General features: G+C 30.7%; 5 protein-coding genes across 10 annotated transcripts in view; 1 reads left to right on the top strand and 4 right to left on the bottom strand.

Moving 5' to 3' along the window:
* The window catches only part of LOC125070082 (arylphorin subunit alpha-like), a 2,610-nt gene extending 2,023 nt beyond the window's left edge, over nucleotides 1-587 (bottom strand). Inside the window, exons 1-3 of the mRNA XM_047679780.1 lie at nucleotides 490-587; nucleotides 227-360; nucleotides 1-134 (exon numbers count right to left, since the gene is read on the bottom strand). The exon at nucleotides 1-134 is cut by the window's left edge and continues 694 nt beyond it. Of these exons, the coding sequence (XP_047535736.1) occupies nucleotides 1-134; nucleotides 227-360; nucleotides 490-580 (359 nt within the window). The 5' untranslated portion in view covers nucleotides 581-587. The remainder of the gene's footprint in view (nucleotides 135-226; nucleotides 361-489) is intronic.
* A 13,522-nt stretch (nucleotides 588-14,109) lies between these two features.
* Nucleotides 14,110-17,020, bottom strand: LOC125070081 (acidic juvenile hormone-suppressible protein 1-like). Its single transcript, XM_047679779.1, has 8 exons — nucleotides 16,926-17,020; nucleotides 16,708-16,841; nucleotides 15,802-16,623; nucleotides 15,542-15,711; nucleotides 15,216-15,469; nucleotides 14,915-15,127; nucleotides 14,611-14,793; nucleotides 14,110-14,474 (listed from the first exon to the last, which is right to left on the bottom strand). Exons 1-8 carry the CDS (start codon nucleotides 17,014-17,016, stop codon nucleotides 14,203-14,205), a joined length of 2,139 nt encoding a protein of 712 aa, XP_047535735.1. The 5' UTR covers nucleotides 17,017-17,020; the 3' UTR covers nucleotides 14,110-14,202.
* Nucleotides 17,021-61,396: 44,376 nt separating this feature from the next.
* LOC125069724 (protein gooseberry) lies at nucleotides 61,397-76,942 on the bottom strand. 3 transcript variants are annotated; one of them, XM_047679282.1, is made up of 6 exons: nucleotides 76,703-76,942; nucleotides 68,048-68,220; nucleotides 67,786-67,888; nucleotides 65,780-65,979; nucleotides 64,664-65,271; nucleotides 61,397-61,735 (listed from the first exon to the last, which is right to left on the bottom strand). In XM_047679282.1, exons 1-6 carry the CDS (start codon nucleotides 76,755-76,757, stop codon nucleotides 61,615-61,617), a joined length of 1,260 nt encoding a protein of 419 aa, XP_047535238.1. In that variant the 5' UTR covers nucleotides 76,758-76,942; the 3' UTR covers nucleotides 61,397-61,614. The 3 variants fall into 3 exon arrangements, with proteins under 3 accessions (XP_047535238.1, XP_047535236.1, XP_047535237.1); XM_047679280.1 differs by having other exon boundaries at nucleotides 67,630-67,888; XM_047679281.1 differs by lacking the exon at nucleotides 76,703-76,942 and adding an exon at nucleotides 70,218-70,273 and having other exon boundaries at nucleotides 67,630-67,888.
* Nucleotides 76,943-103,638: 26,696 nt separating this feature from the next.
* Nucleotides 103,639-118,785, top strand: LOC125069706 (protein gooseberry-neuro). The gene is made up of 6 exons (XM_047679256.1): nucleotides 103,639-103,877; nucleotides 104,512-104,684; nucleotides 108,983-109,123; nucleotides 110,866-110,974; nucleotides 117,120-117,316; nucleotides 117,932-118,785. Exons 1-6 carry the CDS (start codon nucleotides 103,841-103,843, stop codon nucleotides 118,658-118,660), a joined length of 1,386 nt encoding a protein of 461 aa, XP_047535212.1. The 5' UTR covers nucleotides 103,639-103,840; the 3' UTR covers nucleotides 118,661-118,785.
* A 1,737-nt stretch (nucleotides 118,786-120,522) lies between these two features.
* LOC125069682 (GATA zinc finger domain-containing protein 14-like) lies at nucleotides 120,523-125,546 on the bottom strand. 4 transcript variants are annotated; one of them, XM_047679211.1, is made up of 3 exons: nucleotides 125,418-125,546; nucleotides 123,419-125,030; nucleotides 120,523-123,250 (listed from the first exon to the last, which is right to left on the bottom strand). In XM_047679211.1, the coding sequence occupies exons 1-3, from the start codon at nucleotides 125,442-125,444 to the stop codon at nucleotides 120,627-120,629; spliced, it is 4,263 nt and encodes a 1,420-aa protein (XP_047535167.1). In that variant the 5' UTR covers nucleotides 125,445-125,546; the 3' UTR covers nucleotides 120,523-120,626. The 4 variants fall into 4 exon arrangements, with proteins under 4 accessions (XP_047535167.1, XP_047535166.1, XP_047535165.1 ...); XM_047679210.1 differs by having other exon boundaries at nucleotides 120,523-122,776; nucleotides 122,930-125,030; XM_047679209.1 differs by having other exon boundaries at nucleotides 120,523-122,224; nucleotides 122,303-125,030.
* Nucleotides 125,547-129,709: the final 4,163 nt, after the last annotated feature.

Raw genomic sequence — 129,709 nt, forward strand, 5'->3', positions numbered from 1 at the left:
TTAGCGTAGTAAAAGACGTGGAAAAGAGCAACGGCTTCTTCTCTTTGCCTTTCGTAGAAGATGGAGAAAGGAACGTTCTTGGGTAGGAAACCAGTCTTCCATAGTCCCCAGAACTCTTCGACAGCTTTCTTGTTCTAAAACAGAAACCAAACAAATTATAGAAAAAAATACTAAATACCAATTACCTAAAGAATAATTATATTATGATATTCAAGTAAGTTCTCACGGTGTAGTCATCAACGTGGGCTTCGATGTCGTACTCCTTTCCAATCTTGTAGTAGTCAGCTTCTACGTCAACTTGTTCGGGATGAACGAACAACTTGAGGATCTTCTCTTGCTTCGTAACAAAATCAGCCTCGACTGAAATTGTTTTGTAGTTATTACTTTAATATTATTACATTTTAATCTAGTTTTTTAGTCTTTTCTAATTATATTAATTTTTTAACTAGACATTTTTTAAATACTGAAATAATATTCAAGAAAACTTACCAGGCTTAGTTTTGTAGACGAACTTCGGAGGGATCATGCTGGCTTCAGCCAGCGCTAAGGCCAGGCATGCTAATACCACGACAGTCTTCATCTTGAGCAGTTTGGAAGACAACTGTGCCTCATCACTCGCTTGCTGCAGTTTTTATACTAATTTCATGCATGTTATCTTATTCGAGCATATCTATTCCTTAGTAACAATACGACGATTTCTCTTTATCGTATATGCCACTTCTTGACCTCATACGTTTTGGGGGACAAATAATATTTCACTTTAACGAGATATCATACTCACCTATACACTTCGAAAAATATTTTTGAAACCAGAATAAAAATTTTATTAAAGAAACATTGTAGGTAATTTGATAGTTAATATATTACTAACTCGTTTTTGGCTAAAGTTTATTTCACATTTCTTACCGAATTCTTGTCGGTATTCCTGCTTTTAATTGTGTATTTAGAACAAACATTAAATATTCGGATTATGCATAGTAAAATATAGTTTATTTTATGTCCTAGTTTTTATAAAACGAGATTTAAAAATAATAGATTGTTGAAGTAACATTATGAACAACATAAAGTATTATTAATCCACAATTTTTGTAAAGTACATATTATTTAATAAAACATAATATTTATTTAAAAAAAAAAACCAAATTATGAAAAAGTATATCCATTCTTTTCTAACTTTGAATCATATGAAACTAAATTGAAAGGTAAGTGGATACTAAATTTATAACAAAATTAAATCTGACATGTTCAAGATAACATAGATAATATTTATAACATAGATTTAGTATACGAAATTAGAATTTGAATCGGCAATCTTTGCTTAAAATTTACTTGTCATCTCCACTGTAACATATAGACTCTCATTGTAATGAAATCATTTATATATAACAATAAAAGAGGTTTGTTCAAATTTTCAAAATGCAATGGCAATACTCGAGAACAACCATTTATTAAGTCACAGATAACATTATCCTTTTACATAAACAATAATAGTTATAAACCGTATAAACACAAGCATTGTCGTCAAGTCCAAACAGAAAATATTAACTCCTTCAGTTTTTAAACCACATTTATAGTATTTTCCAGTTATATACTGTATATATGATTTCATTAAATATATGTAATAATAAATAATTACTTATAAACTGTTATAAAACTCAAACACTTATTGTGAAAATTCATGTAAATTTGTACTAATAGTACATTTTCAACAAATATCATTTTTTTTCTATTTATCTTAATTAATGGCTGAAGACGGTTGTTTTTTATTCATGTTTAGTTATAATTAGAAAGTATCGAAACTCATAAGAAAACTTGATAAATCTAGTGGCTTGCTATATATTTATTTATTTATTTATTAAGGACCATCAGCAGTCACTACACTTACACGTGTTATACATACAAACTTATTTATACTAAATATAAAGTGTGCGACTCTTTAAGACGGCCACAACATGCATTTTTAGGCACAATAATTGATCACGTTAATAACATACAACAAAATAAAATAAATTCAATAAAAAATGAAGAGAATTAGTAAATAGTAATAACTTAAAAATTTGAATTAATTAATAAATTGAATATTAAATTTAAATATAATAATAAATTTAAATACATTTTCATTGATATCTTAAACTAACATGCTTACAATAATTTGTTTTTTAATTAAGATTCTAAAATTAATTTCATAACAGTTTTTCTGTATTTATTTAATGGAATCCCCGAAAATGTCAAGTATTATAAATATTACCATTTGCTAGTCTATCTGCCTGAACTTAACTTAGTTTTTGCCTCAAGTTAATTTCTCATTTATTACTATATAACATATAACATTCCTGCTTTTGCATAAATTTGTTTTTAGTAGTCAAATATTATATATTTTGTATATATAAATGCGCTCATGCGATCATCTTTTAATTCTGATTTTTTCAAATGGAGACGGACCAAGTCTAACTACAAAACTTAGTAAATTTTGCGATATACTCTATGTTACCTGTGTGTTTATACATATATATGGACTTATCAAACTGACTTGATTCTCGGCGATTAAAGACATTCTCTACCAGTCAAGTATTTGGCTGTTAAGAATTACATAAAGGCGTTATCACAAGCATTAATCATACTCAAATATATTACATACATAAATTCAATAAAATAAATGTGATGGGAAACAATCATTCCATTGTGGTAGGGCTTTTCCCGTTTCGGTATCACCAAATAAATATTTATTCTACCATTGAAAACTAATATTCTGTATTGTTATGTTCCGATTGAAAAGGGGAATGAGTCTGTAAAATTAACAGCATAAATCACGTATGAAATTGTCTGCGTCTAAGGTTTACCATCATCAGATGGCCAATTTCGTTGTCGGCTTGTCAAGACAAATAAAAAAACATACAGACATCTCTAATCGTCGTCTAACAGTCGGAAACTGATAGTATATTTACAAACGAAATGTTTACATAACAAAATAAAACATAACATAGGTATTTGATAAAGATAATTTTAATTATTTATTTTTGTTTTTAATTACAAACAGTATTGCTTATATTATGAACATTTTTTACGGTAATCTTCCGAGCGCTTCCATCTTATCATTTGACTTTTAACTTATCTCCACTAATATAACTATTAGTTATAAATGCTTGTTTATAAATTAAATAGATTAAATTTTTGACTTTACTAACAACCAATTAAAAAGCTTAAAATATTTCTACAAAAATCTTTCAATATATTATTTTGGGTTCGTTACAAGAATTAAAATAATCGTTGTTTTTTTGAAGTTTTTAATGTATTTCATTTTAGTTTTACACTTCGCTTATATAATTTTTGACAGTTATAGACCATTAAAAAAAGGCTTGAACTGCAGGTCATCCCTGCAACTTTAAAATAAGTAAAATGTAATATTCAGATTGGCATTGGTACGGTATGAAATATAATCATTTCTTACATACTCTTTGAGCCACCTTAAGAGCTATTGCCTAGAGCCACAGAGAGAGAAATTACGTCTATTCAGCCTGTAATTAATTATACTGGCTCACTAGACCTTCAAACCTAAACATGTGTTTAGGTAGAATAAGCTGTATCATGTATCATATTGTTATACTATAGTCTGTATCTCCGTTGAAGTATATATAACATACATACCTTTTCTTTATTTAATATACAACATCCACGGGCTCACAGTTACCCGTGCCTTATTTTACATTTTATTTTTATCAATTGTGGCATTATTTTATATTTTAACTAAACATCAGCAGATCTTCGCTGGACTTCGCGAGCTTGTCGTCTTCTTGGAAGACGTGGCCCACACTGACATTTTTTTTTCAGTTTAAAGTAATATATAAATAATATATGGTAATACACATACCTATCACAATAAATCCATACTACACATTCCAATCTATTGGAATATATAGAAACTTTTTAAGTGAATGCGACAAAAATCAAATATAATATTAATAATCTGAGTAAAAATTTAATACAGTGAAAAAAGTCAGTAGTCTCACTTAGTGCGGTATGATTAAGTCATGCATTTTTACCTATTGGATCTTTATAAAATGCACATTATTGATAACCCGCGTTATCTCTTTATGAGAACTCTTAAAGTTTTTTCTCTTCGTTGCGTTTAATTCGAATTATAATTAAATATTTATTTACATATCCATATCCGATTCTAAGTTCAAGGATATTTTTATATCGAAAGTGACATTCGTTTATCTTTACTTTTATCGGAGAAATTTTATGAATTCTGCACTTTATGAAAATTACATTACTTTTAGTTTAGCAATAAAAAAAATCATCATTTGAATCAAAATATGTTCAAGATCAAATGACATTATGCTAAATAATCATTTAGTTTATCATTTCGTCAATAGATGGCGTTAGATGTATTTTACATCGCGCTATCGAAATGTTTTTTCTAAAGTACAATACAATTTTTGTAATTTCATAAAGTGCGATCAATTACACTATCTGACCAGCAGTACATACTCGGTGGTTTTATTTTGAAGTCTCACAGTACCTATCTAATCTATTTTGTTAGGGTTAATACCCGGTATTAACCCTAACAAAATAGATCATAATATTTATTAACAAAGAGATACTTTTTAAAATAATTAAATACATTTAAAATAAATATTTAATAAGCTAAACTAGTCGTCGTACTACACGACGAATATTTTTTGTCTAGTTTCAAATTTCCTGATACCGATATATGTCCTTTGGATAATCGTTGTAAGTTTTATATAAAAAACATAAATAACTTTAATGTCATCTGTTTTTACATTAACATGTATATTTATTGTAATTGTGTATTTTAATTACATGTATTTATAATTTATTCTTTAACAAGAATAAATTATAAATACATGTAATTCATTCATTACAACATCATTAACATTTTATTTTGAGTACTTCATTAAGTGATGAAAATGTTTTGCTTCGCTTTTAGGGGTTAGTCTCAGGTGTTTGATTTAATAAATTAAATATCCTTACTTGGAGTTCATTCAACCGATTTTCATCAGATTCTATTTAGCGGATTGGGTGTGAAAGAGCAACAGACATAATTAATTTCACGTGTATATAATTAGTATAGATTTACAGCTAAAAATGTGACAAAAATACACTATATGAAGATTAGTATCATGTTATAAAACAATGAAATAAATTGTTATTATTCTCTAGATAACAAACTAAAGGTATCAAAATTAAAACAAATTTATTTTTATTTAATTCATCTTATTAAATAATATGAGATAGTTACACCATTAACTTATCACGAAACTCTTATAATCATACGAAGTGATACATACAATTCGTTTAACGTGTAAACAATATTAAGCCTTTCAATTAAGAAATGAAATGAATATAATTGAAATCGAATATTATACTACATTTAGATAGGAAACAAACACTCTGATTCGTTATATAAATGTCTAACAACACCAGGCACCGAGATAACCGCGAATTATTATTATTATTTTTTACTTATTCATCCGCCTACCTATATTATATAAAATATATAATATCGGTTGACGGACAGGCAAATGAACCACCTGATGAAAAATAGTCACTTCTGCCAATAGACATCTGCGCTGTAAGAAATATTAACCATTAATTAAATCCAATCGAAAGCACCGTCACCCATGGAGACTCAGATGTTACGTCCCTTGTGCCTGTAGGCACACTGACTCACTTACCCTTCAAACCAGACCATGACAGTACTAAGTTTTGCTGTATGGGAGTAGAATATGTAGTGGGTGGATAGTACCCTAACAGATTTTTACGATTTTTTTTTATCATTTACGTAATCATGTTGGATTAATTTGACTTGACGTTTTAATGGCAAATGTAAAATGTCTTTTCCAGTCTGGAACTTGATATTATAAGTTTATCTTTATTTCTCGTTCTCATACAATGATCGCAACTGTCTCTATGAATATAATCAATACAATTGTTAATTCATAGAAATGACGCAACTGTATAAATATATTATTTACGTCATTAAATGAAATGAAATGAAACATACTTTATTGTACACCAGAAACAACACGAACCACACAGAAAACAAAGTAAAACAAAATTAGTAAAATAAAAAAACGAAAAATAAATGTTGAATACGGGTGTTGTACAATGGGCGGACTTATGGCTAATTAGCCATCTCTTCCAGACAACCCTATCTGAGAGAGATTTTTTAAAACCATCGGCGTAGGCGGTGCAGTCATAAACTTACATACAAATATTTACACACTAATACTTATACTTACTGCACATATACATATGTATATATAATATATATATCTCTATTACACAAATATACATATTTAAGATACTAAAATGTTATATAGTTGATAAATGTTATATAAAGAAAATTAATTAAAGTCGTCTAAATTACTTAGGTAATAGTTTTTAACAGCTTTTTTGAAAGCTGAAATTGATGGAGCTTTTTTTATATCTACCGGAAGGGCATTTCATAACTTTATGGCCTGTACAGTAAACGAATTAAAGACAATCGGAAAAATAAATATACGTAAGTGCATAAAAAAATAACTATTCTGCCATCTCGAATGTTCCACCATATTGGACTTATAATCACGTCAAGACACCAATGTATTGTCATCCAAACTTAACGTGTATACAAAATTTCAGCCAAATCGGTTAAAGATATCTGCTTCAAAATTAAGTAGCAAGATTCCACCCTCACATACATATATATATACATTGCAAGTTAAATAAAAGCTTTTAATTAAAAAATCAAGCTTAATATTTTAAAATATACATAGATATTAGGTAAACTTTTGTATAAATAAATATAACAAAAATACAAATTACTTTTATTTGCGTTACACTGACAAACGTTGGCTTATAACAAATATTTTGGTTGAGTTCACACCACACAATTTATGCATACAATTTTTTATTGCTAATAATTGTTAATTAATTTTCTAAAAACTTTTTCTTTTATTATTTAAAAACGACTTATATATACTAAGATAATTTAAAGAGAGCAAATGTCAAGCCTAATTATAATCTGTTAAGTGATCAACTGTTCAATTCATAGGCCAAGATTATATGACAATATATTTACAATGTTATTTCATTGTCCATATAATATTCTCGTATAATATACAAATTTTATCTACTATGTTACTCTAAACTATATAAAAGAGTCTGAGAGAGAGCGTTTCGGGTCACGAAATAAAATTTAAACTAAATCTGTACTAATATTATAAAGGCGACAGTAACTGTCTGTTATCTCTTCACGCTTAAACTACTGAATCGATTTAGATGAAATTTTCTATGGAGATAGTTTGAGCCCAGGGAAAGGATATAGGCTTTTTCATTCCATTCCGATTCAGTATTATAATAAATTGCAATATTGACAAGTCAAACATCATATTTCTGAGTTCAATTGATTTATTGTCTATTACAACTATTCTCCAAGTTTTTGTTCCTTGTAATCAAAAACAAATGAACCGCGACAGACAAATAATATCGCTTCTACCATCACCGAATCATTAATTAAGAACAATATTATTCTGTTAAGGATTGAATCATTTGATTCTAATTTAATAGTATTTAGCGAGTCACTATTTTTTCTGCAAACAATGCAATTTAGACTTATAAGGAACTGCTCGACTACCGATACTTATGTTGAATTTATAAAAATATAATTTGAAGCGAAAAGGATATTTAAATATATTTGATTGCGTCACACCTGAAATAATATATACGACCAGGAAGTTATGTGAGAGACTAATACGCAGATTGGATCCTCCTGGGTCCCTATTAAATTTGGAAGTCCCACAGGGATACATTTTTGGTCCATTACGCTTCCTCGTTTATTTCAATGAATTTTTCATATCTGACACGATATCGCATTGATTAGGAAGTTGGTTATTATATTCAAAATAAAAACCCTACTAAATTTATGTATATGACAAAATGAACAAAAGCTTATTTGAAAAATAATTGATAAAATTAATTGATTTTTTAATGTAAGTAATGTTCCTTATGTAAAATGTGTTTAATAATTGTCCTACAGATGATAACTTTTAGTACATTTTTTTTTCCTTAGGCTCTTTAGTTTCAGCTCTTTACTAGTAAACAATGATTTCATTATTTAAACAAAAGCTTTTTTAGCCGGTTCTCTCTGTTCTCTATTATTTCTATCCGAGCCGGTACGGCGATGGTAGATTTTTGTGTGGTCAATAATCAGACATATCCAATTTCCAGCTTCTAATTTTTTGCGTTACTTTTCTTGTACCTATACGTTTTTGTATCTTTAAAGTTTACTTAATTTTTAGTATCAGAATTATAAATAATTGCTATAGAGTTCTTAATTCGTCAGCTTCGTAAATTCTTTCTTTTTATTTCTATTTCATTGGATATATGGATAAATTATTATATATATTTTTAAATTTTCTTGCATTTTTTATAGAATTTCTCTTCTCAATCTTCATCACCAACGCCTTGTACTTGATAGCCAAGATAAGGTATTTAATTGATATCCTACTTATTTGATGCAAAACGTTACTCAAATTCAGATTCCTGTATGCGCTACCTAAAATGGGTTCTCCATTTGAGACACAAGTTCTTGTGCATTCTTAACCAATCCAATATCTAATATAATAAATTCAGTGTTGGAAAGAGCATTTGCATTGACTGGGTAAATCCAGCTGTAGCTACTCAAATCCATTCGATGTTAGTTTACCTGAAATATTTACCTATACTAATTATATTGTATTCTGTTGACGGCATTTTCTTTTTTACCGAACGCGGACGAAATTCACAATAATAAAAATATATTTAATACAAATTTCCCACAAATGTAACTGCGATACTCGTGAACGTCTGGCCGTAGAAGATTTTCGTTCATTAGGACGAAACACGTACACCAAAATTTGTGCTTGCGAGAGAGTGCTTCTCATTATTGAAGAGCGCTAAAGAAATATATCTCTAACATAGTGTACTCTAAACCGGGGTAACTATACGGGTTTTACCCAATATTATATTCTCAATAAAATATAACTAAAAATACCAAAGAAACTTACCATAACTAAGCTACAAATAATATTACACCAATCATTAGGCTGATTTAAGTTTCCTCTAACGAGGTGTGTCATTTCCTCGTTAGCGCGCCATGTCGTGGTCAAATAAAAAATTAAACAAAAAATATCTATTTCTCGGTTTTAAATAATTATGAAGCATATCTTGTTTTTTTTTCTCTTGTACAAGATAAAGATAAATTAATAGGTTACTATAACCAACTAATGTACACAATTGATTATAAGAGAAATTTATCTTTAGTACAACTATTTCTTAACTTTATTAATCAAAGATGTGAACAATATGGTTTAACTAGCATTCTGCTTGAGAACCTTATTATGCATAAATAAAAATCCCTTGTAAAAAACATGAATACAATTAACAAACAACCAGCGACATTAAATTCTATGTATGTATCACTGGAAGCTCCAAGCTCCAGTTTATTGTGGGCTAACTTTCTATAAAAGTACTTACAAAACGACCTAGATGTCGCTGTATAACTGTCTTTAAACCTAAAATGCGCTAATAGATGGCAGCACATTATATATAGAAATATGTCTAAGGATAAGCCATCAAAACATGTCAAGTATGTTTGCTTTGCTGGCAATATTATTGTAATAAGCCATTATAAATGGTTAATATACTATTATGGATATAAACCTATACAAACCTACTTAATGTAAATACAATTACAATTAACGCAAAATCATCGTATTGAAGCTATAAATTTGTAACTTAGAAAAGGTAATCAGAATTTCATCAGTGTATAGAAATATTAGGTAATTAGTTAGACCCGAAATAATTGAAATTCAATTCACGAACAAAGGTTTATAATGTGAATATAATACGTTAACCTAATTTAAAATAATAATGTATCTGTATTAACGTATGTAATGTATATTAACTACTAAGCAATGATAACTACACGGATATTATACTCCAAACGAAATTAGAAAACACTTGATATGCGGAGTACTGAAATATTGCAGTTATTATAAGTGCTAATTATACTGTTTTTTTTTTTAAGTAAAATTAAATTCTTTACGGATATGTTCATTATAATTCGGCTTTATAAATATGATATACTTTACTTCAGTAAAACAAATTGTTATCATTGTTGAAATCTAACAGCGAAAAGAAATCCCTTAGACCTGACACGTCCTTGCGTAAGAAACTTAGTACTTTATATCCTCACAAAATATGTAGTCCTAAGTATTGTTTCATAATCTTTGATATTGTGTTGCTAATAGTGTTCAGATTTGTTATATTTGTACATGAAAACATGTGCCTAGTTCAATAATCTTTAATTCATGATATTTTTTTTCTGGCTTTTATTTGTGCCAAAAAGGCACAGATTATAGTTCATGGTAATTGATTCGTTATAGTGTATCCAGTTCATAAATGTCAATTATGTAAATTATACCTAAACGTTTGGGTGGTCGTGATTTTTTTTTTTTGTGTTAGGAAGCGGACTTGCAAATAGCCACCTGCTGGTAAGTGGTTAACTTAGACGTCGACACCGTAAGGAATAATAATGCACTAAGGTGCCTGTCTAGTGAAGGGTGCCAGATTAATGTAATGATTAATTAAATACCTATACCATTTAATGTATGTAAATAAACTATTTCTGTAAAGATCTATACATACATATAATAAAATTGGAGTGTCTGATTGTAATATTAAGATAACCGCTTTTAACTAACTGCATATGTACCAAAATAACATTTTTAACCATTTTTGTCTGTCTGTCTGTTTGGTCCAGCTAATCTCTGAAACGGCTAGACCGATTTTGACGGGACTTTAACTGACTGATAGCTGATGTGATAAGGAATAACTTAGGCTATAAAAATAACTTTTATTTAAATTCAAACGCGCACGAAGTAGCGGGCCCAACTAGTATTTATGTATAGTCAGTCACATGGGGTAAATGCATCTATCGAGACAAATGCGTCTTTTAATGATATCATAGAAATACAACACTTTACTACTACTAACTACCTACTAACTACCACCGCTCTCTTTTTTTAAATAAACAGTGTCAAATTTATGGCACTAAAAGTAAATATGGCTTAAAAAAATTGTGTTTCTATTTTATCATCAAAAGACGCATTTGCCTATATAGACGCATTTACCTCCGGTGACTATAATAAGCCCTTTGACTGAAATTACGTTAACTGTTTCATCGTGCTATTAGCAAATCCCTGGTTCCGGTAACGCTAACATGGTCATAGACGCGGTAAAATGTCATGTCAATGTATGTCAAACTACATTTTTATTTTACTTACATGCAAAATAAATGTTACCAATTTATCAAGTTTATAAAAATGTTGATGTAATTACAACTATACAACTTAAGTTTATAAGTGGGTTACCAAGCTAATTTTTATTCAAAAAAGATAGCACAAATAAAATAAAAACACCTTTAAATTTATACTAAACCTACAATTGTTATTTTATATCAAATTAAATTTTATAAAATAAATATTGAATACTATTAATAAACGATAAACGGTTTAATAAATTAACAACAAATATACCAAAAATTATAATATTAGTATAGTTACAAACATTTTATTCTTACAATACAAGAATAGAAAAACCTTTTTATAGAGCCATATATTTTTCAATAATATTTCTTTTGATATTTTTTGTACTATACCGATAATATTGGCTTAAGCGTAATATATAAAGGGCTATACTCATCAGGATTTGCGATAAATCTACTAATCCGATTAACTTGTATTATTAGCTTAAAACTTAAAGTAAAGACAAGCCGTTGTAGTGGGCTCATAAATGGCTTATTCAATGAAATTTTATGGTTAATTCAGTTAAAATAGCCACAGATAAATATATAGGTTAATATAACGCTAATGCTAATCCTATACTAGCACTAATAAATAAATGACTCAATCAGTATATTTAAAACTTATACCAGAAGATGTAACGCTTTTCGGAGAAGATTTTAATATAAAATTTTATTATCCCTTTTTTATATTGACCCCTTTCAAATTTAGAACATTGGCGTGACAATAGTTAACTTTAATTTCTTGTATATATACAAATATTAATTTAAAATAGTTACTGTATAAATCATGACCGCGTGGATTGGTGGCAAGAATGCTAACAGCATTAAGTTTTTATGACTCAAGTTGGAATGAACGCTCAGAAAAACGCATGCATTTTGCAACCTCAACCCCAAACTATGTTGGGCTTAAAAATGTGTAGCTCTCAAATGGTCTAACGATACCTTGGATAGTATGATCAGTATTATAGCAGCGGAATTAAAATTAAAAAGAATGTTGAAAATATTATGTTGATTCTATACATGCAAAGACACATAGTCTATACATGTATTGTCGTTTATTGAACTTTATCTCTTTTCCGTTACAAAATATTTCTTTTTCGATATGAACCTTGCCGTAGGAATAATATTAGATATTGTTTGTTCATCTCCCATTATATTTGTAAACATTTGTATTTACCTTTACATATCTCCGATTCACGCTATGACCCTAACGAGCGGAACAGTAACCATAAACGTCAAATAAATCTAGAAAACTGTAGGCTAGCACGCATTACGTGAAACAGTTGATGCTGATTGATACTCAATGGAAATGTACCGCAGGTGTAACTGCTACATAAACTTTATTTTAAGGAAGAGGCTTTTCTAAGAGTGTGCGCTATGTCTGCTTGACTTTTTGTAAATAAACATATCTCAATAAACACGTGGTTCAAGATGCATTATTTTTACTATCTATTACCGTTCTTTGCATTGTACCATATCAATTTCTCTACTTATTCGTATTTATTTTTTTCTAAATTATTTCTCCAGTGAATCGTCATCAACCTCATCTATCAACTAAGGTTATAAAAATCTTAATATCAATAAATATTTAAAAATATCTAAAATAAACTGCAAGCATTATACTTCTTCTGCGAGTTCTAATAGAAGGTAGTTTAAGTATAAATACTATCTATTAAAAGTGATATTGGGATATCTGCTTGACATTAAAAGAACTGGCATAGTAGGCAGATATAAGTATTTATTCATGGAGAAGATTTATACTTCTTTCTGCTATAGCACGCTGCTAGATGTCGCTGCACATTGACTTCTCAAAGTCAAAGTCAAAGTCAAATATCTTTATTCAATATAGAAGTGTTTACAATAGTCAAAAATCTACCACCGGTTCGGAATTTAACACCTCGGACCTGAGAAGAACCGGCGAAAGAAACGCAGCGGGATATTTTTTATTCATTTTTTTCTATTTTGCATGTACAATAATAATTATATTTTAGTTATTTGAAACAGCCTGGAGGTGATCATTTCATTCTACTCAGTTATATCGATTGCTATGTGCTATGAGTAATACGTCGGCAGGGTTTTGCTTCTATTTTATATTATATAACAAAAATAATGCTGTTTGATATTCTATGCGTTTGCGTATCGTAGAATTAAAATCTTTTTAATTGTGTTGGTAGCACATGTTTGAAGGAAGGCGCGAGCCGTTTTGGATAATATAAAAAAAATTAGAGGCTTTGCAAAGCATGTCCTATAAGGAAATCAAAATTCCAGTATTATTCTTATCATAACTGTGTAAATAACAACATGCCATTACAATATAATTTTTTTTTCTTATTTATAGTTATAGTTTAAACGATATAAGTAATTATTCGACTTTGTAAACAGTCCAGGTAGGTATTTAAAAAAAGAAAAAAAATAAGAAATAAGTTATTTATTTTTCAGCGACAAATACATACAATTATAAAATTATAATATTATATCCGATATATATACATAAATACATACATATGAATATATACCTATAGTACATACATACTAAAGACCTTTGAAAACTGTGAGATCTATGGAGCTGATTGATGTGATTGTGAAGTCTTGTATATTAAACTAAACTGTTATGCTATTGAAAAAAAAAACAAACTAAAAGCTTACTGCACGAAAACGATGTCCTTTATAGTCTTTGGTATCAAATACAATAGATACATTTATCATATACCATAAATAATAATATACTATTATATTAATTAAATAAATAAATAAATACGGATACAAAATAAAAAAGTCGTTAGATGTATAAACTACATGAGTTTTTCCCTTTGGTATGTAAAACAAACTTCAATCTCTATCGGACGGCTTTAAACATATACAGTATTGGGTACAAATATTTCAGGTACCGGCTTGTGGAAGATTTGAACTTCTTGAATGAAAATATTGGTGAGTGGCTTGATCTGCCAATCGTACAACGGCCTGTCTAATGGGAAGCCAAGAGGGTAGGCACTCATGCGGTTAGCACCAGTACCGTAACCGTAGGTACCTTCAGTGTTTACTCCTTTGCCGACAGATGCCTTTGGTTCATGGTACTCTTGGATGTAGACTAGGAACTGGAATGGCATACCACCAATGCGACCTGAAATTATTTATCTATGTTAAATATACAATCTATTATCAACTAGCTTATTCAAGATTTTTATGTTGAGAGGAATGTGAATTTACATATAAATGTATTTTCATTTTATTTATATTTTAATATCATAAAAACTTGCCTTTAGGAAGCTGAAGACGACGAGGGAATCCATGGAAGTAGTTCTTGGGTTCAAGAACAAATTGTCCGTCTCCGTTGAAAGCCTTAAATGCCTTGTTGTATACTTCAAAACCGGACATCCATTGGTCAATCATGTACATATTCTCGGTTGAGTCACGTTTGATGACCGACTCTCCTTGTGGCACTAAAATTAAATATTTCAAATTCATTTAAGTTCCAAACTTCATTTAATAAGCAGGTATTTTAAACAAATGATATTTATCATTGAAATAAAAATTGTTTTTAATAAACAAAACCAAACTTACATTCATATGTGAATGTGTCCAAATCGAAGAAGTTCTCAGTGTTGAGATGGAGGGGAATTTCGAAGCCCTTGCTATCATACTTGGGTGCTAAGAAGAATTTGACAAGAACAGTCTTGGCGACATCACTCTTGACGTTTACGCGAACCTTGAACACTTTGTGATTTAACTGTGGACGCTGAACCAACACACTGACTTGGTCTGCACCGGTCTTAACTGAAAATAAATAACGATTTAAGGTAAAGGACTCCAAAACATATGTCCAAATATTTGCATTTTTATTTCGAATAGCTACTTAGCTTACTTTCATTTTCGTTCATGGGCATAGCGTTGGTCACGTTAAGGTAGGTGTTCTCGAAGTACGTGACAAGTTTGTCTACCTCTACTTTTTGAATGGTGACTGCGGGATAAGATAATTCTTCTGGTTTGTACAGAGGAAGGTAGGATTGCCATAATGTGAACAATTTAAGAATTCGCTTCGTAATCATATAGAACGCTGGATCACGGAGGGTTGTTTGGTAAATTTCCAATGTAGATGGAATAGTCAGTGGAACTTGTCTGAAAAATAAAAATAATAATCAACGTATTGCCTCATTAAAATATTTCAATAATAGATATAACAATGCTCACCCGTTCCAGTACATCTTGTTAGACTCGATAGAGTTACCAAGTAATTGTTTCCATACGTTAAAGATACTTCCATAGTAATTTAGGTTAGGAGAATCTACGTTTCCTTCTATTACTTTTCCAAGTACGTCGATGGCTTCTGGTGTTCGTAGATCAATCTTCTCACCACTAGCCTACAAGTACAAAACCGAAATTGTTAACTAATATATATTTTGAAAATAAATTACTTTAAAAAAGGAGGAATAACGAATAATATTACTCACGCTAATAAGGTAACCGACTTCGATGGCGTCACGGATACGGCTTTCTAGTTCTGTGATTCTTTCAACATATGAAACAAATTTGGGTTGATCCATATTGAAATGGTTTGGTCTAGAGGCGAGTGGTACACCTTCGTATACTAAGCCACTAGAATATCCTCCTTGAACAACGTCCAAGCCCAGTTCCGAAATTTCACCGAGACCGTTTGATAACCTCTCCATGTAGTAACGAGTTGAGAGTGTCTTGATGGAGTACCAGAAGAATTCTCCACGTTTGTATTTCATCAGAGGCTTAGTGGTACCACTTAACCAGTAAGGGAAAGTGATGTAGTTGTTATAATAAAGAGCATTTAATGCGTAGTCGTTCAAATAGTATGCCATACGAATATGGTCACCTTCAACGTATGGCCAAACTGTAGAGTTCCATCTGATCACAACATTATCATCCCACACGTATGTTTGTGGGTAGTAGCTTACGAAATTCTTTCCATGTGTGTTAATTCTTTCAGCGATGCTCATTATTTTTCCGTTGTGGAAGTACGACGGGAAAATGTCGTAAATTGGTGGGATAACAATTCCTTGAGTTTCAGGGTAATGCATTATGGCAACGGACAGCACGTACACAAATAGTCCCTCGTTTATGCGCTGTCTTAAATAGACGGCAGTTTTAAAGAAGGTACTGTAGTCCTTAGCCGAATACAACAAGTTGAACAATGTAACTGTCTCGAACTTTTGAGACTGCTCTAAAATGTTGAAGGGAACAGATTTGGGCAGAAGCATGTTGTATTCTTGTAATTTCAAGAACATCTTCAGTGCTGTTACATTCTAAAAGATTTAAAGTACATTTTTTTAATAGGACCTTTACTTATAAATTAAATTGCTATAAAAATACTTGTTTTTTTAACTTACTTTGAATTGTTCGACATTCTTCTCTAAGTCGAAAGTCTCGACTATGGTCTTTAATGTTGGATCGTAGATTGGTTCATTTACGTGGTAAAATAAGGAAGACAATTCCATCTGCCGTTGTAGGAACGTCTTGTCAGCTATAAAACAAACGTTGCATCAAGTATAACCGATGTACATATTTTATAACTTTCATTTTATAAAACAAACAAATTCAAACTTACCGATTTTCGTCGGCCTGACATTATATTCTACGACATCTGAAACCGCTTGCGCTACCAGGAGCGCGAGCACGACAAACACAAACCGCGCCATGTTCGTTTGTGAAATTTCTCTTTGAACCAACATATTTATACCAAAAACCAATCGATATTAACCTCTTTATCACCCAGGTCATGTCTTCAAAAGAATCATTCTCATACGATAAGGAAAGTCGATGGGTCATTTCAGATGAGGTAAACATTATATAGTACTTTTTTGTTGCTAGTCTAGTATAGCCGAACCAGAGATATTTTAAATATAGAACCATTAATAACGTTTTACAATTTGAAATAAATAGAAATCAACATTTTTACCTAAATATTGTGATACTGTATAATTCTTCTGAAGTATTACATAAAAGTTCACACTCTCCTAGATAACGATTTCTTCTTTTCAAAAGAATTCAGGATACATATTTCAATTGCATTATTTTTATATTTAGTTCTGGAGTTTGGAGTTACCTTAAAATTCGGCGCTTCAAAAGTAAAATAGTTCGCCTTATCTACAACCAAATTAACGATGCATTATTATTATTCTCTTATGTAAAAGATTACAATTATAATTACAATATAAGTTATTATTACTGCCTACTTAAACGTACAGATTTCGTTTTAAACTATTCATAAAACAGGACGCCTCATTAGGATAAACGTTTCTACCACATCGAGCGATTAATTAATCGAAGAACATATTAAAATCGGTAGAAAAAGGTACGATGCTGTGACAAGCGCCAATATATCACTCGTTGTGTTCCACCGCACGTCCAAACTTTTGACGTATGAGTAATTTATTGGCCTAAAAAAATAAATTACCGGATTGCCCACACATTTGTTGGAGCCAAGGTGGTTGATTCGGCTCCCGCAAAAAATGAACGCCCGAGGCCCGATATTATGTCGCTACTTGCTTGTAAAATCACTAATAAACTCGGATGAAATTTATCAAAGAACTGGAGATTTACTCGGGATCCTTTTGATTAATATTACATCTGTTTTTTAAATATTTTACGAACAAACTATCTAAGTTTTAATTAAAAATAGCTTATGTTTTTGTTTTTTAGGTAAAAACACATGTATGACATATAGTAAGCATACATAATAATTACTGTTATAATTACATATAATTAATTACTGAATTAAATTTATATTAAACTAAATTTTTAAAAAGATTTACATAGAGTAAACAATTTTATAAACAGAAAACCGTATTTGTTAATACTCAAGTAGAAGATTTAGAGCTTAAGCCACCACGCTGCTTATATGTTTGACAATCGATGCATGCAAATATCCTCACGAAGTCCTCATTCACAGCCGAGAACGAGATGAATTAGTCAAAAGAAACGCAAAGTCTTAATTGAGCGGGTTTGAACCCGCAATCTTCCATTCAGATTCACCTGCCCCAGCCAATGGGCCGTCTAATATTTGAACATGTAATAGGTTTTATAACAAATGCAATTAAACACACAGTTAAATATGTTGTTTCAATGCAAATGACAGTGTATAAGACTGACGGAGAGTTATGCCCCGTTTAATATTCATGTATTTGTTTTCGACGCCCGTTTCGCCCGACACTTTACCGATGAGCGTGTATTAATTATTCCAGTTGGACATGAGCTCGCATTGAACCCTGCACTTTTCCATGTTATGTCCGGAATAACGAGATTCTCGTTTGCGTGGTATTTTTGATCGGTTATTTGTTTATTCAGTTCAATATTCTAGACTGTCTCCGTTAGATTTTATATCGACACAATTAGTATATCATTTCAAGGTCGCGATTGTGTGTAATGTTTGTAATGAAGCGATACTTATAATATTTTTATTCCGTTTTGAGTCCATTTTTATACTTTCAGTTTTAAGGGCCAATTTATGTAATTATCCCTTATCACATTACTTGGATAAGTATCGCCTTCCGGATGTGTAAGACAAATTAAATTAAATAAAAAATCGTATAAAATAATTTTGTATTAAATTTGTTTCGTTACACTTAAGCGAATTAAATATTGTCTAAGCAAGTATTATAAATAAATAAAAATAAATAACCAGACCAAATATCAATATAAAATCTGTTTGAATACAAAACAGACCGACTTCGACGAACCGCACTCTCGCTTAGTTTTTATGGACTATCAGAGAACAGAGACGTCAAAATAAGGGAAAGTACTGTTAATCCTCCTTAAGGACACCTTAAGAAATGAGATTAACTCGAGTGACAACAAATAGACAATCTTCACAATATTTTGTCAATTTCGCACCACAACTGGTGGTCGTATCTTCATTTCCTCATTGCGTTAATATTCCTTTGTGTTCGAGGTGGTAAAAAGGAAAATTGAATATCAACAGGGTGCTTCGCTATTTCTTTTATGGTATTAACAGTTTCTTACAATAGATTTGTTTTGTTTTCGAACGTAGCTTTCACTTGAATAAACTTGAGTACTTTTACATTGGATTATTAGAATATTTTTGTATAAATAAAATGTTTATATTGTCTATGATATATTTTCGTAGGATAGCAAATTAGATTAAGTATTCCTTTGTTAAGATACAAAGGGATAAAAGGCGGCTTTTTCTGTACTGAAACCATTGTGTTTTGATTTTGAGGTCATTAATGTAACGACTAATTAGTGTTTAATACATTTCAAGTACTTTTGTTAATAAAATTATATTTCCAGCTTATTAGCACTTCAGTAGAAGAATCACCACGTTGTTCGCAAGTCCGTGTCTCTTACCTTTGGCTATTTTGTACGAATTCTTTGGATAATTTAACTTAGTTGAACAGTGAAGTAGGAATACGTAGAGCTGTAAATTAATATAAAGTACTTTTTTCTAAACAATACAGGATAAACATTTTAGGAATTTCCTCGAGTTTTAACTTAATTTAAGCGAATAGTTCATCCATCAAATTATATACTTTATGGGCAGTTCATACACAATGAACGATATAACTTCTTTGCCGTTAGTAATTATTATGTACCGTGTTTAGAAATGCGTTATTTAAGCATTACCTTTTAATGACGATAGATTAATGGTTAGAGGTTATGAGTTCATTTATTACTAATATAATTATTTTTTATTATCATAAATAAATTTAATAGATAGTAGACCTAACTAAATAGGATATAAATATTTTACTTCGATATTTGATTTGCTACTAAAATGGTGTATTTTATTTCATCCTAAGCTGCATGTTTAAGTATATAATATATTATTTATGTATAACTGTATAATTGATATTACATATAAAAAATATATATGTAGATAAACAGATTAAAGGAGCGTATAAAGTCTGATACGAAGCAATACGCGGCCTTATCATTAAAACAGCGATCTCCTCCAAGCAACCTTCGACGGAGACGGACCGAGTTGAAGTTTTATGATAAATTTGGGGAAGAGCAAAATAGTCTATAAGAATAAATAAATATGTATGAATCTTGTATAAAAATGTCACATAACATATTTTTAGTTACGTCATTTACAAAAACTATATATTAAATTATTTTTACTTTAATATTACTGATAAACTAACTGCTCGTCTCGACTTGGTCCGGGCGATACAAAAATATTAGTAGCTTTATATATATATATATATATATATATATATATATATATATATAAATAAATAGACTTAATATTACAGTTGGTGTTAGCCGAAGCAAATCATTGATTGATCAAATGAAACATTCTAAACACTGATAAGAATCTCACTGAAAACAAAATCGATTAACTTAATAAATCCAAATAATAAAACAAAAAAAATATCAATGATAATAATATTAAGTCAGCCTAAGTGCCTGCTTCCTAAAATATTTATATGGCGTATACCAAATAGATACATATGTCTGTAGATATAACATGTCTCAGTGCGTCGTACACCTATAAAATGCATATAGGCTCTACAGTTCCCTCAATAACAATCTATTACTGGTCGTAAGACTGATTGCAGGCTAGAGTACCGCCCACTGACAAATTTACTTCTACCACGAAACAGCAATGCATTGTATAATTTGATCCGATACGTAAATTGATTGGGCCAATTTAGTAATTAACGTAAGGGAATAACAATGTAAAGAAAGAATAGAAAAAAAAAAACATGTTACTTTAACACAGCACATATTATTATACACTATATATATATATATAATATATTAATAAATACGTAGCTAAAGGAAAAGAACTCAATCTTTCCTTAACATATTAAAAATAAATGGAACAATTAACACAATTTTATTATATATTCTTAAAAAGTAAATACAATTAAGAAAGCTAACCTAAAATTAATAATGTTTAATTTTATAAGCATACTTATTTAGTAATCTCATGTATAAGATCATTTTTTTATTTAATGGAATTTATGAATGATGAAACCACCCAGTATGAATAAGCTGTGCGACGCTTAACACTGGTTTCCAGTGGTAGTGTTACGGCTCCCAATCAATAAAGAAATAAATGTACGTAGATTATATTAAAAATAAAATATAGTATATGATATCCTATAATACCATAATACGCATGTCTATTTGCACAGATGACTTCTTCATATAAGTTAGTCGACATCTGTATTCCAAACAATAATTTAACCAAAAACAATTGCATTTACAATATTATCTTGCATTGCTTTTATTAATGCCGACTATAATAATAGACATTAAATCGTAACCTTTGATAAAATTCGAACGACTATTAAATTACGAAAATTAAACGGTATCGCTAACTTACCTAACGTACAAAATAATATCATTAAGGTGTGTCAGAAAGGTTACTGATTAAGTTATTATAAAATGATATCGCATATAAAATTTTATTGTTATCAAAATTTATATAAATTTTAACTTATTTCGTCACACGAATATTATTCCGCTCTTAATAGAGATTATGATATAACCTCCACATAGTATAAAACAAAGTCGCTTTCCTCCAACTGTACTTTTAGATCTTTTAAACTAAGCAACGGATTTTAGTCCGATTTTCGTCAATAATCCGAGTGGTTCAAGAGGAAGGATTATATGTATATAATAATAGTAATTTATATAGTAATTTAGTACATTCTCATAAACATTATAAGCCTGTAATTTAAATTTTCCTAACCGGAAAAAAAAACAGGAATTTTTCATTTATTCTTTATTCGTCAATCTAAGATCCATATAGAACTTTATATTACCCGTGTAAATATATACTAGCCTGTAAATATGTCCTGCTACTGAAGATAATCCTATTGATTTTTATGGCTTGGAACTCATTACCATTTTGCATTTTGCTCATTTTGCAGGTTTAATACAAAAAAAAAGAAAAATTGACAATAATTATATTCATGACTTAATTTAAATGTAGAAAAAGTATAATTTGCAAAATATATTGGTAGTTGAATGTCCTAACTAGGTAAAGCACACGGTATTATTACAAATAATATCCAGTGGTAGGTATGTAACCTTGAACCAAATTTATGGTAAATACTTGTCGATAATAAAATTTACTCAAAATCAATGTTTGTGTGAAAACAAATGTATTATTAAAAGGCTTCTAGATTTCCGAAACCAATCCAGAAATGAATATGTACTTATAAATATTACGTAGCCGACGAATCGTAGGGAGCACTATAAGAGATTAAGAACTTTTGTTCTAATACATAAAATATTGTTTCGTTCTAGGCGTGCTTCTTTATAGAAATTTATATCACTACTAGCAGTGTATGGGATATGCCATCAGAAACATTACCCAGAAATCCAGAATGTTAAGTATTAGAGTATAGAGGTATCCTGCAGTATTAAGTTTTATGATTGCGTTGTCTATAAATTAATTTCCATATTGTTAATTTAAAAAATTCGCACGTACGTGCTTGCCCAATTCGCTTATGATGAATTTTCAAAATGTTTTTGTGCTGTTTTTATTCATAAGTAGAAGCAAAATGTCCAATTTTCATTTTGTTCTCTATTTGACTGCCTCAGAGAATTAACTTAGAAAAACGATGTTACAACTATCTTTTACTCACACAATGCCTTAATACTATATTCCATATTTGTAACTTTAAAAATTACTTCCATGCGAACTATGTTTTATTTAATAATAGAAGCTTTCGTATTTCTAAAACTAAATAAGATGAATTAACAAACAAATTTCATCCACTATTGAACAACCTTAGGTGATGAATTATGAAAAATCATTTCTCAGTGCTCCTTACTTCGTTTAATAAGAAACTCCTATGCAAAATGTTATCCTGTTAGACCCACCTGTTTAGATTGTGCATTGTATTTCAGTTAGTCATGTTAAAATGTTCATACTAAAATTTTAGGTGCCGTCATATATAAAACGATAACTTTACGTTTTTTGTACAAATAGAAGACTTCGAAAAAGTTTACTTCAGAATTGATTTACAATACAAAAAAATATTACCCAAAATTTTGTAATAGATCGGAACTTTTGTAGTCCACAATCAAACTCACTTAAAGAATTTAATCGTGTCGACCGCACATTACGAACACTCGTAAAATGAACGGGAAACCGTCAAATCTTCATATCCCGCTTTCGTGCTATATGACCATAACAATTTCGAGTCGTTTATATCTCAAATTAACTATTATAAAGAATATAATCGCGTATTCTATAGTGCACAAAAAACAGGATTAGAATAGTCAATAATTCTCGCGCCTGAACCAATCATAGCTGTCAAATTCTAACGAGCTTCGCAGACAGATATTTTCTTAACTAGAACGATGCTACTAAAAGAACCACTCAAGAACTCGTTTAAGCCACATACATTAATTGCAACTGCAAAAACATATAAATCGCTTAATGAAATTATTTGGAATCTAGTTTATAACCTTTTCATTTTCCCTTTCCATTTCTTGATTGAGTTAAAATCAAAGCTAAAAATTATTATATATTACATAAATATTATATTATTATACAAATACTTTTTACTGTATGTATGCATTATAAAACCACAATACAAAAAAATACTACAACTAAAAATAAATCTGTCTGTCTCATTTGTACAGGTACTGGACAAAACTTAAAATGGTAGATAGATTTTTATACCCTGGCGGAACAAACAGTGATACCGAACTAATAAATGAATAAATTAATTTAAAGCCAAGGTCAATCGGGATGAAGATTCTAGATTCTAGGATTCCAACGATACCCCACACATGCATACACACACATACACAATATACTTTTATACCCATAAATTTTGCTTATAAGTTTAATAATGTTCAAATAAATATAATATAATACTTGACTAAAACAAAATAACCGGAGGTGTTAGGCACACAGCATGCGAATTTAGACTAGTTACATTTAATTCGTATTTAAAATGATTTCTAATATCCATGATCTATATTATAAATTAAGATAAATAAAGAAATATAAAGGAAATTATGTAACATTAAAAATAATTATAAACTTTAACTTTACATTATTTAAATCAATTAGTTAATTAATTATTATTTGTATCAATTTCAAAGTTGATATCTGTCAATATGTTAACGATAAGTTTATAGGGATATAGCAACAGGATAACGCTCAGTATTATAATTAACTGACCTCGTGAACTCAAGGAGGTCAGTTACACCGAATTAGTTTAATAGACTTTAAGTTTATTTCAACAACGCAATAAATATATTTCAAAGATAAAAAATATAACATATTCTTTTATTTTAAAAGAAATTGAATTATGGACGAGACAAGGATTTTTATTTTAGTTATTAGATAAATGTCATAATTTTTCGTCTTAAAGAAAAATAAAGTATCAGTGCAATAAGTATTATACAAATAAGGAGCCGAAATTCGTAAAAAATAATAATATTTTAAAACAAATAGCTCAGTTATACTGTTATATTGTACTTTGAGATTCTTATATCAATTGTTCAAGTTAAAGTAATTTTCTTGGATTGAGTCATACAAATCATTGAATCTAATAACACACTAATATTAAAATAATCATAGGTTGTAATATATGAGTATGCAGAGGCTCATTTATTACGTACACAAATTGGGTGAAGATAATTTAGCTACAAACAAAGGTTAAGTAACTTAACGTAAGTTAACTACAGATTAATAGTTCGGTATAACCGTAATCGTGCACATCGCGTTCGCATCACACCTGTGGCCAGCATCAAAAGCGCCGCCCCCCACTGCTGTATCACACGAGCCGCCTCGTGATACACTCCCATGAGAACCAAAAAAACCATCAATGATAATAATCATCAACTAGATGTGGCTTTGATGTTGAGTGTAAGAATCTAATGTGGACATTTTTATATATATATCAAAAATCAATGTGAGATCTGCAAAAAACATATTATCAATTAAACTTAAGGTTTATAATTTTATGTATATTATTAAATGTAGATCCAATAATTTACGACACTTTACAAACAAAGCTGCTTTAACTTACTAACATAATAAATATTTTGTATGTAGCTAGTGTAAAATTTAATCTATTATTAAATTGTGATGGCAATAGAATAAAAAATTTTTTTGAGTAAATTAAACCTCCCAAAGGAATTTTGTTAGCTTCTCCTGCTATATATATGTATATATATATATATATATATATATATAATGTATTTCTTTACACATTGTTCACCAAAAATAACCTTATAGCTAAACAAACCCAAAAAGCGGCAAACGTAAAAATAACACATAAACAATAATTACAATATTAAATGTATAACAACACCCTCTAATATATATTAAATAAAAATCCACCGTAGGACTCTTCCATTCATTCTACGTCGTTATAACAATCCGATAATAATCACCTTTTCAGATTTTATTGATTTGAAATACCTAATCGGCAGATTGATTTCTTTATAGCCGACCGAAGGCGGGTCGTCTATTGATCCTATTGACGCTTGTCTAGGTATTAATTGAGTTAATTGCCCAGGAATTGATGATCTTCACGCGTCCATAGGACTTGTTTTGGCACCTTATTAAGTCCTGTGGGAACATTATTGATTGGATCCCATAAGATTAGGATCGTAAAATAAGGTCATATTTAGAGAAAACCAGTCATTTTTCAAGGCTTCATTGATATGACTCATTGACTCAATCTTTTCATTCTACTTACTGTTGGAAGTTAAAAGAAAAATTGAGAATATTTTATTCAAAAACAGATTTCTATAAGTATTTTATATAGTACGGTTACTTAAATGCTTCTGAGCTTTTAGTATTCTCAAGTATGCTTTCACAAAAACTTTTAACTAGTCATTTTATAAGATTACATTAAACTTAAAGTTATGAACTTCAAGTTCAGCGAACTAGATTGTAGATTGTAATAAGTTAATCCTACGAGTAATTTAAGAGACATTTTGTTATGCGTATAAATATCTATTAATTTTCCTATTATTATAATGTACAGAACCCTTAAATATTTATATGTCTAGATATACTGTCAGAGCTGAGAACGTTTCGAACAAACTAGTGGCAGACTGTTGCTATAACAATAACTGCTACAAGTATGTACACCCATACTAATCAAGTTACTAATGACGTTTGGTAAGAGTCAAGCGCTGCTCGTTTGTTTTAGTTCTTATATTGCAACACTCTATCTATAAATATAAATAGTGTAAGAAATGAACCATAAAAAGTATAGTACTTGCAAACAGTATTATTTGATTCGTGCCCGAATTAAAACTTGTAAACTTCTATAAATATAATTTTATCCTCTCTGTCGACAAACGTTTTAAAAGATTAGATTTAAAATTACATTTCCATAATTCTTATCGAACTTTATTTAAATACCTAAATATTGCCTAATGTACGTAAAATGAATTTTCGGGAATAATTTATACATGTTTGCAATGTCAAAACTGGATTATGGACGCTCGCTTTTATCCTAAGCTCCTCTTACATATTTTATTACGAGAAAATCCAGACTTCAAACATCTTCTATTTAAAGAAAAAATTAAAAAGAGAATTATCAATTATTGTCATATTTTAAAATACATATGCATTTTATTGTTTTATATTCTTTGAGCTTTTAATTCAAATATTATATATTGAAATAAATTGCAAAAAAAACATGTTTTTTATTGTTCTTATATGGAATGAAATATCGTTTATTGCGACAATATAAAACAAATTTATAAAATTCGTTCAGTGATATAGTCAGACATGACTGCAAGCATTAGGCCATCTCATTTTTTTTTATCGTTAATCATAAGTTAAATAATATATATAGTCAAATTGTACTTCAGTCAGTTAGTCTTCAGTCAATATGCAAAAAAAAAATTTTAAGGCCCGTAGGCATGCGTTCATGTAAGACCAGCTAATGAACGCGCTCGGAAGACTTGTCGTGTTGTCCGATAGATGTCGTCACTTGATCTATGTTTGTGAATAATATTTTTTTGGACACGATAATAAGCAAGTTAGAACCAAATAAATATGTACAAACATTTGTATATGTATATATACGTATATACACACACACACATCAATCATACCTTCACAAACACACATAGAGATCGTAAAACAGTTTATGAAATTAGGAAAAAAATCGGACCAATTACAATAAGACGTTGAAAATAGCTTAAGACTATAATAAAATATTATTAACCAATACCATATAAAAAGGTTTACAGTAAAATTGAGTTAGAAGTATTTTTTATAAAAGAACACATACAGTAAATTTATGCTCCTCTAAAGTTAACGTCACTCGAAATATAAATTCCTTATCAGAACAATGCAACATCAAGGTTTAGTCAACAGGCTCTTGACCGAGCATAAAATGTTTCCGAAGTCGAACAAAGACATCAATCGGTTCACATTTCATCTCAAATTACACGTGTTTACTCACAAACGGACACGTTTAATGCTAACTTTTGTACGTTTTGTTCGAAGCTTCGTATACGAAACGCTGACGTTCCACGAAATACGCCACGGGCTATTCCTAAAATTAGAACATATTAAACTTTCAAGATAAATTGAACTTAGTCACATGTTTTATTCGAAAAGGTTGTATATCCCCATATCTGAATAATAAAATTTTTACTGTTTCGTAATTAAGCTCCAATGTTTGCTAAGGTTCCTTTCTCTGCTTTGCAAGCAGTCCTATTGGTACCTAAGAGAGGAAGTCCTTCGTAATTTTGAGCTTAGTTTAATGTGAATACACATGTGCCAGATTTTCAACCGGCACGTGCAGGTCTCCTCACGTTTTCCTTCACCGTCTAGCACGAGATAAATTATGAACACAAACTAAGGATGCGAAAATCAACAGCGATTTACATCTTATATCCATTATATCTTTTGCATGTATAATAAATATATATTAATTTAATTGGGTAAATTGCGGTTTACGATTTATGACGTATTAAAAAAATACTTGCTACATCTCGTTCAAATCAATTTTCGGTGGAAGTTTGCATGATAATGTACATCATATATATTTTTGTCATTCTCTTATTTTAGAAGCTACAGGGAGGGGGACACACATTTTACCACTTTGGAAGTGTCTCTCGCTCAACTATTAAATTAAAAAAAATGATATTAGAAACCACAATATCATTTTAGAAGACCTATCCATAGCTACCCCACACGTATGGGCTTGATATATATATATTTTTTTAATTTCAGTCCTAGGTATGATGGTGAACCACCAAAATTTACTGTTTTTTTTTTCTATTTTTTTGTGAAAATCTTAATGCGGTTTACAGAATACGGACGGACAGACAGACATACATGACGAATCTATAAGGGTTCCGTTTTTTGCCTTTTGGCTACGGAACCTTAAAAAGGGTTTTTGCAAGAAGTGTTTCTAGATTCAAATAAAATAACCGATCGTACCTGACATACACTTCGCTTAAGTAAACAGGAGACGGTATAGATTACAGCACTTATAATAAGTGTAGAAGCAGCATTAATTTCATGCTAAAAAACCTTGACCTGAATCTAGTACCATTATATAATATTTAATTTTTTCTTCTTATTAGGCAATGAGGAAATAAAGTTAAAAATAGATCTTCTTATCTAACCGTTATAATGGTTCCAATTAAGGAAAGAAAATAATTTGCTTCGTAGAATTATTAATATCGGCACCTCGCAGAACTAAGATGAAGTTCACACCGAAAATATTTCACTGAAATACATAATTGAAATTTATCAGTAAGTATCTTTATAAAACACGATTGATGTGGGTGTAAGGTAAAATGTATTTATTCATATGAAACACCTTCGTTATGCATGTACGTGACCTACATATTACATAGTCATATGGGTAAGTCAACTTTTATACACATATTCGAAGCTTGCAAGATTAATTTCGCTATGGAAATGACGTCAAAAACAGAGAGTTCTGTAGAGAATTAATAAAATAAATTATAAGAAGTCAATCTATGAAAAATGCAATATTTTAATTTTATTTTATGATAAAATATCTTATGTGAATTGTTGGAAATACTAACTAGTGAATACCTCGCCGGTTTTTCTCGGTAAAATCGGCGTTTCTGCCGAGCCGGTTTTTACGTTTAGTTTATACGTTTAGTTTTTTTTAACATGACATCCAAAGAGCTTATAAAAAATTACATATGATTGAATATTCGAATTAAAAGTCAAGGTATTCTTTTTCATGTGAAAGTAAGGAACCCAAAAATGTATGGTCATATTACACACTAAAAAAAAAAAGTTTGTCTATGACCTATTACCATAATACCATACTATTTGTACGCAGGTGTACTTGTTATCTGCTCTTTCTATTAGGCGTAAAATAAATATATTTCCTTTAATACTGTTCGTACTAAGAATCATAAACAATAACCTTGATTTCGCCCGTGGCTTTAACCGTCCTGGAGGATTAAGAAGGGAAGATATTATACCCTGATGATGATGTTAGATGTTCTTTTCTATACCTCTGACGTAGTGTACATACTGTAGTGAAGATGTAAAAGCGTAACAAATAAACAAAAACACTTTCGCATATGTAATACTAGTTGTCGCTTTCGGCTTCGCTCTTGTTTTAGGGTTCTGTCGTCAGGCATAAAAAATAGCCTATGTCCTTTCTTGGGGTCCAAGTTTGCCTTATTCCAAATTTCATCAAATCCAGTGGTTTGACCATGAAAGTTTAACTTTCGCAGTTATAATTTTACTACAGAATTATAGATTATGATCATCGTTTAAGTAATTAATAGATACACAGCAGCAGATGTATTAGGATGTTGTTAACAGTCGTATACTTAAATAACATTTCATCACAAGATTCAGCAAAATTTTGCTGAGATATCTTAATACAATCTACAAATTAAATAAATGTTATATAAATATTTTCGTGGGTTCTTTGTTACACTGGTTTACTTACATTTGTTCTTTCAATTCATACTGTTAAACCCCCTTAATTGGGACTACACTAGTACAGCTTCCGTCGGAAAGTAAGATTAATAAGGATTATTTTTTAATATAGATCTTTATCGTTATAGGAAATCACATTAGAAATTATCGCTCATTGCAGTATATATAGCAACAAATATGGTTTATTCTCATAAAGCACCGAAAGAAAGTTTACAGTTGAAATAGAAGGGAAAACAGAAATTTCATCGTCACGATTTCAATGGGTTTTAACATTTGATCCCGCGTTTAATTTCGTCTGTGAATAACCAATTGGGCAAGCGTTTCGCTGAGGTCAGATGACAGATCAGCACTGTACCATTTTATGTAATTTTTTATTTCAACATCATTTTTTATCCCGGTTTCCTCATCGAAACATAATGCTTTGTCGTGCAACATTACCCCATCCAGAAGTATTAAATATAAACATTACAGTTATTGTTTCAATTGTTTTGATGTTTTGTTTAAAAAATACATTTTTTTCTATAGTTTTACTAACTTTATATCCAGGCTTTGCTCAGTTAGAATATGTATTTATAAAAACTCTTATAGCATAGTACATACTATTTCTATTTGTTTACGCGGCACACACCACTGACGTTTCTAGTCCGCTAGATTTTTGTCGATATATTGAATGGTCAACATTTGACATAGGTCAATCATCGTCATATTTCGAGCAATTAACACAAAACCATAATGAATTATGTAAGAGCTTACACCATCCTCATGAGTCACTCCTTTCATTGGTGAAAATTGCATCAGAATCAGTCCATTAACGTTTGAGTTCCGGTCAGACAAGAAAACAGACATACTCATAAGCAGCAAATAAAGTATTTTTGTTAAAAATGTAGACACTACTACTGTACTTTGAACATTGTATACATATATTTAGTTTAGGAATTACATACTTTCACACTTATGTAGCGCCACTCTTAATTTAATCTCAACTTTGATATTTTGTGATATTTATGATGTGTGATTTATCACATTATCCAGGTGAATTGTTTCCTATTCATAAATACCAAAAAAGTCGCTAGATTTGGACTAATTTTAATGTAATAGATGATGTTTACAGTTTTCGTAATGGGTACGTTGTATTTCAAGCTCAGTTGCTATGAAAAATAATACAGAGAAAGCCTGTAAAATTTAGACCAGTGAGAACTGGAGGCCAAAGGTCGACTTTCGTTCTCCGTCAGTAGCCCGCAAAAACGCGCCAAATCTATTGCTTGGATTCTTATGTCCCTATTACTGTCAAAAATGTATTGATACCAGGTGAAAGTCACATATAAATTTAGCACGTGTAAACTCAGTGGTTCCTAACCAGATTTGAAACTGCTTTTAAGATCCAAGTACACATGTTCATACTGTTATTTTTAAGCTTGTTTAATGTCAAGCAAAATAAAAGTTAAGATCACGATTAAAATTAGAGTACCAAATGTCTTGATTAAATGTTATATATAAATAAAATTAAAACTAATTATAATAAATTAAGAATACATTCTAAGATAATTATTTAATACATAATAAAATAATATTTAGTCTAAACAATTAATTAACTCCTAACAAAATGGTTAAGGGCATTAACGCATTATCAAATTAATTTTCATACATTTTAAACGATATACGAATAATAAAAACAGATGGCGTATATTAGTAGCAGTCAAAAAAATAACAACAAAACTTTCACTAAGCAACAGTTGAACAAAACTCGAAGAAACTAACAATTAATCACGCGGAATTAACAGAAGTGTAACACAATCAGTAATTAATAGCCCGTATTTATCGGTATCAACATAAATACTAACTATAACATCGAGCAGCAACTCAAAATAAAATACCTTTGAGCGGTAGACCTCCAGGTGTGAGTGCATAAATATAATATACAGACGACCCGCTGGCATGCTCATGCCTGCTGTCATATTAACTGTTACATTAAATTACTGCTACGAAATTGATCGACTCCAAGTACTTATTGTCTTAAATAAGGACAACCTAATAAAAACTCTATTTTCATTAAATTAAAATTTAATTTCTTTTAACAGCTGCGGAGCGTTTGTGACGCTTGTTATTTCTAGCGTATACAGCAATGTACCGGAGCTCGCACATTGATTTCGGCTCATTCGAAAAGATATCTTTTTTGTCCATTTGTTTGTTTTAATAATATTTTATCCGGTGTGATGGAACGCATGCATTTGTCAGCTCGTGAAATATAGCTCCGTTCAGCTCGGGGTTAATTAATTAGTTTCTTTATATGGATGGTAATGAAGGATTAAGGCTATTATTGATTATTCGTTTGTAAATTTTATTCCCAGTATACTTTAATTATAAATAAATTAAAAACATTAGAAAGATAATCAATAAAAACGTATTGGCAAAATTAATATCCGACTAAGCGAAAGCAATTAATCATTTTGACGGAGAAACCGAGGAGTATCGGAGAAAATGGAAAATTGATACGGAAGGCTTTTGTAATATTTTTAAATAAAAGATGAAAGATTTAAAAGATGATAAGATAAATACCCGCCGCTGCTATTATGTATTTAAATTCTTGAGCTTAGTATTAAAATCTATTCTAGCATGCCTTTAAAATAGCTCATACTCTTGATATTTCAATAACGGTTCGTACATAAAATACGTATTTTTATCGCATAAGTTACATTTAGCCCAGTTATTATAATAATAATTTCTCTGTAGTTTGAAAAGGCTATATAAGCTATTTAAGCTTATATAGCCTTTTCAAACTACAGAGGAAAGAATCAAATCAAATCCTATTAAAAATACTCTTTATTGTACACCAATAAACACATACATAAGTCACATTCAAGATGCACAAGAGGCGACCTTATCGCTAAAACAGCGATCTCTTCCAGGCAACTTTAAAGTAGAAGAAAGAAACAGAGGTAAAAATAGGTAGTGTGTACATAGCAGAGATAAACATAATATATAAATACATTACAGTCAAATTGAATGAAAAGATTCACTTCACTTAAAATCGAGTTGACGCAATATATTGGTGATATACCTATATGGATTTACGTCTACATTTTCAACGTAGACGCAGCTGTTATCGGAACTTTGTAAGAAAATTAAAGTAATTAAATTATTCATCACGAACAGTGAGTAGTGTAAAATATAGCTGGGCTATAAGCAAACCGCGTGAAATACGTGAATTTAAACTGTGTTCGTCTTTATTCTTTCTTGCATTGGTATAGACTATAACTTAAGTACAATTTTAGCTGCAAAATCGTCAATGATACAATATATTATAATTCAGTAAGTATTTTTAAAGAGTGGTACGTTACCTAATACCAGAAATTCCATATTTATTCTTATTCATTGTTTTTATCGGTAAAATTCACAACCGTCTGAACCATTCACTCATCATTTATTCTACCGCGAAACATCAATATTATAGATTACACTGTTTTAAATTATAATTGAATATAATAACAGGTACAAGGTATATATAAATATGATATATCTTGAATTGGCAGTTGGCTGCACATTGACGGTGTACGAAGTGGTGTACTTGCCACCGTGTTACATTATTTTGCATACTATAGTTAGGTGAAGATGACCACTTACTATCTTTTTAAACTGTGATGCTGCCTGGTAATAAACATATGCAGGCACACCTTAATAAACAAATATAAATTAAAGATAAGTTATATTAAAAGCACACAAATATAACAAAAAAGACATTTACTATCATGTGATCTTGTGCTCGCCTTTCTATAATACTATGTTATAGTTCGTAGGAACGTATTAAACTACGAGTTTTAAGAATCTTATATTTATCATTAAAAGAATATGACGTCATCTTATATATTCTTTTATTGTAAGAGAGAAAAATCTGTTCGTTATACCAGTCACCTATTGTAGACTATGAAAACAAAAGACGACTGGTTAATAGGTGTTTTTGGTTACATTCATTTTAATAATTATAATGTCTTCGACATTACAAGTTACATATATAACAGTTATTTTATAATACTATAATAAATTTATCGAACTATGCTTATTTGTAATTCCTTATTACGTTACACATGAGCCCTCATACATAAAGTGTTTACAATTTATCCCGTATCTGTCATATGTAACATATTTATTCTCACAAATCGATATCATAACGAAAACGCAGCGCGTCAAATGCGATTAGAAGTCGGTTCGTTGTTACGTTCGCTAACAACTCGTAATAGGCGACCGTCATTAAATGTGTTAACCCTAGTGTCTCTTGTTATACGAATAGCGAATATGCAAGTCACCTAACTCTTTGACTTTTTAATCATTCGTCACAATTCCTTTTGACAGTGGATATTGTCTTCAACTGTCCTCCGTCTTACTTACCTATATATCAAGTAAAACAGAATTCAAAAAAAATATTATCAATAACAGTCGTTGTCTCATACCGATACGTTCAGTAGTCTACACGTGATTGCATACAAAGAACATATATATATTATACCTAGATATTGATGTGTCTCTAATGTTATATTAAATGTCAAAAATACATTTATTATTTATTTAGGATTTCATTAATTCGAGATCAAAAGGTTTTCAACGAGCTATATGAAGTACTTAATTAAAAACAATTCTTTGAGCTTTTTAAAACTAAAGGCTATTTATTTTATAGTGTCTATAATGAAATAGAGATATTAAAACACTTTTACTTTTCAATTTGCGCTAGTAATATTAAAAAGTTTAAAAAAAAATTTATTACTCTCGGTCCGTATACATGAATTTCATAGTTTAATTATTTATACAATATTCCATATTCAAATTAGTCTTATTTAATTTACCGTTAAAATTGCAAATATGTTTACCACATTGAGTAACGTACCATTAATAGTTACTAATAGTTAATATCAATTGATTTATAGCAGGTCAAATTAATAAAACGTCAAAATCTTGGTTCACGAAAGATTTATTTAGGCGATAAGACAGTTTAGGACAATCGCCCCTTATCCTACTTCCCGATTATAAGATATGACACAATCGTCGGTCTCTCTGATGTTTTTCTAGAGTTCCTTAGTTAAAAAAATTGGTTCCGCACATTAAATTATGCTAAAATACTTTTGAGTTACACTTATAACGCTCAGTTATATCTTTAGCTTAAAATAAATAATTTATTTAATTGATGTTAAGGGCATTTAAAAGGTCATAACGAAGCTATTACTAAGATAAAAAATTGTGAAAAAGCCTGTAAATACCACACTACTGAGGCCTGAGGCCTCCTGTTTTTTCGTTTTATATTTTGAAGCTTCCTCCACCACGCTATTCCATAGGTTGGTGGCTAAACGTGTGGCAGATTTTCATCCAATACACAAATGTGTCATCACTATGTTTTGTCCAATACTGCCGAGCACGCAGTAAATCTAAAATACACAAATTCAGCTCATAAACAATCTGTTTTGGGTGGAGTGGGTTCGAACCCGCAATCTTTGCTAAAGATTCACAGTCTCACCTCTGGACCATGTCAGCTAATCATTAAATATTTCACCTAAATACTTTTAGTATTATGCTAATAATCTCATTACACTTACTTATATCGTTATTCCACGTAGTCAATACAAAGCACTAACATCCTTTAAAAGTCTAAAATTTTAAGCAACAATTTCTGGAATATTTATAAAGTGTAAATCATGCAAAGAATATTCAAAACGTATTCTTAAAACACAAACACATACAAAGTCGTATACGACTGTAAGTTTTATCGGTGTATTGTTGCCATCTCAGAGCTGCTTTCGCGAACAGTACCTCATAACGCGTTGAGAAATCGCTTCGAAATTTGTTTCACCTATTCGCGACTTACTTTAGGCAAGTTTGAAAAGGTACATCGTCTTGTCAGACCACCTGGCCAACGCATAAACATTACGATTTATTAAGGATAGGCGTCAAAAAACATTTATTAATAAGCCGCTACTTCGAAACAATTAGAAATTTTAATTAAACCACTTTCGAATATAAAATACTAGTAAAATATTATAATATAATTGCTATTATAGTAAGAGAACACTAGTAGAATTAAATTTTTTTTTTTTTTTTTCATGGCAACCTAATACTTGTAGATATGATTATATTACGTAAACCACCAACCAACCACGTATCATTTAATTTAAAAAAAAAACAGACGATATATTATTAATGGTCGTTTACTTTTTTACATCTGGCAACTTCGTAGCTGTATTTAAGTAAGCATTCAATTCCTCGTGTAATTTTATACTAATAGGTAGTTGATAAAAATATATATTAAACTTTATACCATGTAACAGTATATACACGGCAAAGTTGCAATTGTAATTACATATATTTATTTATATAAATATCGTCCATCTTGGATCCATAAATTTATTAAACTCATTTTCGAAATGATTTAGGTACTTAGTCAATCCATCTTGATTAACTACGAGCAGAATGATTTAATCTAATATTAGGAAACAATTGAATTGAAAAATGTTCAGTTTATTTAGTTTAATGTTGGAATATTGTTATGAAAATATATCTTCAGTTTGATAAAGCAATTCAATTTCTCAATCGATATGCCCTAGTTAGCTAGGATATACGAAATTAAGTTTTTGTATCGAGATCGTCGTGAATCGCAGAACAGATTGCGCCGTAGAGCGCAACAATCATTTGGGAAAAACTTTGTTGACAATGTTACAATAAATTGAAAAAACCATTTACAATTTTCCCACGAATTTAATGTTATTTTAAATAACTCAATTAGCCCCACTACAGTTTGTAGTCATTCTTAAGTATTTATATAAAGTAATAAAAATTGAACTTTAATTTAAAGTATAAATAATGAATACCATTTGAACAATTAACTTTAAGATCTGAAAATACCGTTGTTGATTATAATTAACAAATAATACTTTTCATAAACGAATTTTATAAGCTACTTATAATCGGATGTTATAAGAAAAAAGCATCTGTATTATGCTTAAGTAGAAATTTAAAAAAAGAAGTCAATAATTTCACGGCTTAAAAAAATAAAAACCTCATTTTGACCAATGACTGATCGATCGGATGGGAACATCTGCTGAAAATTACTTTAAAACACACAAAAAATCCTCACATCTACTCAAATAGAACTTTTCATTCAACAGCGTAACAATAGTTCTTCCTTCATTGGCATACTGACGGTTGATTATAAGTAGGGTTCGCAGAAACGTGCCTAAAAAAATTTTTTTTTATGGAATTTCATTTTATTTAATATTAATAAAGAGGGTACGTTCCTTTCATAAATTACCTATACGTAATTAAATATATAACAATTATTTTTAAATAGTTTAATAATTATTTAAACACAGTTTTATTTTGTTCGATCCAATTAATAACTTTCATATAGGCTTGCTAAAATTTAATACATGCCTGGTATTCTGTACAACATATGAAGGCACGCTTTGTGCGCACAGTACACACGTTGTAGCGCAACTAGTTAATTTCCTTTGTGACAAAGGCCGGTCCGCGGGGATGGATGCGTGGAAATCGCGATGCGTCACGGTGTTCCCGACGGGTGCAGCCGCCCTTCTATGACACGTTTCTCATGTAAGGTTACATTATACAAAAAATATTCTAGCAATATAAACTTTATACTGAGGCTTTAATTACCTTCCAGTGATATTGATTTTTGTAAATATGTATATATAAAATATTCATTTAATATTTGAATATTAAAATATATTTACGAAGTAACGTTTTATACATAATAACCAGACCCACCTTATAATCACCATCGTCTATAGACGATTAACAATTCCTACACCCACCTTGGACACTAAGATGATGTGTCCCTTATGCCTGTAGTTACACTGGCTTACTCTTACTTAGAACCGGAACATAAAATACTTAGTTTTTTGTTTGGAGGTAGAATTTACATGATGTGCGTATATGCTTATTAACTACAATGTTCACCGTAAAAATATATGTAACAAAGACTACATACACAAACTATATATAAGACCCAATGAAGAGGAACAGTAACATTGAACGGAATAAAACTGCGCAGAAAATTTAATTATCTAATAAAAATCCAATCGGTTGAGGATTATTGCAATTTTTTTAAAGCTAACCAAAAATCTTTTTCTAAAACGAAACGGAAATTATGCTGTATAAGCTTATTTGTGTTCTCGTCTAGGATGTAGTTTGTTTAAATAAATATTTGTAACTTTTTATTATCTGCTTTTAATTGTTTCAATTGTACATCCAATTGAACTACATAATTTACAAATACTTTATATGAAAAGTAACAACAAGAAAACGTACCGCCCGAGTTTCAACCTGGTTAAGAAACTACGTTATAGCCACTCAGCTATCTGCGATTCTGCATGAACCATTTTGACGTTGACAAGTAAATAGTCGTGTCCCGAACAAAGTGCTCGTGTATAACGATCGAGCGCAGGTATATATGTACATAGAAGCTTTGAGAAAAACCATTCGAAAATCGGTTTCCTATAGTTTTATTTTTATTTCAACGTTTTATGGATCGGCAGTCTCGGTGAAAGGGACATAAAATTGATTCTAAATGGACATATAAAAGAGCAATTGCATTTGACTTTTGCTGATGTAGTTTTATGTTGTTTAGTTACTCATGTACAGAATCGCACTCAGCAAATCTGGCGCTGTTTCAATTTAGGTAATTTTCAATGGAAGCTTGGGAGCAACAAATCTAATTTACGAAAACTAAGTTCATCCAAACCGAATGGAAGCCCAAACTCGCAGTATATGCTAAATCAATTTAACAAGTAGATTTGTTATAGAATAATTTGATATTTATCCATACAATATATTAGTATTATTATTTTAAGGAGTTATTATTATTTTATTAATATGACCACGTGACACTGCGTTTGTCAAAATAAAGTAAAGAGAAGGAAAGGGAATTGCTGGTGAACGTACTTTCAGCTAATCGCTAATGATTCAATAAAGCTGTGAGCTATTTTTCTGACAACCAATGGAATAATAGCCGAGGGACATACAAAAGTATTATTCTTCGAAGAAGATTTTTTTTTTTTTATCTTCTCTCATCAAATGCAGAAATCTGCAAAAGAGAAGATTTTATTTTATTTAGTCTTAGTATCTAATAGTAAGATATAGTTACTTATTTATAAGACAATAATATAAAAGACAATAAATAATTAAAAATATAAAGTGAAGGTCATATATTATTATCATTTACGTGAAATAGAATCTTAAGCTAAACTGCGTTAATTAATAAACGATTTTTATAGCATAAATTTTAACTTATTTATTTTGTTCACTTTTAAATGCATATATCTAGATAAATGTTATTTCGATTGCTTCTAAAATTATTCAGTATTACAATTTGTTAGAGTTTTTATTTAAATTAAACCTCAACGAGGTCTGTGATCAATTGATTTGAATCTTTTAAAACATTTTGTGCACCAGCTGTAAATGCCATCATGTCTGGCGCGTACACGGTCTCCGCGAGGGCGTCGCCGAGAATACGATCACAATTAATAGCTACACAAACTATTTCCGGTTAACCGAGACAAATCATAATTACTCCTTCGGTTTTACTTACACCCCCTTTGATGTTTTTATACAATATCCCGGTTACGGCTGGCTTAAAACAAATAGTACGGCTCACAAGCGATTATATGTTTGCGTTGAAACGATTTGAAACGGTGATAGCTTTCTGAATTTTGCCGGCTTCTGTGTGGTCTGTTGTGGTACAAATTATATTGTTTTATTAATATTATGGTTAATGGTCTGACATGGGTTCGATTAGTAGCAATTAGTGTCAATGTCATTATTAGATCAACACTTTCTTTTGTATCGTAGGCATTTGGCAAATTGGCCTTTTGATAGTAATTGGTAACCTACCCACATAGAATAGCACTGTACGATATATTTTCTATTCCTTACATCATTAATGTAACTCCTACCTTGGAAAAGAGGTGAATATCTAATTAGGTACACTAGCTAACTTAGCCTTAAAACGGAAAACAACATTACTAAGAAGTATTGCAGCGGTAGAATAGGTGATATGAAGGTGGTACCTACTAGGACCACCCTCACTAATTAAATAAAATATACCTATTAATATATAATACGATCTAGGCGATCATATAAAAAGTATAATTCGAAATATATCAATTTAAGCATTTTAACGTTTTATCATATGTTACACTTAGGGTACACGATATGTGTTCTCTGCCGATTATTTTGGATGCAGACAAGCGGCAGTACAGTCTCGCGCAGATGCGACATCCGTCGGGCCCACGTGAAAATCGATTTTCCACGCTACGCCAGCTGGCGCGAGCGACAACTATAAACTGATAAAGCTTTACCCCGATATAAATAAAATCAACTCTATCTTAACGAAATAAGGTTTAAATTGGCATTCGTTTATTTTTCAAGAAACTAAAATAATTTTGTTACACTGTATGTACTATGAACGTCAAAAGTTCCTTTGTTGATATTTTTAATGTTTCGCACATTGTTGGTGGGTGACGGACCTACCGCGTTTGATCCGATTGCAGTCGTTATTTATGATTATTAGAATAGCGTGCGGATGGCGAATAATTAATTTTTACGTTCACTTCTTTATTGTTGTCGTGAAATTGATGATGCTTAATAGCAGTTTTTAACAGTATAACATAACAGGAAGACGTTAGCTAACTAATAATCACATCTTTAAGCTACCTTTTATACTCATATACGCGAATCACGATTATTTTATTTTAGCATTTTTATTTGATAACAATCTTAGAACTTAACATTTAATATAACGTTTTATTATATACAAGTAATAAAAGAAAACAATGTATTTTTATTTCAAAATATTAAAATCGTTTTAATTAAAAATATAAAAAAGGAGAATCTTTATCAAAATTAAATAATCTTCAATTTTTTAATCTAAATTATACTTAAAGGATTCATTAATCAGAGATTCACTTTTGATACTAACTCGAGCTAGATTTTAATTAATAATTGTAATCTAGACTAACATTTTATTGCGTGCTAAAGAATAATCAACTCGCATTTATATTACCTACGAGCTTTATAGTAGACTTATTCTGATTAATCTCAAACTACTCGATCTCAATCTAAGGAATTTTAATTAAATTCAATATTATCTAAATACAAAAAGTAAAAGAAGCGTAATACCAGGTATCAGAAATAAACCTCGCCGGCACTTGATTGACGACTCAACAATGCATCGAGCGCTCTAAAACGTAGAAAGACTGATTACAACCGCTCCGACATCTCAGAAACGTCAAACTTTGATTGGTGATTCCCATGTGTAATACTAGTAGTCTTTCAACATAGTGGAGAGCCTTTTCGCTCGAAATAATGAGTGACAGCGCTCCGAGATCCATCATTGTCCGAGCGAGGTCGCATAACAAAACAGTGAAGAAAAAATCCGATTGATTACCTAAACTACTTCGACTGAATTTTGTTATTTACAGAATTAGAGGCGAGACTATCGATTGAGCACAGTTAAAATTAGTGTGATATAATTAGGCATATGACACGAATTCACCGCCTATCATAATGGAACAAACGAACCATAGAATTTTGATATGACGGCGTATCAGACGCGTGTCGAGCGTTGTATGGAGAAGATGTGACCGCTCAATCGTACCACTGCCGTTAAATACCTGGATCTAATCAACATTTCTACACTCATTTTTAACACTTAATTTTACACGTATCTTAGCGTTATATGAACGATTTTACGGGTGACCCGTTCTGGTTGCATTCATGTTTCAATTGTAAGTCGAGTACGGGCCTTAGAAGCATACTAAATTATGCAAATCAAATTAATCGTCGAGTTCATGTTTCCATATAAGAACAGTTTAATGAAAAATTTTACAACTTGTAATTAATTAGACTCGGCAAAAAAAAATATATAATACATTTTTGAATAAATACAGTTCATATATCAAAAATATATTTTTTAAAGGAGCTTTATCAATTCATTTCTATACAGAATACAGTTAGAAAGTATTCTATTTGCGTACAAATGTCTTACAAATGTGTGCATATTTGCATAGAGAAAGACGAGAAGATATTTATTTCACATATTATTCTTGGGAAAATTTAAATCCACAAAGGATACTTTTATATGAAAAACGATTTATTTCAAACATGTACAATCTCTTTGTGGTACCAGATGTAATCTGTTTCCATGTTTCATTTAAATATTTCTCTACAATATAAGTAATATTCCGCTTCTAAAATTTGAATGCTTCTGTTTGACATCATTAATTTAATTAAAAAAATATATAGGAAATAAGAATAACGTGATCAAATTAAGTAAATTTAAAAATTATTTACCCATCTAATAAAACTGTAATTAATTTCAGTGACTTAAGCAAACAGATGTGAAAATTGGACTGTAAATTTCAAACCATTATTCCGATATTCCCCAGGCAATTCTATAAAAGTCAGCCCCTAAGCTATACCCCTTACAACGAGGCGTAACTGAATAGCGTTGCCATTACAATCCCCACTAAATAAATTCTCACCCCGCGTTAATATAAATCGCCAAAAGTAAATAGAACGCTGCCATTACTGCCCTGATTATTTGTTTGCCCCTGACATGACGCGGGAACGCCATTTTGATTTTTATTTTTTTATTGCCACTACAAAAATTATGGCCAGTTTGAAATATTGCTTTGTGTTCTTTATTTGAAAGAGGGATATTTAGTTTGTACATAATAAATTACATTCGAAATATTTGAATATAGGATAATTTATGATTCAAATATAAAAACTTGGGCTTAAACAAATTTAAATTCAAGTAAAACGTAACTACTGGTAACATTCCTTTTTATACGGCGAATTAATTTTAGTAAGAACATTAATTTTATGAGACCTAAATCTTCCTCCACCATTTTCCTTGACGACACCCTTCTTGACATTGACACCATTACATAGAAGATCGATGCGCCCTTGTCTTCCTACTGAACAGTCTGTTGGGTGAGGGTATGAACAAACAACACTGCAAGAAGTCTATTAATTAAGTTACAGCATGTATAGCTAACACAATAAATATTATAAATCAGTAGATTCTGATGAGTTTTTGAGTTAAGTTTTGGGTTAATTTTAATATCCTTAAAATCTGTTTCCGAATGAAGTCTGTAATATATACTTAAAACATTTCCTTCAATGCATTTCAAAAACATTATTATGCAATGACATCGATTTATCATAATTGCGATCGAGTTTCACTCGCATTTAATCGTTTTTCAATGTCTAATCGTAAAATAACTGGTACAGACATTGCTATATCTAACCGCGTAGGAGATATTGTAGTCTACAATACGGATGCAATTCGGTTTAATAGCCCAGTAGCATAGCAACACGACACGACTGAAGAGATATTACCAAGACACGGGAATGTAATACTATTAATTTCCAACTCCAAACATCTGTTCCGTTTCTACAACATGTATATATATACCGAACAGACATATGAGTAATATAGTACATCATACTAGATTGTAGGGCTATGTGTAAGTGTGACCTCTTCCGAGTAGACACCACCCACTTATCACATATTCTACCGCCAAGCAGCAATACTTAGTATTATTGTGTTCCGGTTTTCAGGGTCAGTGAGCCAGTGTAACTATAGACAAAAGAGACATCTTAGTTCTCAGTTGGTAGTGCATTGACGATGTGCTTATTACATGGCAAATGTCTATGTTTTATACTTATATATGTTATAAGTATTCCTATTTTTGGTTTTACATACAATTCACAGACCTACCAACAAACTTTTGTGTACATCTTGAAGTGAAGTATGCCACAAGTTCACCTTTAACGAAGTATATTAATAAGTAACACCTCATCCCTCCTCAGCATTGGAACCTGGGCTTTTTACGTTACTAATATAAAATATTCGATAAGGTAACGTCATATATGTTAACACAAAACATTTACAATATATAAAAAACATTTAAAAATAAGTCCAATTAAAACTGTTATCTTATCAGAAGTTTAAGACCTTTATATTTTTAAGTTGATATGCTGCGCTAGGCTGCGTTTTTGTTCGCGGTTATTATTTACGGGAAATAATTCCATTATTCCATTGTATAATACCCTTTTAATTTCCTATACATAAATAGTAATGGCTATTACTCGAAATGTTATTCACTTATTCGTTTACCAAGATAGCTGTATATATTTATATAATATATTTCCTATATTATGATAATTTCTACTCATTCTATTCTGCCAATATTAATAAAGATTATAAAAGAATTATGTTAAAAAAATATACCACTACATATAGACAGTCAAACAATCAAGATTATTTCAAAATAATTTAATTACATTAGAATAATAACACGAATTTAAGCAGACCATGTGTACCAACAGTTTGTAGTAAATACGATTGTGGTCGTGTGTTATATAATAAAATGATTAATACCTATCAAATAATATGTGAGATAGCTTTTTACGTTGACGGTAACAAATATGTTAATTTTGTAATATAAAAAAATTTATTGTCATTTTTTTTTTATTTTAATATTATTCGAAAATCGAACACCATGTAAATGTTTCAAACTCAATTTTGTTTCTTAGTTGCCCAAATACATAGTATTAAACATAAATTCGAAAAGTGTAACATGTATTAAGTATTTAAATAATCAATGAAGCTACTTGATCAGTAAAAAATTAAAAAAAAATCTTAATGTAAGTTTATTATAAAGATAATGTTGCATATAAATAAATAAACATCAACGTTATGCGCCGGAAACATTCCAGTACGGAGCTAAAAGCCAAATATTCCGTTGTTCCAAACCTTGCCATTTACTTTTATCTGTGTTAAACAGACATGAAAAAACATATAGTCTTCAGAGAATATAGTGAAACACCACCCAAGAAAAGTTATTTAGATAATGCTTTGTATTTAACGTACATATTACCTACTAAGGAATTTTGTTCGTTTAATGTTATTGATAAAAATATTGTAATATTGATTCATTATGTTGATAACGTATTTATATAATTTAAATTGAGACAGCTGTTTATATAATTGGGTCGATAATAACCTAAGGGTTTAATGCAGACAAGCCCTAGTAAAAGTGGTGGTGTTACTGATTTTGTGTTTATACTAAGAACGCGTCATCAGACGTCGAAAGTTGCGTAATATACTAAGCATCTACCCGCCCACTACTTGAACCGCATATTATTATATAAGTTTTTTTTTTTTAATTAAAACTGAATACATTCAAAAAATTCAATACTTAAGTTAGATGTATGAATTTAACACTCACTCATATGATTAGTTAATGCTGCAACTTTTAACTATGATTTTTTTATTTTCAATCAACTTCTAAATGTAAAGAAGTGTCATGATAAATAAATTTAAGATAAATATGCGTGGTGAGTGCATTTATATGTATAAGTACTGACTACCTTATTACATATAACATAAATGTGTTGTATTTAAATATTTTATTCATCCCTATTTATACAGACAAAAGCCCGAACAAGCACTCGCAAGCTATTCTCGTATAAAATATCACACGTCCCTATATCATTTGCAGACCTCCGGGTTTCACTCCAATACCTGACATGTAAACTGATAACAATGGTACAACACTTCACACCTATTACGTTACACCCGCTTCCATTCATGGCTTTGACGCCACTACAAAGACAGCAACATAAACGTCAATATGGCGGCTCTTTCATAAATCGAACGATCTTCATTTTCTTTCTTTTCTGCCAGTATTTGATGCATTAGCGACGAATTAGTCGGCCTGTCTTTTATACCCTCAAAATATATCTGTGCTTCATTCAATGACTGACAAAGTAGGAACGCCCATAACTTGTGTGGTAGATCTTGGGTGGTTCGAAAATCAAAACGGGAAAGAATTTGCTCGACAGATAATAAAATGTAGAAGTTACGTATTAGAAGAACAAAAAGATTAATGGTTTTCTTTAATATTTGACTTGTCATTACTTATTATTAAAACTGCTTTGGCTTTAATGCATCATGTCAAAATTTAATTTACACGGTACCTACCTACTTAAAATTACTAAATTACTTTAATAATTTAGTGAAATAGCTAGGCAGTTTGAGATTAATTTTCGTAGAATTAATTAAACAAGTACCTTCTTTAACCCTTACTGTACTGAGTATCACATATGATTCATGCTTATTGTTTTTTTGTGTCGGCTATTTAGACAGGGAACCTGTTAAATCATATCTACGCTATTGTCAATCACTTTTATTTAATGGAAATAGCTATCCGATTCGAATAATTATATTTACTTTAGATATCCCGTTTATTACAGAAGATTTAATACCTTCATAACCCTTAACAGTAACTAAAGACGTCAACTAATATGACAAACTCCTTTGACCACAAAATACAATCCAAGTTTTGAGTTAAGTGCCCGAAACCGCAGTGCACCAAGTACTGGTGTGTAATAAAATTAAAAAAAAAGATTTCAATAAATACTTCTGTTCTAAAATCAAATTGTTCTCTGTAACTTTGAAATGAGGAAGCAATCAATTACAAGTCGCAAAACTGTCATCAGGTAAGCGAATACTGAAAGGATAACCACCCACCGGTAGCATTATAGATTGGTTTACAACAATATACTCTATTATAGCGTACTTTCGTTGCGAGACAATAAAGTTGAGACGAGGACTTCAATAGAGTTGTTTGTGGTTTAGATTCAACAAGCAAGCGTCGCGGGGGTCGCACATTGCTACTGGACAGTAGGCCTTTTTCTTTTGTTCTACAGCCAACATGAGGTCTAAAATGCGGTTACCCATACATTAACGAAGCATTTATAACCACAAAATTAGGCACGGCATGACGATTTGTTTTAAAATTTCTAAGAAATTAAAAACAAAACGTTGAAGCTGTTGTGAGAATTATTGAAATTGTGTGAAATAATGTTTTGGTCTACTCTAGTAGGTACTTTCCTATATATTCTAGTAAATATAAAAAGTATATCTAAGTATATAGTATATACATATTTACACTGTGAATTACATTACAATAGCAGCCTGTAAATTTCCCACTGCTGGGCTAAGGCCTCCTCTCCCTTGAGGAGAAGGTTTGGAGCATATTCCACCACGCTGCTCCAATGCGGGTTGGTGGAATACACATGTGGCAGAATTTCGTTGAAATTAGACACATGCAGGTTTCCTCACCGCCGAGCACGAGATGAATTATAAACACAAATTAAGCACATGAAAATTCAGTGGTGCCTGCCTGGGTTTGAACCCGAAATTATCGGTTAAGATGCACGCGTTCTAACCACTGGGCCATCATCACGTGTGCTTCACACTGTGAACATGAGGTGCAAATACATAACCCATGTGGGACGTACGGAGACAGAAAATTAACTTGGTTTTTCTTTAATTATATTGATACTGTTACTGACTTTTATGTTTAAATTATATCTATTATATATATATATATATATATATTGTCATTATAATACACGAGTTGATGGCCGTTTTTTGATAAACATTTAACGAATAACTTTTTAATATATTACGTAAAACACTCTAAAATGTCTTAACCGTAAAAGCGAAAATTGCTTCAACGACACGGAATTCAAGCAAACGTCAAATTCATAAAATACTAAGAGCTTAACATATACACTCACAGTTTTATTGTTACTTTAATGACTATTGTTCTACGTTTTATGGGGGTTGAAAAGCCAAAATGGTATAATGGATAGAATAAGAGGATCTTATTCGAAGAATGCAGATTGAAATCCGAGTAAGCATTCTCAACACATTTAAGTTTTCTCAATTTGAGTTCCAAAATAAATCCACCTCGTGAAAACATTGTCAGGAAACCTGCATCTGTCGGATAAAATTTGTTTCATACACAAATTCACAAGGAAGGTGCCTGATATAAAAAAAAAATTCAAACTTCTCAAACAAACAGTAAAACCTTTTTGGAATATTGCAAATATATTTCAAAATTACATCATCTTAATAGGGTCATTCAAAGAGAAAGGTATAAATTCAATTCAGCATATTGGTTATTGTGATAAAATCGATGACAATCATTGCAGAAATTAAATTCTTATTATTGCCAATAAATCATTAATAGATAACGTTATTTTATATTAATTAATACAAGATTATTTAATAACATAAAGGATAATTATTGTTCGTTGATTTAACCTATATACATATATCTTCACGGTAGCATGTGCAAGCGATACCGCGATGTCCCCATAATAGAGTCAGTACCGCAGTTTTTAGTGGATATTCAAGTGTATTGGGCGCAACAGGCTTTCTAGGCATCGGCGAGTCCCACATGGGGTTTGCGCCACTTCATGCATAAAAGCTATATAAAATTATTATGAGTAATTGATATATGTAATTGCCTCGGTTAAATACAGTCATTACTAAATTTCTAGTCGTTTCTTCTCGATGGAATCGACATTACAAATCTATATTAGAGTCAATTTAATATAAATAAAGTTAACGATCTGAACATACTTGTAAAAACCTCCTTGAATAAAGTTTCTCTATATTTAACTAAGTAAATGCTATTACAGACGGAAAACAATCAAATTATTTCAATATTTTATTAGATTCTTATACAAATTAATATTAAAAGCAATAAGTAGCCACTTAAAGTATAATAATAAAATATGGCCATGTCGTAAATAACGTTTTAAATACTTTTTCAACTATTTATTACAAGCGAAAATGACAAGTAATAAATGTCTGACAATTCCTCATTAGTCTCAATGTTGGTTCGTATTGAACGCGAATTTCATTTTACAAAATGTCAGTAGAATTTGTAGAAAGGAATATAATTGATCAAAACTTCATGACAATCTGTGGTTATAAAAAGACGAAAAAAATTAAATTCGTTTTAAACTGGTTAATTTAAAACTATTTTAAACAAAATACTTTCAAAGACGTAATATCTTCAAATCTATTGAGCCATCTAAATATCAAAGTAAGTTATTCTAAATATTTTTTACGTTTACCGATTCAAGTAAAATATCTACAAAATTTAAATATCATCCAGTTCATTCGATTACGCATTCATTTTATTGAAATTAACCATTATAAAGCATATTTTTAAACAAAAAAAAAACAATGCTTGACACATTTAAATTACACTACGTATTATTTATCTATATTTTTTATATCCTGCTACAAAACTGTGTAAGTTCTTGAGTAAAAAACAATCTCATATTTTACCTACATTAATATTTTCTATAACATATATGTGGCGGTTTATGGATAATAATAAACTGTGAGTATGAAATATAGGAAAAATATTTTTTTATATATATAACTAGAATAATGTATACATATCTTAAACATGTAACGTATTGTTATATATATATGTACATATAAATAATGTCTGTTATCCGTTGGAGAGTTTTTTTTTTAAAAAACACATAATAGAACTACTTATTAAAAGTAAGGCTACCACCGGTTCGGAATGTAGATTCTACCGAGAAGCCTACATGTAAAATATATGTCCAACACTTCCGACTAAATTACAACATAATTCGAAAAAAGAACACAATAACAAAATAACACGCCTCATTTCAAAACTGATAATAAAACAAAGATAAATTTCAAATAGAAACATCGGTGCAGATGATTTGTAATAAGTGACAAATATTTACAAAGCCGGACGCTGAATACAGATTGAAAAGCGCTAAATAGGTACAATTTCGTCGCCATTCCGGGAACGTCGAAGTTGTAAATCTATTTAATTGCCACCGCTTTTAAAACGTTTTTACACATTATTTTACGTAGTGCCTCCTGCCACGGGAGCTGCGCAGTAAAACAATAAATATTCTGTGTACTGTTACTCTCTTTGTAGGACCTTCGATGGGCTCGCTGCTTTTGTTTCGAATTTTAAATGAAGTTGAACAATACATCCGCTTATCCATAGCCGTACCGCGCGTGTTTATTTTATTAAAAAATAAATAAAAAAATATATTATGCAATATCGAATTTCGAATCGAATTCGCAGAATATGGTTTCAAATAATTCAATAAATATATTTTATTTAAGAGTATCATGCATATATTTTTAATCCAGAAGTTTCTGTTTTAAAGGTTTAATACTCCTCTCTTTAACAATCAGATGTTGTGTTATAGATTTTTTAAATATTTTTTAAGCTAAATAGAATGCTCATATTTAATTAAATAAATATATGCATAGTAATTATATAACCAGTTTTTACCAATGGATTTCTTTAAAGTTATACAATATTATGTTGCTTTTTGTCCAGAATGCCAACCCTCAAGTCAAACAGTTGCTTTCTTATTTTTATATTTGTAAGAATTTCATAACAGTACGAAAGTAAATGAAATGTGTAACTTATTAGTGCATGAAATTATATTTTGATGTGATATTAATTTAACATAATATTTTAAACAAAAACAAATTGGATATAGGTATTTGTTATATAAATTGTAGTGTGAAAATTGTTTACATTATAAAAGTTATAAATAAAATATAGCCTTGACTTTATCGAATATGAAAATTATAAGAAATATTATCAGAATTCAACACACAACTCGTTAACCGAAGGTAAGAAGAAGATAAGAAGACCTAAGATTATATTTTCTGTCTGTGATGATGATGTCCGATTCTGGCTTCAGCAATTCTCAATGCGTAGCAAATCTAACTGATGAGCAGGACATATTATACTACAGGAATGCAGGCGTAGGACTAACAAAGTTAAGTAATTTAATTTCACATACTTTCAAATTTGTTCACTCCCGTGCCGCTGGAGTGTAAACACATCCCACATTCAAACTCCAGGTTGCTCGAAACCATGACATTCGGCCTTATACATCAGCCATTTAACCAATTAACAAGCCAATAGAATCAATATATTATAAAATTGAAATATGATTTATTCAAATAAGCTCAAAGATAATATACTTATAAATAGTCATTTAAAAAATAATAATAATAATAAAACCACCGGTCCGTAATGTTGATTCCGAGAAGAACCTGCAAAAAATCTTAGTTCTTCCTCTTCTCCATTAATCGTCTAATCATTATGTAATAATGATATTACAATTAAATTTATGTATCCCGAATTAAAATTAACAATTACTTCAAGTTCTTTTATCACTTATATATAATGTTGTACCTACAGTATAATGTGCCTTATTTGTAATTTATTTAATTGTCTGCGGAATAATATCCTAGAATCGAATACGAATATTTAGGAAGGATCATTATGCGGTAATTTATTATGTGCTGTTAACACATCAATTGACACTCATCTGCATTTCTAGAACGATAAAGAAATAAAGACTTAAATTTGTATTATTTGCGTTTTTAAATTCATGTCAATATTACGTTTCCAGAAAATAGCGAAGTAATATTTAAATTATTCATCTACTTATTACAATATTAAAGTTTTATCAAATAGCAAAAAAGGATTCGTTTTATCTCTTGCAAAGCGAAAGCTGTTAACCCAATTTTGATGAACTTGCGGTATTATTCCATAAGAACTCACTTCGTATCACGTTAGAGAAATATTTAAAGCTATAATATGTTGTGTGTATCCTCTTAATGTTATGATTATCACATTTAACAGCTTATATTACTTTATGACATTTCATTATTGGGTTCTGCGATGAGTTTTTAAATGTTCTTAAGAAAGTTCTACTCATAAACCACAAGAGGCGAGACAATTCAGTATTGATATTCAATAATAATCAATCTTTATATTTGTTTACATTACCGTTGTCATAATGAAATAGATAGACACCTCTAACAGTTAAGACTAAATCATTGTCAAAACGCATAATGAAGCCTACCTTCTAAAGAAGCCATTAAACATAACACTTTAATAAAATGTTTGTAAACAAGCAAAGCTATCCAACAGAGAGGACGCAGTGTACATGCAGCGAGCGTTAAAGATACATGTAAAGACAATACGCACGACTAATGGCTACCGATGACTCACATTCTATAAATAAATCATTGTTTCCATCGACTTCGTAGACGATACTTACAGGAATCACTAGCGATTGTCCGTTCTTCTATGTGAAACCAGACTAATAATTTGTTCAAAACAAGGGAAGCTGCGCTCCGCTTTAAAGGGTCACGGCATGAGGTCTAACTGAGCAAGGAAAGTCTGTGCCATTGTTGATTAGAAAACAAAACGGCGTGTCGACACCCTCGTTTCTTTTATTTGCTACAAAATTACAATTCCTCATAGACGATGTGAGACAAAAACTCGGAACGAATGTTCGTTCTATTGAAAGACGACTGCAAACGATGATGAAGGCCGTTATTTTTAAATTAAATGTTCTATTTATCTTCAAATTGTAAATGATATGAGACGTTTTTGTTCTATATTCTGTTTTAGGGTTCAGCGTAATTTATGCACGCAATGCCTTTACGTCAATAAATACCAGCCGACTAGCAATATGTAGTTTCTCTTTGCCCTCGTAATTATATCTTTACAATATTGGATAAAGATTGATTTATACTAACATCTTATGTATTGGATAGATTAGATATAGATTAATTGGCACTAACTGTTGCAACTAAAAAGTTGAGTTGAGTTGTTTCAGCGCGATACCTTCGTAAATAATTATAATCCTAAAACCTAACCATATTACGTTACGTTAAATTTCAATCGAATCCCTTTTCAGTTGTATCTAGCTACTAAGAAATAAATGTCCGTACAAAATTGCATCTCTCAATAATGATGATGATGTATTCATAGTTTAGTTTCAGACAGTCGGCGCATTGCCATTCATATCGATATTAAGCAACCTATACATTCGTTAACTAATTATATCTACATGCGCAGTAAAGTAACGTAATAGATTAAGTTCCATACTTCTCTGTAACAAAAAGGGAGGGTTTACGCAGAAATGGGACGGTTGCGGGATATTATTGAGTTCTCCATGAATTCTACTCAAAACGATTATTTCATTTAAATAAATAATATCCACGATTTTTATAAATTATTATACGGAATATTATTAATATCCTCTGCATAGATATATATAGAATGAAAGAAACATGAAACGTATATATACTTTATAAATTATCCAGAACTAATAACAATCCTTATAGTTAACTCTGACTTGGCAACATTTTAAAATGAACGCAGCAAAGATTAACTTATCGATGAAATGAAAAGAATAATATTAATAACAAAAAAAAAACATAATCATTCACGCAACGCTGAATTTGCAATTGTATTTTACCAAGAGCTACTTAACCCACGAATTCGTTCGAATCGATATTGAATGAAAAAATTTACATTAGCTATTTAAAGTTCTAGGGATTCATTCAGTTAAATAGCCATATTTATTAGCTTACTTCACTCTCACACACACACATACATTCCTATAATTACTCACATATTTGTATATATTCGAATATCCGACTTCTAGGAATTGCATTTCATTGCTTATATTGTGATCATAAGTAGTATTAACATTTGAATTTAATTACCTATTATGTACTAGTATAGGTATATTTTTTTATATTACTGTAGCAATATCCCGTTTTCTTACTCTTAATACTTGTGACAAAGGCTGACGAAGGCGAATAATTACTCACGATAATAAGTTAATTTGTACCAATTAATTAGGTCTTAGTTCCCAAGTTTGGTAGCGCATTTGTGGTGTTGATGACTACTTACCAACAGGTGGCCCATTTGCCAGTCCGACTCTGCCAGACAGACTTTAATTTTTTTTTTTATTATAGTTACAATATTCATTTCGATAAGATGTAATTTGTTTCAGTATTTCTCATACGGCGTAATACCTGAACATGCTGTTTAGTGAATCGAAAAAAGCCTAAAGCCGATCGGGTGTTAACATTTTTTGGTCGACTGGTCAACGGACATGCACGACTTTCGCATTTTATGAAGAATCTATGGACTGTGGTTTCAGACGGAATGCCGCCGAATCATTTCTCGTGAGAACCGATGATAGCTGACGTGATGCCAACAAGTGCTTTAGTCAAATATCGTTAGACGATTGTTAATTTTTGCCAAGCAAATTCTTTCGTTACGCCGCCAACTTTCGGAAGCAATTTTGAACATTAAAATCTTCCGTGAAACATCCACATGAAAGTTTCCGAGTCCTGAGAACTATGTCAATATTTGTTTCCGTAATTGTTATGTTTTATACCTACCCAGTAATCGTCGTTACTTCGACACGCTGAACTGACTCATTGGAATTTTAGTTTGGTGTAGATGGTTTTTCGATTATAACTGTATTTATATATATTTCCTAAACATACAAAATGAACAACTGAGTGATGATTAAAGACTTCTCGTCCGATTTGAGAAGAGTTAATGCGTAATTTTATACTTGAAAATGTTTCCAGTACAATGTAAATGTTTCAACAAGTCGGAACAGTTGGTAAAGATAAAACGAATCTTCTAATTTCTATTAAAAAATTTCGCATTTAGTTTCGAATGTGATGAAAATTAAAACATTATAGTAAAATCGTTGATTATTTTAAACTATTTATCTTCCGAGTATTATAAAAAGCAAAGTTATAATAAATATAAATTAGCATCGTAGTTATATTTTATAAAAAAAGAACGCCCGTATCACTATTCTGTCCATGACAAAACTGCAACTGTTCAAAGACTTTGGAAACATTATATAAAAACGTTACGATCAAATAACCTTGTAGGAACCATAAGTAGTAAAATATAGTAACAGTCTGTAAATATCGAAGTGCCTTTTCTTACACATGCAGATTTCCTCACGATATTTTCCTTCACCGCAGAGCTCAAGATGATGTATAAACACAAGTACCACATACATACTCACTCATTCACTCATTGAAAATAAAATTATATTACGATATTAATTCAAAAATAGACTATGTACTTTGCATATCACTCAAACATTTCATATATTTGTAAATTTCAATTTCACTCTGTACATCCATTAGAGCATGCACGTGGAAAGCCGTCAACCGTTCACGAAGATTAAACCAGATTGCATATTTCAGTTCGTTCGTGTCAATTTAATCCATACACACTTACTTCAACGTTTGACGAGCAAACGATTTTAGCGGAATTCATGCGAGCAATATTTTAGGCGTTATTGCCCAATGTAGGCCACTTTGATGTTTCATATATACTTCGATTGGATAATTTTTTTTAAAGCATCTCTATAGTCTTTTATGAGCACTTTTGCAATTTTGGTACGAGAAGAATCGGCAAGTAACTCGTTTATTATAATTAAATAAAAATAAATATTACACCTAGACTGGCATTTTTTACTATTTCATTACACTCGTTTAATAATCAATCAATAAGAAAAGTTATACAATAGCATTAATACAATATAAGAATAAAGATGGTATATCTTAAGAAATATAATTACATATAATTTAGAGTAACGTCTAGACATATATAACATTTAAAGTTGAGTGCAATAGGAAGATAAATAAACAAATCTTTCTTCATAAACCAGCACTTTCTAGATCTTATAAACAATACTCATAAATTGTTCCATTTTATTAGCTTATTAAAATTGCAATCGTAAAAATGGCTTCGGTTTTTTTAAAGACAATTATAAAAAGGTAAAAAATGACGATTAAGCGAGAGACAGACTATTTGTAAACAAAGTGTCATGAATTTGAAGGCAGAAACTATCGATATCGATAGTGTGACCAAGCGGCATGGCATTAGAGAGACACGTGCGTGCACTATGCGCTGTGAAAATCGATCAAACAACTCGATTTTTTGGAAAAACTAAAAGTCGATGACCGATTAACATTAATTTTCGACGCCCCGAAATATCATCCGAAACCCACGATACCACCTGCGATCGATACAACCCGCTATAACTGTCGCTGATATTTCGAATATTAATTGCCGAACAGTTAGTTGTAATTCGATTTGTTGTGATTTTTCTTTCTCACGATGCGATGTGTGAGAACACGATATTTAAGTGATAGTCGCTAATCGTTAGCGAGCCATTGTCCGTTACGGAAATAGAATAATTTGACTGTTATATGAATGTTTTTCATTCATAAACGCGTATCTCGTATGATAAGCGTTTAGTTTTGTTTATTTAAACGAGAGATTAGTTTCATCGATTACTTCAGTCATTAGCCACGTTCAAAATAATATTTTTTGGGAACTTTTATGCTTAAGAGAAAATAACTCAATCGCGCCGATAAAAAACTGGTGCTTAAGTTTATAAGGATACATTCGTATAACAAAGAATATGCTTTACATTTTTAGATCACGTAAGTTTTATTAATAATTTACAGGTATGCAAAATTAACAAAACAAATAAACAGTTCTCAAATATTTGAAAATTGTTTGACTAAAATCAATATTAGGTAATTTTGGGCACTGATTCTGAATTCGGATATGCTATTGGTTTTTTTATCACGTATGGTTTTTCATTTGTCACTGGAGTTTCTTTTTAAAGACTATCGCCTGTGTTATTTTTCCCGTATCCCTTTGCAATATCCAGCAATAGTGTGCACTCATGTTAGCATTTTATCTGTCTGAGTAATATATTTAATAAACTTTATCTCTTGATGGAATCTCTCTCCTTGTTGATTCACTTTAATCCCCAAGATTTTCCGGAAATAACTTCAAGTGAGATTTTAACAAATGGATTTATAAACTCATGTTGTATCCCAATTTCCAACATGTTTTCCATTAATTGGATGTAGTCTGAACTTTTCTCATGATTTTGAAACAACTTTCTTAAAAAGAACCTTTTCCTCATTAAAGTCCATTTTAGTTTCAAAGTCTTCGTCTTCCATGAGTTTTCGAACATCGGAACCAGCAAATATTACTTCTATAAGCTTGGCTTCTTAAAGTGATGGAACTTTATCACAAAAATATTTGAAACACTCTCCTAGCTTAAATAGCGCTTTCACAATTTTTTTCATAATTCCAAGTTTTATATGAGTGGTATGTCACTATAGTGGAGTTTGTCACTTTGCTGGATCGACCAAATTTTCTTTCAATATAGTTTTCAATGATTGAGAGAATCATCCTCCAAATACCAAATACAGTTTAGCCCCATTGTCGGCAATATCTAATATATCAAAAGTATTGCGGTATAATTGTAAAATTACGAGAACTCGATGCAATTTATTTGTTACTAACAAACAATTTCACCTTTATTTTATCATATTCAAGTACTAAATTATATTTAAAACGACAGACAATAACATTTTACTACATATTGCAATAAGGAATTATAAACCGAGACATACTTACCTATACTTTATAAAGGTACAATAACATTTATTTATTAATACTCAAATATTACAAGTAACAGCCAAGAGCGCCAAATATCAAGTTAATTATACTAATGTCACCCACACACGTAATGCCTACGCGTGTCAGCAAAATGTCATCTTAGTCGGGCGACGACAGTACGGCAAGAAGTATAAAAAGGGGTCTAAGCTTCACATCCGCCTCCGCGAAGTCCCCGCCCAGATTTTCCAACTAATTCGATTCGTCATGACCAATTAAAATGGACGCACGACTTTTCACACAAACTCCTATTGGTTTCGTGCAACCATTACATATAAAAAATATATCGATAAGGTAACCCAACTAGCTACGTCGATGTTCTCTGAACGTGATCCGTCTCGACGTGAAGCTGCAAAATGACATCACTATACACATAATCTACTATTATGACTGTACTTTAGTTTATACCCTTAATAACAGCTTAGAGCAAGCAAGCAATTTATAACAATTGTTTCACGTGAGTCATCATCGCTGTACACGTGAAGAATCAGATCACCTTATTTTAATCAACGTTTTTAAGTAATTATTCAACATCTCAGTTGATTTACCGAAACAATAGAATTACTGATTGAATTAGAATTCTTTAAGCATATTTTTTTTATTTAAAACGTAAACTTTGTATATTTATTCTATATGAAGCAGACAGGTGGATGAGTGATGTAGTTGGTGGTACATCCCCTCCAATAGGCATTGATTCGTGAAAGGTGTAATACATTCCTTACACTGTCCGTGGGATACATATACTGGTTCCTCAATGTTACGTAAATTATTTGTAATTACAGCAGCTAACTCGCCCTTCGAACAAAAAATAAAAACACTCCCTATTGATATGCCGCACTTTGGACGCTGTTCCTGAATAAAAAAACCATTTCGATATTGTCATCAATAAGCTCAGCTACTACCACGCAGATTCTATTAAAATCTCTAACGTCGTTTTTTCTAAATAAATTGTATGTAGTCTTTCTTGTAAAATAACATAAATCCTTGAAAAATAATCTTCTACGAATAGACGAGAACATTCAGTTTTTCTCAGTATATTTGAATTGTTGATTATTTTATTTTATTTTACCTACAGCGAATCGGAATCGAGCGGTGATCTCTGATTCCCACGCGTGTGCCTTACTGGTTACTTTTTGTGCTCAAACACCAGTTTTTACAATAAAAAATCGAATTCAATCACGTTTTTCATTCAACACCTTCCGTGATTCTAATACAATAAACGAAAAAACTGGCTTATTCTATAAATAGTATATAGTCTTTACATCTATAGCCTATCTGTAATAATAGAGATTGAAAATGTAAATCTGTATTACATTGACTGGTCTAAACAGACATATGACGTTTTATATAATTATTATAAATAACTAGCGAATAAAAATAGTTATAAAAGAATAAGAATTTAAATAAATAGGTACACGAAATATGAGCTACTAGCTGATACCAGCTCGCTTCTCTTGGCATTAATTATTACTTACTAATCGTCGCCCGCGGCTACGCTCGCCTTTTAAGGGTCGAGTATAGGGTACAAAAAGTAGCCTATGACCATCCTTGCAAATTTCATCAAATTCGGTTTAGTGATTTAACCATAAAAGCGTAACAGGCATTCGCATTAATATAGATAGTAGTTTATGAATAATATAACTTACTCTTTATCTTATTTCGCACCTTCATTCTTCTTCTTCGACTTCTACATCAAAAATAAAAATCCTACCAACTGCTGGAATGTAACTTAATAACTAACATCCAAACAAACAACTGTATTGAAACTTGATATTTATATAATATACAATACTAACCTGTGACTTTGCCCGCGAGGGATTTATAAAACCATACCTATATATAAAAACCGTCACCCCCTATTTTACCCCCTCGAGGGGTGAATCGAAAATAGTGGACTACGCCGTTTTCCGGGACTCAAACTATCTCCACAAGAAAATTTCACTTAAATCGGTTCAGCGTTTTAAGCGCAAAGATGTAACAGACAGAGTTACTTTCGCATTTATAATATACGATCATGGAGAACTTTCTTCCAAGAACGGAAAATCAAACGCAAAAAGGATTTCGTTACACAAACTCTCCAACTCCGTAATATTATAATATACGTCTTTTATCGCTGTAAACCTATTTATTTAAATATATTTGCAGTTTCAACGTTAGATTTCGTCGAAAACAGAATGCGATCCTTCATAAGCATATATTGTATAGCATATAGCAGGCAATGGACATGTATTTGACTGCTTTGACTGTCTAATTACACCCCATACTGTGCAGAGACATTCAATGCTATTGTCGAAATGTGAAGGGTAATACCATTATTCTTGTTAAGGCGTCTGTTTATGATACAATAACGAAAAAATTATTTGTCTATTACTATTGATGTTGGATGAACACCAATCTTTATAATCAGTGGCAGAGAAATGTTGTCATTATTTAATATTATATATTTTTTCAAGTAAATATATTCTTTATTATAATGTTAATAAAGTTAACTTTATCAAAAAGAAAAATATAAACGAAAATAATTTTAATGCTTATTATTTCTAGATTTTTCATTTAGTTCTAGTCGTATTTCGTGCCATTCAAAGAACACAAAGAATTATCTGGAAGTTAATCCCCTTATACATTACTCTTTAATCTTGATATCCACTCAAAAACTCTATATTTCACTCAAAATTTTTAATAAATTTATAAAATGTATTCATTTTTACATTATTTTACTGATGTATTACTTTGACAACTACGTCGTTTTGAAATAGCCAGTGAAATGGCTTCATTCTGAAGTTAAAGTAAAAAAGAAAAAATATTAAAAACACGTGTAACTTAGTACACGTGATGTATATGAAGCCGTCTGCGTCAGAAGCGTTTCACTCAAACCTTACACGTCTTCCGTTGCGATGAAATTCGAATGGCATAAATTTTGAATTGATAACATTTTTTAGTATTACAAAGAATCGTTTTGCTATGGGAATAGTTGGAGAATGGAGAATCTAATAAAATAATAACAGTAACTGTATTTGATTATAAATATTATTATTACAAAACGTATCACGTGTCCTAGCTATACGAAAACAATAAGAAAAAATATGAGCAAAACAATTTAGCAAAAGTCACTTTTAATTGAATGGACTAAGTTGAAGATTTCTTCTAATGTGAAGTCTCAATGTCCTTTATATTGTGCTGTGTGTTAATTCGTCCGTCAGATTCATCATTGCCTTTTACATAATGTACATTCATGATATCTGACTAAATGAGTCAGATTTAAATTAACTTTCCGCTTAGAAGTTGTTGTAATCGATCAGTTATTTAGAAGTACACTACACACGGTACATATTATATAGCAAACCATAACGTTTTTATCACTAAGATTTCGTGATTTTTTACCAAAAAAGAACCTAACTACGTATTTTCTTACCCGTTCCTCTTACTATTTTCTATTAATTGAAAACCAAAACGATGAAAATCTATGAATTTTTTTTATTAGGTTAATTTTTTTTTTTGTTGGAGATGAATATTTTACCTAAAAACATTCAATGATCAGTGCATATAAAATAAAACTTCTTATTATTATTATATTGAAATTTATTTTGGATAAACATTTTTGAAAAGTGCTTAATAAAATTACATTAAACTTATTCTAAATATAACTTAACTATTAAATAAATACAAATTTTATGTTAAATCACAATTGCATCAAGGCATTCGTTAAACAGTGTAAAATCTACTTCAATAAAGTTATTCTTTTAAATATACAACACATTATCTTAAAATACATTTATTTAAATTATAATACATCTTAATACTATAATAATACTAAATATATGATAAATTATATCTAAATCAGTAAGAAGTATAGTAATTATTAGGAACAATTTACTTCACCTACATTCTATGTAAATAATATTTGAATACTGTACAATAATTTTACTATCTTTCCAAAAACTCAAGCTGTTAATTTGTGTAGATCTCAAAAACGGTTCGAAAATATTTAATATTTTGTTATTTTTACAATAAAGGCACTGATGTTACATTAAGTTCGAACACCTTAAAAGTATTGATATATTATTTGTTAAATAACCGAACGTATGATTAACGTCTGTATATCTTTAGTGAACTCTCCCCATATCCATGCCGCCAAGTTGTCCAATATAAGGGTATCCTGATTTCGCTTCGGTAGGAGAATGTGCGTGGGACGCGTAGTGTGAGTGGTTTGTACCGAAGAAAGAACTGTAACAAAGGAAATTAAATATTAAAACAAAAATAAAAAAAAAAAACAGTTGTGATGCAGAAACGCCATAGATGATGGCGGTCAATCTCAAAGACGTTCCGATCATCAAATAATTAATAATTAAACTTATAAAATATTTATTAAAATACTTCAATTACAGTATTTTATAATTAGTGTTAAATAAAAAAAAAAATATTTAAATAACATTCTTGCAAACTACCCAATTTGCTAAATTAATGTAATCACAAACGATAATAAAACTAATAATCGACTTCTAGTTCATGATCTTAAAGCGTGGGAACGAATGGGTGAATGATGTATGAAATACGAGTAATTGATCTACATTGATGTTGAACTGTATCTATCGGTATAATATTAAAAGTTTATAATCATAGAGCAGTCACTAATGCCGGTTGTAATTGTTACCTGTTTTCGGTCTACCGGAATGCGTAATTTAGGTGGTCGGAATGAAATGAAAGAAAACACATATATATGACGCTTTATGGAAATAAATCGTGACTAAGCTTACAATAAAATTATATATTCAATTGAATTCAGTGGCTAATACGTTATTAAGGCTTATTCATGTTCGTAGTAACGCATAAACAATAATAGATTATTGTAACGTGTAGGTGGATAGGCTTAAAGATTAAAACCTTCGCAACACCAAAATGAGCTTTGAAATACAAATGTTTTAAAATAAAAGGTACCATTTTCTGAACACGTTAAACATTCGTCTCATATAAATAATTAATGCATTTAAAATAATTTATGATTCTTTAAAAAAATACAAAGCTAAACTGTTACTTTTAACAAACAAAAAATAAAAAACATTACTTATGTTATCAGCAAATCACATAATAATTCCTTTAAAAGCGCTACTGAAACAGCCGTGTCCACAATTTTATGGTTACGAGATGACGGTGTTTAAATAACAGGTGAAAGAGAAATTTAATCAGTTATCGTAATTAACATACACAAGATATCATTTCGGAAAGCTGCAGCTAGTAAGTGGAACGGCGCGAGCGCACGCAACCCGGTGAAATCCCTAATTTGTTTTACAGAACTAATTGACGAATTAGACATTCATTTATTATTGAAACGGTTAAAAATTGATTTTTAAAAAACTAATTTATATTTAATAAATTTAATTTACAATTGTTATCATTATTCAATTTAAAGTGCTGGAAATTATTTTCATGTTATTATTTATTTAATTAAAACAAAGTTAAAAATCATAAATATGGGCGATGATTCGAGCAAACGTCGAAGGTCAATATCGGTTTCTCGCTGACTCGGATACCGTTCGCCGTATGCATAACCGAAAGCCTAGTATTTCAATCGAGGAGCAATTGAAAAGCAATTTTCGTTCACCTGCATCCATCAATCACGCGTACGTTTTGAACGAACAAACGGTTCGTCCGCTATATTGTCCAATAAAGGGTACAGAACCACGCTGTTTAGGAAGTTGAATGCAAATAGCTGCAGATAAGTTTTAATACCAGGTTCGAGTTAGGTTTAATGCACGGGTTCATCGTACTAATGTCACGTTCGGCCTCCCATTAATTGCCAAGCGCTCGCTACAAAGCAACGTATGTTTATCTGTTTTCCGCAATGTAAGGCGACGATAATACCTTCTATGCATATTTTCCTGCATTCAACAAATATCCTTATTGCATTTGTTTAAGTGTTAATTTACATTGCTTCGATTTGTAGCTGTTTGTGATGATAAAAAACTAAATTGAACGATTGTTAAACAAAGTTATGAGAGGTCATGTGTTTTCTGAAACTCCATCGTATTATGATTTCCTGTATGTGAAATTTACATTTAATTAAAATTAGTAAATCTTCTCAGATAAATTACCTAATTAAAAGTATAATTATCTAGATATCCAATAATTAATGTGCAGTTTTATTACCATTAAAAATAATAAATATTAATATTTTTATATAAAATGCGTCAAGCATTACAAAAGTTTTTTTTTCAAATTAAATTATCAAATCGTGTTACTCCGTTATTTCTGAGCGTTACGTCAATCGAGGTTGCCCAAGGAACGAGATGAAGTGATCACCATAGACGTGGTCAACTCATATATTACTAGAATGTGTCTCATTGTACTACAAAATATATTGTGTGTGGTCCAATGTTAAGTTTATAGACTTGCTTTGTCTCGATAACACAGATAAACGACGTACTCATCGACATACAATGACACAATGAATCTGTCGCATTCTTTTTTGTCAAATTCATAGCAGTCACACGCGTGAAAAGCATTTACCTAAAATAGCAACAACTCGAACGTAACTTTTCCTCTATACTAAATTATAAATCAACGTAGAACTTAACTTCAAAACCAATTAGTAATCGATCAAAAATATACATAAAATTCACAGCCCTATTGCCTTCACGATCGCATCGGCGTATTACGAAGAGAGGCCTGTAATAACTACCCGCGCGGCGTATAATGGCTGACTTCTTACACTCTTAATTGATTAGCGGCCGCTTCGGCTAATGATAAAGGAAGGTAAAAGAAATAAAATGAATCTCAATTCGCGAGATCTACGTCTGGATAATACTTGCAGCGAGCAGCCACCGTACGGAGGATTAACTACTTAAAGACCATTGTCAGAAAACTAAGTAACTAATATACAAATGAGCTGATCATACACATAATCTATGTTACTAAACGTTAAACACGTAGTATCGTTTAATAAAATTATATTTTAAAATATAAATTCATAAGTCATGTTATTATAATTGCGTATTCATTTCTTGAATCCAAAACTGAATATAAGTAGCTAAACATCAATAATTCATAAATGCAATTGGTCGCCGCCAGGGCTTATTGAGATATTAAAGGCAGTTAATATTTATTTATATATTCATCATCATTACTCGTATCTGAATAAGTTTAATGTAAACTCACCTATAATTTTCTGGCCAGGCGCTGACTTCGGCTAATTTGTTTTGATGATGACCACTGAGCTGTCTCGATGTCCAGTGATTGTGGGCTGCCATGTGCTCTTGTTTAGCGTAGTCGCCATATCCGTACGGATGGGATACCGTCTCGGTGCCATTTGCATACGTTGGATGTTGGTAGGTAATTCCACTACTATGGTTAGCAGTCGGACTCGCTGCAGTTGGGCTCGTACTAGGAGGAGTAGCGTCAGACGATGCTTGTAAAGGCGTTGGTAGTTCAGAAGAATGAGATAATGGGGTCAAGTTCCCAGATGGAAATGAACTTGAAGTGGGTGGATGCAATGACGAAGCTGCAAGAGCTGACTGACAGACAGGAGTAGCTAACGCTGATTGGTGCAGGGACGGTGCTAATGCAGAATTAAGAACGGAACTAGAACCTAACGCAGAAGAATATGATTGCTGCCATGAAGCACATTGAGCATTGAAAGAAGACGGTGGTTCGTATTGTTGATGAACCGATGGGAAGGCAGATTGTAAGGACATTGTATTGAAGGCACTTAGTTGTTGGGAATTTAATTGCTTCCGTAGACGAGCTCTTCGGTTCGAGAACCACACCTATTGGTAAAATAAATAAAATTAACTGAATGTATACAAAATATTAAACTATTGATAGCTTTATTTTTATAAAATGACGTAATTTAAAATATATTCCTACACATAAATTGCAACTAATGCTTCGTTTAAAATATAACAAAATACTTGTTAACCAACTTATGATGTAATTCTAAAGTTAATTAAGCGAATCATAGTTTAAGTAAGCGCAACTATTTTGTTTTATTACTATAATTATTATTTAAATCCATCAATTTAAGGAGTTAGTTCTGTAGTATGTTACACCATATGGTAGCCAGTTTCGAGTTAAAATTAATTATAATTTAGGTAATGACTATATTTCTTCTCTCAAAGGGGAGGAGATATTAAACAAAGGAGTCATTTTAATTCCTATTAAAACAATAATTAATATTCACTTGAAAAATGAAACTGTAAACGGACACACTATTTTAACTAGAATGTTTTGGCGAATATATAACATATGTAAGTAATATTGGTAAGAGTTACATACCTGAACTCTAGCCTCTGTGAGTTTGGTCTTCTGGGCTAATTCTTCTCGCGTATAAACGTCAGGATATTGTGTTCTTGTAAAAGCTCGTTCTAAAGCCTCGAGTTGATCTCCGGAAAAGGTTGTTCTAGACCTTCGTTGTTTCCGCTTCAGCGTAATGCCGGGTTCCGACTCTGTATCGGAGTCTTCACAAGACGATGGACCTATTAAAAATAACAAAATGGTTTATTCCAAGATGTTACGTGCACAGCGCTCGAATTAGACATGAATACATAACGGATCAATAATGTCACTTAAATTATCCAAGGAAAACGGCAGTTAAAGAAATTTACTTTCCATCTTTATAACTAAATTGCACCTACGTTATTAAGTTAATAGAGAAAATAAGCTTGTACGCCCGTCCGTACATTTTCAAATACGTATAGTGATAATGACGTAGCTAAATCTGTTACACATATAAAATTTGTCACTGCAACGTGACTTTCTAGTTTCCTATCATTTTGTTTCATTACTTCTATTATTATTTGCTACCGCTCGGACCACACGCGGTCTCGATTAAATTAAATGTAACCGCATTGTATGTTAAGCTCAAAGAAGTTTCTAATGAGTTTCTCGGGTCTTTCTTGGATAAATATTACAACATTCGGTTCGAAGATTTGTTTTATAATGAATTTGTAGCTACTGGTCTTATTTCACGTGTGTTTCCTCAAATGTATTCCATATTAGAACGTCAATATTTTATGAATACCTTATACGAATTTTGGTTTTAATCATGAGGTCCTTAAAATATTCATGACTTAAATTGCACCTAATTGATCATTACATGTTACAAAATTGCAACGGTCTTATAAAGCGTTTCTTGGAAGTGCACTTTAAGTTTCACTTCATTTACAGTTATCCGACATCATAGACAGGCACGAAACGCAAATTTTGAGTACGCGAGCACGAGCGCAAAGGGACCCGCTTTTCCAGTGTAGACATTACTTTAGCCGCACACAACTTAATATGCATAATCTTATCGCGGCGCAGAATCTCTCAGGCAAAACCGCACCGTCGCTGAACCGGGATATTAGGAGCGCCATTTTATATTGGATAGCTATACGGCACAAGACGTGCAGTACGGACAGATTGTCGTAATGCAAGCCTCGCGGCCAAACGCGATGGGATAATAACAGCTTTGAGTACTAATTTCATTTTTATAACCTACAATTTCCGAAGCCGACACAAGGGGCGCTGCCGTGGCGTGCGCGCGCGCCTGGCCCGCTTCACTTTTACGTGGATTATTAACTTTATACGCCATTTTACTAAGTTTGCAAACGTTTCCGACAGTCTCATTATAGGAATAAATTCATAATAATAATGTACTTTAAAGTGAATTAAGTGATTATGGTCTTGAATCAGCGTTAAAGACTACGATGACATGGCACTTATTTACGCATCATTATGATGAAGGTTTCATCCAATACTATGTGAAATATTTTAAGGATGATTTCGTAATGCTGGTCAAATTTAATATTAATTTACTCGATGAGGTAACCTTGTACTTTATGAATATTAGAGTACTTTATGATGAGATTCATCATATTCATATAACAATAGCCAAAGCGAACTTTAGTAATATACTGTTTCAAACAAATGCCGCGCTACAGTATTTAAGTGGACTAACAAACTTTTCAACCCACATGAACAAATCAAACACTAAATGATTTTTTTCTCAATTGTAACATTTACTTTTTTTTAAGTAAATATTTTACACTGCCCATATATCATCTAACGATTGATACGTTTTTTTTTTTTTTATTTGAAAAGCATTTGTATAAAAATATCTTTAATCCAAGGTAAGTATGACTTACCTAGAATACCATCAATACTGTGGTTTCTTCTAGGATCTGATTCATCCCTTTTGCCTCCTCTTATAAGTCGCGAAATCGAACTGACTGATGGGGCAGTGTTTTTATCACAAATGCCTTCTTTTATTAATTTATCTCTAATTTCCCAGGAGAATATACCTGGGTTTTGTCTCTTGAGCTCTTCGATCCTGTTCTCAACTTCGGGCGTTGCTACCCTCGGTTTCGAACCTCCGATAACACCAGGGCGTATTGAACCGGTTTCCTGGTAAAAAAAAATACATTGAATCTAATATTTTTATAACTTAAATATTCATATTAAAATGTAATGTTCTAATGTAAGCATTATAGTCTACCGCCACTTACAGTGGTTTCATGTACATTACATAACACCTTCAGCAATATTTATACATCGATTTCTTACCTGGTATCTGTTAAGGATCTTGGAGACGCAGCCGTGCGAGACGCGGAGTTGACGCGAGATGACGCAAGGCCGCACGCCCGCCGCCGCCATCTCCACGATCTTCAGCCTGATGTGGTTTGGTAATGGACGACCGTTGATGAAAACTCCACCCAACTGGTTCATACGACCTTGTCCTGTAACAATTATAAATTATTACTACGTTTTATAAGTTTCATGAATGCATTTTATTTACTTTAACTTTCTGCCTAGCGCTGCATAATCCAATATAAAATATCAAAATGTGTATTTAAAATATCTCTACATAAACTCCAAAATTAAATCTCAAATAAACGTTCAATCACAGTAGATCTTTAATTAATTTTAGCAAAATATTTAATTTTATTTAACACGATCTATTAGAACTAAAATTAGATAATAAAATATTTTTGTTTGTTACACTAAAATTTATTCAGAAAAATGTTTTATTACAACTTAAATTGTACATTTGAGCTAGAATTTTATTATGTCGAATCATTCTAAAGTTCTTACGGTGAAAGGTAAGTTATCAAAAAAATAATTAATCTTTTATCGTGATGGCTATTGGGAGCGATAATGAAGTTCGTTCGACGGTAATTGCAAATAAAACTTCTCAAGTTATAAAATATTTCTGGGACTATTAATACATGTGTGAGTAAAATGGCTATTATAATCACATCATGGGCAGGCAGTGGTTGGGACCACCTATCGTCAAAGAAAGCCGCCGATCAACGATTTTTGCAACGCCTTTTGTTAGTTAGTTCCTATTGAGTGTAATATTTGAAACGAGAAATTCATATCAAAAATACACATTTAAAACAAGCAATAAAATAAAAATCTAATACTTTGTTGATAAAATTTGTGTCTACGTTATCTAATTTATTAAACAAATTATAAGCTCTTAAAGATTTTAATACAAAAAAATAACCTAATATGTCTATGATCGCATTCCAAAATTCATTCCTAATTCTTATCCAAATTTGACAGACAGCTCTCATTTGTAAAGAAAAAAAATTAACAGTGGCATCTTCCACTTGTGTGAGGCATTTATAGTTTATCAATTTCAAATAATTCCTCAAAGATACCGCCACACGTAGGACCCTAGACCCCTGTGGAGAAGCACCGATCAATTAAACAACATGTCAACAAGTGTGTCCTTTAATAAGGCGAGAAACCAGAGATAAGCCGTTGTAAAATAAACCGTATCATAAACAACATATGGCCAAGATTTGTACTTACAAAAACAAAAATCGCATAAAGCATTGTATTCATCATGACATAATCAACTTTCTTCCCTACAAAATAAGATCTAACATGATGCATATTTTATAATCGGCTGATCTCAGTTTCTGCGAGCGATCCTCATAAGTTTTTTTGTTTGGAACCCCGTAGACATCGTGGTGCCTCAAAATCCCATGTTCCTTAGCGTTAATTTAACGTTCCCGAAATATTTATGACGCATAACGCGTCCTTAATATCCTTGTCTATACAAATGTGGGTGGTTTAATAATAATGTATCACTTCATTAGAGTTTTTCAGTTTTATTAGATAGTTATATCATAAAATTATGCATTTGTATTGAAAATGAAACTAGCTCTACTTTTTATTATGCGATTTATCGTTTTTTTTTTATTTAAATTCCATTTAACTTCAAAATATATATGTCTTTTATAAAACACAAGCATATAAAGTACGTAAGTACTTTATTTCGTCTTCAACAAATATCTATGCAAGCGTATAAATTCGAAGGTATTTGAAGGAGGAAAGATCAAAACGCTGGCTAACCAGTTTAACAAGCAATAATAAAATAGATCATCCAATAAATATATAGTAAAACGCTTCAATTTTGAAACAGGATCAATCATACGTACAATTGATAAAGGTATACAAAAGACATAAAAGAACTGCAAATATACAAAGCGTAATAGAATTGGCAAACATTGTAAAGCTATTAACGCAAAAGGAGGCGAAGTTAACAACAAATTTCAAGATTTATTCGTAATATCTAATCGTCCGGAAGCACAATTTGATCATGCACCATTATATCGGTACAATAGCTGCTACCAGGGTGGTATACAAATCTATTCGAATGTAAGTTAAGAATGCAAAAAATATAAGTCAGTGGGATTTCGGAAGCCAGAAGGTTTTTACTTACGCGTCTTATTCATAGCTATTTCAAGTGACTTCGACGAGGGAAAATCACATACTGAACTTGGATAAACAGTCCTTTTGAAGGTATTAAAAATTCTCACAATAATATAATCTTGTTCTGATTCGTTCAACCGTTACGTTCGTGTAAGACGAAATTGAAACAGAGTCAGCCATTTAATGCTTAACGTAAAACGCAAAGCGTGACCAAATAAATGAAGATTTTCTATTCACTATTCGTATTTCTGTGTCAACTTTAATTAGCAATCACATTTTCATCAAACTTCTCAGCCCCATCGACTCGTCATAGACATTGTGATTCATTGATTGGATTTCTGAAGTACATTTTTATTTTACAAATATTCTCTTTCAATTCGAACGACTCATATTTCTTAATCCAGGGCTCATTTCCATTACGTTCGGGAACGTTAAATTCGATACCCATTAGATATTTGGAAACTGATCAATAAATATTTCCTCGACGATATCTCGATAAAATTTGCCATCTTTTGAATAAATATTTGAATAATCCCATGGCTCTTTGAGTTCGTTTTTTCGGGGACGTAAGTTTAATTGAGTTCTTCTATTTGCACGTTCTAAGATTTTCTTTAATATTTACTGTGACATTAAATGTCATAGGTTATTACGTCTGTACCGCCAGCGGCACACTACGCTGAAACGACCAATAAAAGTTACGAAGTCAACAGGCGTAAAGATATCCCGTTCGCGTATTTGTTACAAGGCATGCCCTATTAAATTGTTACAAACACACTTCGATAACTATAAGAAATAAACTGATAACGGTTAGTCCAAGGAGTTTCGTTACATACCTACAAATGCTTATATTCTTTTACAAGCCATAACCTACTAGAATAAAATTAAACTTAATTAAATAACTTTCACGAACTATTATTCGATATTATTATTACTTAATGTACATAAATAAAAGTTAATAAATATAACTATTATACATTGTTAGCAACTCTATTGATGATACCTTGTGCTTGAAAATTAATTTGTTAAGAAATTTTATCCAGTTACTTACAAGTGATAGTTTATTATGTTTAAAGTCGATATCGTATTGTGTAAATAAATCGTAAACCCCGTTTTCACAATCATAATATGTTTCTGCTTGCAAATCAATTTCACGTAGCGACATTAATGTGCCTATACTAAAATTTATATGGGGTTTACGTCACACACCGCTTTCCTTCACAAGAATTGTATGCAGCGATAACTTATACATAATATAGAGAGATATGCTTACTTCGTAATTTATAATTAATTTAACAGTTATCATGTGTACTTGACGGAGAAAATTATTTATTGATATTGTTCATCGTTTTGAAACTTTCCAACGATTGTTATTAATTAGACGTTACTGCAAATATGTTATAATACCTAAAAAAAATTCCCTTTTAAAATTATATAAAGCTATAAAACAATAAAAACCCCGTACCTATTTCGTTTAAATTGATTCATACCTTTTCACTTCACCCGTGATCACAAAACATGTTCAGTTTAACGAAAACATTGAATTTCATCGGTTATCAAATGTCGACGATAAACGAGAATCAATAAAAAACCTTTAGTCAATAAGTTTTAATCTTATGGGTAAATTTCAAACGGATCTTAAAATGATTATCTTTTATTCTGATGGGCATAGATTTCTATTCGTAACCTGTTAAAATCATTTATACACTAATAAAATAAGCTATTGCTGTCCAAAATCAAGCAACAAAGCGTAGAAATGCCATTTGAATAGGCATTAGAATTGGGCGGCACTCACAAAGGCTATGTCATTCCATTAAGCCTTCTTCAAGCTTTCGGAGATCTCTGTGTGGCCTCTTGGTCGCGTGGCTCGAGGTGTAGCAATCGGTTATCAAATCAGTCCTATTATACTTTCATTGAATATATTGTAACGCCGATACAATATCGTGCTGTATGGGAATTTGTTCTTCAGCTACGAGTTATTGCATAGTTATTTAAAGATTGTTCTAAGTTAAATACACAAATTATTCTAGTCTATTCTGTGCTAGTTTAAATCTATAAAATATACCAAAGCCTTTAAACACTAAACCATTTGTTTAAATTAAACTAAAGATATGAAACAATGAAATAATTTCTCAACATTCTATACATTTTGATCTTGAAATCTTTTAAATTACGCTGTCGGAAATAGTAGATGATTATGAACACTTTATTGGTATTCCTTGTAATATGTCAGAAACGGAGATGCGATTTGCACTGACTAGCTCTCCTTTGACCCGAATTGACCCGACATCTCGTCGGTGTGGAATCCGTGCGGTATAGAGTTCAATTTCCGTAACATGTTTGCTATGTGTAATAATATTATATTATCGTCTTTTGCATTTTAAATAGATATTTTTTATTAAAAAAGATCTTTAACAAATTTCAAATATTTTTTTTTTTATTTAAATTCAAAACATCATGGTATAGGTATCATCACTAATATAAAGTACGAAGGCCTTTGTAGACATATAGATATATAATATGTACCCGTTATATAATTTATACCTACTTATATGTTGTGAAAAATATTTATAATAAGTAATTAATATAATACATTTTTTAAATCAGGAAAGACTAAAATATTATATTATTATTAAATATTTCATTATAGTTTGTTTTTTATGATAAAAAAGTAAAAACTATTTAATTAATTTAATCCTATAACTGAAGAACAAATTAACATTAACGAAATCCTCTTCTATTAATGTTTAAAATCATACGCCTTAAGGACTGACTTATTGCGATACTAAAATATGAGTACCTATGAACTATAACGAAATTTCCCTGCATTGAAACGAATGCCAACTGTTCAAACGAGGCAACGCCTTTCGGCTCGTCAACACCGAACATAATGTATGTACTAGCAATGAATGGAACTGAATATTTTATTTCATTATAATAGTGTGTTTGAAAGTGCCCTGTTTGACCTCATTCCGTATTCATAACGCGTTATATACTAATTTGACGGGTCTTTTCTTTTATTATAAGAAATGGACTCTTTGAAGCGTCCACTTGCCGCTATGGTTCGCTTGTTGAAACATAAATATTCTATAATTTTATATGGATAACGATAATTTAGGTTAAGTTATATTGTTAACAACGATTTAAATCTGTGACTGATTTGAGACTGTTTGTAATCAAATAACACCGTGTTAGGAAGATAAAAAAACAAACAATGTATTACATTTTCAAGATTATTACCAAGATTATACAAATTAGATAGTCCACACCGCAATTATACACGTAATGAGTAGACGTGGAGAACTAGAGAAAGGCTGGCAAAAAGAAGGCGTATACGCCGCCCGAAGCGAAGTTGATTTTAATCTCTATTAGTACCTAATAAACGTCAACTGATTCTTTATCAACAATACAATAATACAACCAAGACAAGCAGACAAAATGGTTTTTCTTTATTCGATTATTCAAGTAACACAATATGTTCGATTCGAACTTAAAGGTATATTTTCAAACGATATTAAAATAAATTAAGTGTCCGTTATATCAATTTGTTTATTAATAGATCGACATAAATAATGGCAAGTAAGCGCCCTCGAGGTTCGGTCGAGGCATTTCGCGGGCGAAGGGACGAGGCGCGTCATATTATGCGGCTAAAAGAGCCTGTCGGTGCCTTTGATCCCGGCGAGGATGTGTGCGTACGATGTGCACCGCTGTCCGTCTTGATATGAATGTGACTAAACCTTGATTATGGTACTGAACTTTTTATAGAGGTCACCAGACATATTTTTGTTAAAAACATCGATGATATACGAAACAAATAACGAGTTTATCGAGATGTTCTCGTTGAAGAGGTTCGCTGATTCGCGTGGAAATTACAAGGTGTGTGTCGATCGGTATCGCTTCACGGGCCCGTCACCTAGCCCGCGGCGTACCGCGGACATCGACCGTCATACGACCGTCATCGCTTACATTACCCGAACTATCACCGATATACACGAACAATGAAAAAAAAATGACCATATATACATAAATAATCGAATATAAAGTCATACTTCACTTTTTATTAACTACTTAAGATTACACGACAATAAAAAGGAACTCAAATGATACTTTCGACACGTTGTACTCTACCTTATCCTATAACAAACAACAAATACCTATTATCTCATAAACTATTAAATAAATGCTTATAATGCGAATACGTTTTTATTGCTATTATAATTATTAACTGTGTTTGTTAAGAAATGTATGAACAAAACGAAAACATCACTCTTAAAAATCATTAAAATAAAACACTTTCAGCTTTTCGAATTACAGAAATGTTTTGTGGCAGAGAGCATATCGCTATTTGACACTAAGCCCGATTTATATTTTAAGTTATATAATTTTGTGTCGAATTAGGGATTAAAAATATAATACGCTGAAAAGGAACCGCGTTTCTCAGCGCAGGCGCATAATGCATTATGCGTCATTAAAAATCCTCATAACGACTTTTTGTATGAAATATAAATTTGCAATAGATAATTAATATCTTTTATATTCATAAAAATTATGATTGCTTGGTTCCGTAGATAAATATTCGAAAATTAAAAGAACTCAGTTACTCTTGTCGGCTTCCTTTAGAGTCTCTCATCCCTTTTTCTCGTAACATTTATGTATTTCTTTCTCGTTTTAATTTAACTTAGAAACAGGTCATAAGTCGTGGTGACGTTTTTAACAATGCGGTCGAAATGTTTTCGTATGGTAATGATTTATGCTTAAACGCATTGCCAGAGGACTTTAGGAGTGACTAAAGTTTGAAAATTATTTTTTTTTTTCAACAGCTCAACATTATAAGTACCGGTTTAATGTAAACTACGAAACATTAAACATGCTTGTTCTACAACATGAAGCTAAACTAAATAACAGGTATGCAACCAATATTTATAAAATTCAATTATTATTGTTAAAATTTTCCTAGATAATATTTGAATATTATTTTATATATTTAATTCACATATCTACGTTAATTTGGTGGGAAAAAGTAACTAGTGAGTTTCTTGCCGGTTCATCTCTTTAAATTCTATGGCACATTTCTGAAATGTTTACATTTCAATACTATGACATGAAGATTAAAGATGCTACAAGCTCTAATTAACGCAGAGACTACTTGAATAAAGTAAGTTCTTTTTTTCATTTTATGCAAGATGTAATTTATAAATAAAATAAAATATTAAAATTATAAATAATTTAAACAAAAAATTAATTACAATCACCTATTTCCTGACTTTCAAACAAGGTTTCATTATGAAATAAAACAAAGAAAACGTTTCGACGGTTGCCCGTAAACCGTTGGTGTCACTAAAGGGACTGTCTCCAGCAATAAATACCAAATACGAACCGTTTAAAACAAAGATTGTTCATTGACTTTACGACGGGCTATAATTCCTGTTACTCGTAAGACCAAATTTAAAAAAAAAATTACTTCGACATTAGAGAAGTTTCATTCGACGATAGAATACTTCTTACTCCATGTGCAATTCACAAATAAATTTCCATGCACACGTCGAGACTTTCATCTAAAGCTTATCATATTTTGCATATATGAAACTAAATTTGCATATATAATACCCACTACGTACCTACCATATGTGAAATGCCACCAACTTTGCATATGTAAAACTAAATGTATGTCATATATCAATAATAAATTGACGAACATTTAAATAATAACAATAATAATGTAATTTTAATTAAAGTAGAATCTGAATAAATATTTTAGCTCCTGTTACCAACATTGTTACCTCTAAATTAAGATCAAGATCATTTAAAGAAACAAACAATAGTCGAGTCGTGACAGAATTTCTTTATTGAACTAGCAAAGTGTAGACGAATCGCTTTCTATATTGAGTCCTTGACCATTCCAGAAACTTCAACGTAACAAGGTCCTCTTACCAATTGTAACAATTTTTTTTCTAGCAATCCCAAGGCGTTAGGATGAAATATTGTTATATGAACGGCAATAAAAGGCACTTTTAGCTCTATAATTTCTTCATGATTTTATCGTTTTATGGTTTGTTTCGAGCCTTTCGTAGCGATAAAATTATTTGTAAGACTAATTATGTTATTTTAGATGATTTCGATGCTTGTAATTGGTCACTAATCAGCTGTTAAACTTTGATCGTATAACGCGGTTCGGTTTATTGACACCGATTAACGTTTTATGATGATACAGCATGGTAAAGGATAATTACCTATATAAAGGAAGGCTTACACAAATTGTGATTTAGTATATATGTATATATGTAAATTGCATAATAAAATAATTGTATAATTTCGGAAACTCATAAAGCAAAAAAAATATTAATTTTAAATTAGACAAAAACCCGTTACAATATTTTCGTTACAATTTAGACTCTATACTTAACTTAAGAATATCTATTACTTTTGTTTGAAATAAATTAACAAGTGATATAAAAATAAATTTAAAAGTTATACTGAAAGGATTATATTATCACTAACCTTGGAATGAATATCCTGTAAAGTACGGAGTCATGTTCAACGTTGAAACAGCCATTGACACGGAAGCAGAACTTTACGTAGAGAACGCTACTCCAAGCACCAAATCAGTCCTAGCGCACGCAAAAGTCCCGGAAAATCACAATATCAGTCTTACACTACAATCACAGGTTGCACGCAGGCATGATTACGTAAAAGGAAACAGCGTGTGTCTAATCCGTGTTACTTTGAAGACAGCTCGGTGGCCACTGACGTGTGATGTAAAGATGTATTTCGACTCTCAAGTGTAATCTTTCACAATCAGCGGTGCAACAAAAAATGGTCAAACCGCCTCCGCAGCCTTCGACACCACTCCACCTGATTGTTTGTCTCTTTCTGTTGCTCGATCAGAAACTTCGTTCAACTTGTTACCGGTCCCGAAAATCTCTATTTTAACATCAAATTTTTTATTTATTATTTGCTTTATTAGTTATTTCTTTATTATAAATAAATTGTTTTTTTACGCTATCCTTTAGGATTTGGAAAATATTTGATGTGTTCGCTTCGATGCTATACTACAGGTAAGACAATGCGAAAAAGGGACAGCATGAAGAGCATGATCCGGTATCTTCAAAGTGAAGCGCTTACATTTAACAATGTGTGAGTCGCGCCTGAGTCGGTGCTCCGTGACGAAAAACATGAGGCGTGCGGCCGCAACGATCTATGCCTACAACGATCGGTGATTGGTCAAAATTTGTTTAGGGCGGAGTTTGTATGCACACTATGAAAATTATTATAGTTTATTTGTGTGAGTTAATTGCATTGTCGTTCGTTGTTCGTGTACGTTACAATTTATAATTTTTCAGCAACATTTTATTACGTATTTATTCTTTAAGCAACATCAAGTTTTTTCTCCAGTTTAGCAACATTTTAGTTAAATTAATTTGATATGAATTTTATTGTTAAAAAATAATTTATATCGATAATGAAAAATTTCGTATTTTTTATAAAATACCCAATACTTGGGTATTAGTTATGTCAACATTTTACTTATATCTACTAAGTAGGTACCTACCCGATAATTTTTTTTAAATTATTAAATTTAACCAAAACCAACACGAGCACCGGAATTACCATTAGAAAATTCAAAAAATACAAATAATTAATTACAAAATTTAATAATTATATAATTAATTACTATGCATTTTTAATATATTAAAGTAAATAATAATTTTACTTAGAAATTTATATTATAGTAATAAAGGTAAGCAAATGTGTCACTTCTGCTTCTAAAAATTGTCTCAAAACGCTTATGTCTGGAGAAACATGGATAAGTGATCCATTCATCTGGCAACAAGCTTGTACAAAGTACCCATTGGTATTTATCGCTAGATTAACTAATTAGTGGTTACCCTGAGCCCTACTTTACAACTAGACCATATAAGTATATTACTTTTTAAAATACTAAATTTAAAAAAATATAATAAAATGACTGTTACTGACTGTACCTCACTAACATTAAGTTTATGTGCCTTCGAGTGTACCTAAGCTGCTGCAAGGCCAATGCTGCATTGTTTCAAAATATTCAATTAACGAAAACCTAAGCCTAATTAACTATTACGTTAAACCTTCGAAATTTAAGTGATTTATAATTTTGTGAGCAGGTTACCTCGATTATTATCCAGGCTTTAATGAATACAAGAACGATTGGTAAAATTAAATTAAGAAGTTAAAATAATTAGAACCTTCTTCGATAATTAAATTTATTTGAATATTGTTTTCACAATAACCTTAATGAACCTTATGGAAATTATTTTTATTTAAATAGCTGATGATCTTATTGCTGGCACATAAAAACTTATTGGCATTTTTTTCAAGAACTTATCACGATACACAATAATAAATTCTGATGTATAAATTTAGTTTTATTTTATTGTTATAGTTTTATTGTATGCATACATTCAACTACAATAATTAAAAAAAAAAAATCATTTTCTAAAATTAAAATGAAATAAAAGGCAGGTATTCTCACATAAATGTCTATATATTTTATATTTCTGTACTAATCATAGAACACAAAATTGGCAGATACAAGATATTAATAAATATAGTACCTAATAATCACCATGTGAGAAAATAAGATTTGTATGTTCTGGATATTCGTATCTCGACTGACTTTGCAATACATATTATCGAAAAATATTAGCACAGCATCAAAATTTTTCACCAACCCAGTAGTAGAGCAGCGAGGTCAAATGAGCAACCAAGATTCATAAAGGGACTTGGTCAGTACAAATGCTCACCTACTGGTGAAAATACAGCATGATACCCAAAGGGTATTTCTAACGTTATATAACCTAAGTTCCTATTCAAATTCAAAATGATATTCATTTTCATTTATTTGTTCAATATTTTAGCATGTAGATTGCTACATTGTTGCAATTTTTTTCTGCCGTTCTCTGGTATAAACTATTTCAAATCCTCATAATTTTGAAATTTCATCATTCTCTTATTCAAATTTAGAATACTAATATATTCAAATAAGACTGTCTCTGTAACATCCTTATTCGGAGAAACTATTTCTTTGATATAAAGGTAACTTAAGATTATTTTGTTAACGTCGAGGTAATAAATTTTGTAAAAGTCAATATTATACTTATGACACTGACAAAACAATTGTCGCCGTGGAATAAGATTAAAATAAAAAGAAAACTGTTACAGAAACAATGAGGTATCGAAATAAAACAGAAATCGTCAACTCATTACTGGCAACCTTGAGCCGTTTGAAACATTTTAATTAAAAACTACAGAACGCTTCAACGATCCCGCCGCTTACAAAACCTTTAATTTGTTCAAAAACTAATCTTTATCTAACTTCGCCTTAGCCTAAGCCTTGTCCCTAATTTCTTGAAAAAATGTTTGATTCTGTTAACTCTCTTGATTCGATAGTTAAACGTAGGCCTTGTGTTCAAAACTGTCGGTCCGATTGTAACTTCTTAAGTCTTTGGTCGTATCCAATCTCTGCGCAAACAAATGTATAGTTTGATTCCAATTAAAATTGACATTGATATTGAATGAAACTTTGAACATTGACTTTAGTAATAATTCTAATTCGCATTATATATGCCAAAATATACCTATTTGTTTGTTTGTAACGCTTCTTAACTACTTCATCGATTATCATGAAATTTTGCTTTGACGTTGTCAGGGATAAGAGAAGGACAAAAAGTACCCAACACCCGCCTCTTTCATCAAACACAAGAGCTGTGGGATTAAACTAGCCTGTAATAAAACTTAATTTGTATATTTCAATCCAATAACAAATATACTACAAGTAAAGATATTCAAAATAAATGTTTACAAAATATCAAGATAAAATATGTTTTCCAAATATACTAAATGAATATTAACAAATAATTAACTCCGAGTCTGACACTTCACGGTCTATAACAATCTTCATACAAGCATCGCTGAAGGCACAAAAAAAGGCGTGAAACTCGCGCTGAAATCGGTGTACACACTTCAGGCTCCATTTCAGAGCAAAGACGCCGCTGAAAGTATGCGCTGATGGGCCGCACACGACGACAAAACGACCGCAATCAACATATTGTCTCATACGAAACCACAACAAAATATCATTCATTTATTTCCGTGAAGTGTTATACAACTGTGATATTGTTATAAGTAAAATAATTCCATTGTTTTTTTTTAAGTTGTATTTATCAAAACTTTTTGTAAAAATTATTAATAGATTCAAAGGTTGGTTGTTAAGATGACAATATTGAAATCAAAATCTTTGTAACATTGTTTCATCGGCACAATTTTTTGTTATGGTTTAGTTACAAATTTGCCAATCATTATCTTGTTTCTAAATTATATATGCATATCTAGTTAAGCGTTGGATCGAATCGAGTATCAAATAAATTGAGATCGGGCGTGAGTCATAGCGCGAATGTAAAATTGGCGAGTTTTTATATCTAAAGCCGCTAATGAGGACGGCGCAGGCGCAGCCGATAAATCACAAACATCCAAGCGTTGACGGCCACGCGACTTTCTGTTGCTTTAGACTTTGTCGTGTAAATAAATAGGTATAATTCATTATTTTCAATATTTATTTTGTTAAGTCCAAATCAGCGTCGTATTTTAGACTGTTGTATTCTTGATTCTATAATTTTTAAACTGTTTTTATAATTACATACAAAATATACAATGAATAACAACAGAAATTATTAGGACTTTTAATAATATTGACATTTAAAAAATGAATTCTAATTAGCAGCACATTAGTTTAAAATATAAGTATACATTCAATGTGACAAGTCACCCGTTAATTCTATTAGAAAAACTGAGAGACAAATTGTCTATTTTGTGTAATGTTATATTTTGTTATTAAGGTTCGTCAAGTTAAAGCCACATGTCGCGGCAGGTCCGGGCCCGCAATTAGTCTAATTTGATATGCTTTGTGTGTTCCGGGGATCATTTATGGGATATGTCGATTAATGAAGTTAATTTTAACTGACTTTTGAATCACCGAGTGACGTAAATGAGTAACAGATGGACTGTTCTTATTAAGATTTTACTTTTAAAATGGGAATTATAAAAACATACAACAATTTTGTAGTAAATGTTGCAATAACAATGTTGTATAAATTTTTATCTAAATGTTATCAAATGTAAATTTAAATATTCTTTTAAAGTATTTACTTTACCTTTTATGCGTGTGTATTTCTAACACATTAGTACATCGTACAACAAAACCTCTTTATGAAGTTTCCAATAATACCAATAATTTAAAATATAACCAATAAATATGTAATAAAAACTAAGCTAGAACAAAAAACTTGAAACAAAATAGCCGCCCTGAAACATTCTAACCAATTTAACGGTGTATAAAAGGGCCCGCCCAGTGCGGAAAAACAAATACTCGTAAAAATTCGTCCAAATGACATGTAAAATTTTTCTGTGTCACGATGAGATATTGTAATGATCCGTTACGAAAAATTATAATGTGGCTCATGCAAGCGCGGCATTACCGAGACATGTGTGACGTTGGATTAGAGTCCATTATAGTGAAGAAAATCCTATTCACTCGCCGAGAATTGAATAACTTAATGGGCAATACATTGATATATATCATATTGAAGAGATTGTTTGAGTAAAACTTTTTTCTCACGATAAGTTTAGATAGTTTAAGGGCTTTTGAAGAAACTGATGAAACAGCAATCCAAGACAATTGAAAAGATTTTAGTACAGAACCAACAGCTCTAAGTACGTACTTTCTAATGCACTGGAGAGAAGCACAGTCAACAAACTCTGGGCCGCTACTGGCAATTTTTTTGACGAAGAAACCATATAACTTATTATTGAGGCAACAAAGGGTATGAATTCGTGACTTAGGAAAATGTCTTCTTATAGACATAAACCATAAAAACATGAATATGAAATGAATATATTATTGGTCGTGATAATATCTGTAAATTTAATTCAATATAAGAATCGCCATATAAGCAACAATATCGAAAAAGTTTTTACGTAAATAGATGCAATATTCGAACATTGCCAACCTATCTCTTCCAGTTAAATGAACCTCAATGTATCCGGCGGTCTACATTTAACACATTTAACTTGTTTCCACAAACATCGCTCGCGGCGGCGCGATCACACATATTTTTTACATCCTTTTTTTTCAACAACATATCTTCTTGTCTTTTCTCTAATGACTTAAATTAACATTATCATATTTTATGAATTTTCCACATAACTTCGGTTTGAGGAAGGTCCACGTGGCCACAGTTAGTTGTTTTGACATCGATAAATTGCAGTTGAAACAACTGTTGATATTTTTTTCTGATCCTATAGAAAATAGAAGCGATAGATTAACATTTTGTAACTTTCCAAATGTGATCTTATTGTTAGTAGATTTAAAAAGAGATTTGTTATTTACTTTGTAATGATTCTGCTATAATTGGATGAATTGTCGTTCTATTGTAAAATTGCTGTATTACTATGTAACGAAATGCTATATTGCAAAATCGATATTTCTACTAAATTATTTGCTTATTTTAGTAAGCGTTACGTTTTCAGTATAAACATTACTGCGTTTTTAGTAATATACATTCAAACTTTGAACATTTTTCCGCTTATTTTAATATTCCCATGTCAGGAACTAAAATTTAATTAGAAAAGTACTGTCTCTTTATAAATTAATCTTCATCGCAAAACCTCATAACCGACGGAACCTTATGCAGATTCTTTTATCATCTTCACTGCGAGCGTGTATTTTTAATGCGAGTTATATAATGTTAAATAAATAAACTTGATTAATAAAAGATTTATGATGATAATATTAACGCTCAGATACTTAAATTTGAATTTAATGGACAGTTCGACCTAATTTGCTAAAAGGAATTTAGGTACCAATTTTCTCAGATCATTACACTTACAAGTAGCATTGTTTTTTCCTTCGAAAATGTGAAATTAAAGTATCTATTTCTAATGTCAAAATAAAACTTTTCTAAATGTATATGAATGTAACCTATACACGATACTTTTGAAAACAAATTCCCTTCTGTCTTTTTGTCGGTCTGTATGTTTGTTTCCGCGAATATTGAAAACGGCTTGACCGACTTTGACGGGACTTTCACTAGCAAATGGCTTATGTAATGACGAGTAAGGTAGGCTAATTTTACTTAAAAAAATAATTAGGGTTCCATGTAAAAAAAAACAATGAAAACCTCTGAAACCATTAACTAAATTCGATTCGACTTCCGAGCGGACGAAGTCGCGGGTAATAATGCGTACACAAAGTAAAGTATTAAAAAAATCTATTACCAACATTTAAAAAAATATATTTTCAAATTACACTTGAAACTGGTACGACTTATATAAGTACAGTTTGGTACTCAGAGTGAGTGCATTCGGTCTGTGTGTCGGTAACGGGCTCCTACCCGATAATCGTGAGCCGGTGAAAGTGGCCAGCGTTTACCACCACCGAGAGCAGAACAATGGCGGCTCATATGTTCACTATGTGCATATTGTAACGAGTTAGGTAAGACTAATGTGTTTACTAAACCTTTTACTCTCTGGTTACAATAGCTCTCTGACTATTGTCATGTGAAACTTATTTTCAACACGATTGCATAACTTATTTCCATTGATGAGGTACAAAAATGCAAATAACAGTTATTTCATAAATCGTAATTTTTTAGAACACTTTTCGTAATATTATAAAATCATTTTATAACATATAAATACATATTTATAAGAACCTACTGTTTGTGTATAAACTATTTTTACATCGACATCCTTTCAAATCTTTTTTAGGTATTTTCTTGAAATGTACGCATTGGTATTTTTAAATATGCTATTAAGTAGTTCTTAAATAAAGAGTTCAGTTACAAAAAACGTGTTTACAAATGAAATTTGTTACCAATTAAATAGACGGCTGGACAATACCTTTTTGAATTATATGTAATTGAAATACGTATTCGAAATACAAATACTTAATTGTAATTTAACTACACCGCTGAAAGTGTTTGCCTGATCCAGTATGTCTGCCTCGCTGGTCCAGTGGCTACAATATCTTAAAAGCTTAGGTTGAAATTCTGGATCGGGCCAATAAGAAGTTATTAAGTTTTCCTATCAAAAAATTCTCAGTAATAGAGCGGAGTGAGGTATTAGTTTACACTTATGTGCCTCTGAATAACTTATTGACTGAGAGTGCATGACAAGTGGTGAAAATGTGTTTCCGAACACACTCAGTTGAGTACGGCCGCAGTGACTGAAATCAATCATCAGGAGGACATCATCATCATTAAATATTATCGAAAAATAATATTATTCAAGCAATCCACGTAGTAATGATTTCTACAGTAACTTCTTCTTCTTATGTAAAATTAATAGGCATTCCTTAATATATATTATGCTAATATGAAAACAAAAATGTAATTTCATATACAATATCAATTTACCATTTTTTTAACATATCATATTATTATAATCACTTTCTTCAATATCAGTGCGACAAAATAGTGTTTTTATTTTAAAACTTGCCATAAAACCACTTCAAATGTTATTAAAAAATTTAAAAATACATACATGAAAGCAAAAGTTTTTGTAATGGCTATTTAATTGTATCTATCTTTCGTCCAGAAACGCTGGACATTGCATAAAGTACAATCACGATACCAAATGTTATATCTCTTGTATTTATAATTGCATAAAACATAAAACGAAATAATATATTTTCATTTAAAAACAACAGGTATATTTTATTTATTGTAACTTTACGTCGTTTAATCGAATACTTTATTATTTTAAAATATCTTACAATATTTTAACGTACGTAACGAATATTTCTAGACGATGTGAAGTACTGTAACCCTATCGGAGTCTAAAGTAAAAATATACAACGCACAATTTCATAAGCTCGTTCACGCATCATCTGCCCTTATTGGAATGGTGTACATGACATCAAATGGCTTTATAACCGTTGTAACAGATTTCAAATATGACAAGAACTCAAGCATGAAATATCAAATATCCACTTTATAGACGTTATATACGTATAATGCTAGAACCATAGCCAGCATTTTCGAACGATGACTTATCTATGGTTCTTATACTTCTTATGAGGAGATGTTTAAAACATTATATAACTTTATATAATACCTTTTTTGATGTAAGTTTTATTCACCTCATTTGATTGTGATATATATTTAGCAAACATTTAAACGTAACAATAAAAACTATTTCGTAATAAAATCTGTCGTCTGCCTATTTTAAGTATCATGATTCAAGTGCTGCTGCACGATTTTTCAAGGTTTTTGTTTTTTTATAGTGCATTTCTCTAAGAGCATACTACTGCTCCAACAACCGACTTCATTAAAAGTTTTACCAAATTTTAATAGACTATAAAAACATTATGAGTATACAATTTTTTTTGTTGTAATTTGTTATAATAGGATTTTGTTAAATATGTTTGTAAAGTAGTCACAAGATCAATCTAAACTTATGAATGTATCGAATACAAATGTTTCAAGTGGATCACTTGAAAGTATTGTACTCTGTTGGTGATTTTCACCTTACAACTAATCCCAAGACGCCACTCCATTTTGTTTTGACACACGCCATCTTGTCACATTGATATTGCTACTGACGAATGACACATTCCTCACGGACATCATCGAGAGTGTCATTCATTATTTTTTTTATTCAAAACCGTGAATGAACAGTCATAACGAAACATGAGTCAGCATTTAGAATTTCATTTTAGGAATATTTTTTATCGTTCTTTTGTTTATTTTAATCTATCAGGCTATGTTACATTTAAACTATAAAACATAATATATTATTAAAGGTAATTTTTATTGCATCTAAAATTTTAGAATAAGATCGCTTTAAAAATAATTTCGTCTTTATGTATTCCCTGAAAATTTATAAATACTAAATAGATATTCGGACGTTAGCATAAACAGCTGTTAGTGGGAATTTACAAAGATTGCCAAAAAGATCAAACGCGAAACGAATCGCACTGTATCGCAGGACACTCGCATACGTTCCTATCGACAATACATCGATACAATAGTCGATAATTTGCATGACGGTTTTTTATCGATACCTACTATTGTCACGGCACATCACTGGCAGCTGCTTTTAGAATTAAAGCCTTACCAAAGTCATTCTAAAACTGGATTTAGAAATAATTACAATAACTAACAAATTTGCTAATTCAATTGATTAAAGTTAATTAATTAAAGTAGGTGATTTTAGCTAGTAATGTTGATTTTAATGAGACTTAAAAAAAATGTATATTTATAAAAATATTCAAATGAGGTTTTATAATACAATCCTTCAATAAATAGAGAAGATTAATGTAACCATTTGTTCACATTTTTTATTTAAACATTTTAAACACAAGCATAATTTTGTAGGGCGAACGTTACATACATTTGACACCCTTTTATAACGGGAGCGTCACTTATAACATATAGGACTTCCCTGTGATTTACTATTATTACCAGTAAATAAAAAGTGGTAGGGGAGCAAAGAGGTGGAGCGAAATGCTATTGTAATAGGCTATGAGTAGGGTCCGAAAATAATAGTGCCGCCAGCGACTTTGTAATTGATTCGCTTATATCATAGTTATACTGCGCAGTGTGAAACTAACGTAGCACATTCGAATAAACTTCGACTCATATCAACTTTGAAACAATAAAAACCATAGTAACAAAATTTTAAAATGACGTGTTTTTTTGGTCTAATAATCGACAAACCGTGAATAAGTGAATAATACTGTGTTGTGAAAGATAATAAAAATTGATCGCAATTAAACTCACAAAATGGATTATTCAACAGGAACGTCTTCCATGAACAATATGAGACCAATCTTCGGAGCATACGCTTTTCAAGGTGAGTCACAAATTATTATAGTCTTTAGACACGAATGGATCAAGAAAGATGAGAAAAAAAGGTTCGATATGGTTAATTACAATGTTCCCAGGTACCAATAAAACAAGCAATAATACGTTGGAATCAAAGACCCGAAATCAATATCGACTATTGCCTAAACAATAAAAAATTGGGCACAGCACATTACAATTACATTCCATGAACGGTTCCGTAAAGAATTGCTGTAAGTTTGCAACGCAAATTGACTAAAAGTACGTAATATAACGCCTACAAAAGTATGTGTTCTCAGAGCAAACGTTTAAAATCCACAAATAATTCACAAAACCAAAATAGGAATTGATCTTTTCCAATAAATCTTAATTAACTAAAACCGAAATAGATATTTACAATGATATAACGATCACAACAATCTGATCTTACAAACCACTCATATTCCTATTATTGCCGCGGACCTCTAAAAAACGAAGATACCTTTCAAAAAGCCGCTTATTAACCTCTCATCGAATCCGACCGTAAAATGTAAACTCGATAAAGCCACCAATTAAAACTAAATATGAGAATTTCGATAATCAAAGCTCGAGCCGCTACATCTGACACCGAGGAACATTTCTTCCAAAAAAATAAATCGCGTTTTTTATAACGAACGCAAGGTCACAAACGCAGCATGATTTTCGCCTTCCGACTACAGCGATTACGAGGCAACAATACACCCGCATGTGATACGAAACGAACGAACGAGCGAGACAATATTCTGAACCGTATATTACAGACGGAACAAAAAAGTCCCGTTCGGGTACGACAAAATGCATTTTGGAAGGCATATAAGTCGGTGTAGGTGGTGATAATAACAATGCTTTATGAAAAGGTTTAGCCAACTAATTTGTTTTTTCTCAGCTACTGTCGATCTCGGTAGCGATGCAACCTTTTTTTGTTGGAAGAGATCAATCAGTCAAAATAACAGTGTGATACCGCCTTTGATGCGGTCCGCTTGGGCTGGTTTAATCTCGCCTGATACATGATTAGATGACCGATGATGCAGCAAAGCTGGTAACTGATCCAAAAATTGGACGAACACAAAACTCAAGACAACCTCAAGAGTCTGATAATAATAATTACTGATCTTGTTTGTGTTTATATTATGTAACGGATGCTACATTATGATTATATTATCGTATTTTAAAAATATTATAAAATAGACGTTAAAGGTAGTGTTTTCAAGAAGGAATGGATATTAATTTAGCCGTCGCATTTCGTGTTGTAAATTAATATCAACATCTTGATTCAAAACGTTCAGTAGCCGACCACAACAATCGCCGCGGCTTTTCAAGTCGTAACACAAAGTAAATGAAGGCGGATGAAACAAATGATGTCAATGACATCGTAATGACTGTCCATCATTTCAAGCCGTCAAAAGTGTCTCACCGTATCTGCCAGGGTTGGCAAACTAGCCAATGAAACTTCTTAAAGTATAGCAGGCAGCGTATTACTTATTAATTACTTTTTTGTATATTGTTGTTGACATTAAATTTATTAAAAAACAGTATCAACCAACATACCAAAGTTAAAGATAACATACATTACTACATTTGAATTTTCAATTTGGTTCCGATCGTTTCTTACTATTTTTAAATTACAGACTAGGTATAAAATAAAATATAATTACAAAATATCTAAATATATTAAAGTTCTAAAATTCCAAATTTAATTTAAAATTCCAAATTCCTCGTAATCTCTTGACACTTTTTGTATTAGATTATACAAAATGACGGCATACACCTTTTTCAAACAAATAACAAAACAGTGCAATTTATTCTTAAATTCATAAAGAATTATTTAAGAATATCTAAATCTGTGGTATCTACATTTTTTGAACGAAATTTTATATTTTATACAAAACTTGTGCTGTATATATATACTGACAAAATTCGTAAAGATTGTGATTGTTTTTTACAGAAAGAATTTTATTATGTGCTTATTATAATAATATCAAATTTAAAACTGTTTTCACAAACAATATTTCTCATTCTAATAGCATCACGTAATCTCGTTTATTCATTAATGTTTAAAATTAAATTACTTTTAAAATATAATCACATTGTCATCCCTTAAAATATGGCGTTCGTAAAGCTGTTAACGTCTAACTTTTTGCTGGATCTGATAAATTTCGCACTGATGTATGAAAAACACAAAGAGAAACCTCCCTTCTTATTATATGAAGCGATAAACTCAATCATACCAGCTATCTTTCCAAAATCATATTATATTTTTCCTCTTCATTGAGTCTTTCGTTACATCCAATTTCATATACCTAATGCGATTACGGAACAAAAATACACTTTATAACTTAATAACGAAGAGCTCTATGTATGTAATATTCATTAGACTTTATTGAAATTTTCTTATACCTACTCCAAATCTTCTCAGGAGAGGAGGAGAGAAACCTATTAGGTAATAATTTTCTAGATACATTATTTTTCTTATTTACACATTATTATTCATTGGTAAACTGTATTTCGACAATTTTCGATTTAATTTAGAGAAAATTACAAATGTGAATGTTAAATTTCAAAAACAGACCGTTTTATAAAGTTGACGGCTTGAGACTACAAGGAATTCTATTAAAGTTCTAAAATTCCAAATTTAACAGAATTCTAAGCCTCGTAATCTCTTGAAACTTTTTGTATGAATGATAAATTTTACTCGGGCGATGAATTAAAATACTCGCCCAATAATTTACAGACCCTTAATGGCTCAGTCGGATCATTGTTTCAGTTCTTAATTGTTTAAGATATTCGCTTATCGAACATCATATTTATTTTAACACAAAACCCGCCTGGATATATGGTACCACTCACACGCACTTCATGTATTGTTGTGTTCCGACTTGTAGAATGGGACATCTCAGTTTTTAATGCTAGTGGCATATTAGCGATGTAAGGTATCGTTGAAATTCCTAACGACACCAATCTTTATGAGCAGTGGTGACCACTTACCATCAGGTGACCAATATGCCAGTCCACGAACCTATAGTATAATAAAATATTATAAATATAATCGTATATGACTCAATCTCTTACTATTGTGTTGTTATTTTAAATACATTAGCTTGTTTTGACCAAATCCATCATTCAATTATAAAAAGAATCAAGATTTATATTAAAACGAGAGCGGCCGTCCAACTTTCATTGTAAATTTGAATAGTAATCAAAGGTACAAATCACACACCACGTGATTAATTACTCAGATCGTTCTTAATTCCGATTCATTTAAATAGTGTATATAATCAAAGGGTACATTAAATAAAAACAATAGTCATATAAAAAAAAATCATAATTCACATAAACAATAATCACAAAACGAAATATCTTTAGGAAAGTAATGGCTGTAATTTATAACTTTGTTATAAACTAAATGATTACCTATAGAATCGTTCCATCGGTGGAAATGCGCGGAATTTTTCCCATTATGTTATATCTTCCTTCTCATAATTTTATGGCGTTTGACGCTTGCTCGCTCTGTAATAGAAGTTGACATTTTTGTTAGGTAGGAACGCTTGTGTGAATGAAAAAAGTGTAAAATGCCTATCGTGCCTTGCCACCGACGGGAGCGACTGATTGAGTTATAAGCTATAATGGCAATTCCATCTTGTTTTTGCGCTGTTTTTCACTTGAATGCCATATGGCGAGGCCTCCGCTCATATTTAATATACATTAGGCTCAGACTTCGATCTTTGATTTCAGCTTTCTTGCTGCGGCTACGAGAATGCGTGACTTGTTTATTTTGATTTGTCACCTTTGATATATGAATCCTTTTTGTTATTATCTGTAATATGTTATTATGGATGGACTGTAGAACTTGATTACATTGCTTTTGAGACTTCGATTCCATTTTCATTTTATAAGCGAAGAGACATGTCAGTATATTGTTGGAGTTTGTTGCAATAAGTTTAATTTTAGTTTAATCATTATGGGTTTGAATGGAAATAAATATTCTACATAATAAATGCTGCATATTTATTTCCATTTCCAGGTAACAAAATTAACATTAAATAATCTCAATATGAATACGTTTCTTTTACAATTATATTTACGAAAAACTATCCTACTATTATCTAGACCTATAAGGCCGGTAATTTAAAACAAAGGTTTGCAAAATCGAATATAAAATCAAATTTGTCTTGAGATTCTAAAGAGATTCTTCATCGTTATAAGTTTATATAGCACATAAACACGATTAATTTTCGAAGGACGTTATCAAAGACGAGACAGCTAGTCGCCGACTAAAATAACTAAGTACGAAATAAGCTCTTATTACATAGCAATTAAGTATAATTTTCCTTGTTGCTAAGTTTTTGTATAGTCGCTTTAAAGGTATTTCATATAAACCGGAATGCTCAATTCAGCTTTTAAAAGTTAAAAGATATTCTTGTTTAAAACTAAAAGAAATTTTTAGAAAAACATGCTACGTCTTTTTAAAGTTACATATCTTAGGGAAGAGATCGTATTTTAAAATAAAGTCCAATTTCAAATTTCGAAATAGAAAGTTTTTTTATCTATAAATGTTATGCTTCAGAAATATATATTAATCCTAGAATTAGCAGAGAGAAATTGTGAACATTATATTAACAAAGTATAAGAAAGTAATCTTTGTTTATGATCCACTGTAAAGTACACATTATTGGATATACGATCTTTTATACTGTTACCAACCATATTTAACCATATTTAACAAGTATTTCTATATAAATGATAACAATTTTATTCCTTAAAATTAAATATACATTTTAATGCTATATTTTCTCTTATTTATTTGCGTTACTAAACGAAAGGTAAATTTAATTAAAATAAAATAAAAATAACTACGCGTAAGTCCAATATCCAATCTATGTAGTTGATAAAATCAAGAAATAAATGCAATATTATATTTTATTGTTTCATCTAAAAAAGTATAAAAACAAAATGATAAGCCGTCCCACTAGAATAATATTACAAACTCGAAAGTTATTCTGTCTATCTGTTTGTAATACTAAACCACTGGACCAATTGTTATTAAATATATAGATATATAAATTTATGTTTAATGAAATATACATTATATTCCTACGTTCTAACATATAGTTACAATGTAACAAATTTCCAAAAAAATACCATAGCGTTTGAAATGAACACTATGTTTATTTTAGTTTACTAGAAAAAAAAATTGGAAGTAACTGTTAAAGAAATATTTGATTTACGACTACTTGAACCGATTTCAAGTGATTGATAAAACAGCCCCTGAATAAGAACATAGGCATATGAGAGATGGACGAATTCGTGAGGAAAAGATTGTATTAATCCAGTCATTATGACAAGTGCATTAACCAATCCAGGTATTCACAAAGCCGGTAGCCGCTGTAATCTAAAGGCTCCGGTGCGATGTTTAATTAAAGAACTGAATAACATTGCCCGGAGTGCAATTCCAGCTGTAATCTCAACGTCGAATTTGTAGGACAAATCGTTACTTTAATGCGAAAGGTCGTATGTACAATTATTTGTACTTTATCAATTGTATATGTATCTTTATTTAATGACAAGTTCAAAAACTATACAATATGTAAATCAAAAGTACCATTAAGTTACTTCAGAGCCTACAAATAGATTATTTCCTTAAATTATATTAATAACTGTATATTTTCTATCCGCTGTTTCCATGGTAACTACTAATATGAGTGTCTTCCAAAACATTTTTATAAATAATGAAGTTTTCGCTCTTATCTTCGCCCGCGTTTAAGTCGGTTAGACGTAAAGTAGCTTTACCCTTCGTCGGGGTTCGAGCTTGTTTCATATAAAATTTCATCAATTTGTGTTCAGCGGTTTGACCGAGTAAGAGTAACTGACAGAGTTACTTTCGCGTCTATAATATTTAGTATAGCTGTAACTGTATGTAATCTTTATCGAACTACATTTATACAATTTTCGACGTTCATGTACGAGCTGAGCCTGCGGCTTTACCTGCGCGAAATTTATAAAACACAAACTTCCGACCCCCGTTTTACCCTCTTAGTGGTGGAGTTTTGTAAAATCTGTTCGTAGAGGATGTCTATCAGGAACCTACCTGTAAAAAATCAAGTTTTTAGGTGTTATAGTTTCTGACATTTCCTGATTAATCAGAGAGTGATATTTCGCTCTTATATATATATAGATTTGATCTAAAAAATTATTATTTGAGAAACTGTTTAATTTATTAAGTTAAATTGCATATAAATGAAATTCTATGACGCCGAAATTGTCCTTCTGTGGGCAAAAGCTTTCCTATTTATGAGAACGACTTCATCCAACATGCAGCTGTGCGTTAGTTAAGACGCACAAGTATGACATTTTATCCGAAACATGGAGGCAAACTCACGATATTTTTCAATGTGTCAATGTAAAATCAAACTAAGCAAAGGCCAACTCAGTTATGCTTGCCCGCTTTTGAACCCTCAAACATGTCATGGTCCACGCACTTATTACACTGGGCTATCTCGTATAAAATAATATATGGTTAAGTCGTATGCCGAATGTCATTCAAACAACGCAGTTTTAATATGATAAGTTAGCTGATGGACAGCCAGAGATTACTTTCAAAACCTGTTTTTGGCCATTAATTTCAAATTAATAACTATATTCAAGACGATTGAAAGGTCACTCGTTTTCTTACATATGTCATGTGTTTTCTAGTAGTAATAAACATATCTTACTAATATTCAAACGTGCGTGTATGTTTGTTGGATTATCAACGGTTGAATAGTTCAATGGAATTTTATGTTTGTCAGGTGTCGTTTATTTTGGTGTATACGACAAATGATTATATAATTTAAAATTTATATTTACAAAGCCAACGGTTCATAAAGATACATATGTAAGTCATAATTTATTCAACTAGACTAAGAATCTAGTATTTCTTTAGAATTAAAGAGAATTCTGTGGAATTGTGTGTATATGTTAAGGTCATATACTTAATGAGGTAAGCCAAATTATTTAGTAAGTAAACTCACTAAGTCACTCAGGCTTGACAGGAATTTGCTCTACATAACAAAAGTTTATTTTACAAGAAACTTTTTTATCGGGATAATAACAATGTTCGTCGTTCTTCTGCATGGTTAAGATATAATCAAATTTATAAAAATATATTAATATTCGAGTTAAAAAATTTATTAGATCTGTCTTATATTATATAATAAAACTCGAGTATTTTATTGTCTTCGCAAGCGAATACCAGCTACGGATACGCAAATAGGTAATATTTGAAGCAATAAAACCGTTATCGGTAAAGTTATCGCCGCGCAACGGAGTGCATTTTACACGCTTCTAATGAACGCCTTATGAAACAGGCAATTTATCACATGTGGCCTTATCACGAAACTGATAAATTTTATATGAAGAAACTTATTTAAACAATAGCTAATATATGTGACTTCAAACTTGACATAAATTCGTATCGAGCACTTCGGAAAGTAAATAGGTTATCCATTGTATTTGTTTTCTAAATTCCTAAACCTTAAACAATTAGGTATTCAGTTTCACTAAAGCGGTACGTGCCTCGTTATTTTGTAACGTTTCATACAGACTCTCATTACGAATTCGAACAAGATGTATTTCAAAAGGAGCGTCTTTGTCGGCACCTTGTATCTTTAGTGTGACCATGAATAAATCAATGAAAACAAATAGTATTCGGCTACCAGTGTTCCTAAAAGCCTTTTTTAAATGATGTATAATCTACTTTTGTTTCAGCTCCCGTTTTGTTAAGAAAATATAATACATGTTAATTTATTCAAGAGAAATAATAGGTAGAGCATATTTTCCTGCCAAGATTTGACTGTTGTACGTATAGATAGATCCGAGGCGTAATTTGGTAGACACCGAAACTAATTTATTTAACAAAGGACCGGCCGACCGATAGAACACTTTTTATGCATATACAAACATAATACGCCTCTAGCTACATGTAATTACAGGTATTCTTAATTCGTTACCTCACCTCAAACCTTTCCCTTTATAAAAATAATATTTGATATTAAATTAGTACTATTAATGTAGGTATAGTTAAAGGTATTGCATATCTTTGGTAAGTACAATGTGAATAGTTAGTTGTTTTCATACATCACTCAAATCTGAGAGTGTTAAGGAAAATTAAAGCGATAAATTTCATTGTTACTACACTGCCACTTACAGATACCTCATACAATCGTAATATATATTTAGCTGTAATACATTTTTCCATATTTTTTTTGACAATTGAAAAATCTACTGATAAAATGAGCTCTCAAAAGGTCTTCTGCCTGGCATTCTATGCCAATACGCTGCCAATCGTGGATTAAAGTAGCTAAATCCTATTAGGTTTTCTTAAAGAGTTTATTTCAATTATTATATATCTTGGCTAATCTAAAAAATATTTAATGTACGTTTGGCTTTATGTTAAATATGTACATTAAAATGAATCACGTTACACGAAGCAAAAATTAAATAAAATATTTTAATCACGTAGTACCATGTAAAATTGTTTTTTAAATATCGTTACAAAGGCTTAATGTTATTTAAAAAAAAAATTTATGCAATAGTTGTTACTATTGCATAATTTTTTTTTTTTTTTTCTTTTCATCTAGTGACATGAATAGTGTTTTTTAATTTAAAAATCGATAAACACAAAGTAAATGAAAAAATAATGTGTTATGTATTTCCTTAGAAAACCATAGAACAACAATCTTTTGATCATAATGAGTATGATAGTTTTTTTTTTATATTATTTGAGCTATTAGTATTTGTGTGTCTCTTTCTAAGACCGGAAATTAAAAATATCTAGACGGAGGCTGATACCTGTTTCAGCAGTCACAATTAAAGCCCAAGGACAGAAAAAAATTGGAAACTCCGAAATAAAATCAACTTCATTATCAATTCACAGTTTCTTTATTTAAAATTATTTTAATCTGATTACCAAATCTAGTTTAAATTGTTATTTTATGCTTAAAGTTACTGGTATTTTATATATTAAAACATTGCACATTAAGAAGCATTCTTGTAATATTTCATACCTCATTAAGACACTTTAAGATGATGAAAATTTAAAAATTATTAAAATCACCGTAGCGTTCGAGTGAAACATGTTTTGTCCATTTCACGTGGTCACGTGACTGTAATGTGTTGCATATGCTTAAATTTGTTGTTAAGGTTATAACCTTATATATTGTCTTGTATAGTCTTCTATTGCATTAAATAACTATATGTTAATATAAATTTTTATAACTTACCACATACATCACAATAGAATAGCTATAAAACTGATGGTCATATCTAAATATACTTTGATTAGGTTACATAGTTCTGTATCATTCTGTGGTCACGTATTGCATGAAATAAATTTTCTTGTTGCGTTAATTAGTTTTATACAGTAATATGTATAAGATATTATAAACAAAACGCAAAACTTGGAATAGTTTTAATAGAACGTGTAGCTTATATATAAGAGATCCAAGATATATTGGATAGCCTTTGAAGATAACATAACAAAACCAATTTCTATAGAATTCTTATCAGGCTTACCAGCTGCCTTCACGTACCCTGTCCTCTTTATTTTTAATACAAAACGTAATTCAGTAATCCAATTAGATATAGCCGCGAGATTATTTATCAATCAACCTAGAATAGAGCAAGTACCGACGATTTCAAATATTGAAAACAACGAGATATATTAATATAATATGACCAGATCAACGATTGACAAATAAAATATATCGTACAAATTGTTTGTATTCAAACAAACAATACTTATGTACGACATTGTTTCTCAAAGATTCTTTGATATTATTGTCATAAAAAATGCTAGTCAATTAACCTAGACATAGCTAGACAAGCGACTTTTATTTTTTTATTTTATTAATTTGGTGATTTCATTTTTAAATAATTATCATAAACGGTAAATAACTACGCTTTGATATGTAATGAATTTCGACTTAACCCGCCGATCTCTCTATATATTATATACTTGTACATACATTTAAGAACTAATTAAACATTATTACACCGGAGGTGATTAACTCAGATAAACGTTTAGTAAAGCAAGTCATCACTAAATGATAGATCTGTGAGAAATACTTTCGAAGTGTTTAGAAAGGTCATAAAAACTCAAAGGAAATGAGACAGGAACGGGGGGTCGTAACGAGATTTTGACGCTTCAGCGCTCATGGCATTTCCGGTGGACACTTACTGTGAAAATGAACGTCACCTGTTGATGAGATTTGTAAACTCCATTTGAGTATTTTTAACTGCTTTATTAAGGTCGTCTGTATCATTGTAAGAATATTTAATAGCTCACGTTAGACACTTCAAATTCTAGTATGAAATAAAAATAACGTAAATGATACAGTCTCTCCCAAGTGTTCTATATATATATATATATATATATATATATATATATATATATATATATGTATGTATAAGTATATGACTTAACATTTCTAGGCAATTATAACCCTAAAGCCTTTAAATCTCGAGTGAATTAGCTTTTAATAGGTGCTCGTTCAGTCGTCGTACACATCTTATTTTGCGATCTTTGTAAGATTACGGTCAAGAGAAAATCTATATTTAATTAAATTTAATAAAGACGATTACATCAGATGTTTATTCATTACGAATTAAAACAAAAATATAAATGATGTCATGTAAGATAAATAAAAAAATCCAATAAACAATATTACAAATCTCTCTAACAGTAAATTGGATTCTTTTAGTCTAAAGAGTCAGTCAAGCGGAGAAATATGTTTGTCCTCATTTTATATTATAATAGTATTGTATGTGGACTTGAACATTATATTGGTAACTCATAAATATTATTAATATATGAAATACAAACAAAACAAACAAAAATAGTCTATTTTTCTATTTTATTCAAGAAGGTGACCGATTTATTTTGAACTGTAGCCCATTTATTGTAATTTTACACAATTTACTTTTTATATAAATAGTCGTAAAATCATTTTTTAGGCTCTACATAATATAAAACAAAGTCGCTTCCCGCCGTTTGTACGCTTCGATTTTTTACATTACGCAACTTATTTTAATTTTGGTTTCATCAATGAATACAATGATTCATGAGGAAGGTTTAAATGTAAAATACATGCATATTATAGTAGAAAAACAGCCGAGAATTTCAACTTTCCTAGCCGGAAAACAACAAGGTTTTTCTTTTTATGGTTGTTATTCAACCTAAAAGTTGCATGTATATATATTTTTATTGTAGCCATATGAAATCGAGACGGGTAGCTAGTTTAACATAAAAGATTAGTAAACCCTTTTTATACGACTATCTTGAATATCCTGCAGAATAGAGCAAATTTTGATTACGATCCCTGTCCGTGGAATCGTCGTTTTGTTATATTTTAATAAACTCGACATAAAGGATGAATCCGAATATTACTTATTATACGTTTGAAAAAATCTCCAAAGATGCTCGAAGTCAATTCAGGAATTATAAAGGACACTAAAGAATGCGTTGAAAATAATCATTATAAAAAAGTCGGTCATTCCTTATTTCTGACTCCTCACCTCAAAGATTAGACCACGAGACGAAAAAAATTCGGCGCTAAAAAGAATACACCGCGAGTCTATTACACGTACAGCATGTCATCGACGGTTCATTAAAATACGATGACTTAACACAAACACTATAGTGGACTTCATTGATAGCCACTGACGTAGGTTCGACTGCATAAAAACACCATCAAACAATCTACCATTCGAATATAACTCTTGTTTCAAAGGTGTAAAGGCTACGATTTTTTACTCATCAATTGTTCGTTTTGGAATGAAAGATCTCTTACAATAGCGTTTCATTCCGTGGAATCCATTGATAAGTTTGATGCTACCAGTGTTACAAGAAGCTGCTCTCACGACCGTTGAGAAAGTCAATTACTTCCGAATATAAGGTGAAATTCCAGAAGAAAATGAAAGTTAATTCAAAATGACATCAAGGCGTCGTCCTTTTGATAACACAAATATTCATTCAATATTTTTTTGCTCTAGTTCTCAGGCATATTCTATTATTGTTTTATATAAATAATGTGTAATCTATCTATGTCATATATAGAATTTTTTAAACCCTTTAATCTTTTACTCAAATAAAACGATAAAAGGCTTATGTCGTCTCTGTTGTATACACATATTGCCTGTTGGGAACTTTAATAACGTATAGAAGTTTAGCCTCGCTTTGTCAAGTTATCTGGAATACGCTTATTACTTTACGCTTCGATAGTAAAATGTTTTATAGCCTTGTGTCGTTCGTCTGATTCGTACTGGAATCGATATAGAATTAAAATTTTTAAGATGTAAAAATTCTCATAACTGTTGTCAAAATAAAAAAAATGAATAGATACAGAAGTCGCTCAAGCGTAAAATGTTGCAAATTAAAATCTAGGCAATCTTTGTCACTTTGACACTGTAAAGATATTTTCAGTATCACAATAGAAAGCTAGACTATTTATTTACTTTTCGAAACCGTGAGAAAAGTTTTTCATCACGATAGAGTGGCGGGCGTTGAGTACTTAGTAACTAGAGGTAAAAACAGTAAACTGTGGACGTACAGTTACAAATTATTGTGCCGTGGAAATTACCAATTTAATGCAAAATTGAATGATCCGAAAACACTCTGTGAGGCCAATTCTGTTTCGAATAAATTAATTAAGGCGATTAAAGTCGATTTTCCGTCTTCGCTTGCAATAGAGGGCGTCCAAATTTCAATTTTGTACTTCTAATGTCATCTATTTAAAAAAATAACGTCTTATATTGCCAACTTACACGAATATAATGATTTCGATTATATCCATATAAATGATTAACATCAAAATAAATAATACGTTAATCTTGTACTACAAAAGCTTAATTTAATGACGCTTATAAGAATAGTGTTAAAAAAAAAAAACAAACAAATCAAAAGTAAAGTAAGAAACGACTGTGAAAGTATTATTAGTGATAGCAATTGATATCATTGTGATATAATCAGACTATTAAAGATTTTCTTTCAAGTTGTTATGTTGAAGATTTCTTATTAAACTCTTTTAAAGGTTTTTAGTTCGTTTTGTAACACAATAGTAAATTTATATTGTTGTAATAATTAAAATATTTATCTAAATAAAAATGTAAATTTTATTAGGGAACTGCTTAAGATGCTTTGATATCAGATATGACATTTTCTTACAACAAAATTAGTTTATAATTTGGAATTAAAGGCAATAATGTTTTTAATTAAAACATTCAAGGAAAAGTCATTCAAATCACGACTTACGACGCCTTAAACTAATATGTTATCTGTAATAAGATTGTATTAAATTCTTATAAACATTTATATAAGGCTGGTTTATGTTTGTTATAGGGACTAATTTTTCTCGAGCAGGCATTATATCAAATATTTTTTATTTAACTCAAACCTACGTACTTTTTAACGAATATTACCACTTTAAATATTAATGGCATGACAAATACTTTCAAACACTGCGTCATCCCAAATATCAATAGACAACGACAAAGCAGTACAGTACATTTTTCTCCTCTGTTGGTCAAACGACTTTTCCTTTTTTAAATAAAAAGTTAAAGTTAAAATAGAAGGTTCATATTGGTAAATATTTCCTTCTAATTTTGCATAATGATTATGGGCGAACATTACTAAATATAAATATAATAAGATCAAAAGGACGATTTTTATTGATTAATATTTTTTAAATATAGTTATATACTTTACTTAACCAAATGTATCTGCTAGAAATACTTAGCCAAATGATGTCACAAGACATCCAACATCGACATCCTAGTACGTACATTTTGCAAAATCCAACTTATTAATAAACTTATTGAACTCTTTAGCTCTATTCTACCATTGACATTATTAATTAATTTTTAATTAAAAAAGTATCGAAAACAATATTTTTATTAAAACCTAAAATTTTATTATATGGTTTATTTAGACGAATTTAAAAATGTCAGCAAAGAATATTTATTTAATTTGAAAGTGAAAACTTGACCTAACTGTGGTATTTCCTTCAAAATTTTTGGAATGTCTCACATCCTAAATCTGTTCTTGCTTTGCCAGCATTCATAACTAAAGAGGCCGATACAAAGATTATCCCTCCAAATAAGTTTATATACTTGTATATAATCTATATACTAATATTATACATGCGAAAGTAGCTCGGTATGATGTTGGTCTTTTATAGCGAAAACAAGCAAGCTACGCATTTTTGATGCTTAGCTCTTGACGACCAACCCCCTAAAATGCAAGCAAAGACCCATATCAATATCTTCAATTTAAAAAAATATATATTTAATTTAATGACTATATTAATTAGGTTGGATATAATAATAACACAAATTTATATAATATACTTAACTAATTTAATTAAAAAAAAATAGTGTATATATAAGTATGGTTACGAATATTTAATGATTTTATATCTTTCATAATTTGAAGAGTCCAACTCGAACACTATTTTGTATTATTTAGTAACAAATTAGGTTAATTTGGTTATTAAATTATTAACGATAAAAAACCGTGAACTCGTATTTGTTGATTTCTATACAGGATATATTCTTACTATATTCTAGACAGGATTTTTTTCTGCCTATAAATTTAATTGTATTATACTGACACACTCTGTAATTAAAATACTGACAAAGAAGTAACTACTGACTTTCTTGCCGGTTGTTCTCGGTAGAATCTACTTTCCGCTGTGGGTAGCTTTCAATTTAATGTACACGGTAACACGACGCTTGAAAAGTGCTTTTGAGCCAACTTGAAAAAAGAATATTTTGATTTGATTTTGATTGTACTAAAATTGTAAAAAATCTTTTTGAATTAACTTGTAACTTGATATATATATATATACCAAAATATTGTTCAATTAACGTTTATAATAGATATATGATTTAAAAAAAAAAACATGTTAAACGTGAATACTTGAATTAAATTTAAATATATTCGTTAATTAATTTTAAAAGAAATTCATAAATATTTAACAAAATAATAATTGACGTTCCTCAATCCCAGCAAAGTTGATATAACTCGCAAGTGAAAATGGTCAGTTTCGCTTTGACTAAGTGAGAAGTTTGTACAGTCTGCAAACTTCACTAAAGGAGGATATTAAATCAGAAATTGGTTAAAATTTCATTCGAAGCTTACCTACTTCTTAAAGTATGATTAAATAAATTGAGAGCTACTTTGGTTTGCTGATGATTGAAACTGATTACAAAGTTTATATAAGTTTTATTTAAATATATGTATTGTTAATGATCAATTAATTTTACATTTTTATTAAATCTTTATCATAAATTCAAAATAAATTAAGTGAAAAATAAATATATCTATCTAAACAAAAAAAAAAAAACAAGGAAAAAATAAATTGACAACAATTACAATATTTCCTTATCAAAAAAAGATCGAACCCAAACAAAAAAATACATAAACGTTTATTTAACCTCTGTTTATACCTCTTGTCTCAAATTAATGTTATTATATTCGGGGATTAATATGATAATACGAGTACTAAGCGAGTTAAAAAGAGACGACTATATTTCCATCTGTGCATTTCACAATGAATGGGCAGAACTAATCCCCCTCCATTGCGCTAGAGTCTGTTTTGGTAAACCGCTCGGGTGACAAAAATTTATAATTTGTGTATTTTTATTAGATATTATATTCAATTAAATTTATTCTAGAAAAACTGACTTATTTTATTACAATTCGAGTTTTACGAAAATATTCTGTTTTTCTGAAATTTAAAGGATTATATATAGTTTAAAACAATTTAGTTGCAATCCATCAATTTACGTATTATTTTATTTCCAAGAACATACATATATCAGAAAAACTATTATCTTCGTAAAACAAAAGAATGGTATACTATTTGAGAGATATTAGGTATTAACTTTAGTAATAAAGTTTATGATATTAGGTATATTAGGTATTATCCTTAGTAATAAAGTTTATGATGTAAATCAATACAATTATACATGATTTATTTGTTTAAAAACAAAAAAAAACTATTTTTAAGGACAAAGTTTTATATCAATATCCACAAAACTGTTGTATTTATGTTTTAAGTTAACTATATAAAAGCTTATTGTTGTTTATATATAAACTAAATTATTATGTTCAATATCCTAAAACTGTTTGGTTCTTCTACCCGTCTCACACTTGCACAGGTGGGTGTGTTCCATGTGCACTCACCCACACAGAGGCAATTCGACCTCACGCCAGAGCCTCTTGTAACACGCACACCACCACGCTCCGCTCTATCTGTACGAACACAGTGGTACTCTCAGTTCTATACAACCTCCTCAACTGCACTCACGCGCAGAAAAAAAGATAACGCGATCTATCGATCTTTTTCCTAATAAAAAGACACCGCCGTCTGATAGACATCTTGTCTATAGTCGGATAAAACTGACCTTTACAAACGAACGTGTCTCTACATTATTCAAATTGCAATATTTACGGCTGCGTAATCAATTTAAAATGTCGTTTTAATTATGTAAATACGGAGGGTGTTAATGAATTTAAATTTTGTCCGATTCTTCTCTTGATTAAATGTAAACATATTTATCATAGTTTGTGACGTTTATAAGGTGATAAATTTAAATGATTGAAGTTGAGATTTTTCGTAGAGGTGTGGTAATGTTATTCAAATAAGTGGATTTTATTGTTCGTGTTTTCGTCTTAATTGATGAAATTACTACATTAACTCATACCATTATGGAACGCCACCAAAATGGTATGGATGTGTGGGTAGGTAAGGGTATATAAGTAATTACTTTGATACTATTTACTTTAGTATAGCTATAAGTATATAATTTTATATTTTAAATAAGTTGCATTGACGTTAATACATTGTATCGATCTATTTATATCACATGACACAAAAGTGATTTAGAGATTTTTGATTCCAATGTTACAAATCCGGTCTAATATTTTTTTATTATGAATTTTAACTAACTAATGTACAATTAATAGTAATTTTTAAATAATTAAATTGTAAAAATAAGATTGCATTCGTCGAAGGTTTTGAATACTTATTTTCAGTTTTGTAGCAACATGATACGGTCCATCCTCTTTTTTGCCATTTCATCTACATTTTATATTAATATACATATACTCACACAGGAAACGTATACACACATACATTTTTTCACTAATTATTATCGATGCCACACTATAAAAAAAGTGTTTTATTGTTTTGGTATCCATAAAAAAAAAAAATTGAGTCATGTTAACCATGGCAAAATTTATTTCATATTTTCTCACAGCAGTTTAGTTTCAACATCCTCCTTCATCCTTGGCAATTTCTTTGGTTCAGTACCTACCAGAAAAAAATGCTGTTGGAACAAAATTTATCACATATATTTGCTTTACATCTTTCTTTCTAGGACAAGGTCGAGTAAATCAACTGGGCGGTTTATTCATCAATGGTCGTCCATTACCAAACCACATCAGGCTGAAGATCGTGGAGATGGCGGCGGCGGGTGTACGACCTTGCGTCATCTCGCGTCAGCTCCGAGTCTCGCACGGCTGCGTCTCAAAAATTCTCAATAGATACCAGGTACGAACTCCACTAGGTCTATATATCAAATGATTTATTTATCATCATAATATAATAAAATGATTACAATACCAATTTTCAACACAAATCTAAACTGTAAATTGAAAATTAATTTAATCATTTTAAAACATTTACACATAATTTGAAGATTATAAGATTAAGATTCACCTAACAAATTAATATAATAACGCAATTGATTAAATAATATTGATATAATTTCCTGCGGATACCGTATGGATACACAACGATGAATAATTAATTAATTCTATACTAAAAACCAGATCAAAATTAATTTAATGCTATTCAATATTATTATTCAACCAAACATAAAGACATACCTACACAAAGCTAGTTATTAACGATATGTCATTTTAACGTTAATAAAGATTACTGATTTAATTCCTCCTTTGTCCTTAACTTGTTTACTTCCAATCAATTAGTCAATCGCAAGAAAATGTTACAAATATGATATCATGTTTCAAAATAATTAATGTCGAGCCTACATCGTTGGGCGTACCCCGTGGTATTTCACGATTGTTATTCTGTATAACCGTAATAAGTGACTTTAGTTGCATATACTTGTTCAAATAAATGCAATATTTATTTTATATAAACCACATTTAAACGTATTTTCGCTCTTTTGCATATATGCGTTAAAAAGTAGCCTTTTTGCTTTTCCTGTTGTCTAATTTCAAGTCGATTTTTCATGAAAAAACAAACTGACAAACATAGTTTCGCATTTATAATAATTAGAAACTAATGAATTTATACTCATTAATTCAAACAGAAATATTACTAACAAATGAAATCGTATATTTTACATTAACAAAGAGTCATAACATAAAACCTCTAAGGTTGAAAGACTTCTTGGAAGTAATTAATTTGAAATCTGTTTGCTGTGTCTACAATTCGAAATATGAAAATTGTAAAATAAACTAACAATGTTTATAAAGGCAAATAACTGTTATTAGTCTCATAAAGCTTGTTCATAAATATAAACTTGTATAAAACATTTTCATAGCTTCTATCTTAAAACAGTTGTAATAAATCGAATGTAAAGAACTAAGACTCAAGATTGCTGGATCTCGAAGATAAATCTTGACAAGAATTACTTTTTTGTTTTCTTGTACCTAATTTTTATTATATTTCACTTCACTTTCGCACCTACAGGAAACCCAATGTATACTAAGAAATATAAATTGAATTTAAATATAAAAAACTAAATGAATTAAATTAAATTCAACCTGCACTAGAGCTCAGAAAGAAAAAAGCTTCAAACCTCTTACATGTTTGTAACAGGAGACCTTGCCCTGTAGTAGGATATTCAAAAGCTGTTCATAAACTGATCGTAAATTTTATTTTTTGGTATCTCTAAGAATAGATATAAGAATTATAGCATACAGCTACAGTTGCAGAAGCACTGTACCTTAATCTTTAATTTCAAACGGATTAGGATTACACATTTACTACGCCTTGCAAGAAAATATACATTTGGCACGGATGAAGGTAATTAACGGAAACATACTAACGATTTTAATTTAAGCGTAAAAAAAATGAATGGCATAAAACACAATGCAAATAATTTGACTAAAATAGGAAGAAAATTCTAATCTGTTTAATCTGTCACTTTACATTTTATTTAATTTTTTTGCATTGCACTTTTATATTGTTTTTTTTATTCTACAACGCAAAAAAAAATCGAAAATGGTTTTGTTTTTAATGTAAAATGACAGCCTATAAATGTCCTACTGCTGGGCAAAAACTCATTCCATCAAGCTGCTTCAATGCACATATTGCAGAAGTTCATCTGACTCTGATACATGCAGGTTACCTAACGAAGTTTTGTTTCGCCGCCGAGCATGAGATTAATGATTATTATCAAAAATTAAGCACATAGCACCGTACTGTTGTCGGGTTTGAACCCGCAACCTTCGGCTTAAATTCAATTTCTCTAGCCACTGTACCATCTTGGCTAAACATCGACTTACTGATAAAATTATAATAATTAATTTAAGGTTAATTATTATGTTTTATGTTAACTTTATTGGCTAAATAATCAACAAAAATCTTTTCTCTTAACTATAAGGCATTGACCTAAAACTTAAATCAATTTTCGAGTAGAAGCAATACTAGGTAACTTACATAGAATTCTCAATACCTATAATATACCCAGTCCTGTTGCGCCGGCAAACAATCGCTATTGATTCCTGTGCATCCAAGCCTGAAGGTTCATTTTCACTCCCGGCCAGTCGTCACAATAATAGTGATTGTTTCGCTCAGGAAGTCCCATTTCACGCACCACGGGTGAATCTGTGACCTCATAGTATAGGTTTCGACCAATAACAAAGTTTTACTACATTATACTACCTAGCTTTATATAATTAACTATTGATGCTTACCATGAATATATTGTGTGCGTTTTATATGAAATATTGTGTAATTCTCGCATGAATATTTCATCAAGTAACAAGCTTAATTTTAAACAATAAACTCGATAGGTCGGTATTATATAACCAATTTAGAATGGCCCGTTATAAGATCGAAGTCCAAAGTTCTGGATTAATCCAAAAAATAATTGAGTTTTTCTGTCAAGCAATTTCTCAGTAGCATCCTGGATTTTGAAAATTGTCAACATTCTGTCTTGGAAAGTAAGTAAGGACTTGGTCGTGCGTCTGAGTTCCGGTAGTATCAGTTTACCGTTTCATCGGATTATGAGAATATATCTCCTGAGTAGTTGGGAATGGCATCCATGGCCGATACTAGTCAGAACTACTTTATCATATATAGAAAGCAATTATGGAAGATAATAAAACTAGAGAAAAATAAATATCAATAATAAAAAACATGTCACATATTTCCATAAAATCCTCAAAATAAGTCCACCTACAGTACAAAATTAAGGGCCTGTGAGTCGAATCGAATGCATTTCGAATTTAATTGTGATTGATTTTGAACGACTATATGCTATTCCTATCGCTTTTCTTGTGAAAATTATTGATCACGTGACATCAAATAATGATGTCCTTAAATATCTATCAAAATGTATATAGCATTTTGATATTTTCCAGAGTCCTTAAGGAAATATATTCTTATAAGAATTTTACCAATAGATAAATCATATTTAATATCGATATAATATTAGATTTTCGCGAGACTTGGCTTTATTTATATAAAATATGATATGTTTATAAAATTACCATTCACAAAACTGCACATTCCTTTTCTCGAGGTTAGACTAACTTAAAACTAAGACTTTAACTTCCAAAACACTACCTGCAAACAACATGACGTCTACATTAAATGATTCTAGAATTTTAACTCATACTTTATAAATATCATACATACGTCTAAATATTTTCAAAAAATTAGTCAAACCTAACCAAATATATACATAAAATATAATTTGTTTCTTTTTTTATACGCAAAGGAATTGAAATAAAAGTACTGTTTTATTAATTTGATATTGTGTGAATATTTCTTATATTATTAAAGTTATTTGTTAATCAAACCAAATTCAGTACAAACTCTTTTAACGAAGACTTTTTATAAGAACATTTAAAGGAAATAAATACGCGAAAATTAACACATATACAAGATAGTCTGAGTGGGTACTCTAATATATATATAATATTTTACTTTATTGACCGATACTTAAATTCTGATATTATACATAATGTTGTTAATTCAAGTTATTCGTACCATCTCTTTATGTTATTTATTAAATCTTTATATATTTTAGGTATTTTAAAAACTTAACATAACTTTAAAGTTTAAATTAAATTCAAATTTGATTGTTAAAAGTCAATCTCCTATACTACTGTACCATCCACTTATCGAACTATGTATATCCTATCAAGCTTATATAAATAAACTTGTATCATACATCTAAATCAAACAATAAAACTAGACACAACTCATATCCAAGAATAACAAGTTATGATCGAGATCAACGAGCTTATAAATAACACTCGAAATGACAAGATTCGAAATATCAAAAACCTTAAAACTTCTTTTATAAGACGTTTTATATTTTACGCACAACACATCACTATAAGTAATTTAATATATAGAAAAAGTTTGTCATGACTGATCGTTTTGAAGTCTCAAGTCTGTATTTAAATACAAAATTAAAAATACACTATTAAAAAATCATATTTAGGTACTTACGTCTTGTTGTAATTATATATATCATAGGTTAACTTAAGTTACCTTTTTTAATAGTTTTTTTTTTTTTTAAATAAATGAAATTGTCTTGCAATTAACTAAACATTAAAAAATAACAAACAATCTTCGCGCAGGAAACGGGATCCATCAGACCAGGCGTGATTGGAGGATCGAAGCCAAGAGTTGCTACTCCTGAAGTTGAAACGAGAATAGAAGAGCTTAAAAGGCAAAATCCGGGTATATTCTCTTGGGAAATACGAGAAAAACTTATAAAGGTAACATTTTAACTATGAAGAATAGCCATTAGCCATAAATATATAATGCTCGTTCATCTACGTATACACAAAGAAATATACTAAGATTTACTTATCGTATTTAATAAAAGCATTCAGAATGTTATGTTATTTACAATTATATTTTTTTATTTGCTGGACAAAAATACACATCAGTTAGTATAGCAATTGAACTAGAACGCTGTCAGACTATGGGTTCACAGTTGTGGAATTTAAAAGTTATTCTTTCCTACAAAAACAAGCTTCCTCACATTATTTTATGTCCATTGTTTTGCTTAATTTTATTTACATTATGGATATTTTATATAATTATCCATCTGATGGTAAGTGATCACCACCTTGATGCAAATGACTATAAACCTTACATCGCCAATGCGCTGCCAATCTTGGGAACTAAGATGTTATGCCTTTTGTGTCTGTAGTTAAATTTAGATAAATCATCCTTCAAGCCAGAACACAATAATACGAAGTAGTTCTGTTTGGCGGTAGAATGTGTGATCAGTGGGTGGTACCTCCTCATACCGGCTTGCATAAAATCCTACCACCAAGTGGAATACATATAAACAGAACATATTAAATTAGTTTTGCTTGCATTTCGACATTAGGCATAATGTCTATTGTAAGTTGTAATCGTCTATAGAAATTTAGTAAAGAAAATGTATCATACAGCAAATGGAAGAACGTGATTAATATATTCCTAAGTTTTAACATTTCGCATACTATTCAAATATTCTGTCAAAATATTCTGAGCGCCATTTCTGGCTACTGTTTAACTTTGAGAGCACACTTGTCATTGAACGGTATATCAAATTAAAAGAAAGTACGTTTCGATAGAATTACTCAACTGATAAATAAGTTTTAAAATCAACTGTTAATTAGATTGCAAATGAACAATGTTAAAAATTAAAGGTTTGTAGTTTTTTACGATCAGTCACGGCAGGCGGTCTCGAATCGGCGAGATTATTTTACCAACAAAATTAAAATAAATTTCTCAATCAACTGAGACTAAGCAAGATTATATTATACAGGTTTGTTTGAAGCGTATAAACGTGGTTTAAGGACTAAATAATTAATGCTTTGGCTTCTTGTCAAATTAATAATGACTGAAAGTTTTAATATTTACCTAAACATCCACTTAACAAAGTTTTAAAGTAAAACTGATACTGTGGAATTGAACCGACGAAGAACTTAGTAGCCGATGAAGCACTACGCTTACACTATACTTTATCAAACTCATACGAACTGAATTCCATGATCTCTTTATTTTAAGCAAAACTTCTTAAAACAAAATGTATAATTCTAAGATATGATTGTAACCAATGTTTCTATAACTAATGGCAACTTTCAACCAAACAGACAAACAAAATATGTAAAAAATAAATAAGTTAATATATATATACATTAAGCATGTTATTAACTTTTCCGTCTGTCAATTAACCAAACCGATAACGAAAAACGAAAGAGAAATTATTTTTAAATATTACGTTATTTTTAAATCAACACATATACTGTGTAGAATGTAGATATCTTGTCCCCAAATATTGTGCACCACAGACAACAGAACAGATAATAAAAAAAAAACTAAATCATCATTGTTTATTTAATATATCTATTCCTGTGTATTTATTATTTATATCTCTGAAAAAGTTAATTCGTTTTTAAAAGCTCCTATCTTTATTTAAATTTATATATAACGTTTATACAAAATAAACACTAAATTACAGGAAGGCGTGTCGGACCCGCCCAGTATATCCTCAATCTCGCGGTTACTTCGCGGTGGCGCCAGGGACTCCGATGGGAAGAAGGATTACAGTATCGATGGCATACTTGGAGGTTAGAGATTAATTATTAGTATAATCCAAATTAATTGATCAATTCAATAATGATACTGTTATGCAACAATTTGAAAATTTCTAAAATAAAACAAATCGATCATTAAATAATGCTTTGCGTTCAACTTAAATAAAGTCTGGTTGGAAATTATTTCTTTATATACCATTAAAGTAGCAATTTTAAGAACCAAAATTTAAGTAAGTACACAATTCATTAAACAGAGACATATTATCTTAAGGAAGAGTCTAATATTATCTAATTAATTATTTATTAAATTTTTCATGTTACTAAGCGCATTATTTTTTATATTATAATAAATGTCCTATAAATTGCTATTGTAAGTATTCATTTCAACTTTTCATAAATTAAATACTTTTTTGCGCAATTAATTAACGCTACAATAACGAAGGTTTTTTACAAGTTAGAAAACAAAACCATACAAAGTATTGCACAATGAGTCTCCATTTCGGGCGGCTATTTCGCAAACGGAATACAACCTGTCAAAGCTTTCTCACGAATCAAAAAAAAAATCAATTTCCGCACACAAATCTTACACCGTCATTGTCGCCGGTTGATATATTGAAGATGGCAAGCCGTAGGGCGGTGTGTTTGGTGAACTATAGGTAGAAGGGTACCGACAAAGCTACCGCGCTCGCCTGCAGCGCGACTCGATAGTGCTGAAAACATTGACAATATACGTAACATGTTTTGGTTGTAGTGTCATTGTTGCATTATTTTGCACTCGGTTAATAGAGCTTTGAATTTTGCCGTTGTATGTACCTGTTGGGATTTCCGATCGTACATTCTTCACTCTAATTTATTTCGTTTTTAAACATATCCTTTGAATTCGGAACGATTGTAACTTTGTTTCTATAGTTTCCATTGAACATACGCTTTATAATGTAAATTAGTATATTTTATATTTTTCTTAAAATAGGATGGTATCGAAATGTTTTATTTTCGTTTTCATCAACAAACCAGAGCTCTTAGTAAATCTGAAGTTATATCATTACTACGCGAACTATTTACAGTACCATATCAACTGTTGAAAAGGTTTACAAAAATAGAACAATTTAAATTGGTCCATTGTTATTGCACGCAATTTAAATTTAAAACTCCGAAACAAATTGTAGATGTAATCATCATAAGTCGTCCACTTTCACATACAAAACAAAACAAAAAGCATACGTGATAAAATCTAGCATTTGTGTAATAGCATCAGTCATTATAATACACTGATGTCACGGTGAAAAACTTTCTTGAATACATAATGTAAGGTGTTATATTTGGATTACACGCTCGATATGTTTAAATGCTACAACAATATTTGGCAATTAAAAAAAGTAATTGCTGATATTTTAGTCATCCATTCCAACCAACCAAACGTGGTAAAATTTACTACAAGCTTAATAATCGGTTCGATCGATACTTACGAAAGCCAATTCCATCGATCGATAGATGGTGCGTTTATCACTAAACAGTTGAAAATATGTTCTTTTATTTTTCAATGCCATACAAATTGCCGGACTGGCAAATGGGCCACTCAATGTAGTACTACTGCTCATAGACTTTGATACTGTAAGAAATATTAATCATTCCTCGATAATCAATGTCCCACCAACGCCGAGTGTTACGTATAGGTTATGTCCCTTGTGCCTGTAGCTGTACTGGCTCACTCACTCGTCACCGAAACACCTTTTATTACCTACCTTTTATTATATACTATTCGTTCCGCGTTTCAGGCACGCTAAACTTTCTTCTCATGCTGATAGCTAGATAGTGATAGCTTAACTTAAATTTCCTTAAGAAATGAGCTATTGAAGTATATTTTCAATTGAAATTGGTTGTTCTAAAGATTACAAGAAGATACGGAAACTGTGCTGAAGATTTTTCAGTTTTAATATAAATATAGCCCGATTTATGTATATAACTAAACATACATCGTTAATCTCTTGAACATTAGATAAGCTTATTTTAGAAGCTTAAAAGTTTGATACGATTGGAATAATAATTTTTTAGCAATTAATTATTGCGATTTATTATATTTATAAATTATTTGAATATGACTTTCATAAATACTTAGTTACATTTTGTTTTTATTCTGATTCTGGAGTTACGAATTTTTTGAGATATATTTTACTAAAATTAATTTAGTATAAGTTTTTATTTTATCCTATCATGTAAAAACATTTTAGCAAACAACATGCTCTGTTTTCTTCGAGTAATGTTGCAAAAAAGCATTCAGATTAATGTATGCTAAGTTTGAAAAGTTTTCTTTACTCATGTTTCAAATACACTTTTATTTAAATATAAATAGTTTCTTATTTAAAATAGCATAACTTGTAACGTTAAAAAATTAAATTAAATGAAGTACTCCTTAACAGAAATTTGCTTACGAACTCACACATAAAACAAAATATATCAATAAAATGTTACAAGAAATACAATAGTCTATTTGTAACTCCAAGACGAATACAACAAAAACTTATCGAAATATCTCCCTTCTATTTCCACGCTGCATTTTAGAGGTTTACCTCCAGCGAGATCTCTAGAGGTACGTGTATTCTAAATATGCGGTCATTTGTTATACTAGATTGTTAATGCATTCATGGTTTGTCTCATACAATAGCCCTCACACGAACTATTTCAGAAGTATCCTCTCCGAAATTCTAGCGTACATTATTGATGTTAAGGGGTTTTACCCTCATGTGCTTGAAATAAAACTATAATTGAGTTCTTAGTGATACTTCTCATAGTGAAAAATAAAAAAACAAATGAAATTTGAAATTGTATCAAAAAATGATAATACACGATAATCCATTCCGATTCCTTTTGATTGATTTCGATTTTACAGTTGTGCTACTAAAGGGGCGTGTAAGCATAGAAATGAGCATAATAAACGATAATTTAAGTAAATCCTTCTTAAGACACATTTGCAAATTTAATTTCAAGTTATATGTACTGTAAAGTACATAAAAAACTACACAGGCTTTTCAATTTATAGTTTACTCAGTTCCACATACAAACTTAGTAAATTTTTTCTCAAAAAATAGTACATTTCCAATTTATTATCATACATTATGTAGCTTTATAAAGTGTGTCTACTAACTTCATAGTCATAGTTTACGTAAAACACATTCATATTAATATATATATTCCTTGCAGAATGTGTGTTTAATTTACCTTTAAGACTCGTCTTAGTAAAATGAAAAAGCAAAAATCCTTACTCCGAAACCATATATCGTAATTAATATAACTCGTCAAGAGCATAAGAAATGGCAAATAAAACACGCCCACAGACGTGCTAATCCTGCTACGCGGCCATCTGTTAACTTCAGAACAAACCGCTGAAACAAAGGCGTCCCGGCCGTTTTAATGAACCCAGATTATGGAGGTGTTAAACCGCCGTCGCAGCTCTTTCAACTCTCAAATTATTACTTTTGAGACCCGCCGGCTTCATGAGGTCACATTTCGGCAAACGCCAAACATCATCCCTCTCACACATTCAATAATTGTATAACACCTTCCCTTTCTTCCAACTTAATCCCATATAGATATTCCCATTGAACTTTATTACCACGTGTTAAAGATTAAATAAGTTTTAACGCGTCTTTCACTATACATATAAGTGACTAGGTCATTTAGCCCCATACGTTATGATCAGAGTCGGAACAAAAAATGGCTAAATAATATTGTCTCGACACCGCAATGGAATTTAAGCAATGTAAATCATTTTATTACAATACATTGTGTTTTATTTTGTGTCGCAACCTTTGTGGTCAGATTTTAAATGTTGTATTTTATTTAAAGTACTGTGATATGAGAGTGAACATTAATCTCTCAACTACTAAGTACTTGAGCTCAGTATGAAAATGAATGATGCATAGTTACACTAAATTGTAGTTATATAAAGTTAAATGGGAATATGGAATATTATTAGTATGTATTTTTTATTTATTTACGGAAATCAGGGGTGGGACTAAAATAAAAATATATTCCTTACATAAAACATCCCTTGTGTCTGTAAAAGGCTAACTCACCTTTAAAGCCGGAACACAGCAGTAGAAGGTATTAATATTTCAGCTATAATGTAAGTATAGCCCGATTCAGAACTGATGAGTGGACCTAGGCGTCATTGCACGAAGCCTTACTTGTGTTGGTTGAATCTTAAAATATCTTAATTAAATAAAATGTCTTTTTTACAGCGCTGAATTTCTTCTGAAACATCGTGTTTCAGAAGAAATTCAGCGCTGACATAGTCTAAGTTTTCTAATACATAACTATTCTCATAAGCTCACAAGAATGACGGCTAAATGAGCGCAAGCGCATTAAACCCGCGTTGTCGTTTTACGTGTCATAAATCCAGATCGCGACACCAAAATATTGAATAGTGCCAAAATGTCACCCGAACGGCAAAGAAGCCGACAAAGAGACCGCCGCGCTGGGTGTTCTTATTCGTCCACACTGAGCCCCTATTTTTTCATTTCATTCAATTTTGACTTCTTTCAAAAGGCTATTAATATAAGCCGCATTTTTTAAATTCGGTTTTACGTCCAAAGCCGCGTATTGTTAAGGCCATTTTTTAATCTGTTTCCGTAGGATACCGCTACCGATTTATAAATGAGACGGCCCGAGATTGCTGCCTTGACGGTTTTTGATTTAGGCGAATTAAATATGATATGGGTTTAAAAAAAACTGCTAATAAATAACGTGATATGATAGAAAAAACAGATGAAGACAAATTACGACAACCCATTGTCAAATCATTTATGTGATGTAATTTCCTAATATTGCCCTGACTCCTGTAATCCTTACATTTATATTTATAGAATCTTTCGCTCAGATAATCCATGAAGATCATGTCATGTCAAATTTGCATGTTAAACTTTGTATTACAAGCAAAATCGTCGGCAGACATCTGTCGATTTATCTTTAGTCGATTTTTCTGTTAGGCAACACAAAAAAAAAGATGTAGTAAAGTTTTACTTAGTAGTTGTTGTTATAATTTGCATTTCAGTATACCAATACGTTCAGTAGTTTTCACGTTATTGACGCACAATGAAATTGTAAATATAATCAATAAATATGTCTATATTAGTCTTTATGTGTTAAAATTGTACAGGAAGTATTTCTATTGGTTAAATGAAAATTGGCGGTAAGCATTCTGAATGAGTGAGTCATAGATTAATAAGTAGAATTACCTTCAGTTACCGTTTAAGGTGAGGTTTATTTTTGTTTGAAAAGGCAAAGTTGGATTGGAATAGGATCAAACGTATCATTTAAAGTAATTTAAATTATAATTCTAAATATATTCTCATAAGTTGATTGCAATGAAAAATACAATCTAAAAGAATAGGTTTCGAGCTTATTCCACTATAATACAAATCTGGCAGAATATCACCGACATGCAGGTTCCTTGGGATGATTTCCTTTAATGCTGAACAAGATTGAGATTAAGATTAAGATTGCCTTTTTCTGTCCACTGTACTGTGTTTACATATTGTTTATCAATTAGCACGTATACATTGATTATTCAATTTATACGTTATGTACACGTGCCGTAATAAATGAAAAAAGAAATATGAATTAAGCTTTTCCAATTTATTAAAAGCACGTGGGTGAGGCCACTCCGCAGCAAAACCTAGTTTGAATATAGACTACATTATTATATACATTTAATCCCAAAGTTTTACGTAAATCCTTTAAGCTTCTATTTACGTAAAAGCATAACGGATTTAAATTAAGAAAACTTGTACGTCTATTATGCATGTATATATATATATATATTTAAATATTATTAGATATTCACCAAAACTGCTCCAAATTAAAGCTTGAAAATTACTATAAAAAGCAGAGACATCAAAATGTTCGAGAATTTTTTTATACTACCCAGTACTTATACTTACTTAGGTTCAACTTTAGTAGCTTTAGTCAGCGCTTGAGTGTCACGGAATGCTAGTAATGTAACTCGGTAACGCTTTTTCATTATCACTCACTGACTTCCACAATTCCAGGATTTCAGGCTAAAATTATAATTAATAAATTTAAAGAAACTCAAAGAGCAAAAGCAAAAGTCTGTGAAGAAATAAATAAATACATCTGTGTATATAAAAAAATAATAATAAACCATTTTATTTTTCTGCAGGTCGAGGATCAGATTCTTCAGACATAGAATCCGAACCAGGTTTAACATTGAAACGAAAGCAGCGACGTTCTCGTACGACATTTACAGGAGAACAATTGGATGCATTAGAAAGAGCCTTCCATAGAACCCAGTACCCAGACGTATACACAAGAGAAGAGCTCGCTCTGCAGACCGGTCTCACTGAAGCTAGAATACAGGTTAAATGACGCTTTACATATAATGACGACTTGGCAATAAACTCAATATTAAATACAAAACTAAAAACCTATATAACTATCAAATCAAGCTCAAAATAAAAGAATAACTTAATGACTATGATTCAATTATGACAGTACTTCGGCGTTGTTTAATTTTAAATTATATTAATTAAAAACAGTTGTATATTCTATTTTATTACAATTTCGCACTACGGACTAACTACAACATAACATGCAATTTCGCACATATACAGAGACACACACGCTCGTACAACAAACCTATACAGGTATTTCATATATTCTCGTTGTTCGGAAAATTATAACTATGTCGTAAAGTTTTGGGAAGGAACTGACTCCCGACATACAGCTAACGCTAGTTAATTAATTTTAATGATAATATTAACGACAGAGTAGCTATATGTTTGCTGAGATAATTATAAAAAAATAAAATAAATTTATTTTTTCCCCAAGTCCTAACATCCAAAATAGCACAATATTTTTATTTTTATATTACAGTATTTCAATAATATTGCGTTTTTTTTAATTATTTATTAAGCACATGAATTTTACATTAATTTGAGACAACATTTACAACACATTGTATGTATATTTCAGGTATGGTTCTCTAATAGACGAGCTCGATTGAGGAAGAACACTGGTTCAAATTCGACTCCAACACTTGCAAGTTATTCGACGTTACCAATGCCTCAAATACCATGTCCCTATCCGGCAGGTGAAATATCTTCTCTATCCCAGCACCACCCCCAGCACCCAGATCCCTGGCACCACCAAAAATACGCTAACTATAACCAGTTAATGGCGCAGTCTCAACATTTGAATCAAGCATTTCAAAACGCTGCTTTTCCTAGCTCGTCAGGTGCGACTTTCAGTCCTCTCGTTTCTGGTGCCAGTGCACCATCACATAGCCAGATTTTGGACGTTAATGCCGCTAGAAGTGATTACGCACGATACCCGCCTAATGATATTTATAATAAAACCATCAACTATATGCCCAAAGATACAGAAGCGGAAGACAAAATTGTTACTGACGAAATCATTGAACAGAGAGACGATGCTTACGCGAAGACAACTGCTAATGAATATAAAGAATTGCAGACCAGTGATTATCCCAAAGTTCCAACTGATTACTCTAAGCTTGCAGTGGATCCATCTTCGTCTAATTGGAGCCCTTCGAATAATTCATTAAATATGAGTCTTGCTGGGCTATCCAGTGATTATAAATACATGAGTGATCCTTACTCATTCTCTAATATTGCACCCGATCCTCTCAATCAACACAATTATACTCATCCAGGCAACGCTGCAAATAAATACTGGATTTGACAAAGGTATAAATACCCTTCGTAATTTGATGCCTGAGTATCAGTGGTATATGACCAGTACCTTATCTAGTAGTAGGTTTTGTTTAAATTTAATATTGTTAATTTTATTTAAATTATATAAAATAGTATTGTGTATTATAAAAATGCGTTTCAATGTATAAATTGTAAACATTACCTCTGTATGCATTCCAATTAAAGATACCTATTTTAATACCAAAACTGTAAATTAAGTTATTAGTCAAGTCATTAGTAAATATAAGTTCAAAATGTTATTGAGGTGGTTTTTTTTTTTATTTCAATTTTTACTACTGTACTGCTAAGCAGTAGATATTGAGACGTAAAGACATATTAAGCTCTTAAAAATACAAAACTGTTTATTGAAAGTTTTAAATTTAGCTAGAAATCCTGATGTTTTTTGTTTTTTTTTTGACAAAAAAAGAATTCGAAAATAACATGGATTTATCCATGCTAATGCTAACAGCTATATCAAAGAAATATCTAACGGCGAGGAAACTCTTTTAAAATGATTCTGAATTGGGATTCTTGGGGACAAAATAAAATAGTTCCACCGTCTTAGCTTATTGTCTATGCCGGAGTACCGCAGGGTGGCGTGTTGTCTCAGTTACTAATCTCCATCTTCATTAATAAGATTACTCATAATATAATTTCTCTCTATCACATGTATGCAGATGATGTATAGATCTACTCACAATAATATCTTGAAGATCTTCCTTGCCTTGCCTTTCTAGGTGTTTGGACAGCAAATCACAGGTCTTACCAAATCAAAGTAAAAAAAAAGGATTTTCTTCTAATACCCACCAACATTATACTGGTACAACTATTACTCCTTTGTATCCTTGATTATGCAAATGCAAGCTGTTAAGAATTAACTGAAAATCAATTTAATTGACATGAGAGACTCCCAATATGATGTATTTCAATTTCTAATTAAGCTGAGGTGATTACCCATTCGCCTTCATCAGAATCTACATGCACTGTGTGTTCTTTCACCCAACTTCTCCGATTTACTTAAAAACAATTAGATTCACTTGGAACTTATAGAAGGTTCCTCAGATCCTCAAGTAACTTAATACTTCGTATTCACACTGGACAACATTTTTTTAAAAGATCATCTGATTTACAGGTAATAGTTTTAAAAAAAAAGTCGTTTTTTTTTTGTCACTTTGACTGACTTAAATATTAATACTTAAAATACATGATATTAAGAATATATATTTTTTTGACATCGGATGGGAAATATCATGCCTATAAATATAGGCCAAAAATAGCATAATTCAATGTTTGATGTGGAAAAGATATAGACATAGTTAATTATACAGCAAGCATTCTGTATACATTGAAGTATAAAGAAGTTGCAATTCTTTAGAAGCCCTTATGATTTATTTGTTCATCACATCACCAGGACTGCGTCTCATAATTGGCAATCAAGATGATTATTATTTACATTATCCAGCTAACCCATTTAGTATTAGAAATTAATTACTTGTATTATTAACAAGGCTTATTGTTGCTTAAAAAAACTTTTGTTTTATTTGCTATTTAAATAAGTAAAGGAATAGCTTTGTTAAGATAAGCTTAAATAATCATGGAATTTAATCATTTAACATGATACTTGTTTAACATACTCAGGATAAATAGAATACCATTTTTGCTATGTCTAGACATATTAAAAGATAAATTGAATACATTCGAATTTTAAAGTAGAATATTTTTTGTATTTGAAAAATACAAACCCCTTCATGACCTTTCATCAAGACTAAGACTAGGATATTTGAAAACAATTATATAATTCTAAGCTTGATAATTTAAATATTTGATAAAGAAAGAAATTAAAAAAAAATGCAAAATGCAAATTTATTTTATTTTTACAGTCACAGGTCTAAATATAATATATATGTATATATATGAAAATAAAGAAATATACATTAAATTAAGCATTCATTTTCTTATTGTTGAGATATATCAACAATTGTTGCTCCAGGTTCCGCCGGTATTGTAATTTCACTGTTTTGTGGAGATGTTGATGATTCAACAAAAACGACTGTACTAGATGACACGTCGGTAGGTGTTTCTGTGATAGCAATATCAGAAGCTGTATTAACGTTACTCACAGCTTCATTCACAGTAATTAGAGTTTCAGTTGTTACTTGTGGTGTTAGAGAACCTGTACTAACGCTAGGGTCTGAGTTTGAAGTATCTGATGCCGTCGTATTGCTTAAATAATCCAAATCTGTAGAAGATGTATTAGAAGAATCTACTTCTGTATTTATATCTCTCGTCTCGTCTATAGTTGCGGTCTCGGAAACTTCTTGATTATTACCTACGGTTACAGAAGCTTCTGTAGGTACGGATACTTTGTCCGTTACACTGCTAATAGATTCTACGTTTGTTGTTAATAGGTTATTATTTTCTTCCAATATGACTTTATCAGTAATTGCTGATATTTCAGTCTCATTTGTAGATGCTGCGTTAGAGGTGGTAGCTGGATCACTGCTCACGGATGATGTAATACCTGTTTCATCTGGTGCATTAGTTACAGCTGAGTTAACAGACGGGTCATTTACAGAACCCATTTCGACGTTGTTGTTTATAGCATTGTTACTTTCACCAGATATCGGTTGTGCATTTGTAGCAGTACCGTCAGTTCCAAGAGAAACAGAGTCCGTGTTTGATGATGAGACATTAGTAGTCTCAACAAAATCTGTATTATTTAAAACAACTGTACTTCCTCCTGAAGGAATATTTGTGGATAAAGCGTTTGATGATCCGTCATTATCTACAACCGGAGAATTAGAGCTTGTATTTGATGAAGGAGTAATATCAGTCCCAACATCGTTGTTGTTGCTTTCATCTGTAGTATTAGCAGATTCAACATTAGCATTGCTATTTATGATAATATTACTGTCTCCCGAAGAAACAGAATCAGTTCCCGAGACTGGAGAATTTACAGGTTCAATGTTATTATTATTGCTTATACTTCCATCATTTCCCTCCACACCAACTGCGCTAGGATTGGTGACTGAAGTATTTATAGGTTTAATAATAGTATCATTAATTTCAGCGTTGGTATTACTTTCAACATTTATTACAGCAACACTATCTACGTTAGAAACAGAATCAATATTTGAGGATGAAGTATTGTTATTCTCAATATTAGCGTTGTTGCTTGTTGAACTTTCACTTATCCCGTCAACATCCGAAACAGTATTTATGACTGAAACATTCCCAGAATCAACATTAACTATTATAGCTTCACCATTAACTCCAGTTGTTACAACGTCAATACTTGAAGTTGAAATATTGTTATTCTCAATATTAGCGTTGCTGTTTGTTGAACTTTCAGTGATTCCGTTAGCATTCGATGCAGTGTTTGTGACTAAAACATTTTCAGAGTCAATATTAGCATTACTATTTATAGCTTCATCATTAACTCCAGGTGTTACAACGCCAATACTTGAAGATGCAGTATTGTTATTCTCAATATTAGCGTTGTTGTTTGTAGAACTCTCACTGATTCCGTCAGCACTCGATACAGTATTTGTAACTGAAACATTTTCAGAATTAACATTAGCGTTACTATTTATAGCTTCACCATTAACTCCAGTTGTTACAACGTCAATACTTGAAGTTGAAGTATTGTTATTCTCAATATTAGCGTTGTTGTTTGTAGAACTTTCACTGATTACGTCAGCATTCGATGCAGTATTTGTGACTGAAGCATTTTCAGAATTAACATTAGCGTTACTATTTATAGCTTCACCATTAACTCCAGTTGTTACAACGTCAATACTTGAAGTTGAAGTATTGTTATTCTCAATATTAGCGTTGTTGTTTGTAGAACTTTCAGTGATTCCGTTAGCATTCGATGCAGTGTTTGTGACTGAAGCATTTTCAGAGTCAATATTAGCATTACTATTTATAGCTTCACCATTAGCTCCAGTTGTTACATCGCCAATACTTGAAGACGAAGTATTGTTATTTTCAATATTAGCGTTGTTGTTTGTAGAACTTTCAGTGATTCCGTTAGAATTCGATGCAGTATTTGTGACTGAAACATTTTCAGAGTCAATATTAGCATTACTATTTATAGCTTCACCATTAACTCCAGTTGTTACAACGCCAATACTTGAAGACGAAGTATTGTTATTCTCAATATTAGCGTTGTTGTTTGTAGAACTTTCACTGATTACGTCAGCATTCGATGCAGTATTTGTGACTGAAGCATTTTCAGAATTAACATTAGCTTCACCATTAACTCCAGTTGTTACATCGCCAATACTTGAAGACGAAGTATTGTTATTTTCAATATAAGCGTTGTTGTTTGTAGAACTTTCAGTGATTCCGTTAGCATTCGATGCAGTATTTGTGACTGAAACATTTTCAGAGTCAATGTTAGCATTACTATTTATAGCTTCACCATTAACTCCAGTTGTTACAACGCCAATACTTGAAGACGAAGTATTGTTATTCTCAATATTAGCGTTGTTGTTTGTAGAACTTTCACTGATTACGTCAGCATTCGATGCAGTATTTGTGACTGAAGCATTTTCAGAATTAACATTAGCTTCACCATTAACTCCAGTTGTTACATCGCCAATACTTGAAGACGAAGTATTGTTATTCTCAATATTAGCGTTGTTGTTTGTAGAACTTTCAGTGATTCCGTTAGCATTCGATGCAGTGTTTGTGACTGAAGCATTTTCAGAGTCAATATTAGCATTACTATTTATAGCTTCACCATTAACTCCAGTTGTTACATCGCCAATACTTGAAGACGAAGTATTGTTATTTCCAATATTAGCGTTGTTGTTTGTAGAACTTTCACTGATTACGTCAGCTTCTGATACAGTATTTGTGACTGAAGCATTTCCAGAATCAATATTAGTGTTACTATTTATAGCTTGATCAGTAACTCCAGTTGTCACAACGTCAATGCTTGAAGATGAAGCATCGTTAGTCTCAATATTAGAATTACTATTTATAGCTCCATTATTAACTCCAGTTGTTACAATATCAATATTTGAAGTTGAAGTATTGTTATTCTCGATATTAGCGTTGTTGTTTGTTGCTACACCGTTACTACTGGAATGGATAGAGCCACCATTTGAAGAGGAAACAATAGTAGTATCAATATTTGAGTTGTTTATAGTATCAGTGTTTACAGAAATCACTGAATTATTCTCATTTACACTTGTAGTGTTAATTTCATTATTGCTAGAAGCAGATGAATCACTATTTTCTGCTGGGTTAAGTACCACGTTTGTAGATGATGATGCATTGCTATTTTCTATGTTTATATTACTGTCTGAATCAGAAGGATTTACACTTGGTACGCCAGTTACAGAATCAACTATGTTTGTATTATTCACATCAATATTTGAAATACCACTACTGTTTCCAGATTGAGATTGATTTTGTCCTCCAGCGACCAGGTTTGGAAATAGATTTGATAAGAATTGACTAATAGTTTGAAGAAAAGATCTCTTTTCTTCTAGGTTTTGTTGCATGACAGTAGCCCATGGTAGCGTCACATTGTTAAGTATTTCAGACTTATTATTTAACTTTTCAACACCTTTGTCTAATTTTGTTTGCCACTTGTATAAGCTTATGGCATTCATTTGACTTAATAATTGAGTTTTTAACGCATCCAGGGAAGTGGTATTATTTTGTAGTGTCGTTTCTATTAACTTCACTATTGCTTGTCTTCGATCACTTTCTGTGCTATTCGCACTAAGACCCAGTTCTTCTTGGAAATATTTATGAATAGCTGCCTGCTTCTCTAGTTTTGTACTTGTAAGATTCAATCCATATTTAACATAGATGTGATTTCTCCAAATATCACTTAATTCCACTGAATTTTCTTCTTCAGTGCTTAAGAAATCATCATCTTCGGTTTCCTCTTCTAACGCCTCTTTTTGTAATTTTTCTAGCTGTTTACGTTGTTTTTCTTGTTTTTTTCTTTCTTCTTTTTCCAATTTCTCTTCTTCCTTGCGTTTTTCTTTCTCAATTCTTTCTAGTCGCTTACGTTCCTCTTTTTCATGCCTTTCTTCCTCTTTGCGTTGCTGTTTTGCCTGTTTTTCTTCTAATTTTCTTTGTCTTTCTTCTTCCTTACGTTTTATCTTTTCCTCTCGCTCTAATAGTTTTTTACGTTGTTTTTCTGCTACTTCCTGGCGTTTATTTTCACTTGTATTTTCACTCGAATCCTCTTCGGCATCTTCATTATCACTTGAATCATCACGTTCGATAGACCGAACAGATTCGTCAGAATCTGACCTTTTACTCCTCACTAATACACTGTACTCACTTGTGTCGTAAGGCAAGTACTTTGCGCTTACAAGGCAGACGCCAATCTGAAAATATAAAAATATTTATGAAATAATAATCTTAGAGAAATAATATCTACATTTATGTATAGCATTTAAAGAAACGATAATAGGTATAATTAATATGGATATGAATAATCATATTTTTAACGAGGAAGTTACTAATGAAAAGATAAAAAATTTACACGAAGTCTAATAAATAACCAATTTACTAAATAAACAATTATTATTATTTCTTGAAAACAACTTGCTTTATCAACTATTATTCGCCGAAGATTAAAAACAAAAAAAAATTGTTACGTTACTCAAAAACGAAATAAATATGAAAACATACAAATCTAGCATATTAAAAAAACTGATGTATTATTTTTATATATGTCATTTTTAATTCTATATATATTTTTAATAACTTACAAGTAGAAGTAAAATTGTTATCCTCATTTTAGAGAACAAATTTCGTATGTGTTCGTTCGTCACTCAACTAATAACTACTCTTCATTTGAACTCGTTCGTAATTGTGCTTCAATATACATTAAAGCTACCTTTTTATACACGACCTAGCAATTAGTGGAGATAAGATAGATAATGTTTAGGAGATAACTGGCAGAGACATAAGCAAACATAATGTTTTCGCAAAACTGACTCACAGCAAACATTCATTAACGTAATATCACCAATGAAACTATCTAAGACATAAACAACCGGATGTTATCATAAAATGCAAATAATTCAAAGGAAACGGGGAAGCCTATGCAATTAGTTAATTAATGATTTTTATCTTCTAATGAACCTAATACACACATTTACTAATTTATTTAATTTTGTTATAATCGATTAAATATGTTTAATATTAAATAAGATATTGTTAAAGTATTATTTTAAATAACGTCTCATTAAAAAAATACTTTCTCATTAAAAATTTTTGAATATATAAAAGTGCATAACTCATGACACTCATTGAAACGAAAAGATTCATATTCAAGTGTACAATTTACAAAATAATGTTGCTTTTTAATTGAAAATATTTTAAAACTAGTTGGATAGGTTCCACAGAAATTATTACTGATAAGAATAAACAAAAAAATTTATGATATTTTCGCAAGTTTTTGGACTCTTTTGATGTTTCTATCATATTCAATCGCATTTTGAAAAGTTATTTTAATGAATATCTCCAAAATAGTTGCTAAAATGAGGCGAGTTACATTGTTCAATCGTAAAACAATCTCTGATACTTCGTATAATAAGACATGCATAAAAGCTAATACTACATGTAACTTCCTAGTGTAAAATTCTACAATGATAAGTACTTTGTTGATTTTTGCAACAAATTAACTTATAATGCAAGTGTATATATACAGCTTCTTCTGTACTTTTTAATAATTGTTAATCGATTATATTTCGTCAAATAATATATTTAGACTTTAATAGTCTAGATATATTATTTGACGAAATAATGATGATGTTTAATAGTTAGTTATTTATTATTTATATAGTCTTGAATTAAATAATTTTTCAGTCGACTAAACAGAGAAGAAATGCTGTTTAATAAAGTATGTTTTTATTAAATGTGTTAAGGAAATGTATTTGAGAGATGAACCTTTTCAATCTTCCACATATTGTTCTAGAATGATCGAGCGAAAAATAATGCAAGTTACAAAGGCCGAAAATAGATTTTGCTACGAAATTATCGTAGCAAAATCTATTTTCGGCCATAATAATAACGCTAATCCTCGAAATCAGAGACCAATGTACGCAGTAATACGTATGATAAATTAAAATGTTTTTTTCTATTTACTATTCAACTACATAAATTATCTACTCATTAACCAAACATTTTTTTTTTAGGATTCCAATCTAATAGATAGTAAATTTCCTTCTAATAAATATTTTAAAAGAAGCTTGTTTGTATAAAACTATTGGTGGTAGGGCTTTATACCATCTCGTCTGGGTAGGTACCACCCACTCTTCAGATATTCTACCGCCAAATTGCAATACTTAGTATTGTTGTGTTTCGGCTTGAAGGGTGAGTGAGCCAGTGTAACAATAACATAACATCCAAGCTCCCAAGATTAAATGATGGTTTGATAAGTGTTATGTAATAGTTATTTCCAATTCGTGATAGATACAAGCTTAGCTAAAAATAAAATTGTCTACTTTTGTATATTGTAACTGCATTTTAGCATTAGTATTATGAATTATGATACTTTTTTAGAGTATTAATATTAGGGAATATGTGAATCGAAATCTATATTTGTAGTTTCTGTAAATAGTGAGATTTGTTACGCCCCTCTAGGTAGGTAGCACAAATCATTCTATTGCTGTTTTCTATTTAAATGGCGAGTAGCCCAATTGATAGTTACATGATATATAAAATCTTAGATCCCCCAGGAACGGCGTGTTGATTGGCATGTATAAGATCTTGAATTTTAATACGTATGTTAAGTGTTAACTCTGTTTCAATGGCACATATACATTACATATACATAGACACAAATGAAATATTTTGACGTTCAATTTGCATAAAACAATCATAAAATTATCATTAGTCGAGATTCATTATGTATTCGTGAAAATATCGTGTTTCAAAACATCCGCGAACTGTCGGAATTGTTGAAGTAATTTTGTATTATAATTAAATATACATTATTAGAAAACCATTTGTTATCCATAATATAATAGAGCTAAGCAAATCGCATGAAAGATGTAAATCTAAGTACTATTTGAACTTGAGAATACGTTTACTTTTAAAAAAAAACTTAAGATATCAATAGTAATACTATATGATAATTTTACTGATATACACAGATTATAAAACTAAAGGCATATGGAGCGCACGGAAAATTATAATGTAGCAACAAAAGCGAATACAAAATAAAAGCGAATGCAAATTCTCTCTCCTTCCTATGTGAAATCTGCCTTTTGTTTTATAATCTGACTATTATTAAAATAAAATGTCAATATTGACAAAACCAATGATTAAATTAAATAATTAAGTAACGACTTGGGATTTTACATCGGGAATTTTAATATGTTGTTTCCGTTGTTAAAGCAACAATAGACGGAGTATGTAAACAATGTAATCTCTGCGATAAGTTCTTGAACATCGGTGAGTTAAATTTCATTACGTAATTTTTAAACGTCCTTCGAGATAAAAAATATTCAAATTGATTTAAAATAACACATACATAGTTACTAGTATTTTTGACACTAATAAATATTATTAAATGTTTAAAAAAGTTATAAATTACTTATTTAATAACATAAATTCCATTTTAAAAATACCATTTTTGATGTTATCTATGTAAATCAATCCAATCTGCCAGTCTTTATGAAAAGAAAACATTTGAAATTTATTTCAAAAATTATTATTTATATTATAAATGCGAATGTAACTCTATCTGTCTGTTGCTCTTCAAAGATTAAACCACAGAACGGAATTTGACGTAATTAGGTATGATACAAGCTTAAAGCCCAAGAAATGACGTAGGATTTTCTGTGCCTAACACCTGACGACGCGAGTGACGCTGCGAATGTCAACTAGCTTTTAATATAATAAGAGATAATTTTATGTTATGTGCGCTACGCCCTAAAAATATAAAATATGTAAAGAAAAAGTTTAGATAATTTCTATTTTCACTACTAAATAATTTTAAAACATCTACCATGTAACGGGCCGCTAGTTCATTACACGCATAGAGAATAGAAATTGTACTTCAGCATTATTGCCACCATTCCATACGACCAGGGTCTGTGGATTAGCTATTTTCAATTTTAATCTGTATATATTAAGAAATATATTGAGAGTACATTTTCGTACACGTATCTTATGTACATCCTGCTTTTGTACATAAAATACATCCAATGAGAAAAGAGAGTCACGTGCAGTGATACTATACAGAATAAATCTTTGTTTTAACTATTTTCACGAGTTTCGTGATTATAGCTTCCCATCAAATAATGGGTGGGATGTTTTGTACCCCATTTCTAACAATCGGCATTAGATCAGCAAGGTGGAATAATCTCCAAACCCATTCCTCAAACAATAAGTAGACCTTTGTCCAGTCGTGGCACTCACATTGGTATGTGAATAAAAATAAATACCAATTTGTATGATTTAATAATTCTATAACTTCAATAATTTTAGCTATTAAGAAAAATATTCAAATAGCATATCATTATTTTTAATATAATAGTTGTAGTGATATGTCTAATAAATTTACAATTAATATGACCCATTCAATATTAGTATTAACTAGAACGTAAGTGATCCTCGAGTTAAAGTTAGCTGTTGATGTTCTTATCTCACATAGGAAGTTTGATTAAATTGAAACTGCCTTTCCTAGTAGTAATACCAATTATATATTTAATTTAATATTGTATCATTTATTACAGTAACAAAGATGAATAAAATTTTAATATTAATTAAATGTACATATATATTAAGGGCAAAGTAAAGCTTATGTTTTTGCGTTTACGTACGTTTGAGTTAACCCTTATGTAATATCGAAAGTGCTAGATGGATCTTAACATTGTGGTGTCGAGTCATTTAGCATAAATGACGCCTCAAGGCAGATGGAGCGTGCTAAGCATTATACTGAAGCGTGAAAAGCGAATACAACATCAAGAGCGAAAGCAAAATCCTGGTATAAGTGAAATGACGCGTCAAATTGTTAATATGTCAAAAGTAAATCGGATATCATAATTTT

Source organism: Vanessa atalanta, chromosome 16, assembly GCF_905147765.1.
Source record: "Vanessa atalanta chromosome 16, ilVanAtal1.2, whole genome shotgun sequence".
In the NCBI taxonomy this organism is placed as follows: Eukaryota; Metazoa; Arthropoda; class Insecta; order Lepidoptera; family Nymphalidae; genus Vanessa; species Vanessa atalanta.

Excerpts from the sequence above, each read along its gene's own strand:
- LOC125069724 (XM_047679280.1), bottom strand. The coding sequence starts at position 76,757 with ATGGCTGTTTCAACGTTGAACATGACTCCGTACTTTACAGGATATTCA. Across the intron at positions 65,980-67,629 it reads CAGTATTGATGGTATTCTAG|GTCCATCGTCTTGTGAAGAC; the intron begins GTAAGTCATACT and ends TATTTTTAATAG. Across the intron at positions 61,736-64,663 it reads GCCTGGCCAGAAAATTATAG|TTCTTTCTTCGGTACAAACC; the intron begins GTGAGTTTACAT and ends CCTTTGTTACAG.
- LOC125069682 (XM_047679208.1), bottom strand. The coding sequence starts at position 125,444 with ATGAGGATAACAATTTTACTTCTACTT. Across the intron at positions 125,031-125,417 it reads TAACAATTTTACTTCTACTT|ATTGGCGTCTGCCTTGTAAG; the intron begins GTAAGTTATTAA and ends TTATATTTTCAG.
- LOC125070081 (XM_047679779.1), bottom strand. The coding sequence starts at position 17,016 with ATGGCGCGGTTTGTGTTTGTCGTGCTCGCGCTCCTGGTAGCGCAAGCG. Across the intron at positions 15,712-15,801 it reads AAGTCGGTTACCTTATTAGC|GCTAGTGGTGAGAAGATTGA; the intron begins GTGAGTAATATT and ends TTGTACTTGTAG. Across the intron at positions 15,470-15,541 it reads AACAAGATGTACTGGAACGG|ACAAGTTCCACTGACTATTC; the intron begins GTGAGCATTGTT and ends TTTATTTTTCAG.
- LOC125069706 (XM_047679256.1), top strand. The coding sequence starts at position 103,841 with ATGGAACGCCACCAAAATGGTATGGATGTGTGGGTAG. Across the intron at positions 103,878-104,511 it reads TGGTATGGATGTGTGGGTAG|GACAAGGTCGAGTAAATCAA; the intron begins GTAAGGGTATAT and ends CTTTCTTTCTAG. Across the intron at positions 117,317-117,931 it reads TCACTGAAGCTAGAATACAG|GTATGGTTCTCTAATAGACG; the intron begins GTTAAATGACGC and ends TGTATATTTCAG.